Below are 144,179 nucleotides of genomic sequence, written 5' to 3'. Positions count from 1 at the left end.
TCTTTGTAGGAGTCCCAATGAGAGGCTAGTCTTGCAGCTTTGGCCCGGTTGAAAAGTTTCCTGCATTCCTTCCAGAGCGAGTCAAGCTCTGAGGCCCACCATTGTGGTTTCCTCTTTCCTCTTATGTGTATAAGTGGACAAGCAATTTCTAGCGATCTGTTCATAGCTGAGGTAAGGTCATTGACTTTGTTGTCAAGTTCAAGTCAAGCCTACACTATAACAAAGAATTATTTTTGAACACATCCCTCACATATTTTTGTTATGTCAGATTCAGTTCTTATTTCTTTGATTTGGGTTTTCTTAGAATGATGATTCAATTATAAATTAAAACTGTTACCAATTCATTTGATTGACAGCAATGTGCTAATTTATTAGTAATTTATTCTTTGAGTTAAGCTGATATTTTTATTTTTTTCTTTCATTATGATTTGATAACAATGATTCATTGACTTAAGAAGATTTGATTATTATAGGAGCCACGCGTTTTGTATTTCCGCTTTTAAAACAACTGACATTTAGGTTTATACTTAATTAGTTTATAGTTCTAGTTTATTTAACAAAGCTCATATTGGTTATTCATAAAAGAAATTTCCACTAGATGACTAGACTGTAGAAACCTAACCTATTCCGGTTAAATACAATTAAATTAGAATAAACTATTTTAAATGCTATTTTTTTTTTCTGTCTGAAAGAAGTTTGCATATTTTTGAATATCTGTTCTTCTAATTTTTTCAAAAATTTTAACTTAAAGGTCATCTCCGCTAAAACAAAAATTATAATTAATTAAGAAAATAAATTCAGTGCAGGTGTACAAGGAAAATAAAATATTCAAAGTTAACTTAGTAGATTCTTGACATTTTACATTTATTGCAAATAAATAAATAATAATAATAATAAGCAAGCACGTTCTTATCACTTGTTTTCAAGATTGGAATTAGGTATTTTCAATTGCTTAAATTTAAAGATTAATACACTCTTGAAATACATGTCCCTATGACATATGTCAAATATAAGTAATACATGTATTTAGAAAACAAACAAAGAACATAAATTATATTGCAACTTCAAAACCGCTGAGTAAAATTTCTCAAACAAAGCTCTTCAAAACGTAGTAAATATTTAAATATCTGCTTAATGTTTTTTTAAGTTCAAATCGTAAAACGTGATTATCTGGAAGTTCTTGTTTGGTCGCTTGTATTTGAGACATACAAGTTTTAAGATTGCATTTTATTTGAAATAAAATTGATATAAAAATAAAATAACAGCTATTCAATGTACTTTGTGAGGTGCATTTATATTTACCTATAGATAATTACATGTTGTATACTCTTTTTCTAATCGTTTATCAAAACCCATTTAACACTTTTAACAACCTCTGTGAATACCCAGAATACAAATCACCTGTTTGAATTAAACTTGTTGATGATATTTCAAAATAAGTTCTCATCTTATTGTTAACTCTGTTTGTATAAATATCCAAATGAAAATAAGAAATAATTTTATTTTTTTGCAAAACAAGAATCAGGTATCTTTTATTGTCTTAATATTATGTAAATTTTTGAAGCTTGAATAAGATAAATTCACATCATCAATATTGAACCTTGACTATAGACTTCTATCTTCTGTCTTCCATCTATCTAATGATCTCTAAGTATCTTCACAGAGAATAGAGGAACCTTAGGAAAATATTAAAGTTAAGACTCTTTTTCAAAACATTAAAAGACGTGTAGGTTCTTAATTATCATATTTAAAGGGAAGTGTTTAGCATAGCTTTTTTCTTTTTCTTGTTTTAAATGATGTGTCTATAGTAAAGGCGGTGTAAATATTTTGTGACGTAATTTCATTCTAAGGTTAAACTTCTTAGAGAAAAGACTAAATCAAGTTTTTGTTTAGACAGAAAACCACAAAAAAGATTCAAGATAACTGAAAATACGTTTTTACACAAATCTAATGATGAAGATAATCTTTATAATGATGAAGTATTGATAGATTTTTATGACTTTCATTGATTTATTGTGTTCAACCTTTGTGTAGTGTTTTATTTTTTCGCTGAATGAGAAGTTTGAAGGTTAGAAATGTCAAACTATTTTGACATTTAACTTCAGAAAGGATTGGAAAGCCATTATAAACCGTTTAACGACAGGACAACAATTCCAAATTGTTGAATTATAAACTAAGAGGTTATATCTACCCTTAGCATGTTCAAAGGTTAAACACCGGTGTAAGCTTTAGTAAAATTGGAAAGAATTGATGAGGAGATACCGCTGCTTATTGACCTTAAAGTTTTGAATATCAATATGGGAAGGAAAAACAGAGATGGGCCAAGAATTCCACAATATTGATATGAGATTTAAAAAAAAGAGGCTGGGATGCGACTCACACTGATAACTTCCCATCACGTCTGTCGATTTGTCTTGCTTAAAAGTTTGTCTATATGTACTCGTATCAATTTTTACCAAATTTGCGTTCTATTTTTTGTGGATTTTATTTTTTATGAAAAAACGGACTGTTGGATTTTTATATACAAATTTCTGAATACCGAAAACAATATTTTCTGTGAAATAGAATAAATTTGAAGCCAATATTTTTAATTTTTGAAAAGCTATTTGAGCCGAAAGTAAATTTTTACCAAGTTTTAGTATTGTTTTTTTTTTAGAGTTGTATTTTTTGTAAAAAAAACTGTCAATTCGAATTTTTTTTAAATTTAACCAAATGTTGAAAACAATATTTTTTATAAGATAAAATTAGTTTGAATCCAATATTTAAAACTTTTGAAGAGATATTTGAGTCGAAAATCAATTTTTACCAACTTTTGAAAAAAAAAACTGTCAATTAGATTTTTCTCAAAATTTATCCTAATGTTGAAAACAATATTTCTTATAAGAAAAAATTAGCTTGAAGCTATTATCTCAAAGTTTTTAAAAGATATTTTAGTCAAAAATCATTTTTTACCAACTTTTTAAACATTTTTTTCGGTTTTAAATTTTTTTGTAAGAAAACTGTCAATTCGATTATTTTCAAACTTTAACTGAATGTTGACAACAAGATTTTTTGAAAGATAAAAGTAAATTAAAGCCAATATCTCTAAGTTTTGAAAAGATATTTGAGTCGAAAATCAATTTTTACCAACTTTTATTAATTTTTTTTTTAGATTTTTATTTTTTGTAAAAAAAACTGTCTATTCGATTTTTCCCAACATTTTTCAAAATGTTGAAAACAATAATTCTTATAAGATAAAATAAGCTTGAAGCCTAAATTTCAAGTTTTTGAAAAGATATTTGAATCGATATTCAATTTTTACGAACTTTGAGTAATGTTTTTTTTTAGATTTTTATTTTTTGTAAAAAAAACTGTCAATTAGATTTTTCTCAAAATTGTATTAGGTGTCAAAAACATTATTCTTCGTTGCACAAAATTGTTTTAGAGATGGAATCATATTTCAGTCGTAAAATTTCGGAGGTGAAAAATTTTTTTTTTCAGTTTTTTTGATTTATAAAAAAACTGTTATATTGACTTTTTTCAAAAAATATACCTAAATGGTATCACGTTACAATATATTATATAAAATTTAATTCTAGTCTCCAGCGTTTTTGGTTCGTAAGATATTAAGGGGTTTACCAAAATTTTCACCTTTTTTTCAAACTGCTATGGTAAAAAAAAACAGCCCACGCAATTTTCTTGAAAGCCCTTTCTGCATCTTTCTGCCTTATTATCTGTATAACAAAATTTATTTGAAGTTGATATCTCTTCTGGTTCTTGAGCTATGGAGGACGAAAAAACGTCGCGAACGTACGGACGTACAAACGTACGTTCACACGCACGCACAAACATCTTTCTAAAAATCTTTTATTTCGACTCTAGGGACCTTGAAACGTCGAGAAATGTCAAAATTTTCAATTTGATAAATAGGACCCATTACAATAACTTCCTATGGGAAGTTAATAATCTCTATAATCGAGAGTTCGACTGAAAATAAGCTCAAGGGTAAACTACTGAGTATTCTTAAAAGTATTACAGTTAAATTGTTTAAAGGGTAGGGATGCAACTAGTTCGACAAAAAATTGTTTACAAAAATATCATAAGACAACGAAAAACATGAGAGACATGTTGTGCGAACGATCCAAAAATTGTCAACACCGTTTTAAAGCTTTTTATTTTTGGTTCCGTCCAAAAGACTTACATTTGTTTTAGAGACATCTGCCCAAATAGGTGAATTATAAGCAGTTTTTGGGCGAATAAAGGTTTTGTCAATTACAGCCAGATCAGAATGGAATGACTAGAAGGATTTTCTGCAATCCCGAATCTGTGGTAATTCCAAAAGATGTGATCTTTAATACAATATTGACAATTGATTAGTTTATCGATGCAAGTGCCACTCTTGAACAGCAGAATTAAAGGAGAGGGCGTGTACGCGTTAACAACAGTAAACAGAATTTAGTTTTTGAAGTATTTAATTCTTCACGGTTAATAATTCAATACTAGAATATGCTGACGAGATTAGAATTTCATAAGCCTATCGTACCCTATACTGTTTAAGTTTCGTATCTGAAAAACAAGGGTGTAAATCAGCGATGCAGTTTAATAGATTAAAAGTGTCAGATAAATAATCGCTCATGAATATAACGAAGAGAGTCGGAATCAAGATGGAACCTTGGGGGACACCAGCATTTATTTTATGGAAGATAGTTCCTCATCCAAAGAAGAAGAGCTTCACCAATACTAAAAGAAAATCAAAACCTTTTCTAAAACAATAGAAGGATAAGTTCTACTGTTTAAGAAATAAATCATCAAATTACTGGCGAAAGATTTACTGCATGCATATTCAAGATATTTCTTTAATTTATGATAAATCTTGACCTTGGAAAGAAGGAAAGTAAACACAATAGTTCAAGGGAAAAGAAGATATACCATTTATGAGGAAATGCTAGACATATAATGTGTTTCCCATTCACTCGTAAAGAGACCTGCAGAATATAATAAATGGAAAGTTTGCAATGAGCTTTTCCCAGCGTTGGTTAACAACTCTTCAGAAAGAACAATAGGATGGATACTATCCGGGCCAGCGCTTTTGTGTATGTCAAGGTCTTCCAGTACTCTTGCTATTGCACGAGTTCGAGAGAAAATATATCTTGTAAGATCGTTCAAGCCCTCAAGTACAAGAGGAGTCAATATCTCAAAGTTTAAAAAAGATATCTGAGTCCAAAATCAATTTCTACCAACTTATGTAAACAAATGTTAATTTTTTGTAAGAAAACCATCTATTCGATTTTTCAAAAAAAATTACCACACTCAATTTGCTCACTAGATGGGCTGATCACTGCGGACTTAGTATTAATCCTCAAAAAACAGACCTCGTCCTTTTTACACGGAAATACAAGATCCCAGTAATTGTACCTCCTTCATTAAAAGGTGTACCACTTATTTTTATCAATGAAGCAACATATCTTGGTCTGATATTGGACAAAAAATTAAGTTGAAAACCTAACATTAAGGAAAGAGTTAAAAAAGCTACAGTAGCTCTTTTCCTTTTTTTGCCATAGGAAGCAAATTTGGTTTTCAACCTCGCATAACCTATTGGCTATACACATCGGTCATCCCACCAAAAGTTACATGCTACGACAAACTCAGTAGAGTCCAATGATGGGGCACTCCATCATTTTTAACCTCTTAACAACAATTTGGAAAAAAAAACTTCCAGGTATCCATTCCATCCAGAGATGAACGGGAAGACAAAAAACTCCTGAATGACAAAAGCATTAATTTTTACATAGATGGATCCAAGACAAATAAGGAAGTTGGTAGTGATGTGTACTCAGAAAAGCTTAATTTAAGCATCTCATTCCGCCTCCTTAATCATTGTAGCTTTTCAAAACAGAAGTTTTAGCGATCAAAGAGGTCCTCTCCTGGCTAAGAGAAAACGTGATATCAACTTCTGATATCCGCATCTTCTCTGATAGCCAGGCTGCTATTAAATCTCTTGACGGTGTCTCAACCAAATCTAAAACGGCCCTCGATTGTCGATCGTCTCTTATGGAGATGGCGCAGCAATTTAACATTCACCTATGTTGGGTGCCGGGCCACAGAGACATCACAAGAAATTGTAAATGGAACCCACATACATATTTCACTTGAGAGGGAGAAGATAGGTATACCGTTAGATACATGTAAACTTCTGCTTAAAGAAAAAGCTTTTGCGATACCAAACTCTAGGTGGCACAATTGGCCTCCACTGGACCTAAAGCGATCTAATGACTTGTTATCTCAAAGCAGACTTCATATTAGCTCCCTAATAGGTGTCCTTACGGGACATTGTCTTATAGGCAAACACGCAATACGACTTGGTGTAGCCTCAAATGACTTCTGAAAGAGCTGTATGGAGGAAGAAGAAGAGGAAACAATCTCTCACCTCCTCTCCACTTGCCCTGCCCTTTCACTAAGACCCAAACTTCATCTGGGAGAATACTCTTTTGAGGGCTGATTATGCTGATATGATTTAGATCATTTAGGTCGTTAAAGAAGAATTCTCCTAGGTAATTCTTGCATTTTTGAGCTAGAGCAAGGCATGTACAGGGAAGGTCTAGAACTGTTTCCTCCTCTTCCTCGTTCATACAGCTTCTGCAAAAGCCATTTGAGAATACGCCTAGCCGCGTGGCGTGCTTTCCTTTCCACAGTGCCCGTTTATGACACCTATTATCGAGCTTATATGCGATCTGCTTAGAGATAGCAAACACCTTCTTATTGATGATATTGAAACATTTTCATAAGACTAATAATTAATTTTAAATAAATTTCAACTTCCTATAGAATTTTTAAATGACCTATTTGTATGTTTATACTTAAAAGTCCTCAACTAAGTAAAAGGCAATAGGTTACTATTATAATGTAATTTACCAGTTCTCTAAATTATAAGCCATTTTGTACAAGTTGAAAAGTTGCAATCCTTTAAAAATTAGTTTGATCACTGAAGACCAAAAACCTGTACCAATTAAAAAAAATAAAATATATCATAGAATTATTAATAATTAAAGGTGCTAAGAAAACCTGCTTTACAACTATTTAGGTCTTAACTTTTACATTAATCATTTTATTTTATTTGAATAATTGTGAAGTATTCCTTCCTGTTGTTACACCTGTTTAATAAGATCAAAGTTCAATTAACTATAAAAAAGAATTATGCACAAATTATATTGGAAAAACAAGTTCAAACCAGGTTTATGAGGGTTATACGTTTGTGTAATCAACTTGGTGGGTGCTAATGACGCAGTGAAAGAATTAATTCAATTATGTTTATTGAAAGATATTTTTTTTAGCTCAACTCTAGGAAATATAATCAACTTAATATCCCCTGATCCGTGGGAATCGCTTTGAGAAAAAAGTAATAAATACAACCTTTAAAAAGTGACCTAACAGAAGAGCCTAAGAAAACTCAAAGAATACAGATCGAAAATAGTGATACTGAGATTATGCTTAGAAACTTGAAATAAATTCAAAAATTACACACATTACTCTTCCATAAAATTATTTTGTTCTAACTTGACATTTTTTAACATTTAACTAAAATGTGTCCATAATTTTTAAGAAAAATGATGCTTTTCAAAAGTTCACCTATTTGTTTTAAAAAATGATCTAACAAAATACGAATTTCAGCTGAAACAATTAATTAGTGCAAAAACATTTAGAATTATTTAAAACAATCAGATAAAAGCAAATCATGATAAATTAAAGATTCTTTGAATGTGTCTCAAACTTCCAATAAAGCACGATTCCACAAATATTTCGTCTTTTTTCCAGATACCTTGACAAAATTGAAATATTATCACGTTCGCATATTGCCTACTCTAGTCTAGAATATTAAACTTAATATTTATGTTCATTTAATCAGGTGTATTTAAAAACGCAAATATTAAAACAAATAAAAAAAGAAACAAAAAGAAAAACAATGCCACCATTTATATTGCTTTTTTCTTTACTTAATTATTTTGTTGGTACATTTTGATTATTATTGTTCTTTGTTTTTGATTCTTTTCGATTATTTTTTGAATGAAATTTTGTTATTAATTTATTTTCTAGGTTTTCTGAAAAAAAAAAACGAAAAAACGAATTGCTATTTTTAAAGAACTAAAGATTTCACCGTCTCATTTTCACCAAAGTTTGGACTTATGAACCCTAAACTGCAAAATTGTATGATTTTGAGATATAATCCAACATTGACACAAGGTCGTTGTCTCACCTTAAACTGTGTTCACATTAGACTCTTTTGATTGGAATCCTTTTGACATTTCATCTTACTCTCGCTCATGTCAATTTGTAGTAAGCTTGACCATCAACTGTGTAATACTCATGAGGTGATGGTTAAAGGATAGTGTGGTGACTTCCCATCGCAGCGGCTACACTTGCCAACTCATTGACAGCTACATCTGCTATGTACTTCATTCTTTTCTTTATATACCTGCGTGCAACGGAACGAGAATAAATAAGCGACATCAAGTGTTATACTTCTGTTACTTCTGGTGTTCTTGTTAGCGGTAGACTGGAGAACAAGAAATAAAGCTATTCATCATTCACTTGGCATAAATCAAAGCGAACGGACCACAGTGCTCAAATAGCGAAAACTAAATACCATTATAATTAAAAATCTGTAACCCAATTTTTGAATTAAAATTAAATTTGTATATTAAAAAGTAGTTTTTAACTTCCCATAGGAAGTTATTGTAATGGGTCCGATTTGTCAAATTGAAAATTTTGGAATTTCTCGACGTTTCAAGGTCCCTAGAGTCGATATAAAAGATTTTTAGAAAGATGTCTGTGCGTGTGTGTACGTACGTTCGTACGTCTGTACGTCCGTAAGTTCGCGAAGTTTTTTCGTCCTCCATAGTTCAAGAACCAGAAGGGATATCGACTTCAAATAAATGTTGAAAGGGCTCTCAAGAGAATTGCATGGGTGTTTTTTTTACCATAGCAGTTTTGAAAAAAGGTGAAAATTTTGGTTAACCCTAAATATGTTAAGAACCAAAAACGCTAGAGACTTGAATTAAATTTTATATAATAGATTGTAACGTGATACCAAACAGGTATATTTTTTGAACAAAATCAATACAACGGTTTTTTTTAAAAATCAATAAAACTGAAAAAAAAAAATTTGTCACCTTCAAAATTTTACGACTGAAATATGATTTCATCTCCAAAACAATTTTGTGCAACGAAGAATAATGTTTTTGACATCTGATAAAATTTTGAGAAAAATCTAATTGACAGTTTTTTTATAAAAAATAAAAATCTAAAAACACATTACTCAAAGTTCGTAAAAATTGAATATCGATTCAAATATCTTTTCAAAAACTTGAAATTTAGGCTTCAAACTTATTTTATCTTATAAGAAATATTGTTTTCAACATCTTGAAAAATGTTGAGAAAAATCGAATTGACAGTTTTTTTACAAAAAATAAAAACCTAAAAAAAATGTATAAAAGTTGGTAAAAATTGATTTTCGACTCAAATATCTCTTTAAAAATTTTAAATATTGGCTTCAAAGTAATTTTATCTCATAAGAAATATTGTTTTCAACATTTGGTAAAATTTTTAAAAAATCGAATTGACAGTTTTTTTTCTAAAAAATAAAACTCTAAAAAAAACAATACTAAAACTTCGTAAAACTTTACTTTCGACTCAAATATCTTTTCAAAACTTAAAAATATTCTCTTGAAACTTATTTTATTTCACAGAAAATATTGTTTTCGATATTCAGTAATTTTTATATAAAAATCCAACAGTCCGTTTTTTCATAAAAAATAAAATCTACAAAAAATAGTACGCAAATTTGGTAAAAATTGATACGAGTACATATAGACAAACTTTTAAGCAAGACAAATCGACGGACGTGATGGGAAGTTATCAGTGAGGGTCGCATCCCAACCTCTTTTTTATTTTTCATTTCGGAAATTTACAATAGGAATGCCATTCACAGGTACTGCCTCTTTCAAGGAATTGTAAAATGCTTCAAGAGTAGGCCCCCTGCATCCTTGACATTACTCGCACACAGGAATACTATTATTTTTGGAGCTGTCTCCTAACACGAATATTTTTAAAACCATAATTTATAAGTCTGTATATGTTTCCTGACACAATTTCTCTACCATTGTAATATCACGAGTAAAACTTAAGCATGCAATATACTTTCCATGAGTTCCAAAATGTACCAAATAGAAAATTATGGGATCAATATGGTTATCATTTCAAAAAAATTAGAAGTCATTGAAAAACAATGCACGGTGTTCACATTATGGCTGAATCACATACACGCTTCAGCTTCGGCTTCGCCTGACGTTTACGAGTTCAACCATAGGAATTCAATGCATGCTATCACAATGTAGCTTCGACCTCACGTTTTGTTTGACAATCGTAAGGAAAAGACTGTAATGTAACGTAATGTGACTCCAAACGGAAGCTCTAGTTCAATTTTCTGAACATTTGCTTTATCTGACAGCTCATCAGCAGTAAAAAAATGTCAACGAACAAAATATTCGCTCTTTGGAGGGATGAAATAATAGAAATGTCATTCAAAGCAACCTCGAAGCGGGCCTAACGTAACGGAGACGAAGCCGAAGCTGAAGCGTGTATGTGTTTCAGCCATTAAAGTCTTTTGACGTGACTCATTTTGACATTTCATTATTCTATCAGTTCTTCTCTCTTTTCTTTTATTCTTAACGTTTTAACAACTATCAAACGTCAAAATAAGCTATCCTCAAAAATCAATGCAATTTGAAAACTGTTTTGTTTTTTTTTTTTGATATATTCACAAGCACTAAAGGGGTTATTAGTACCCTTTACATGTTTATATTTAAGCATAGTGCGAGCGTTAGGAAAATAGGGGAGGATTTAAAAGGAGATACCGGTGCACATTGGTCTTAAAGTTCTGAATATCAAAATGGGAGGGAAAAACAGAGTTGGACAAAGCATTCCACATCCTCGATGTGCGATTTTAGAAAGAATCTCTGTACTTGACAGTACGCCCGAAATTAAGCTCAAGGGTAAACTGATGAGCATTCCTAGAAGTGCAAGTATTACGGCTGAATTGTTTAAGGAGTGGAATGCAACTATCTAATTCGACAGAACATTGTTTGTAAAAATATCTATAAAATAACGAAAGACATGAAACACTGCGACGGTGTTCTAGCGATGTAAATGTTTCGATTATAGTTCTGTCGCCTATCATTTTTAAAGCCCTTTTTTGAATTCTATCCAAGAGATTTAAACTTGTTTTGGGGGCACCTGCGAAGATATGCGAATTACATTCAAGCTTTGGACGGATAAAAGCTTTGTAGATTATAGCCAGATCAGAAGGGGTGAAAAATTTCTTGCATCTTCGGAGAAATCCTAAGTACCTGGCAGCATTTTTTGCGATATCGAATATGTGATCATTCCATAAGAGGTGATCTGTGATATTCATAACGAGTACTGAAAGTTGATTAATTTCCTGGATGCAAGTGCCGCTCATGGATAGCGGCATCGGAGGTGGGTTACGCTTTAACGACAGGAGAAAGCATTGAGTTTTTGAAGCATTGGACAATGCTGTCAAGATCAGAATTTAATGAGCTTTTCATACGATGCCGTTTAAATTCTACATCCGAAGGACAAGGATGTGAATCTAGAAACGAATATGAAAAGCTGAGGGTACTGTCATCGGCGAAGCAGATTAATGGATTAGAAGTGACAGACAAAAGATCGTTTATGAATATAAAGAAGAGAGTCGGAGACAAAACGGAGGCCTGGGGTACACCAGCATTTATTTTATGAATTTCAGGCTTGAAACCATCCAATACAACTTGTATTGAACGGTTAGAAAGGTAATTTCTAATCCAACGAAGAAGATAATCATCGATACTAAAAGCACGCATTTTCGATAAGAGAGCTTGGTGCCAAACTCTATCAAATGCTTTTGAAATATCAAGTGCAATAATTTTACTTTCTCCAAAACGATGTAAAGATTTGTTCCACTGTTCAGTGAGATGAACCATGAGATCACCAGTGGACCTATTGCTACGAAAGCCATACTGACGGTCATTAAGAAGCTTCCGTTCTTCAAGATATTTCTTAAGCTGAAAATTAATCAGCGTTTCCATGACCTTAGAAAGAAGGGACGTAAGTGCAATTGGACGATAGTTTGAGGGAGAGGAGGATTCGCCTTTTTTAGGGACAGGCTGGACAAATGCAGTTTTCCATCTACTCGGGAAGAGACCTGTAGAATAGGACAGATGGAAAAGCTTACGCAGTGGTTTTGCCAGCGTTGAAGTACACCTCTTCAGAACAATAGCGGGAATACTATCCGGGCCATTGGATTTGTGCATGTCAAGGTCTTTCAGTACTCTTTCGACGGCACGAGTGCGAAAGAAGATTCATCCCATAGAATCATTTACGCTCTCAAGAACAGGAGGACTCATGACACTATCCGGTAGCTTCGAATTAACAGCAAAATGTGCTGCAAGCAAATTGGCTTTATCAATCGAGCTTACGTAGGGAGTGTCATTGTGGACAAGCGTTGGAACCGAGGATGACGTAATGTTTCGTACGTTTTTTACAAATGACCAGACATTTTTACTACCTTTGAGACATTGTAGTATTTTTTGGTTCGTCGAATATGACCATTACACGTCTTTTTAGCTTGTTTAAACTTATTCCGGTTTTCCTCAGTCGGGTTGGCTTTATAACAACGGAAACTTACATCTCTGAACCTAATAACCTCTTTACAGCTCGAATCAAACCATGAGTTCTCTTTGGGTTTGATAGATTTCACCCTATTCGGGATAAAATTTCTCATTCCACAAAGAATTAAATTTGTTACCATTTCTGCGCTGGAATCCACGTCACTATCGAGGAAGCATAGTGACCAGTTAAAGTTCCTGAAGAATTCATTGATACCGTCCCAGTTGGCTTTCTCATATTGCCAAACGGTTCTCATAGGAGGTTTTTCTTTAACTGGGTTTTTTCGACATGAAAATTTTGCAGAAACGATACAATGGTCTGATGTGCCTAGAGGCGGTAATTCACTAATTGTGTATTTATTAGGGTCAGAGGTAAGAAACAAGTCTTTGTGCTTCACTTACAGTAACCCTTAACTGTCAAATGAGTAGTAGTCGTGTAGTGATGATTAGTGTGGAGGACTGTCATGTTAGAGGCCTTCTTAAATGTTTTTTTTCAAGTGTGCTGTCTCATGCAAGGAATCAACAAGCCTTCCAATAGTAATTATTGTCATGGAAAGAGTTTTCTCAAATTAGCTGTCATTCCTGTTTCCCCATTTCATCACTAGAACTAGCGCCACCATATTTATTTACTTATTTCAACTCTTAACTGTCAACTGTCAAACAAAATTAAAGATTTATGAACAATTCAATATTCACAAACAGTAATTATGAACAATTATGTATATACAAAACTTATTAGTTTCTTATTTGTTCGTTTCAATTAAGCAGTGGCTTTTAAAAACAAATGTTTGCAAACGGTATTCAAGGTCGTTTAAAAATAGACGGTAATTATTTACTTGTTTTTTCATTTATTATTTTATTTATTCTTGTTTGTGAATTAAATTTATCAAGAGGTTATTATGTACCTGAAAAAAATGTCAACTTGTTTTCAAAAGCTAGTTTAAACACAGACAAAAAACAGGTCAAAAATATTTTGCCAATATTTGTTTTACAATTTACAATACGATTTAAAAATGTAAATAATACAAAAAAAAATAAATGGTGATTTAATATTGATGTAAAATTTATAACGTTTAAAAATTACTTGAACGAAAAAGTTTGTTATTAGTTTTAGTATTTTTCTTATATGATTAACTTTTGAGGTTATTTTGTAGCTTTGTATCACAAAATCACCTGCTAAGCAATATTATCCTCAGACAAAGTTAAGTATGGAGTTCTCGAGATAAGTAGAATTTATGAAGACTCCCATTTTAATAATTAACTTCTTTTAATTACCTTAACATCTTCAAAGCAAACGTTTAGCTGTTGGTTTTACCAAGGACCCTAAAAATTGATAACTTCAACTTTTTTAGAAAGAATTTAACTAAAAATTAACTAAAAACGAGACACTAAACTAGGAACCTATATGAGACATGACCGTAACGATCTGTGACCTTCAGTGTAAGGCCATAACAACACATGAAGATACACAAAGTTTCTTAAACGTCGGTCGACTGTGATGGGAAAGAGTCTGGAGGGAACTAAAAGTCGCATACACTAAAAGACAACAAGTTAAATGCAGGGAAATGTTGAAGACTCAAACCATTGAACATCTGCGCTTAATTCATTTTGTTGCTATTTTTGTTTAGTTGACATAAGGTTGGAATTTCCTTTTCCATCCACTTAAGAGAAGATAAATAAATTAATGTTTTTCACTTTGTTTAAAAAGTTGAATTTGATGAAGTCATCCACAACACAAATAGTTCAATAGCACAAAATGGTAGAACACTTCCATATATGTGGAAAACTAATAAAGGAAAACTGATAACAGATGCATTTCAGCAACTGATGATACATTTTTCTACTGGATGAAAGGTCAGGAAGATAATTGATCTTGAGTCAACATGAAACTAGTCGTGAAAATTAAAATATCAAGACAGACCAGTCTTCTTATTTTCATATTCAACTGTTTATAAAACAACAAGAACAAGAATATTCCCGGATTTGAAATTATAAAATGAATTACTTACAAAAAGCCTTAATAAGTTCTAGGAAGTGTCGCAGATGACTGAACTATCAACTACTTTCGTAGGTCTTCAAAATCAGTTTTTTTTCTTTCACACAAACAATTTTATTCTGAATTTAATTTAATATTTTCTTGTGCCAAACAAAACCAGTTAAGGAAAGAGCTCCAATGAGAACCGTTTGGCAATACGAGAGAGCCAACTGGGACGGTCTCAATAATTTCTTCACGATCTTTAACTGGTCACTATGCTTCCTCGGTAGTGACGTAGACTCAGTGCAGATATGATTACTAGTATGATTCGTTTGGGAATGGAAACCTTTATCCCGAATAGGGTTAAAAGTATTAAACCTAAGACTAAACCATGGTTCGAATCGAGCTGCAAAGAGTTTTTCAAGAAGAATGAGGTGAGGGATGAGTATCCGGTGTTTTAGAGCCAACCTAACTGAGAAAAACCGAGAAAGGTGTTAACAAGCCAAGAAGGACTGCAACGCCCATATTCAAAGGACCAAATTTTTGCATGACCAAAATTACGGCAAAAATACTGCAATGTCCAAAGGCAGTAAAAATTTCTGGTCATTTGTAAAAAACATGAGGAATTCTCCCTCTTTCTTGGTTCCTGCGCTTGTTGTCAATGACATTCCTTTAGTAAGCTCTATTGTAAAAGCTAACTTGTTTGCAAGGCAGTTCGTGAAAAATTCCACTTTACCAGATAGTGTCACGGCTCCCCCAGTTCTTGAACGCGTAAATGAATAAATGGGACTTATCTATTTTCGCCCTTAAAGTTCTCAACATTCATAAATCCTCTGGCCCAGATGGTATTCCCGCTATTATTCTTTCACGCTAGCAAAACCACTGCGTAAGCTTTCCCATCTATTCAATTCTTCGGGGCTTGTACCGAGTAGTTGAAAACTGCATTTGTTTATCCAATCCCAAGAAAAGGCGAATCTTTTTCTCCCGCAAATTATCGACCGATAGCACTAACGTCCCTTCTTTCTAAGGTCATGGAAACAGTGATGAGTTATCAGCTCAAGAAATATCTTGAGGAACGGAAGCTTAATGACCGGCAATACGGCTTTCGTAGCAATAAGTCCATTGGTGATATCATGGTTCATCTCACCGAACAGTGGAACAAATCTTTACATCGTTTTGGAGAAAGTACGATTATTACACTTGATATTTCGAAGGTTCTCTTATCGAAAATGCGTGCTTTCGGTATCGACGATTCCCTTCTTCATTGGATTAGAAATTTTCTTTCGAACCGTTCAATAAATGTGGTTTTAGATGGATTCAAATCTGAAACTAATAAAATGTATGCTTATGTGCCTCAGGGCTCCGTTGATCTCCTGTCTGCTACTTCTAATCCAATACATTGGTTCGCTGACGATAGCATTCTTAACTTCTAATTTTCGTTTTCAGACTCACAACTCTCCTCTTCGGATGTGGAGCTGCAACAGCAAAATATGATTAGCTCATTAAATTCCGACCTACACAGCATTGTACAACGGGGAATCAAAAATCGTGTGGAATTTAATGCTTCGAAAACGCAATGCTGTCTTGTATTGTTAAAGCGTGATAAACCCTCTTTGCCACTATCTATGAGTGGCACTTGCATCAACGAAACGGAAAATCTTGACATCCTAGAAATGTTCATCAGCAACCACCTTTTGTGGAGCGATCGCATACACGATGTCGCCAAAAATGCCTCAAGATGTTTAGGTTTTTTCTCCGTCTGATCTGGGGACAATCTACAAAACCTATATACGTCCGAAACTTGAATATAACCCTTATCTCTGGGCTGGTGCTTCAGTAACTTATTTAAGATTCTTGGACAGCATTCAAAGAAGAGTTTTTAAAATGATTGGTGACATTAACATCATCAACTCGATTACGTTACATCGACGCAAGGTTTCTTTTCTCACCCTTTTTAACCGTTATTTTAACAGACTATGCTCTAGTGAAATAGCCAGTTGCATTTCTCCCCTTTAACAATTTAACCGTAATGCCCGCGTTTCTTGGAATACCCATTAGTTTACACTTGAGCCCAACTTTGGCCATACTATGAAGTCTTTGGCATATTAAAGGTTTATAAAAACCTTTTAGTGTTCGCTAATTATAAAAAAAAGAATGTTGTAATACAACCCGTACGTTTATAGAGTACCTTTTCTTAACATACATGTGTACATATGTGTTGATTTGAATTCTAACGTCGTCACGTATATATTTAATTTTGCATAAAATTAGTGTCAATTTGCTCATATGTCATTTACATAAACTATTTTAAAAAAACTCAGACGATAAGTTTGTCACCTGTCAGTTTTTACGAGTACAAAAAGTATGCGTGAAAAATGTCACGAAAATTATCACCCTGAGTGGCGTCTACACTAACTACTTTTTTGACACAAACTCAACTGTCAAATTTATGGAGATGATGAATTACTTTAGCTTGAACATTCTCATTTCCATAACAATTAGCAACGGATGACGCTCATAAAATGTTCTGCTAGTTTACTATAAAATTTACGATGCACAGTTAATCTGATATTGAATAAGCTTGAAAGCTGATGTCTTTTGTAATTATCTAATGGTCAATAGATATAGAAGTATAAACAGAGATAGATAGCATTATAGATAGCTCATCAAATAATGACCAAAGTTAGCGATGCACGAAAAGCGTAACTTCCGTTTTATTTTTCGTTGGTATTTGATTTTATTTATGTTTGTGATTTGTTGGATTTTATACAAAATTATAAACAAAACGAAATGAGGTCGATGTTTATTTTTGATGTAACAATAAAACAAAGTACCTACGTACGTACTCAATTAAAATTAAAAACAATCACACGAAAATAATGATGATGATGAGACTACCAATGACTTCGACTTGGAAAAAGAAGACATTCTTGACATATTTATTTTTCTTGGTTAGGAACGCCTCCTCAGTGAGTTTATCGCTTCAAACTTTGCAAAAATTGAATATCTTATGTACCTTTGTACGTAATAATAGTAGACACAATCTTAATTAAGGGGCTCATGAGAAAATTGAACCTTTAATTCATTGTTTTTTTTTTTAATTCTGTAAGCCACCCCCTCATAGGTACCATTGAATCAATTATTCTTTTAGCACGAAAAAATCACAATGTAATTAAGAAATCGTGCATCAAGTTGGAAGAAAATTAGATAGAGGCTTCAGAATATGATTGACACAGTTTTTGTGGTGATTCTTGCAATACACACTTTGATTTTGAAATCGTATACATTTTGGTAGAATTTGTATCTTGATGTTTTCCATTGTGGTGAACTTTGCTAATATATAAATTTTTCATCAGCTTCTATAATTCAAGTTCCATTTTTTCCGAATTTTGAGATAAAGCACATTAATGTCTTCTATCTATCTCTAAATATGTTTAAGTTATGTTTTTCAATTTAAAACCTATGATTAATCATTGGAGGTACAATCGGGCGTAAATGTACTTTTGTGTAAAATAATCAGCCTTATTGTGAGTTTCGCCCGGGAAATCATTCACCTGAAGCATTTTTGTTCGCCCGGAATTTAAAAAGCTATTGCGAGTTTCTCCCGAATAGAATTTCACTTCGAATCGGAACTGACAGTTCGAATAATTGTGGTGTTCAGCAAACCGAGTTCGCAATAAATTTCTGATTAAAACAGAGAATGAAGTCTGAACCTACATTTCTTGTTGAACATAAGAACGCAATGAAATTTATGTAGTGCGGCAGTTTCCTGTTAAACTTCTGAACTCTGCGTACGACAAGACACTTTTAAAACTCTCACCACTAAAATCTATTTGCGCAAGTGGATATTCAAAATTTCCCTGTACGTTTTTTGGTATGTGAGTATTCGTGTCTAGAAAACGAACAAACCTAGTGAAGTATATTTTTGGTTTGACACTGTCAACGATTAATAAAAAGATCAAAAATACTTCATTACCAAGATCGGAATCTCAGACTGACATTTCGATTTTCCTACAAGCTAACTGCACACTAAACGTGAGAAAGTGTGAGTGAAGTGATGCAAAAACCAAACACATTCTCACATTTAGTGTTCCGGCCCATAAAAATGCTTTATTTTAGTCCTCAGACACATCTAAATGCTTCATTTTGGGCTTCGTTCAAAAACCAAACAATCCGAACCAACAGAATCTAAAGTGCTGACGTGGTCTGAAATTGGAAGATTTGTATAGCTTTTAATTTCAATCCAAATAAATGTTGTAAATGTATATTTAATAATATAAAATTGAATAAATACATATTTAATGACTTATTAGTGCTGTATTTTGTTTGCTTAAATTATTTGCAAACGCAATATGCGCTGCAACTGGTTAAGTTTAATTAGAAATGGACAAAAGTGTAACTCAATACTTTGTAAAACAACAAAGCAGACAATTTTTTCAGCTGTAGTTTGCTAAGAGCAATTATAGCATTTTTTTGGCGAAGTTAGAAGTTCAGGAATAGGCGGGTGCCTCTGTATTTTTTTTGTACAGACGATGCTACGAAGCATTGTGAAGTTCCATTGCCAACTTTAGCTAGTTCAGATTCCTCAATTAGATTAGTATTTTCATCATTTAACCAGTTCGGTAATTGCAAAACCAAATTTTAGTTTTGTTTGTTGCAGAAATATTCCTGAAAATTTCTTTTTCGGGAACTATGTTAGAGTTAGAATTTTGTTTGTAGTTAGATTTTGGAATACAAATTTGAGGGAACCATGTTTTAAAAATAAGTTGCTTTTTGAAAAGCATCTTTAAGGAATAGAGATAGGCAATATGGTTACACACAATATCAACTAAATGAGTGCAATAAATAGAATTAAGTAACTTTTTTTATTCCAATATGGGGAAACCGAACACCCAATAATTAGCTGCAATTAATGCTACATTTTTTTCTAAAAAGTTGATGAAGGTTTGCCGAAGTGGAAATTTCTTGAATGAACATTTTGAACGATCAAAAGACTTGACCGTCAACCCGGAGATCTCTATTAAAGATCCTGGTTGATGCGTTGATCGAATTATCAACGGTAGCGAAAAAACAACTTTGTCCTAATACAACGAGGACTTTTAATGGCTTTCGAATAAAGACCATCAAAGCGAGCGAAATACAACGACGAGATTTGTTAAAAGTAAAAAGACAGCGATTTCCCCTAAGGGTTGTACAATAAGAGTCCAAAAGATTTTATTTCGTTAACAGGTATTTATACAAAAATTCATGTAATTTCGAAAGAAAGATTACGTTACATTTTCAGTCAAAGTTTTAAGGCGAATTTATAAATATAAAAAAGATGGCGATTGATATAATGTGAGTGCCAAATTTGAATTTAAAAATTAAATTTTGACAGTTACAGAATTTGAATTTAAATCAAAGATATTTAAGAATTATTTTCGATGGATGGTTTAGTAGTAATATTTTCTGCTTCAACACATTCCTGAAATATTATTGGCTTTCTTAAAAATATTTTTCTAAGCTAACCTCTGCTTTATATCTCAAAACTATTGTTTATGTATATTTTCGTCTATGTTCTGCATTTATAAAAAGTAATCTACGGTAGTATTTATTATATTAAGAAAAACAAAAACATATGTATGTATATTATTAGCAACATTTTTACTCAACATACCTTTAAAACAATAATAAGTAAACTTGAACGTTGGTAACTAAACATTTTTAAGGAATGAATGAAAACTGTTAAACTGTGGGTATTCGCTAAAAGAAAGTTCTGTACGTCAACAATAAACACTCATGTCGATTACATGATCTATTGAATGAGTTGTGCATGAATTCAGAACGATTTTTTGACGTTTTCATTTTGTGATTAACGTCAAAATTTTGCATTTTATTTACTCTGCATTTATTCAATAAGTTCGCTATAATCGTTCTTATTTTTTTTTTTAATATTGGTGTTCATTTGAAGCATAATTTTGTTTGATAGCAAATACATGTATGCTTCCATCAATCAAGAATGTATTGAGGATGAGGTATATTTCGATTATAACTCTATTTTAAAATTTAATATTTATTAATCAAAATGGAATTTAAAAATAGTTGCAAGCTTAAACCATCAAAAACAAACTATAGATATACTCATATAAATTAAATTGATACAGATTTTAATTACTTGCAAAAACAGAATTTAAATTCAATAAATTGCGCTCGCACCCTTAACTTGATGGTTCTACGAACGCATCTTTGATACAATAATCCGAAATTAATTATGAAATTTAAAGAACTTCGTTGTGATTGCTGTAAATTAATGAGTAAATTATATTAAACTGATGTTTAACATGCATTTTTCAAGACAAAAATGTACACTGGTTCGCTATCAATAAAATGACTGCGAAACTAAAGCTAAAAACTGACTTTTTCATAGAAAAAAGTAAAAAGAAAAATGTGAAAAAAACTTATTAAGCACCCCATTTTGTTTTTGCTTTTCAAAGTACCGCTAACTACAAATACAACAATGTAAACAAAGAAAGATTACGATCTTGGTAAATGGAGTATTTTTGAAAAAAGATTAATAATTTACAATAAAAAGAAAATGTAGAAGGAACAAATAATAATAAGCATTGCACTGCGAATGGTCTTGGAGGTAGAAGAAATAATGGAAAAACGAGCCATTCAAGTCATTTAAGGCATCATTGAAATACTTTGCGAGTTGCGAGAACCATTCTAAGAATGAAATGTACCTAAATTTTTCTAATTTGGTGTTTCTTAAAGGTGCATTATTTCCAGATTTCAACAGCATTATAGGCTCAACAAACCAGCTCTTAGGTCCTTCCTTGCCTCCAACGAAACAAAAATTTGCTATACAACCCATTGTTTGGCTTGCCGCTTGTTTGCGGAAGGTGGCTATCAAAAAGCTACCCACTCCTTTTTGACTATGGACTATGAAATTGGGTTATTGCAAAGCCCTTTTAGTCTGGTACTATCAGAAGTTTTCGACATATTTAAAGAGGCGCTTTGCTCTCAGTGGATTTCTTGGCCAACCCCAGATGAAGAGCGTGAAATTGCTCAAACATTTTATGGAAAACACAACGTACCAGCTGTTACTGGATTTATTGATCCATGTTAACATCATTTCCTCGGCAGTCAATTAACATCTTTTTTGCAACCGGAAGGGATCATTTAGTTAAAATGTTTTGCTCATAAGTCTTATTTTTTTGTAATGATGTTCTTTAATAATAATTTTAAAAAAAATTAATATACAGGTGTACCCACCAAGAAGCTTGTCACGATTCCTTTATTTGGAATGTGAGTGAGCTGAAATCAAAGATAGAAAGTGACTATTTGCAGGATATCAAAAATATTTGATATCCTGCAAATAGTCAATATAATTATTTAAAGTTTAAAGTTATTTTTGAACACAAACTTGAATTAGGACTATTTGTTGTAGGAGATGCTGGGTTCCCCTTAGAGCCGTAGCTTTTGACTCCATATAGGACACAAGAGAGTGGTTCACCTCAATGCAAATTTAACGAAGTCTACTCACGTTGCCGAAACACAATTTTAAGAACCAACTTACTTACTTACTTACTTGAGATGGCGCTACAGTCCTGTGTGAACTAGGGCCTCACCCAACAAACTTCTCCATCTAGCTCGATCCCTATCTAGATGTCTCCAGTTTCGCGCTCCAAGTTGGGTGAGGTCACTTTCCACTTGTGTCCGCCACCTGATCCACGGTCTTCCTCTTCTGCGCTGTCCTGTGGGTGTGGATTCGAAGACTTTCCTAACCGGAGCATTGGTTTCCATGCGTTCTACGTGACCCAGCCATCTTAGTCATTGGACTTTTACCCTTCTGGTTAAGTCTACGTCGCTGTACAGCCCGTACAGCTCTTCGTTCCATCTTCGCCTCCACTCCCTTTCGATGCATACGGGACCATAGATCACACGAAGAACTTTTCTCTCGAACCGACATAAGGTGCTTTCATCCGCTTTTGTCATAGTCAATGCTTCTGCACCGTATAACAGGACAGGGATGATAAGGGAGTTATATAGCAACACTTTGGTTCCTCGAGAGAGGATTTTACAACTCAATAGCTTTCTTAGTCCAAAGAAACAGAGGTTAGCAAGAGTTATGAACTTCCCATAGGAAGTTATTGTAATGGGTCCGATTTGTCAAATTGAAAATTTTGACATTTCTCGACGTTTCAAGGTTCCTAGAGTCGAAATAAAAGACTTTTAGAAAGATTTCTGTGTGTACGTACGTTCGTGCGTCCGTACGTTCGCGACTTTTTTTCGTCGTCGATAGCTCAAGAACCAGAAGAGATATCGATTTCAAATAAATGTTATTATACAAAATTTTACGACTAAAATATGATTTCATCTCCAAAACAATTTTGTGCAACGAAGAATAAATTTTTTGACATCTGATATAATTTTGAGAAAAATCGAATTGACAGTTTTTTTTATAAAAAATAAAAATCTAAAAAAAAAAATATTTCTCAAAGTTGGTAAAAATTGAATATCGATTCAAATATCTTTTCCAAAACTTAAAATTTAGGCTTCAAACTTATTTTATCTTATGAGAAATATTGTTTTCAACATTCTGAAAAATGTTGAGAAAAATGGAATTGACAGTTTTCTTATAAAAAATAAAAACCTAAAAAAAATTAATATAAGTTGGTAAAAATTGATTTTCAACTCAAATATCTTTTTAAAACTTGAGAATATTGGCTGTCACGCCAGAGGTCTTGGGCTAAACTAAATGACAATTTTGTTCCACCCTTTAAGTTATATAAACGCACAAAATTTTTTCCTTTATTTTTAATCAATTCCATGTCCATTTTGAAAAAGATTGGAATTTTTGGAAATAGGTTTTTTTCAAAATTATCATCCATCACAGTTTTCAAATCCATGCAAAAAAAAGAGGCTGGGATACGACCCACACTGATAACTTCCCATCCCGTATGTGTTTTTGTCGTGCTTAAAAGTTTGTAGGTTTTCGTGTTGGGTTAAAAAAGTTATTAGTTAAATTATTCTTACAAATTTTTAAATTTGATTTTATTTTTTGTACAAAAAACTGTCAATTCGAATTTTCTCAAAATTTGACTGAATGTTTAAAACAATGGCGCACAATTTTAAACAATCTATTATTAAGGAATTAGCACGATACTTGTTAACAATTTACTATATACATAGTAATCTACTAACTTTTCACTAATTTTAAACACTTTTTATTTTTTGCTAACTAGTATCATGCTAAAACCATTTTATTTAAAAAAAAAAACATGAACCCATCTAAATAATGACAGGTTGTGGAGCAAACAAAACAAACATACCTTAATATTTTTGCAAATGTCAAAGTGACAATATTGAATTTTTATTTTCTTTTTTCATTAATTTTGTTTTCATTACTCGGAGTGGTTTATTTGCGTTCGTTATTTATTCGTCCAGCTCTTCAAGAGGATTTGCTCCAGTTTAAAAACTTTTAACTTTCCTACACAACACTGAATCCTCAAACATTTCAAAATCTTCTTCCTCCGAAAACATTTTAAATTAATTTACTTTTTATGATATCTATAAATAAATTTTATTTCACAATTCATCAATTTTAAAACACTTTGCCACATTTGAGAAAAATGACATATGTCATACAGATTTAGTACGATACTAAAAAGACAAAGTAGCCATTTGGTGATTTTAACTTTAGTAAAATGTTAAGAAAATAGTACGATACTTAACTCGTTTAAAATTATCAAAATCCCTTTTTTTAAACTAGTATCATACTAAAAATGATTTAACATCGTATTAAATCGTCTAAAATTTTGCGCCAATATTTTTTAATAGATAAAAATAGTTTAAAGCCAATATGTCAAAGTTTTGAAAAGATATTTGAGTGGAAAATCAATTTGTACCAACTTGTATTAATTTTTTTTTAGGTTTTTATTTTTTGTCAAAAAACTATCAATTCGAATTTTTTCATAATTTTACTGAATGTTGAAAACAATATTTTTAAAAATTGAAAGTAGTTTAAAGCCAATATCTCAACTTTTTGAAAAGATATTTGAATCGAAAATCAATTTTTACCAACTTTGAGTAATGTTTTTTTCAGATTTTTATTTTTTATAAAAAAAAGGTCAATTCTCATTTCTCAAAATTTTACCAGATGTTCAAAACTTTATTTTTCGTTGCACAAAATTGTTTTGGGGATAAAATCACTTTTTATTCGTAAAAATTTCGACGTGACAACTCTTTTTTTCAGTTTTGTTGATTTATAAAAAAAAAAAACGTTCATTTGATTTTTTTTTCAAAAAATATACTTCTTTGGTATCACGTTACAATACATTATATAAAATTTAATTCAAGTCTCTAGCGTTTTTGGTTTGTAAGATATTAAGGGTTAATCACAATTTTCACCTTTTTTTTAAACTGCTATGGTAAAAAAAACACCCGCGCAATTTTCCTAAGATCCCTTTCTGCATTTTTCTGTCCTTTTGTCTGAATAACAAAATTTATTTGAAGTCGATTTCTCTTCTGGTTCTTGAGGTATGGACAACGAAAAAACGTCGCGAACGTACAAATCAAATATTAAATTTTTTTTAAAGTACAGTATGAAAAGCTTGGATCGAAATCAACGAGAAATATTTCAAGGAGCACTCGGGATCAGTGAAATAATCCGCAAACAAAAATATGAAATAATCCCCAAAAAAATTGTATGTAAATGGTAAGATCTTTTACATAATAACTCCCTATTTTTAGGGATTTAATCCGACTTTTTTGTTGACTAATAGCTGTATAAAAATAGCTCCAAATTTGGAAAATTCAATAAAGTCATTTTTAAGAAGTTGGTCTTATTTCGTTATATAATTTTTTTGAATTTTGACAGTTCAACATCTTCAACTCTTGTCCTAGAGATCACCTTACGAAACTTCAAAAATAAGTTAAATACGAAGTTATAACGTAAAGTTCTTTTTAAATAACAATAAGCTTGAACTTTAATAACCAACAGTTGTAGCTATCATTGGTTTTTATCATTGATACCAATCATTTAAATTTTGTTGAACGATCGTTTATAGCGATCATTGAAAACTTTCAATATTAGCTATAACTGGCCCGAACAACACTTTACAATAGTAAAAAAACAGACCACTTTGATTTGATAGTGAAGCTGCAAATCAAATTTTATTGAAGAACTATAAAAATATATATTTCTATTAATTTTTATTATTTGACATAAATTATATGTACCCTGAAAAAGAATATGTCAAAGTGCCCGTTTTATATAAACATGTACTTATTATAACTAATCTCTGCAGTTAATTTCTTTAAATTGAATTCCTGAATTCGATCAACTTATAATTGCATATCACTCCCTGAAACGATATAGCATCTAATGCTTGTAATTATATCGTCTATATTATTTGTTTTGAAATAGTAATATTAATAAACAAATAAGTCAATTACAGTGTCTTGAAAATTGATAACTACGCGACATAATGAAGATGATAATAAAAAATAATGATGAAGAACACCAACATTATTTTACTATTTTACTGTCTAATATAAAGTCAATTGTAATTAAAATTGTACTCGTATAGTTTCTGATGTTCATATTGTTTCTTTTCCTTCAATATTAACCATTCATGATGTTTAAGTGAGCAAATATTGATCATTTTCATTACGGTCAATCAAACAAATCATTTGTTCATAAAAAATGTCTATTTATTTTTTCATTGAAATCTAAGTAAATAAATCAGCTGTTTCGCAACAAGTTGATGATCACATTTTCGTAATTCTTTTCTTTCGTACGTTTTTTTTCCATAATTCTGAGATTTGAATTCAATTTTGATTCAATGAACCCATTACCTTGTCCTAGACGATATTTACATAAAACTTATAATCGAACAGCACCAATACAAAAAATAAAACTAACTCACCAAAGATGTTCTTCCGCTTAAACAAAAACAAACAAAAAAGTTCTGTTTCCGCAATTCGTTCAGCAGCAATTTTCCTATAAAATCGTGATCTCTTCGAACGTTTAAGTTTTAATTTTGTCTTCTTTTTTGTTTATTTTGCTGATTTTAATTTAATTTATTTATATTTTTTTTCTCTACGTATAAAAATATCTTGCATCACAAATTAGCACTTTTGTTTTCAATCACTTTGATCACCATCAATTCATTTATGGATTAATTTAGTTGCTATAATAATTCCACGATCGTTTATGTTATTGATGGTGCTTTGGCGTGGTGTGACTTTCAGTTACTTTTTCTTTCACTTAAATTGTTGTTAATAAAATTAAAATATTTCTTTTTGTTTTCTTTTGTTTGTTTGTTGCTCTATCAAGTTGTATTTTTGTTTTGTTTGCATGGGGGGCATATAGTGAGTAAATAAAATTATAGTGAAAACGACATTATTTCAGGTAAAATTTGGTATGGACGTCACGTGGGAATGCGGACAGTGTAAGAAGTGCAATTGTTGTTAATTTTGTACATAAAAGAAGTACATAATTACCACTAACCTCACAAAAAAGAAAGAGCACGACAACAGCTCAAAAATGTAAACAAAAAAGTTAAGCCCGCAACATGATATGGCGCTGTCCGCGCATAGAAATGCTTATACGCCTTCCACTCCTTCCAGTGAGCACAAAAGACCAGCTAATAAATAAGCCCACCAAAGCAAACTACCAAAGAAGAAATTCAATGCGCAACACATGCACCGAGGAAATCACTTTCCAATGGAAAATTGGTATTCTAAGCGCGCTACTTCTGCGCGGCGGCGGTGTGGCGCAGCGGTGGCATTCCCGCAATGCAAAAGTCACAAACAAAAGAGTGGTTCCAATATACTTTGTAGCAAAGTCAGCCTAAGCCTAAGCTTAAGCCTAACCTGATGGGAGGAAATTATTTAACAATTTTATGGCATGAGAAAAACCAGGTATAAATTTATGGCAAAATTGAAGTCATCCTGTTTGAAACGACCGCGACCGGTCCGAATGAACATAAATATGACTTTGCTTATAGCTTTTGTATTTGTAGTTTTTACTTTTTATTCTTTCAAGACTGGTTTTACCAGATCTAGAGATCCTCATGGAATTTTTTCCTAGCTATCAGAACTTTTATAACGACACGAAAGAGTACTTTGCTTCGGCGACGACCGATGACAACGTTTAACAAGCAAGTGACAGTGCAGCAAGCATCTGAATAAGGTGCTCGGAAACAGTATTCTTGATCGTGATAAAGTGACTTTTCTTTAGAGTAAATGCTCACTGGAATAAGTTTTACATTGAAATTCGAAGATTCAGCTTTACAGGTCAAATGAAATGTCAAACTGACAGAGATTACAAATAATTGTAGTTTCTTTTTACCTAACTGAAATTTTTCAAACAAAAAACGAAGAGAAGAAAAATTCTTATCAGTACGTCAACTTTTATTTTTGCAATAGAATATGCACTTTAATTTAGAAACTTCAATTTTGTTCAAAACACAAATTACCGAAGCGGGAGTTGTTCCGCTTTCCGACCGATTCTTAGAAAAGCCGCAATGAAACTAACAACACTAAGCCCAGACCCAGACCCAGTCCCAGACATCAGATCATTTTCAGAGCTTCATCAGAATGCTGATTGCTGGCTAAACTGAAGTTGATCAAGAGATCAGCGTTGTTTGGAAGAAATGGTAGGTTCGAAAACTCACCACACCTTCTAGCTTCTGCTTCTACTGGGGACTGACTCCGCGCTTCATCAGAAAAGATGTTATGAACGGTATGAAGGGGAAAAGATGAAATAATTTAAGCATCAGCATCAGCTGCGTACATATGACAACAACGCCAACGAGTTAAGAGGGTTTTGTTGTTGTTGGGGGACCTTTGTTTGCGTTGACAGAATGCTGAATTTGACATACCCACCTCTATTTACCTGTTGAGTGTAGACTGTAGACTGTAGACTTATAATTGGGGAAAGAGAGAGTCAAATTAAAAACTCATACAAAGAAAGGGAGAGAGCACTTTTTACGAGCTTATGAAAGGTAGTTGTTGTTTTTGGCAGGTGCTTGTGGATGGAGTGTGGTAAAGAAAGCTTTGGCTACCTGTCTAATTTGGGTTTGTTATTATTTTTTTGTTTAAACTAGCACGCAAAAATTTTCTATTGTGCCACGGGGGTTGAACTGGAGTTTGGAATACAAAATAATAGAAATGACTTCTGGGTCTTACAGTCTGAGACAAGATATTGCATTTTTGGTGGGGTGTTTTAAACTTTTTAATTGAAAACTTAATGGAAAAGGATTGTAATCTTTTATGATGCATTCTTTTCAATTTGTTTGCAATTTTTACATTCAAATTTAGAGATTTCAAAAGAATGTAAGTACTTTTAAATGCGTACATGAGTTCTTAAATGATTGCAATGAATTGATTGTTTTCAAATGATTGCAATCTTTTTAAAGTTCAAATCTTATTGGCGAATGCAAAATTTGGAGTGCCAATCCTTAGGTGACTTCAATGAAGGCATTTTTTGTTAATTGCAAAGTTTTGTTTTTGTAGATAAAGACGAAAGACAAAGACGGAGAAATATTAAACCTCATAAATATCTTTAGAAGAATTTCGTTCTTTATGAGACATTGAAGTAAATTATCCCGAAATTTGTATTGGGTTTGGAAATATTGCGCAAATTATGAATTGCATATTGGCTTTTAAAGCTTTTGGAGTTGCTGATTTGTATCGGCATAAACCAATGACTTAACATAACCCAATGCAAAGTAACCCCGAATCTTTAAATCGCCGGATCGGGGAACCTTACAGCGACACACCAGGCAAATAAGTTTTCATCAAATTGATTTTATTTTAATGGTTCTTAGCTTTGTATGAAAACTTTGTCGATGTTTAGCTAATTAATTTCTTGAAGCATAAAATCCATCGTAACGGCGCATAGAGGACCTCAAAATCCGGTCAAAAATATTTTGTATGTTTTTCTCATTGCAATCGGCCTAAAACACTATTCTATAACTTATGATGCATTAAAAAGTTACCCTGAAAATAATTTTCATGTTAAATTTAAAAAAAATGTAATTAATTTTTTTTCAATTTAACTTAATTTATGCATTAAATTTATTAAAATTGTTAATATTTCAGGTTAAACAAAACAAACATTTGCAATTATGTATTATTTTATTTTTAATTTATTAAATTCAATTCTGAGTCTTCCTCCAAGAATAATTCTATTGTTTCTGGTAAGAAACTTTCACTGGTTTTATTTTTCTTTCGTTTCCGTTGACAGCTCAAGAAAGAATCCGAAGTCAGCAAGAGTCTATTAAACCATCTCTATTGCACAGTACTCTAGGGAATTTTCTTGAAAAATCTTGCCTTTAGCTCCTGAAAATTTTGTTTCGGGTCTGTTTAATTATAGAAGGGCCATGTTGAAGTATTTTGTGGAGCGTTGGTGTCATTGAATGCCAGTCGTATAACTGTATGTATAGTTCAGCAGTGGTTCTTGCAAACTTCGCGAAATTATCGTAATCAATTGCATATCCAGAAGAAAGCTTCTAAAATTATTCTTAGATTTTTATAAAGCGTATGTCAATACCTGTAATTTCACAAGCTGTATCTGGATCGCTAAGAAAACCGTTTTGATGTATTGCCAGAATTGGCTGTTGGCTGCCATCACATCCCCATTTCGAAATTAGTTCCAAATCAACTACTTCTTGAAAATCACATGCTTTAATTTTATCTTCCAAGTATTTACAAAGTCTAGAAGCTGTGTGATGTAATAAATCTTGCAGTTTTACTTCCGCACCACATTCTGTCACGTGAATTGATTCTGCAAGGGGATAACACTCTTTCTTTGCCTCTTTTATCAGCGAATAAGAGGATAAATATTCTTGTTGGATTCATGTAGAACCTCATACTGCTTTTTAGTTAGGTCTAAGTCAATTAAAAGTGATAAGGCCTCTGATGGTAAATGTTTTCTGACTAAAGGTCATCCTAATAATCTTGTTTACCCTTGTTGGGGTGGCAACGACTTCTTTCATTAATTTCGGAGCTTGTATTTCTTTGGCTTGCATTTGAAAGAAAAAAACTTAAATATAGGATTCATCTTATTGCATCAATCTTTTGCCAAAAATAATTCTGTAACATGTTCAAAAACTAAAAACAAAAATGTTACCGATGGGTTTTTTTTTTGATGTTTAATTATTCGCGCTGTTTTTAAATGAAAATGTTTACTTTCAAGCGTCAATAATGAGTACGTTCTAGACAATTTACTAGTTTCTGACAGTTCAGCTTTAAAAAAATTGTATAGTCAAAATTTAAAAGGCCAAAATCAAACATAAATTAACGATCAGTTTAACACTTCGAAGTAATTTTGAAATTTTCAAAATCGTTTTTGAGAAATTGAAAAATAATTTTAATTAGATTTTATTGAAAATAAAAATTAAGTCGTTTCGCTTCCAGAGATTATTTAATATGATATCTTTATAAAAGGATTAGAATGTACAAAAGAACAGACTGTGTTATTAGCCGTTTTTTTGGTATTCCATATATAGTACAGTGAGAAATTGCCAAGAAAAACGATCCGCTGTAATCCGGTTTTTATATTTGAAAGTTGATACAACTGAATATTTGCCAGAATAATTTTTCAAAAAATTCAAAAAAAAAATAGCGAAATTCGTACCAGGGGTGAACTCGTGTAAGCTGATTTTTGATAGTTGACTATCAAAAATTAAGAAAATACGTCTATGTAATGTGATATCTAGTTGATTTCAAAGTTTTAACCCACCAGTTTGACAAGAAATAAAAACTTCAAGAAGGGGGTTTGTTCGTAGACTACTACATTAACATAAGGCGTTGAAGCGAGCTTGAATTCGTCTAAATTCTTTATATACCTGAATCGAGTTGAAATTAGGTTGATTCGCTTCGATTCCGGTCGGGGATCGGAGACGAGTAAAAATTTGAGCAGAAAAACCTGTGTGGAGGAGTTGCTTTTACAAATGATGCGTTATGGTCTGTTTATTAACATTTTTGTGAACAAAAAAAAATAGGGTTTTGTCTTAATCAAATTAAAAAAAAAATGCACATGGAGTAGGTAATATAATCTAAACTGAGATAAACCTTTGGTGGAATCATAGCAAAACTTTGTATCTTTTCTATTGTTTTCTCTTGCAAAACTAGCCCAGTTAGTCCATTTTTATTAACAAAACTAAATAATATCAACAGTAACAGATTGATTTTTGTCCCCAATGGAAAACACATGATTCCAAATGCACAACTACTCAACGAACACAGCCATCGAGATACAAATGCAATATCAATTGAGAACGAAATAACTTAAGATCCATTTGAGACTCGTATAAATGTTAAAAACCCATCCGTAGTAAGATTATACTTCAACTTTTATCGGTAGTATTCATACTGCGGATATTGTTTTTGTTATTCGTGTAAAATCTTACTATACTATTGATAGATTTTCCAACAAAACACGGGTATTGAGTTACTTCAAAACTAATTTTACGGCACAACTGGATTTAAAGGGTTTTCGAGTTTAAAGTTTCCAAAAATTTGATTAAATCTTTTTTTAAAAATAGTTTTGAGGAAACTCAATAATATGGGTGCAAAATAAAGAAAAATTCATTAAAATATTATAGAATCGATTGATTGATTGATTGTGCAATTTCTCTGTACTTGAATTTTGTAAGTATCCATACAATTCCTTCAATTTTATACTTGGACATTTTAATAGCCAATACCGAGACTTGAGCTTTTCAATTCCTGTTTTACTTGAAAATTAATTTCAGTGCAATGGGATTTAAAGTATTTGAGTAATTTGAAAATAAATTCAAGACCGTATTAGGAATTAAAAGAGATTGAAGTAAAAACAATGACTTAGATACTGGTACCTGATATTTTTAAGAAAATCCTTCTGGTACTTAAGAATTTTAAATACCAAAGAATTGTTCTTCAGCTATACTTAAGTACTACTACTTAACAGTTCCGGCGCAATCGTTGTTATAATAAAAGTGAATTTTAGCCATCTTATTTAATATAAACGTATATAAACCTATAACCGCCAACGTTACCTCCTTGACTATTAGAATAACTTACCGATAGCATATCCATCCATATTTTATTTATGTCTAACAAATGCATAGGTAAGTCGTCAAGTGCAATTTTTATGATGATTAAAGTAATTACACTTGTAACTTGATTAATGGTAGCTGAAAGGCAGTCCAATATAAAATGAATATTAAATAACATTTACACGTTTTACCTTATATACATTATGTAGGTATTAAATTATTTAGCTAAAGGTACTGAAACATTTGTTGAAACAAAAATCACGTTCACTAAAAATGTTTCCGATTGATTATGAAAATAGTCATTCTAGTATTTTCAAAAATCTTGTTAAATTAATCATAAAAATGTATTTTTCTATTTTCCGGAATGAAATTCATTTTCCTAAACAGCTGATACTTTTATGTTCAAAAGTGAAACGAATCGTTCCAAATTCACACAATTCCAATGACAGATTTCTGTAATTAAAATTTTTTCGGTGGATTTCAATCAGGAAAAACTTTTTTTAATGACAGAAATTTTTTATTTTTTTAAATTCCAGTATTTGTTTTCAATGATAAAAACCAAAGTTAGCTGTAACTGGCACCTATCAGTTTATTGTATTTTGTCAAAAATTTAAACGTATGCTTTCTATAATTTGGGGTTCAATCGGACAGTTTTTTCAATAACAGACATTTTCAATTTTCGCTACGACCGGACCTGTCAAAAAAATCCAATGATTGGTTGCAATGATGAAAACCAATACCCATGTTTTGTTGAAAAATCTATCAATAGTATGGTAGAATTTAACACTAAAGCCTAGTACATACTTCCTCGTGAAGTGAACGTTCGCCAGTGGAGAAAGTGAACTTTTGACATTGCTCACTGGTACACACTTGTGAGTACACGTTGTGAACATGAACAAACCAAATGTCAAAGCTTCACCAACAGTTCCCGTACATTTTGCACGTGAATTGCCCGTGAACGAAAACTCTCCACTTTGTTCTCCACTCAGCTTCACGAGCAAGTTCACGGGTGAACCAAAAACTGAAATTTGTATGGGTTCACGAGATGGTTCACAAGTATGTACTAGGCTTAATAACAAAAACCATATCCGTAGTATGAATACTACAGATAAAAGTTAAAGTAGAATCCTACTACGGATGGGTTTTTGACATTCATACAAGTCTCGAATGGATCTTATGTGATTTCGTTCTCAAATGTTGATACGATTGATATTGCATTCGTATCTCGATGGCTGTGTTCGTTGAGTAGTTGTGCATTTTAAATCATGTGTATTTTCCATTGGGGAAAAATCAATCTTTTACTGTTGATATTATTTAGTTTTGTTTGTAAAAATGGACTAACTGGGCTTATTTTGCAAGAATAGAAAAGATAATTAAGTTTTGCTATAAATCTATTTGGTGTTTCCACCACACAAGAAGATTTAAAAATGATAAGGTTTGACAACATTTTCTAAAATGCAAATGGTGTTTCGATGTTTCTTATAAAGTGCAAGTGAGATACTTTGATTCGTGTTAAACAATGAAAAACTGAATAGTTCAGCAACATATAAGAATACGCTACCTACTCCATTTGCAATTTTTTAACTTCCCATAGGAAGTTATTGTAATGGGTGCGATTTGTCAAATTGAAAATTTTGACATTTCTCGACGTTTCAAGGTCCCTAGAGTCGAAATAAAAGATTTTTGAGAGAGATGCCTGTGCGTGCGTGTGTACGTACGTTCGCAACGTTTTTTTGGTCCTCCATAACTCAAGAACCAGAAGAGATATCGATTTCAAATAAATTTTGTCATACAGATAATAAGGCAGAAAGATGCAGAAAGGGCTCTCAAGACAATTGCGTGGGTGGTTTTTTTACCATAGCAGTTTGAAAAAAAGGCGAAAATTTCGGTTAACCCTAAGTATCTTACGAACTAAAAACGCTAGACACTTGAATTAAATTTTATATAATGAATTCTAATGTGATACCAAACAAGTATATTTTTTGGAAAAATTTTATTTAACGTTTTTTTTTTATAAATCGAAAAAACTGAAAAAAAATTGTCACCTCCAAAATTTTAAGACTAAAATATGATTTCATCTCCAGAACAATTTTGTGCAACGAAGAATAATGTTTTTGACATCTGATAAAATTTTGAGAAAAATCGAATTGACAGTTTTTTTTGTAAAAAATAAAAATCAAAAAAAACATTACTCAAAATTGGTAAAACTTGATTTTCGACTCAAATATCTTTTCAAAAATTTGAAATATTGGCTTCAAACTAATTTTATCTTATAAGAAATATTGTTTTCAACATTCGATAAAACTTTGAAAAAAATCGAATTGAAAGTTTTTTTTTACAAAAAATTGAACTCTAAAAAAAAAAACAATACTAAAACTTGGTAAAGATTTACTTTCGACTCAAATAGCTTTTCAAAAATTAAAAATATTGGCTTCAAACTAATTTTATTTCACAAAAAAATATTGTTTTCGATATTCAGTAATTTTTATATAAAAATCCAACAGTCCGTTTTTTTCATAAAAAATAAAATCTACAAAAAATAGTACGCAAATTTGGTAAAAATTGATATGAGTACATATAGACAAACTTTTAAGCAAGACAAATCGACAGACATGATGGGAAGTTATCAGTGTGGGTCGCATCCCACCCTCTTTTTTTAATTTGATTAAAGCAAAACTATATTTTTTGTACACAAACATGCAAATAAACAGACCTAATGCATTATGTGTAAAAGCAACTCCTCCACACAGGTTTTCTTCACAAAATTCAACTCGACACCAATCCTCGGCCGGAATCGAGTGGCTCGCTTCAACACCACATGTTAATGAAGTAGTCTACGAACAAACCCCCTCGTTGAAGCAATTGTTAAATTAACTTATTTTTATAGAATCTCAATTTAAAGATGTTTTCTTATAATTTCTTCTTGAAAATTGTCAATTTTATTAGTTTTTTTTAGTTAATTTTAAGTTTTAATTTTCTCAAAACTTTTTTCTATTTGCGTGTTTTTTTGTTATTATTCTGACAGATCTTCTTTCAGTTATACCAATTTTTAAATACGAAAATCTGGTTACTGCCGATGTGTTTTCTTGGAAATTTTCTACTATACTAAGAGTTTCAATTTTCTATTAGTTTTGTGAAACCGTTTATTATATCGACGGTAAAGTAGCGAAGGTTTTCTTCTTAGTGGTTAATGGTTTCTGGCTTATCGACGTATACTATAAACTTCACATATCAATGTCACCGGTCTTTGACGTAAACCTAAATGGGTACAAAACGCGTTCTTCGATAAATCAATTGGGGAACGAGCTGTGTTACATATTGCGCCGCGTCGTCTTGTTGAAAACATAGCTACTGCATATCATGGTTGTTTAAATGTTTAATGGATGTACGAAAAAGTCACTAAGCATGGCTCTAAGGCAGTCACCATTTACTGTAACGTTCTGGCCAACACCGTTTTTTAAGAAGTACGTTAAAATTATTTCACCAACCCAGTTTTTGTGGATGTAATAGTGTCTCAATATGCACCTGAGTATCATCATCAGTCGAAATACGGCAGTTTCGTAAAATTGACGTAAAACGTATTAAGAAAAGAATTATGATTTTTAAATTAAATGACGTGTACAAATTGGAAGCGTTCAGGCGTCAGTCTTATTGGCTGCGTTCAATCTCAGGCAGATAGGGTATCCGGATAACTTTTTGTTAATGTTTTTTTTGTAAAAGAACAGCTGATCAAAAACAGCTGAGATCTCAAAAAAGGAATCAAAAATATTCAAGAATTTCTAAGGTATGTAGATATCTGACAGAACAGCTGATTCAACACATGATTGAATTTCAAGAAACTTGAAAATTGATTTCAGCTTTTTGTATTTGTTGGTAAACAAAAACATACAAAAAGTTAGTTGAAGTTGTATTTGAGGATGTTCTGTACATAATAGACGATGAAGGAACGATAAAAGTAAATTATTATCTATTTTTTTAATCTCCAAAATTGACTTATTTTGTTCTCGTTTTGTAGATGAAGATGACCCATTTGCTAGGTATTACCTCCAATCTAGTGTCCAGCATCCTGAAGTTGAAGAACCTCATCCTGTACCAGAGGTAGAACAAAATGCAGGTAAATAAATAAATAGGAAAGGTAAGTTATTCTTTCAGATGATTCAAAACCCCAAAGAATAACCACTCTATTCCCTTTTTTAAAGGTTGGGAACATAAATCCATTCTGTTTTTCTTGGAGGAGTGCAGAAATAGAAAGGACCAGCTGCGAGACCCAAATATCCGTCGAAGAACAATTTTTCAAGAAATTGCAAACGTTCTTGAAGAACACGAGTCAATTTTTGATGAGAAATAATTAGAATTAATATTAAAAAATATGAAAAAGCGCTACAATATTATAATAAAAGGTTAAATGCTTTTCTGCTTTTTGTCAACAGCTGAAAGCTGTTTCTATTTTCTGACAACTATCTACAATACAGCTATCCAACTCGTTCAACAATGTATCTAAAAATCCACCTATCCAAGATACCCTATCCAACGTGAGATTGAACGCAGCCATTATATTGAAATGTCAAACAAAAACTGAATACCTATGTATCACATGACAGCTGACAAAATGGCTGGTAGTGAAAATAGTGTTGCCAACCAAAAGTTCTGTACTTCTAAAAATCTACGTTAGAAAACAATGTAAGCAAAAGGGTTTAAGAGATTGAAATGCCTTTAAATTAGTATTTTTGTTTGAAAATCACAAATGGGGCGAATATTTGATTCATTCCTCACTAAGAGTTATTGAAGCAAAATTATTGAAGAACTTAATTTTTAAGTGATATTTTTCTTCTGAAAACGTTTTTATGATCTGGATCTATTAATTTTGAAATGCCTGAGAAAAGTTAAGTTACATTTTTATTCATACCCATAATAATATTTTGTTACATTTCCTGGTCTTGTCTCAAAAAATAATGGCGCAAAATTTTAAACAACCTATTATTAAGGCCTTAGCACGATACTAGTTAACAATTTACTATATACATAGTAATCTACTAACTTTTCACTAATTTTAAACACTTTTTATTGTTTTGCTAACTAGTATCATGCTAAAACCATTTTATTAAAAAAAAAAACATAAACACATCTAAATAATGACAGATTGTGGAGCAAACAAAACAAACATACCTTAATATTTTTGCAAATGTCAAAGTGACAACATTGAATTTGTATTTTCTTTTTTCATTTTGTTTTCATAGCTCGCCGTGGTTTATTTATTTATTTATATTTTTTCGTTTTTCGGAATTAACTTGCAATTTATAAAAGATTGAAATAAAATAACAAGATGTTGCGATTGGCATTAACTGTGCCTTTGAGGCTTACACAACAAATTAAATCCGAACTTCAAAACAATGCTGGCTTTGTGAAGAAACAATTTGTCCGTGAATTCTCTCGGGATTTAAGGCGACAATTGTTCCAAATGTTGGAGTCATGAAGAGACCCACGAGATCTTGCAACGATATCTATAATTCTGCATTTATGATCCGTTACAATTTGGACATTTAATGAATAATAACCTTTTAGAAATTAAACACTGTCACATTTGAGAAAAATGACAAGAAAAATCTGTCTGACATAGATTTAATACGATACTAAAAAGATAAAGTAGCCATTTGGTGATTTTAACTTTAGTAAAATGTTAAGAAGATAGTACGATACTAAACTCGTTTAAAATTATCAAAATCCTTTTTTTAACCTAGTATCATACTAAAAATGATTTAACATCGTACTAAATCGTCTAAAATTTTGCGCCAATGTATTTAAATTTAAGTTTCTGCGTTGCAAAAACACATAAAAAGAGCTTCAACCAATAAATCAAGGCATTTTTCTTAGAATACCTACAGGTGTTTTTTTAAAAGACTGCTTATACCTCAAAACCCTCATCCTCCTACTGTATGCTAAATTTTATAGCTATAAAAATATACATGTACCTACCTTCTGTCCAGTGAATGACCACTCCACCATCCATTTATAAAAATGATTGTTTCTACTTGATATCACTTGAAAATTTAATTGCCCAAGCGATTAATTGCCATTATTGTTGTTAACTGAAATAAAATTGTTAATTAAAGATTCTCGAAAGAAGCGCTATTTTGTGTTTAATGAATTGAATATAAAACTTATGCGTAATGTTTAACTTAAAAACAAAACAAACTTATAACAAAACGATAGGTAAATATGTACTTATGAGAGAAATATAATTTAAGGTTCGTTCTCACTAAAGTAACCAGTAATTCCGGAAGTTAAAATTTAAATTGTTCTGTTCGTTAAGTATAGCTAAAGTTCTAACAGCAATTAAGACGTTCAGCGAACTATAGCATGAAAGGGAGTTTTGAACTTCGTATTTTTTTATTATTATAAGTATACTTAATGCTTTGATTAGGGGTTGTCTTCAAGACAGTCATTCTTCAATTAAAATCTTCAGGTATTAATCAAGCAATTACAAAATGATTGTGATAGAGTTTGACATAAATGGTTATTACGGTATCACTTTAGGGTTAGGTTTGGTACAATAGCCCCATATTAAACAAACAAGAAATAAGAGAGTTTAATTAAAATAAAGCGGTCCTATAGAGGTAACGTTGGAGCGCAATTCTCTTCGATATCCTATGATTCGGTGACATTGTATGCGATGCTGTTAGGTTAGGTTAGGTTAAAGTGGCTGTTGGTTGGGAAGTCCAACACACTTAGACCAAAGCATGGTCCGTTGTGATACCACATGGATCAGTTGATCAGCTTAACTCGTCGAACCAATTGGAGCTCCGAATGAAGTGTAGGAGACAAATAATGTCAGAATTTTTTAGATCGCTGGTATCGTTGAAGTAGTAGTGTCCAAGATGGATTCTACGTCTTTGTGATAAGGCAGGGCGTGTGCACAGAAGATGAGAGATTGTCTCCTCCTACAAAAATCATTTGCAGGGGCTCCAAGTCGAATAGCATGCCCTCCTATTAAGCAGTGCCTGGCAGGAAACCTACATATAACGTAGCTAATGTGCAATCTACTCAGAGAGATTAATTGTTTTAAGCGTCTGGCGCTAAGATTAGGCCAAATTATTTTTTTCGCTAAACAGGTGGTGGTGTTATTCCACCTGAAGTTTGTTTTCTCTATGGTATCTTGCTTTAGGATGAGTTTACATGTAGCTAAGGGGATACCTAAGCTAGCATTGTGAGCCAGCAAAGGTAAAGTTGTTCCGCTTTTTGCAGTTCGTCAGCTTTGCAATTTCCTAGAATGTCTCTATGGCCCGGCACCCAGAAAAGGTGAATGTTGAACTGTGTTACCATCTCTGTAAGAGTTGATTGACAATAGACAGAGTCTAGGGACTTTAACGCAGCTTAGCTTTTCGAGAAGATGCGTATATCATTAGTTCTTATAACGTTTTCTCTAAGCCAATATAGGACTTCTTTTTTAGGCAGGATTTCAGCTTGGAACAAGCTACAATGATCGGGTAGACGAAAGGAGAGACTTAAGTTTAGTCTATCTTAGTATACGCCTCCACCAACCCCATAGTTTATAGTTCAAATGATGTATTCTCCCAAGAAGCCCTGGGAGGTATACTCACTTTGAAGCTAATGCGATGCAGTACTTTAACGATTTTTTTTTTGACAGATGCGAAAAAATTGATGTGTTCAATTCCAGAGAAAAATAAATTGTTTAGAAATTGGTAGGTGACTTTAGGGGCTGATCGTCTTTCCGCTTTACTCGTGGGAATAAAATGAAAGAATCAAATAAAAAAAAATCAAACAAAACAAATCGCGCCATGGCTGCCAATGCGGTCACATCTCTTGAAAAGGCTGTCGAGCCAACTCAGGTGTGTGAACGTGATGTCAACCCTGTGGTTGCCACTAGTAGCGAGAGTCCTTCTCCCTCTACTAGCCGCAACCTTTACTTGAAGAAATTACCCGTCAGTAGAACAGCTGTGATGCTCGGCTGTCCCAAGGGCGGCAATTCCACACTCCACCTCTTCCCCGCTCCTGCTAGGACGTTGCAAGCGACCCCAAGGAGGGACACCCCATCCGGAGAAACAAAATCTGTACATGTGGAATTGACTCGAAGGGTGAGGGCACACCCGGATTGGTATCGGTAGCGACTAAATCTGGAGGTGAACCCACATCTGTGTCACACGAAAATAGGGCCGGCCAAAAAGAAGTCAAAGAAGTCACAGGCCAATCGAGACCAACGCAATGCTGAGAGGATTCTAGCCGCAGTTGGTGTCATACCGGCGGCGGAAAGAACCCCAGAGCAAACGCGTAAACTCGAGTGAGCTAGTGGCTTTCTTAGCAAAAAAGCTAAACCGACCTGAGGTGACTCAACGTCAAATCTTTCCTTCAGCGACGCGCTCAAAGGCAAGATCATTGCCGCGGTCATTGACAGGAGTCATGTGGATGGTTTCAGATTTGTATCTGTGATCGAGGAAAATCCGGGGCCTCTCCCAGACACAGCCGATGCAGGATGGTACCAAAATCGTATCAAACTCATCGCCTGTGGTGATCAGAGATCTTTCGATCTATACAGGGCTGCTGTCAATGGCTTGCCAGAAGTCTGGCCGGGTGCCAAGCTCGAGGTTGTTGCAAGGGAGAATATTCCTTGCCGGCCAAGAGCACGTATAATGATCCCGGCTCTACACAACTGCCCAGATATGATCATGAAACTGATCAGAACAAGTAATCCGGACCTGCCTACGCACGACTGGAAAGTACCAAAGGTTGAGAAGGAGACAGTGGGTCACTATAGATCCACTGGCCGCGACCAAAGGCGTGATTAGGTATGGTTTTGATGAAATCATGATCTTTTTCTATAAAAAAGATGAAGATACGTTCAACACGCCCCCCACAGAAGCCCCTTCAGCGGAAGGAAATGCTTCACTAACAACAATAATGGAAGTCGATGCAACACCACAAGTGGAACCATCGAAATCCACAGCCCCAAACGAGTCATCCGACGTGGAGACTGAAGATGCTACCTTAGGCATCACTCTGAGTGAGAAAGAACTGCTTAAATCCTCCTCAGACGATGAAAACGCCGACAAAACAGTGGTGGAGGTTGATCTGACTAAAAGTAGCAATGCTGCGATTAGTACAGATTAATCTCCATCACGCCATCATGGCCACAAACAACCTGGTACTCCGACTGCATAGGAACAAGGAAGACATCGTCTTAATACAGGAGGCGTGGGTCTAAAATTCCATCATCAGAGGTCTCAGGACTCCTGGCTATAAAATATTGTATGCATCGGAGAAAGGTGGACCAAGGTCATGCATGATAGTAAAAAATGACTTAAACATATTTTTACTCCCCAATTACAGCGACAAGGACACCACCACCGCTGTCTTAACAACGGATAAAGCAACCTACTGGCTCATATCCTCCTACCTTGGCCACGATAGCCCAATTCCAGGAAACACCTTGAGGAAGGCAATTGCGGACGCGCAATCGAAAAAAGTTGTTCTCCTAATTAGTTCGGACGCTAACGCCCATCACATGGTATGGGGTAGCTCTGATATAAATGAGAGAGGTGAGTCCTTATTTGATTACTTACTAAGCACTAACCTACTCATAAGTAATATTGGTAATGAACACACTTTTGTAACCGAGAATAGGAAAGAGGTACTTGATATTACACTAATACACTTACCTCTGACTCGATCCACAATATGATTTCAAACTGGCATGTCTCAAAAGGGAATTCCTTCTCTGACCACAAATACATTCAGTTTGAGCTCAAAGATGTGACAAATACATCTACGGGTTTTCGGAATCACCGGAATACAAACTGGGAGCGATATAGGGAGGTACTAGCACAACTGCTTGATCACAACCTTCTTAAAAGATCCTTCAGTAAAGCTGAACTTGACCTTTCTGTAAATCATCTCACCGAAGCCTTAAATGAATCAATGAGATCTTCATGCCCTGTAACCATTTTAAAGGGTAAAAAGAAACCTCATTGGTGGCGTAAAGAACTAGAACCATTCAGAAAGAGCTGTCGCAAACTCTTCAACAGATCTAAGTACACTAGATCTCCTTCTGATCGGGACTTATACAAACAAGCTCTAAAGCAATATAAAAAAGAATTAAGAAAGAGTAAGAGGTCTTCTTGGAGAAATTTTTGTGGTAAAATAGAAAATACTTCAGAAGCCTCAAGACTCAGGAAAATTCTCTCAAAAAGTCCAACAATACCCAGTGCTTTAAAGATAGAAGCAGGCACGTGGACTATCACAGATAAATAATCTCTTAATCTGTTATTAGACACCCACTTTCCGGGTAGCTCTAACATACTCAACGACTTCTACAAGCGATTTAGTTGATCTAATAACGCGGGAAAAACTGCAATGGGCCATAGACAGCTTTGATCCATATAAATCTCCAGGACTAGACGGAATCATTCCGGCCGAACTACAAAAATGCTCAAGCAATATGCTCTAGAAACAACAAATGCTAGATGGTCACAGAGTACTACCTGCCTAGCAACCAAGCAAATATGGCCAAGTATTGACTTAAAACGGTCAAAAGGCTTGATATCACTGAGCAGACAAAGTATAAGCTCTACAATTGGAGTAATAAGGGGACACTGCCTCATAGGAAGACAGGCTCTGAGGCTAGGGGTCTACACAAATGACTTCTCTAGAAGCTGCATGGATGAGGAGGAAGAGGAAACAGTCCAACACCTTCTATGTACATGTCCAGCACTCTCCATTAGAAGGAATAACTTTCTCGGTTATCCCTTCTTCGATAACACCAGTGAACTGGCAACGATTGACACAAAACGTCTCTCTAACTACATTAAAAGTACGAAATGGTTTGTTTAAGTTCATTACTCTCCCATGAGTTACCTCATTAGTGGTATCACAATGGACCCTTGAGGTCTACGTGCGTCAATGACATCTGGATAGCCACTCCAACCTAACCTAAAGCTTATGGTATTTTTGTTTAGGTATAATAATATATTGCATTTTCGATATATCGGTTAAGTTGGTCATCTCTGCCTGAAATTTGAAAGCTACTTCGAACCGAAGTTCTGCTTCGACGTGACCGGCTACTTCGAAATCCAAATAAAAAAATAAGTTTGAAATTCAAGGTGACTTCCGTACTTGATTTTCCTGCATTGATAACATCAACAACTTGCGGATCATCATCGATCATTTCGTTGATTATTATCGATCACCTTTTCAAATGTTGTTCATTTATTTTGAGAAGGTTTTTACATCGGCAACAGGGAGTTTATCTGACTTGTTTTGCGCAGGAAGGGTATCTTTAATAAACTAATTTCTATTATAAAGATGATATGGTATTATTATGATGTGTCAAAAAGTCATATCTAAAACGGATGTTGTCAGAAGAATTTGAAGTACAAAGTGAAGTCAGAAAGGGCCGCTTATAGTCATCACTTCTGTTTTTGTTGGTGATCATTGATGTGCTTTCGGTAGCCTTGACAGGAAACGGAAGAAGAAGATAGTCTCTGACAGCATACCAGAAATATCAAGACTATACACCAACGTTTTATGCCTACCTAAAAAAGGATCATATCAACATCCATCAAACGATAACAAAAGTGGAGAGAGAAGCATAAATTGTAGAGGTGAAAATCAATACGAGAAAAACTAACTACTAAGGTTTCATTATCATCGAAGTGTTGTCTCTTCTGAAGTCCGTACCTAACAAGTTATCACTTACCGGATCGGGAAGTCCAAAGTTTCTAAGAACAATTCTCTCAACTTGATGTCAAAGCTACGATTATCCGGATGCAGAACCTGAAAATAAACAGCAGCAATTATCAAGAAATTGCAAACCTTTATTAATAGGTGTCTACGAAACAACTTAAGGGTTTGTTTTGTCCCAATCGTATATCCGATGAAAAATTATGTACATGGAGTCAGGAACCGATTGACACTAATATACCAAGACGCAATTGTCAGTAAGTAGCTAAGCGATGATACCATCCAAACCAGCGGATTTATGTATGTTGAGACCTTTTACGACTCTCGGAACAGTACGAGTACAAAAAAGGATCCATGACACTGCTTTACAAACAAGTTTGCTTCACAATAGAACTAACTAAAGGAGTTTCATTGACAACAAGCGAAGGAACCTAGTAAAGTATTTCTTTTCTCACCATGCCTATCAACTTGTACCACAATATGGTCTGGTCAATGCAAATTATATGTGGTTTAAATTCATTGTCCAAAGGCCCATCAAGTGTGGATAGCAATTAGACTTCCAACGAATTAGATGCGCTGTCCGACTGTATCCAGAGAATTTTATCCCATTTTCCGCACAGTGAGATCGTTGTTGCGGGCGATTTAAATGTACACAACTCTTTGCGGCTGCGCTATTCTGGTCAGACAACATCCGAAGGAAGGTAAGTCGAGATTTTTGCTGAGTTAAACTACCTGACTCAGTTAGTTGACGAGCCAACTCGGATTCAAGACGTTGCAGGTCAATGCGCCAAACACTCTAGGCTTGTTTCTTGCCTTTGATCCTAATAAATATGCGGTAAGTCTATTATAACCTCTAGGCATTGTTTCAAATCTGCTTGATCCTCATGCCAAAAAAACAGTTAAAGAGAAAAACCCTATGAGTATGGCAATATGAGAAAGCCAACTGGAACGGTCTCAATGATTTCTTCAGGAACTTTAACTGCTTCCTCGATAGTGACGTGGATTCCAGCGAAGATATGGGTAAAAACTTAATTCTTTGTGGAATGAGAAATTTTATCTCAAATATTGTAATATCTATATATCAAACCCAAAAAAAACTCATGGTTTGATTCAAGTTGTAAAGAGGTTATTAGGATCAAAGATGTACGAGTAAGTTTCCGGATTTATAAAGCCAACCCTACTGACGAAAACTAGAAAGACTTGTAACGGGCATATACGACACACACATTAAATTGTTGCATGACCAGAAATTACGGTAAAAAAATACTACAAAGGTAGTAAAATTTTTCCGTCCGTTCCTTCGCTCGTTTCCAATGATTCTTCTTTTGTAAGCTTGATTGAGAAAGCCAATTTGTTGCAGCACAATTTGCTGTTAATTTGATGATACCAATGAGTGTCATGACTCCTCCTGTACTTGAAAGCGTAAACGTTTCTATGGGACAAATCTTCTTTCGCACTCGTACAGTTGCTACAGTACTAAAAGATCTTGACATTCTCAAATCCGCTGGCCCGGGTAGTATCTCCGCTATTGCTCTGAAGAGGTGTTCTTCAATGCTGGCAAAACCACTGCGTAAGCTTTTCCGTCTGTCCTATTCTACTGGTCTCTTTCCGAGTGGATGGAAAACTGCATTTGTCCAGTATGTCCCTAAAAAAGGTGAATCCTCCTCCCCTTCTAACTATCGCCCAATTGCACTTACGTCCCTTCTTTCCTAGGTAATGGAAACGCTGATCAATTTTCAGCTCAAAAAATATCTTGAAGAACGGAAGCTTCGACCGACAAAATAGCTTTTGTAGCAATAGTTCCACTGGGGATCTCATGCTTTATCTCACGAACAGTGGAACAAATCTTAACATCGTTTTGGAGAAAGTAAGATTATTGCACTTGATATTTCAAAGGCAGTTTGGCATCAAGGTTTCTTAGCGAAAATGCGTGCTTCTGGTATCGATGAATTTCTTCTTTCTTCGACCGACAAAATAGCTTTCGTAGCCACTGGTAATCACATGGTTCATCTCACCGAACAGTGGAACAAATCTAAACATCGTTTTGGAGAAAGTAAGATTATTGCACTTGATATTTCAAAGGCAGTTTGGTATCAAGGTCTCTTAGCGAAAATGCGTGCTTCTGGTATCGATGAATCTCTTCTTTGTTAGGTTAGAAATTACCTTTCGGACCGTTTAATTCAAGTATTATTGGACGGGTTCAAATCTAATATTATTATAATAATATCAACCACATCTTGTGAACTCCTATGGGCAGCTTGATGTTCCCGGATTTTCCAAGCATGACTTAACTATCGCTTTTTATAACATTAACCTAAATCCGACCTCAGAAACAGAAAGCATTTCATTCAGGAATTTCAATGCAATCGATATGCAATCATTGGTAACAAGTATATATATAACTCTAATGTAGAAAATATATACTATATCTCAGACGTAGATAGGCAAGTTTATTTCTTTACTAACAAAATTAATGACCTTTTTGACACCTATGTGCCAATTAAAAACGTGCGAATCAAAAACCCTGAAATAGGATAGTACACTAGTTACATTGATAAACTTCAAGTTACCACTGTTGTTCATGCAGTACAAAACGTTAAGAAATGCAGTGAATATTCAAATCAGAAATTCCAAGCGAAGATTTTTTGCGTCGAGATTTAACAATGTTTCTTCCAAAAAACTGTGGAAGAACGTAAAATCTCTTGGTATTACGACGAAACAAAAGATTGCTGAGGATGACTGTGATGTAAATGAACTAAACAAACAGTTCGTAAGTTCTGTTTCTGACACAAATAATGGTGTTGCGTTTGACACAAACTTTGAAAGAAGTAATGAGCTTCTCTCAAGTTTCAGTTTTAAAAGAGTTTTTGAAGTTGAGGTATTTAAGGCCGTAAAAGACATAAAATTGAACGCTATTCGACTAGACAATATGCATCCTAAGTTTGTAAAAATTATTCTTATACTTTTATATCTCCTTTCTTGACACATATCTTTAATTCAATATTAACAAAGTCCTGTTTCCCGGCACTATGGAAAGCTTCAAAAATATTGCCAATTCTTAAAAAGTCAAATTCGCAACAAGAAGAATACCGTCCAATTTCTATCCTACCATTAATTTCAAAAGCGTTCGAAAATTCTTTGAAACACGGAATTTAATTACACCGATGCAATCTGGCTTTAGACCGAAACACAGCTGTACGACTGCGCTTCTTAAGATAAGCGACGACATGCGACAACAAATCGATAATAATAAAGTCAGAACTCTGGTTCTCCTTGATTTCTCTAAGGCGTTCGACATTGTTTCACATACAATTCTTCTGAAAAAAACTGAATTCTTTCTTCTTCTTTGAAAACTCAGCCTTAACCCTCATAGCACAGTATCTAAGCCATCGAACTCAGGCTGTTTTTGCTAACTCTAGGCTGTCGGATTCCCTCCCTACCTCTAATGGTGTGCCCCAGGGATCGATTTTGGGACCACTCTTATTCACACTTTTCAATAATGAGCTTCCACTCAAGCATTGCAAAATTTATATGTATGCTGACGACGTTTAAATTCATTTGATGTGTATATAAACCAGTGGTCCAGGGAGAATCATCTTAAACTTAACCCTAAGAAATGTCAGGCAATCGTCATCAGTAACACTGCAATAGATACTTCTTATTTCCCTAGTATTGAACTTGAGGGGGAAACGTTAAGCTACGTTAGAACAGTTAAGAATCTTGGGATTGTTTTTAACCATAAACTTACATGGGACGATCACTTGACTTGTGCCGTTGGTCGAATATATGCTGCTTTGCGGGTTTTATATATATCTGCCATTGTCTTCCAGTTTCAACAAAAATGACTATAGCAAAATCTCTTGTCCTACCAATACTTTTCTATGGCAGTCCCATTTTCTGTGCCCTTGACAGCGCTAATAAATGAAAACTTCAAGTCGCGTTTTATAATGTTGTTCGCTTTATTTATGACTTGCGACGGTTCGATCATGTTTCGATGCAAGCAAGTAGTGTTTTCAACATGACCTTCAACAACTACATAAACTATCAAACTTTGACATTTCTTTTTAGACTTATTATACTAGATCTCCTGAATATCTATACGAAAGGCTTAGGTTCCCAGTATCACTAAGAAGTAATGTTCTAATTGTCCCTTCCTTCAAATTCAGAAATTCAAAACAACAGTTCTTTGTACACGCTGTTGCCCTGTGGAACTCCTTGCCTGCTAACCTGAGAGGGATACACAGCAGCACTCGTTTTGAGAACTCTTTAAAGAACTTATACAAATGCTGAAAATGTTTCCAAAATAAAAATCACTTTGTCTTAGAATTTAAAAATGTATGTTATTTAATTTTTCAACATGACAAAAACAAATTTCTCTTAACTTCAAGCAAATTGTAAATTTAGCATACTAATTTGATTCCTCTTTTAATTTGATAAAATTTAAATCTGAACATAATAAGTATTAAAAATAAGACTCTATGTTTTAAAATGCTTAATGATAATAAATAAATAAAAACACAAAATAAAATGCATTTCTCAAAACTGTGAACTCATAGCATTTAAGGATTTTCAAGAATTCGTATAGAGTCAAATGAAGACTCACAATTCATCGTATAACTACTAATGAAAATTTCGAGAAGACATTTATAAGTTTTGTGCTAAAAAAAGCTAAGCGTGAAAAAACAACAATCATAGATTTTTAAACGCTTTTAAAGAGTATTTTTTCGGAAATTTGAATTGTGATGGAGACAATTCAAGGATTAAATTCGAATTCAGAACAACAAAATCATTTGAAAAATTATTATTGAATCTTGCACCAGAATACAAAATTTAATTTTGATAATAAATAAATACAAATACAAATACAAACACAAATACAAATTTACAAAATAAACACTGATGTGCCCCAGGGCTCCGTTTTGTCTCCGACGCTCTTCCTTACTTTTATAAATGATCTTTTGTCTGAAACTTCTAACATCTAACCCAGTAAATTGTTTAGCGGATGACAGTACTCTCAGCTTTTCATATTCGTTTTTAGATTCTCATCCTTGTTCTTCGGTTTTGGATTACCAACGGCAGCTCATTAAATTCTGATCTTGACAGCATTGTTCATTGGGGAATAAAAACCGTGTAGAATTTAATGCTTCAAAAACTCAATGCTGTCTACTGTCACAAAAGCTTTACCCTCCCCAAATGCCACTTTCCATGAGTGGTGCTTGCATCGAGGAGACTGAACAACTATCAGTCCAAGGTATGTGCATCACAAACCACTTGTTGTTGAGTGATCACATATTTGACATCGCCAAAAATGCTGCTAAGTGTTTAGATTTTCTCCGACGATGCAAAAAGTTTTTACCCCTTCTGAACTGGCTATAATTTACAAAGGTTTTAGTAGTCCAAAACTTGAGTTTAACTCTCATATTTGGGGTAGTGCTCCAATAACGTACTTGAGTCTTCTTGATAGAATTGAAAAAAGAGCTTTAAAAATTATTGGAGATCGTTACCTTACCGAGATATTTGCTTCTCTTGAACACCGCCGCAAGGTCTAATGTCTGTCATTGTTTTATCGCTATTTTTATAAACAATTCTCTATTGAAAAAGCCAGTTGGATTCCACTCCTTAAACAATTCAACCGTAATGCCCGTACTGCTAGGAATTTTCATCAGTTTACCCTCGAGCCAAATTTCGGACGTACTGTTAAGTACAGAGATTATTTCTTTAGCCGCACTACACGAATGTGGAATGCTTTACCAAGCTCAATATTTCCCACTCATTACAATGTGCAAACATTCAAACCCATGCAACAGATTCTCCTTTCTAATCCTATCCTCCTTTCCTAATTGCTCGCACTGTGTTTAATCATTATAAGGGTATTCATAACCCCTTTAGTGCGCGCACAAAATAAAAAAAAGTATTTATTGCAGACTTAGAAGTTGCAATGCTGTTTTGGTATGGATCTTTTCATGGATTTTTGTTTTTATTTAAATTGTTTACCATTTTCAGCAGATAAGGTTGAAAAAAATGGTGGACGTTTTTCCAATTAAAGGAGATTATTTTTTTATCAACGATTGTGGAAGAAGTACTTTCCCTGCTTTTTGAGCCATCAATAAAGAGAAAAGTCAAATTGTTGACAATAATAGATTCCATAAAATTAGATTCATAGAATACAAGTATTTTTTCTACAATTCCTGATGACACAAATCCTTTTCTTTCGATAGATCTTTTTATTATACTAGTCCTAAATGACTCTAATTGACAAGTTATATGATCATTGTGAAGAGGTGAAGAGATTGAATGTAAGATTTTACACATTTTCCATAAATAACGAGTTCATAATCAATTTTTGATTATTTAGAAGAACTAAGCATGAACTTGAATGTTGAGCTGAGCACAGAAAAAGTGCTTGGAATGTGGTGGTGCACTCCTCTGGATAGCCTTACTTTTAAGATCACCTCAGATCGAAATCAAAGACAAATTCTCTTTGATTCTAAGCGCCCAACTAAGCGTGAAGTGCTAAGGGTGATGATGACAATATTCGATCCCCTTGGCCTCATAGCATGCCTTCTCATGTATGTCAAGATCCTGCTGCAAGAAATCTGGCGCTCTAAAATCGATTGGGACGACGAAATTAAGGATGAGGAGTATCACAAATGGCTTGAATGGACATAATCATCTTTCCAAGATTGAAGAGCTACGTATTCCCAGATGTTATGTCTCATCCGATTGGGGGTCTGAAATTCAACTGCACATCTTTGTTGACGCAAGCGAAAACGGTTTTGCGGCTGTGGCGTACATTAGAAATTTGAAGAACGAACTGACGGAGACAGCACTCATAGGAGCAAAAACTCGAGTCGCCCCTCTTAAAGCACTTACAATTCCACGACTGGAGTTACAGGCGGCACTTCTCGGAGCACGCTTTGCTAAAAGTATTATAGACTCGAACGGAATCACTTTCAAGAGTCGATATTTCTGGTCAGACTCCAAGACTGTTCTCTGTTGGCTCCGTTTGGACCACCGAAGATACCGACAGTACGTTACATTCAGGGTGAGTGAGATTTTGGAGCTCACTGATGTAACAGAATGGAGATGGATCCCCACACACATGAATGTCGCCGATGAAGCCACGAAATGGCAAAGGCCGCCGAAACTCAAATCAACCAGTAGATGGTTCAACGGACCAACTTTCTTGAAATCAATCATAGACGAGTGGCCACAAGAGGTGATTGTGGGCTCTACAATCGAATAGTTGAAAACACATTTCGTATCAGTTCACAATATTGCCCAAGGAAACATCTTTCGGTCACACGAAATATCCACCTGGCGAAAATTGCTGAGGATCACCGCGTATGCCCTGCGTTTTGTTAACAATACATCAACCAGAAGGAATAAAACACTCAAAGTGAGCGGCCCCCTATTAAGAAGTGAACTACAGTCAGCCGAAAATGCATTCGTGAAAGAGGCACAAAAATGTGTAAATATACGCCGAAAAAATTGCAGATCTAACAATGAACCGTGGTGTTGAACGAAGTAGCCCACTTTTTAACCTTAACCCATTTTTGGATGAAAACCATCTTATACGAGCTAATGGACGCATTTCTCTAAAACAAGAACTCAATCAAGATCTCAGACTGCCTGTAATTCTTCCAAGATACCATCGAATTAAGGTGCTAATTATCGAAGATGTTCACTGCCATTTTAACCATCAAAGTGATGAAACAGTCGTCAACACTCTTCGTCAGAAATTCTATATATCTCAACTGCGATCCACTCTCAAAGCTATTAAGAAATTATGGCCACGCTGCAAAATAAACAAAGCACGGCCGCACTTCCTCAAGCGAGACTAGCTTCGTTCTGCCGACCCTTCTCATATGTTGGCGTGGACTACTTCGGCCCCTTTTGTGTCACCGTAGGGCGAAGAACGGAAAAGCGATGGGGAGTTCTTCTAACCTGCCTCACCGTTAGAGCGGTTCACATAGAAGTTGCTCATACGCTGACAACGGACTCTTGCATCCTTTGCCTTCGTAATTTCATAGCCAGAAGAGGTACACCGATTGAGTTTCACAGCGATAATGGTACCAATTTTTGCGTGGCTGAACGAGAGCTGAGAGAAGCCGCAGCCAGTATTCGGAAAGATAAACTGATGGAAACCTTCACCACCACAATAACTCAGTGGAAGTTCATACCCCCTAGCTCGCCACATATGGGCGGTAGCTGGGAGCGGCTAGTACGATCTATTAAAAATGTTCTCTACTCTATTATGCCATCAAGAAACCCAAACGATAAACTCCTTCGCTCTATGTTAATAGAATCTGAGAACATAGTGAACTCACGACCGTTGACATATATTCCAATAGATCCAACCAATCCGGAAGCTCTAACTCCTAACCATTTTCTGTTAGGATCGCAATGTGGGTCAAAATCATTAGCACAATTCGACGATGACGCAACAGTACTGCGAAAAAATTGGCTCATCTCACAACAGTTTGCGGACCGTTTCTGGAAGCGCTGGATAGCAGAATACCTACCTACGCTTACCAGACGAACAAAATGGCTCACTCCGGCAAAACCCTTAGAAGTGGGAGACTTAGTCCTTATTGTGGACCCAACTAATCCCAGGAATAGCTGGCCGAAAGGGCGAATAGTAAACGTGAAAAGATCATCCAAAGATAATCAAGTACGAAGCGCTTTCGTACAGACGGCGAATGGGGTGTATGAAAGATCCGCAGTCAAGCTAGCTGTCCTCGACATCAAGACGCCCCCTACCACTTGCCCAGGAGAAACTACCGAGGGGGAGTGTTGAGGGGGATGTGTACACATCCTAAAAAAGAATTGTAGTTACTCCAACCGAGTGTAAGATGGAGCTATAATCTGTTCATACCAACATTCAATCATCAAACAAACTATAATTCAACATTTTAATAATAACGTCCTTTTTTCTGGTTTGATTGAATGTTGGTACGAGGGGAATATAGCTTCGCCATTTTTGTAAGCCACGAGGCAAGTTTCTTCTAGACTTACAAATTTAACTTTTGCCGGCCACTTGGTGGCTATTTACCATAAATTAGACTAAGTAAGTAAGACCATTATTGAACCCATATATGTATTAATACTTATTTCTTTGAAATAAAGGATTTGTAACCTAACGAAAAAATACCAAGTTTGTATTTCTACTGCGTTCACAAATAAGTCTTTGCTGTGACTAAATTGTCACAACAGACATTATAACGTGGATTAATGAGTAGCTATGAGTCAAACTATTTTTAGAAGCTAAATATATCACAAATAAAATTAAAATAAATAAATACTTCATTTAATAAAAATGATGATTTCAAATTATAAAAATATATTTTATTTCTTAACGCAACAAAAATAAGAAGTAAAAATGTTAAGCACATTTTCATGCACATTTATATAAAACAAATCTTTTACTGCTCTAAAAAAAGTTTATATTCGGCAAGAATTTGCTCCTCTTGTATCAAGGACAAATCCAAATATTCATTTTCATTGGCAGATATATCTTCATTGAAACGATTATACGCACTCATCGAATCGATTTCTTTTTGAGCTCTCTTCAAAAACTTTCCCATAACTGTTGAATCATCGCTTACAGCTCCTCCTGTTGAAGTAGATGCTCCTCCTGTGTAAGTTCTGACTAACTGCTCTATTGTATTACTTAGATCACTTTGATTTTTAAATGTTTTCAAAAGGAAATCTATTGCTTTTTCGGGATTATTTGTTGTAGACTCGAGAGCTAATCGAACTGTTTGTTCGTCAAAACCCATGTTTTTAAGCTAAAAATAAAAACAAAACAAGTAAAAATAAGACTTTAAAGTATTTCCAAACTCACTTCATTGAACAATGTTTCATCGATTGATTGAGGAGTGGCGGGCAAGTCTCTAACTAATGCCTCAGAATTGGTTTGCAACATGTCCAACTGAAATGAGTAGAAAATTCATGAGATCTTCCTTCAAAAACCTGCAAATAAAATACTTACAGCCTTTGTAAGATCATTATCGGCCATTTTCAATGCCACCACAACTAACTCTTGTTCAAACCCCATCTCAACCAATGAACACACACTTCGTGGATTTACCCAACTTTCAGTTTCAGTTCCCCCTGAATTCCTCGACTCACCGAGTTTTTCATTTATTTTTCGCTCTTTTTTAGACTTTTTGCGAGCTTCAGCGATTTTATTCTTTCGATCGTATATAAAATTAATGGCTTGGCTGAGATCTCCTTTACAAGCTCGTAAACCTGTCCTCGCCTCGACTGGATCGAAGCCCATCTCAACTAATTGCTCTACGCTGCTATCGTCAACTTTTAATTTTTTGAGTTCTGATTGAGCAAGATCGAGTTTCTCGTAGGCTTCATTGCGTCGATTTTGATGGAACAACAAAACACCCTGTAGCAAATGCAGACGCATTATAAGAGCCCTCTCTGGACACGAATCACCTTTGAGATTAATCAAACGACTTAGATCCTTGCCGTAGCTGCGATGGAAGCTCTTCTCACAGATTTCCAAACGACGTTGGGCATCTGGCAGTTGAGTAAGATTCTAATTTAGAAAAAAGGATAGAAAATAAAAGCTCAAGGTGATGTTAATGCACTTAAGGCCAGGAGAAATTTGCAACAACAAATCAGAGGAAGGAATACCTTGAGACAAAGATAACACCAAACAATATCCAAATTAACAAGAGCATAATTATCGACTGATTCTAGGAAACTGGAATTGCATGTGGTGAACTTTTCGTCAGCCTCGAGGAGTAAGATGAGAGCTTCATCATATTGATTGCGCTTTACAGCTGCCCGAGCCTTCTCGCAATAACCCATGGCCATGAGAAGAGCTTTGTTTTCGTCTGGTGGAAGAAAAACTGGATTTCCATCTTGATCTTCCATCTAAAAAATAATTTTAAGTCTCAATTAATTGAGGAGAAAACCTTGTTCCAACCTCAAATAAACGATTTCCAGAGTTCACAATGGCCTCGACGTCTTCTTTGATTTTTCTTATACGATCGTACATTGCTTCTTGAGAGTTGAGAGCGCCTTTCTCCACTCCACTTATGATTGTCATTAGTTGCTGATTATTTTTTATTCCTGAATATAAATAAAAGCGAATATTTTTGGAAGGACTTATATTTTCGATTCTCACCTTGGACTTCGAGGATAACTTTAGGATTGACAATTTTGCCTGCGGATATAATTTTAATGCGTGCAGGATCATTGACTTGTATTTTTTCGGCAATTTTCCTCTGAAGCTCCTCACCAAGATCTGAGAGGGAACATTTGACTTCGAAAACGTTCTCAGTGCCTTCGGTGTTGTTCACACGACGGACACTGAATGTGGCCAAGCCTGGAATGCAAATGAAATCACACAAAATTTTTGTCATAAGCTCTATAGATCTTTTTTACCAGTTTCCTCGAACTCCTTACGTGATGCCAGTTTTCGTAGAGCTCCGTCTTGCAGCTCACTCAAGGCTGATTTACAATTTGAAACCGAAACTCCAAGGTTTCTACTGAATTCTTCAGCAAGTTTCTAATAGGACAAAAGAGGAGAATAGATGCGTCTTTTAGTGAAATTGAGGAGACATTTATTTACCTCTAACTCAGATTCCACAACTCCGATGTCTTCATAGTAGTACGGTCCAAGCCATAGTTTTATTTGTTGTTCCTGGAGTCGGGCTCGAACTTGGATAATTATATTATCAATATGATTTGGCATTTTTCGTTGTTGTTGTTGTTTTACTTAAGATAAAACACTTCTCGCTGAGAAGCTTTGTCAAATTATTGAAATTGTGAAATTGTGCAGCTGAGTATCTACGTGTATTTTTGGAAAACTAATGGCCCATTGTTCAATATTTCAATATACTTGGAAATTAAACAAAAAACATATGATTATTGTTCTTGAATAGACGATGTAAACATCGGGGGTAAAAGTGAAAGTTGATGAGTGACAGAAACAACAGTCGGTTAGGTAGTTTAATCAATCGATGTCAAATCTTGTACAGTAAAGATAGAAATGTATTCAACTCCAATTAAAAAAAAAAAATGGAAGATGCAACGAAATTGGGATATATTTTGAATTAGATATGTTTTTTTTTCGGTGTAGGCTTTTTATAAAAAACCTATTTTACTATCATGGAGACATTTTGTTTTAATGTTAAATGTACCCACAATATTGCGGAGATATTGGAGATTTAATGTACAAAAGTTAAATCAAAAAATGTCGCTGTGTGTTAACAACAACCTTGGCTACTCTGTAATTCTTAAGTAATTAGAATCAATTCCAAATCATACCCTAACTACAATTCGACAGAATCTTCCAGATTTCTATACCTTCCCAATCTCTCTGAGAGGATAGTGCATTCCTGGAAGACGAATCAGTCCACTTTTACACAGATTGATCAAAAACAAATGAAGGGGTTGATGGAGGTTTGACATCTGAACTACTGAAGCGACTGCTTCGAGGTTGCTTTGAATGGCACTTCCAATATGACATTTCTAAAATGGGTCTTCTGTCATTAGCAGCTGTTATTTTTTCTCAAAATAAAAAAATATGGGTTTTGAAATCGAAAAAAAAATAATTTATCGCGGAAGAAGCTTACACAGCCTATAATAACCAATGTTGTTGATTGACTTTTTTAAAGCTGTCAGACAAAGAAAATGTTCAGCAAATTTGAACTAGAGCTTCCGTATGGAGTCACATTACGTAACATTACGTTCACTGAACATCTTTATTTTCAACCTGGTATTGTCGTGGTATTGTCGTGGATCTGAAGGAGTCTTTCTCTGAGGTCATCAATGTAGTCGTCTTCGGCTTACGGGTCCGACGTGGGACATCCAAATTTTATTTCGCTCAGCAGTCTGATGTTCCTTCCCATCAAAATATCAGACGGTGTATGGCCAGTTGAGCTATGTTTTGTACTTCGATACGCCGTCAAAACAGATGTTCCTTCAGGGTGCGGTTAAATTGTTCGACAATGCCATCAGATTATGGGTGAAGTGGTGTTGTTCTTGTCTTCTTGATATCAAAAAGCCCACAAACTTCCTGAAATATGTTTGATTCAGTAAAATTGTTGTCAAACCTTTTCTAGCGTCATGTTCACTCCTAGATGGCATCCTGAAACTCCACCATGCAACTCTCGCAGAACGTCCATAACCTATGATCTCGGTAAGACTAGCTGCATTTCATAAGACTATCCATCTGCTGATTCCCATTTACGTCGAATTACACCCTCTTGGACATGAAACGAGTCCCACTGTACCCAATAGGCCTTCAGTGTCTGACTTCTACCGGAGATATCAGTCCATTCTGGTTTTTCCTGGTGTTCCTTCCAAGCGAGGATGGGTTCGATATCTGAGTCTTCTTGTTGAGCCTTCCTCAACTCGTCGTTTCTCCAGCCATAAAAGGGATCGGCTATGGTTCGTTGGACAGTAACCACTTCTTTTCCTTCTTCACGGTCTGCTATTGTTGTCACTTTTCGTTTGGTAAACCTGGATGTCGTTCCTGGGGTCATCGGTACAAGAAACCAGCTTCCGCCCCTTAAAGTTGGTTCTTATTCGTTCTCCTGGGTGGGAAACAACTTCGGAAGCAATGTTGTTGGTGTTACTTTGACCAGTTGAATACTTTCTGTTTCCAAAGTGTTGCCATGTGGTTCCTTCTCGCGGTAATCTGCACTGTCGCTGTAGATACCCAGTCTTATTGCAGTTCCAGCATCGTGCTGGTCCGCCTTGCTGACGCCTTTCCACAGTAGTCTTCTGACAAGAGCATTCTTGGACTTCTAATTTTCTTACTCGATGCACGTTTTGAGAAGCTTGTTCTGCAGCTTCCATCGTCAGAGCGAAAGCCAATGCTTCTGGTAGTGTTCGCTTTCCGGAAGTGCATATAGCCCTTTGAAGATTTATATCGCCCACAGCTCTCACAAAGGCTTCAGCAAGTTGATTTCTTATCTCGTTACCAGCTGTTGGATATGCCAGGTGAACCAATCGCTCGATATCTGCCTGAAGCTGCTGCAGTGTTTCACCTCTTTTCTGTGTCCTATTGTTAAGCTGAACTCGGAAGACTTCTGTCATGTGGCTATCCCCAAACCGCTGTTCCATTGCGTTTACAAGAACTGTGAAGTCACCACTCTGCTTTACTGGGATGGTTTGTAGCAGTTCAGCAGCAGATCCTCTTAAAGCAAGCGTAAGATCAATGTTTTTTTCATGATCGTCCCAGACGTTTGTTAACGCTGCTGATTTAAACTGTTCCGTATCCAATTACGGAATTTGACCATCGAAGCTTGGAGGATTCGCTTCTCTCTTTCTTGAGCACTCATCAGAAGGTTCTCGACCTTTCATCTTTCGCACTTTTTCTAGTTCATTTGTTAGGGTTTCTATTTGTTTTTTCAATTTCCCGAAATGTGCATTTTGTTTTTCGACGCGCACTTCAACAGTTTTGATTTTCTCTCCGTTCGTCGAATCGCTCTAAAATATTCTGCGGTTCTAGCTTTTGCTCGTATTTTTGGGCTTCTAGTTGTTTCAGGAAATCTTTTCTTTGAGTTTCTAGTTGTTGGAGAACATTCTGCTGTTCTTGCTTTTGGTCGCTTCTTTGGGCTTCTAAATGTTTCAGGACTTCCTTTTTACTTTCTTCAAATTTGGCTAAAAGAACGACACCATGTTAGATAAGCAACCTTTGCATTTACCTCTTCCACTTTTTCTTCATTTTGCTGCTCCAGATATTCCTGCAGCCGTGAGCCACGATTGCTTAGTTTAACCTTTAGCTCAGAGACAGTTAAGTCTTTCAAAACTTTATTAATTTTTTGTTTTTAATTTCACTAATTTACACAAAATAGTTCAATCACTGCCCACTGTTTTTATTCTCAATAAGTTTTAAGCCCTTATTCTGACACCAATGTAATATTCGGCCTGGGTCTACACTTAAAACTCATTCACACTTGTAAATAAAAGACAATTTTACTTTATTTAAATTGTTCCAAACTTATTTATTGAACACTTTCAATTATTACTTTTCAAACACAGTCTTTACTTTATCGCAGTTCACAACCAATAATCAACCGATTCGCTTCCTAGCGTCAATTTATATACCTCAAATTGGTTCGAGAAACTACTAGGTTCTTGTAGGCGCTGAATGTTCTTGAATTAAGTTCTCCTCTTAGCCACTAGATGTTTCTCGATGCTTAACGAAGCATAAGATAAAGAGTGTACACAAATTGCACCATCAAATAGTTTTTTTTTTTACAAAATAGTTTCAAATTTGTCCTATTCTTTTGCTTATGAAAGAAAAGAGTGTGGTAGTCAATTTTTAGCCATTCAGCGTTCTTCAAATAAAATTGAATTATCAAAACAAACTTATGAGAAGGATATATTATTCTTCGCGTCTGGAAATATCCTACTAACCTCGTCACACTTTAAAGAATCATTCAACTGAAATGCACTAATACGTGCATACCAAAATTACTATTTAGTTGAATGTGACCGCAGTTACGTGTTTCATAATAATATAAAGACATTTTGTATGGGTTTACGCAACTAATACATTTTCGCAATCAGTGTATGAAAAAGACAACTAGAGAAATTGAGATGTAAGGTGGTTCTCTTCTCTCAGAATTTTTGGTGGTCGGAACATTTTTACTACATTTTTTTCTCTCTTGCACTTACAGAAATTTATTCAACGATTGTGTTGAATGTCCGCGTAGTTACCTATAATGACTTGTGACACAAACTAAGGAAAATGCCTAGCCTAAGTTCCCTTCATCCCTGACAGGATTACTCGCAGGAATGGCTAAGATTTGTTAGTCCTTAGGCCCTGGTTTTCAACGGACTGTTCTATTACCTAATTTATTTATTTCAAATTTACTATGTCTGGCAAATAGGTTTAAGTACTCGGTCTTTGAATTTTAGTACTTAACTTTTAAATCAAAAAATTAAGACAAAACATACATTTCAGTAAATCGAAAAGATCATTTAACCCATTTTTCTATAAAATTATGTGTAATCTGGATTATCAATGTTTCGAGCATCCAAATTTACATGAAAAGATGATTCAAAATACGGAAAGCACATGAGTTAATTAGAGAAATATGATCAAAAATACAGAGATCTTCATATATGGAAATTATAGGAAGTACCATAATGAGGGTAATTTGGTATGCGTATCTATCTTTCTCTACTTTTCTTCGCAAAAATAATAGAATTAATCAGTGATGCATATAAATCTGCCATTAGCCTCTATTTGTATACATTTGCTACAAATCTACCTTCAAAAATAGTCATTCGTGTAAGCCCAGCCTTAATTCCCTTTAATGATTATCTGTACAGTTCGAAGCAAAACTTTGATTCTCTAATATTATTCACCTCCCACATGGATATTTATAATGCATTATGACTGAAATAATCTTAATTTCTTTTAAGTTTGAAAATAGAATCTAATCTATATTTATTAGACCACTGCAACATCTGCATCTGCATATAGGTATAAAAAATTAGTATTATTTGTGCAAAAATTTAAAATATTCAATTATATTATTTTTAACTCTTATGCCATACCTGCTTTTTAGTGCAATTTGACATTTTAACTTCGCTCCGAAACGCACCCCATAAATATACGTTTCCACTTGTCAAAAATTGTGCAGTTTTATTATTTTTGCTGTGCAAATTTACATGACATTTCATATTTTTATTACAAACGTCGCAGAAAGATGTTCGTGGTGGTTCTGAATCTATTGAAGTTGAAGTAGTTCTTTGTAAACAAATTTTGTATTAGTGATTTTTGTAATTATCAAGAAATTGAAAAGAAAAATTGTTCCCCCAGAGCTTAGAGCCAAGAGCCCATCATGTGCGGCTATTACGAACGCATCATGATGGAATTAATCCATGTGTACGAAATGTAAGTATCCTCCACCAAAGTTATTGTAATTATTTATTTATGTTTACAAAAATGGCAAAATGGAATAAAAATAAATATAAAAACCTATCCAAATCCAAGGCAAAGTAAGGCCAAACAAGGTAAGCAAGCATAATGAGAGAAGAATGAAAAAAAAAATAAAACAGAGACACTACAACTTCGAGAAAATGACGCAAATCGAAGGCAAGTCCTTGACCAAATAATTATACTTGTTATCAAGGAATTTTTGTATTGTATAAACGAAAGAACGTAACTTTTTATCTATCTATCTGTTGAGTTGTTTTGTAATTGATTTCTTTTAACAACCATCATGTGTCTATTGCCAAGTTTTTCTTTTCCTTTGGTTCGCTTTTAGAAAACACACACAAAAGAAAAAGAGGAAAAAGGACAATGAACTAGCTCTGTCGGGACTCAATACCTCGGTCATAAAAGTCTTGCACCTTTTTTGAAATAATGTCCTGTTTACCAGCGACATCGACACCTGAAAGACCATGAAATAGGTATAACATAGAACTATACCAAACGAAAAGGGTTTTCTTTGTTTTGGTCAGTTTGTTTTTTTATCTTATTTCCTATCGAAATTTTTATCGTATCGTATTTGTTTTTCATGACTCTTAACAGCAAAATATTATGAGGAGTAGATTTCCGGTAGTGTTATCGAAATTAACATAGGGAAATAGAGAGGTACCTTCAAGGTCTTATGATTTGTTGTTGTTGTGTTGAATTGAATAATTATAAAAAAGCAAAGTTAACTCAATTGAGTTGTGTTTTATGTACTCGTATGTATGTTTTATTTTTTGATAATAATTTTTGTCTATCTTCGGGCCAAACAAACACATTTTTCAAGGTCGTCGATTTCTAAATAAAATATAAATACAATACAAAAAACTGGTTCAATGAACTAACTTAAAAAAATAGGTATAGCTTCTTTGTTTATTGTTGGGTTGAAGGAGGAGACATTTGGTGGGTTGATTCTTTTTGTCTGTCTTTTTGAGAATCTCATGTTAGAATTAAAATCATGTATTTTTATTCACTTTAGGTGAAGATATTAAATTTAATATAAAAAATTATTATTTAAAGAAAAAAACACCACTCTTGGTTTATAACGTATTTTTGTTTTCGTGTTTTTTAAATATTTGTAAGAAGTGCGTCACATATTTGTATTTACGCCTTCTTTTATATTGTTTTTTGTTTTTGATGCTTATACGTTAATAAGTTGAAGTGCTAGCCTCGAAGAGTGTAGTCCATTTTATTGAATTTATATTTTTTCGCGTGATATCAAAATTAAACAAAATTATTATTTGTGTCAATATTGTGCAAAGGTAGGTTAAGCTTGAAGTGGAGCACGGCCTTTTGGGATCGTCCAGTTGCATGTTTAGTATAATAAATAACCTTTTGGGTGGTAGTCACATAGCAAACCTTTAATTCCCTCTTTCTCTCCCCTTAAAAAAAAAAAACTAAAAACAAAGTGAATGAATTTTGTGTGTTGAAAATTCAGAGTGTCTATTTTTTATGTTTATTAAAAGCATTGGTCAAACTATATGTTAAAAACCTTTTTAAATATTGTGATCACGTAAAAGTAGAATAACCCTAACCCCCGTAAGAACTTTTAACATGCAAAATGTGTATCGCAATTCTTACTACTTTTATGTTAATTTGAAAAAATGGAAAACTAACGGTATTTATTTTAAACTTGAAATTCTGTAAAAGGAACAGCAATAATAAATCAATTGTTTTGTTTGCCCTCAATTAATTCAAATCGAGAAATAGTATTTAACTGTTTTAAAAGTTGTTTTATGTTTTTGAAACTTGAGAACTTTTTCTTTCTTGCATTCCTAAACTATTTGAACAATTTGTTTGTGAGAGTGTAGCATTTGTTTGCGAACAGCACACGGAATACTTTTGACGAGTTTTTCACAACATTCTGAAGAAATTTCATACCACTGTTCTTGAACCCGTTCCCACAGGACTTTGACTGACGATAGTCTTTTTTAAGAACAACCATACATTTTCAATTGTATTAAAGTCTGGGCTCTGTGCAGGGTACTGTAGTACTTGAAAGCATTGATTTTCAAACCGTTCCTTAACAAATGATCTTCAATTGAGAAGCTGTTATCTGGAAGCGAACGCAAGTTATAAAATGTTATGTATGCAAAAAAATATGCTTATCATAATAAAAAAGCAACTGAACTGGGCCTTACTAAAAATCCAAAGGACTTTCGGGAGAATTGCTAAAGAAATTAACGGAACCAACTATAAAATAGGTGCGGGTATTTCTACCGAAACCCTTGCCACTCACTTTAAACTTTCACAGAAGATCCTTTAATCACTTGCCAAATATAAGATAAATACATTGAAAGCGAAGAAATTGAAGCTTGTTAAACAAAGCAAAAAAACAACAAGGCACCTGGTGAAGATGGAATTCCTTACGAATTCTTCAAAAATGCAATCCCTATGCTTCTCAAACATTTAAAAATTATTATCAATAAAATCTTTATGAATGCCGACATACCTTCATTGTTCAAAAAATCCGTCAGTTTCCCTTTACATAAAAAAAGCTCACTAGACTTACCCAAAAATTACAGAGGAATTTTATTCATGAACGTAATTGCGAAAATATTTTGCAGTCTACTAGTTGAAAGGCTCGAAAAATGGATTGAACATAACATATTTTATCTGATCTACAGGCTGGTTTCAGAAAAAACTTTTCAACGATTGATCATATTTTTACGCTATCATCTATAGTCAAAGCGTTTTAAACACGTAACAAAAAGGTCTTCGCATTTTTCGTTGACTTTAAATTTGCTTTTGACATAATTAATAGCAATGCTCTTATCTATAAGCTAACACAAATTGGTATATCTACTAAGTTCCTGAGAGTAATTAGAGAGATCTACACGGGTACGAAGGCTGCTGTTTGGAATGGAGTGAGCTTTTCAGAATGGTTTAGCACCAGCACTGGAGTCAAACAAGGATGCCACTTAGCGCTCTTTTGTTCTCGTTATTCATTATTGATGTTGAGGAAGAACTTCCTGGGGGATTAAGAATAGCTAGCTGCAAATGTGTTACTATACGCTGATGACCTCGTTATACTTTCAGAATCACCCGAAGGTTTGCAATTGATGATTAATCGGTTATCTGCTTATTGTAACAGATGGGGACTTTCTATCAACATGACAAAATCCAAAATAATAGTATTTGCCCGTACACAAAACGCTTATAATGGAAGAAGCTGGAAATGTTATGGTACGCAATTGGAGGTGGCAAAAGAGATCAAATATCTAGGCTTGAAATTGAATCCAACATAAAATTTCAAAATTCATTTATCGGAGAAAGCTCACAAAGTTTGATAAATTTAACTTGGAAAAATATCTTGTCTAACAAATAAATTAATTTATGTACAAAATACAAAATATTTAATTCAGTTGTGAAATCTACTCTCTTGTATGCTGCTCAGGTTTGGGATCAGAAGAATATGAAGAAATCGAAAAATTGTATAGGAATTTTATAAAGAAAATTTCCAACCTACCTCTGAATACGCCTAGTTAAGCCATATATTTAGAAACAGTACTTCCAAAAATTCTAACAAGCACCCTGAAGTCTCAAGCTGACTACATCATCAAAGTCTACAGCAACCATCAGAGCACAAGACTTTCGAAAAAACTTCTTTTATATGAGCTAAGAAACAAGGACTGGTGGTTTGCAAGATGGCAATCTGTTGGCAATGAGTGTGGAGTGAGATTGGATGATTGTTTCAACAATGTAAACCATGTGAAAGAACAAATGTACAGCATCATAGAGAAAAATGAGGACATAATGAGCCTTTTACTGATAGAAGAAGCTCAAGACTCATTCAGTAGAATAATCTACAGTCAGCTCAGCTATAATCTTGGTGCCAGAAATTATTGTAAGGATTCACTAAGTTATGAAGAGATGTCCCTAATCTTTAAAGTAAGATGTGAAGTCCTCAACTTAAAGAGACTTGAAACATCTTTAACGAGCATGATTGGAAAACATTAAGTACATTTTTGAAAGATATTTACAAGTATAGATTGTTATTAATAACAAAATTCTATTAAATTCAAAACATACACAAATTTAAATATTCTTAATTTTTTTTGTCAACCTGGCTGACGGCATAGCCATAAGCATCTAAATTCAAAAAATTGTATACAATTTTGAAAATGAATGTAAAGAAATGAATTACTTGATGGTTAGTGCGTTGGACTGTCGTGCCAGAGGTCTTGGGTTCGATCCCTGCCTATGCCATTTTAAAAACTGTAGGTCCCCTCCATCCCTGACAACAGTACTCGCACACAGGAATGGTTGAGAGTTGTAAGTCACTAGGCCCTAGTTTTCAACGGACTGTTGCGCCACTCACTTTATTTTTAATTTTTAAATAAATTACTTGCATACTTACATGAATTTTCTCTCGTCTCTTCCAATTCTATTGCCTTACATCTGTACAATATCAGTTACTTTTTCATCTGACACGACACCAATCATCATCTGCCACGACTTCTTCACAAACTCAAGCCGAACTTTATTATTATTTCTTCGAAAGCAAAGGATTCTTTTTTTTCTCCAAGGCACTTAAGCCAGACGAGTGTAGGGCTCATTGAACTGTCTACTTGCTTACTGTTTTTGCAGTATCTCCGCGAACTAGTGCTGCTTCATTTGAAGCTCAATTTGCTTCTCCTGTAACTTGTCTTATAACTCGTCGAGTATCTGCAGGGCTCAGTATCCTTCCTCCAACATTCTTTTTATGCTCTTGGTTATCCACCCTCAATACAATCTTACATTGAAAATGGATCCTATTAAAAATTTAGAATTGAAATTCAGAACCTAAAGTTGCTCCCCAGAGAAGCCATCTTAGCCGATTTATGTTCATCCTGCCTGTTAACAACGTAACGTCATGAAACCTTAGTGTATTTGATTATTGTATTTCACAGCAAAAACTCTGTCGCACATTAAATATTACATTTAAGGTGTTCATTTCTGTTCCAAACTAGAATTTACACATCTCATTGAATTCATTGTTAATAAAGCAAGTTCTATACATGGTTTTATAAAACGCTGCACAAAGGGGTTTAATGATCCCTATGGTACTCTTTCTTTGTACAATTGTCATGTGTGTCCTTATCTTAAGTATGGACCCCCTATTACGAAATTCATAGGAAATATATTGAATCAATTCAACATAATATCATTTACTTTTCCCTTATCTGATCAGCCTCCGTATGAACATAATATTCAGCTTCTTTGAATGCAATCTCTCTATTAAAGGCGTGCTAATATTGACTTACTTCAACAACTCAGTAATGGTGAAATTCATTCACCTTATTTATTATCTTGTATGCATTTGAATTACCGAGACAGAGCTCATAACCTACGTACATTTAATTTTACACATATTGACTTCCATAGAACTAGCTATGGAAAGAATCGAGCTTGATATCGAATGAACAGTTTATATAACCTGAAATGTGGGATTAAAATCATTGTTTAAAACCAGTGCTCCACTGTTGTAAACTTTTTTATTTTATTTTTCTATTCTAATAGTTCATGTAAAAGTTATTATGTTTTGTATTATGTGCTTAGGCTATATTTAATTTCAATAATATTCATGATGGTTTCCAAAATTATTAAATTATTTTACTTTATTTTTTTTTTCAAATTATTTCAATATTTACTTTAAATATTTATGGGATTTCCAAAAACCTTCATATATAAGTTCTTAAATTGAATTGGTCTTACATATATCTTAAATAAATGATAACCCATTTATAGTCTAGTGTAGTGAAACAAAGAGTCAACCTCGAAATGAAAGACAGTAAGTTGTAGATATGTTTATACCATTCTTATGGTGATCTAAACATCGTGTAAAAAGTATTGTACAATCTCTGTCAGCGTCCTAAGCTCCTCGTCTATATGTCCATTTTGTTTTAACACTTTTACAATATTGTCATGCATACAGATTTTTGTTTCAATCATTGTTTCACACGCTCAGCAGTTATAAAGATAGAAGACCGAAAAAGTGCAACACGCAACAATTTGTTTGAATTAAATTGTCGTCAAAAACATAAAAGATTTAAAAAAAAAGGTTTTCCTTTGAAATGTTTAAGCTTTTAATTAGTCGTCTAATCTTCAACCGAAAAGAACAGCATCCCATAAGCAAATTAATAGTTTTTTTTTTTAAAAACAAGAATGGTTCTCATGTGTTAACCCCAGGAAGAGGGCTGAGTGATCCAAATTGGATTCCTGGATACCATGAAAATTCTTCCAACTATTAAACATCATTTAAAGTAATTCATTATGAGCTACTGACACAAATTTTTTAATTGTCTCCAGAAATCCCAGCCCCATTATAGTGGTTCAGCCTAAGAACTACAGTTTTTGGTTGTTTTTTGTCATTTTTAAAGTGATATAGTATTTTAATAACCTTGTGTGTTAGAGAAAATATTATGGAAGACTCAATTTTAAAACAACTTCATACCTTGAAATGGTATTGATTTGACTGTGTGACAGAAAAAAACAAACTTTATTTTGATGATCAGTGTTATTAGTGTGTTATTTACGTACGGGTACGGTACTTATTTTTAATCTTTAAACTCTTTTTGAAATAAAAAAAGCTAATGTCTGGTATTTTTTTAAGCTTTGAAAGTATTTGGTTTTCTGGCGAATAAAAATGATTAAACATAACCCCATAAAAAGTAATCGAATTAATGAAGGAACCAGTTAACACGAGCTCTTCTAAAAATCAACATGCGCCGTCTTTTAAAATCAAATGTCATCGATGATTAAGTGATAAGTTCTTGGAAGTTAAAAATCATTCAGCAATGGGCGCACAGTGGGAAAACAGCGGAAAAAAAACTATGTTTACCAAAGTACGATTTTAAAAAAAATTTCCCAAAGTAAAAATGATGGAGAATTCGGAAATAGATTTACAAAAAAACAAAAAAATTTGGTGAAAATATGAGTTGTTTTAAATTGCTTATTTTCTGAAAGTTTTGTACATTTTAAAATGTTTTTTTTTTTTTTGTAAATATGTTTGAAATGGAACAGGCACATAGGTTTTTTTTTTAAATCGGATAGCATTTTTTTTTTACGTAAAACAGTTTTTCAAATGTTTTTTAAATTCAAATAATGTTTTCACTGTTAGCGCTGTTTGGCGCTGTAAGTTAGTTAATTGCGTTTAAAAGTCTCAGCTATTTTTTCCAAAAAAATATCACTCGAATTCGGATTTTATAGTCATTTGAATCTGAAAAGTCAGGTAAAAATAATGAGTTTCGCAGGTAGATAAAAAGAGTTTGTGTTTGATGATACAATGTTTTTTAAATATTTTTTTTGGAATTCTGCTGGTTTCACAGGTAGAAATCAAAGTGGAAAGAATTAGGTATTGAAACTGCGAATATTGCTGTTAAATTATATCCTTGGTACTATTTACCAGCAAGTGCTCATAAGATTCTTTAACACGGAAAGGAAATTATAGAATCTTATGAAATTCCCATTGGTACCTTGTCAGGGGAAGTTCAAGATAGCTAAAATAAGGATAACAAATATTTTCGATGCAACAATAGCAAGAAAATTTCAAGGGCGGCTACAAACGAAGATATCCTGTTTTAAGAGTTGATTTTTCTTGCATCAATCAATCTTCTCTAAAAATTTCATGAAAATCAATTTAGTGGTTCAGATTTAATGGAGTTTTTTCCGTTTCCCCATACAAGGTGCGCCACTATGCGGCGGTTTCCTTGCTCATTTGGAAAAAAATAAGAACCGAGTAGTTATTCTTCAATGGGTTGAAGATTGTCTTCGCTCCATATACAGCATTTTTGCTTATCGACAAATCCATTCAACCAAACTTGGGCTTTCTGATTAAACACAGTTTTTCAATCGAAGTTCTTTTTAAAATAAATTTTCACAATTTAGAAACGTTCTGGCAATGACAATAATTATATGACCGGTATTTTTGGTGCAACAATTTAAAAATAGCCGTGTTCGATAAATGCATTCCATTTTTTCCAAGAGATTATAAAGCGCATCGCAATAATAGTTAAAAATAGACTCATTGACTGAATTACTCATAAGAATATGTAGGTGATTTTACTAAATTCTTTTTGATTGCAACGTTGATTTGAGTTCATCACTCCATCATCAGCAACATCCTAAAACAAGCCATTTACGTTACCTATTCTGCCACGCTGTTATCTCTTGTTCTATTCTGTTTTTCTTGCTTTATTCCCACCAGAGTCTACAGTGATTCATTTTTCTCACAACATCTAATTCGAGTTAGACTGGGTAAAGTTGTGATTATTGCGTCTCTAAGGAATCGTATTTTCTCACATTGGATGTTAGAAATTCTCAGGAAGATTCATCTCTAATACTTGAGAGTACCTTTTGGTAAGCCTACAAAACTCATGTGAGGGTTAACATAACCATAATTTGCTTAGAATAGGCTTAAAAGTTATAACATCCTTAGGGCGATGATTAGGGCGTAGTACCGTCATGCCAAAAGGTCTGACTTCAGTCCCTGCCTGTTAAATCTATAAGTTTACGGATATACCTCTTCATAGAAAATGCTTCTTAGCCGCGTTCTGATTCGGCGTACAAATTATAGGTCCTCCATTTCTAACATTGCTCGCATACAAGAATGGTTGAGAATTTTGAGTCACTGGGCTATGGATCTCCATGAGCTTAAGCGCTTTCGAAATGACTAAGCTTTGAATTTATTTATTTGTATCTTCTATCTATCTATCTATATATATAAAAATGAATTCCTGTTCGTTAGTGTCACTAAAACTCGAGAAGGGCTGAACGGATTTATCTTATCTTAGTCTTGAAATGTTCTTGGAGGGTTATGGAAGGTTTAAAAGGCAAGAAAAATTAAATAATTTCCTGGAAAACCCTAAAAACCCCCTTTTTCTATTTCCCATACAAACGTTTTCTAGAGTCAATTTCAACTTTATTGCTATTCAATAAAGTTCATATTAAATTATAATCACTCATTGTAGTAGTACTGATTTCTAATTAATTTGATTGGCTTCGCGAAACTTAATTTTAGCTAACTTCAGTTGTAACTGTATCAGATTATTTTTTTAAGTTTGATAAATCTTAAGTTTTGTCACGAAATAAGTTTCTGAACACAACCATAATATTTGACATTAGATTTGACAACCAACTAATATGTCAATCATTCTGTAGCACTTTAGAACACGGAGATTTATGGCTTAAATCAAATGTGCGAAACCTCACGTGCTAACCGCCTGATGACCAGATAGATACAGACCAAGAAAATAGTGGTATTGCTATGTCTGAATTGCGTTATTTAGTGAGTGACAATGAAGTGGATAGGCTTAAAATGCACATCAAACACAACAACAGCGAGCACGACATAATGAAATTGAGCGAATCCGCACACGCAGTGCTCCTTTGATACACAAATCGGTAGCAATTGGGGAAATGAAAATAATTTGTAAATATTATAAGGCGTTAAAATACACTGGTGAATCTACTAGATTATGTTGTGCTGGAGGAAAAGTAAAATTGCCACAATTGGTCCCACCACCAGATTCTTTATGGCTGAAACACAAACACGCTTCAGCTTCGGCTTCGCCTGACGTTTACGAGTTCAGCCATAGGAATTCAATGCATGCTATCACAATGGAGCTTCGACCTCACGTTTCGTTTGACAATCGTAAGGAAAAGAACGTAATGTAACGTAATGTGACTCCAAACGGAAGCTCTAGTTCATGGCTGAAACACATACACGCTTCAGCTTCGGCTTCGTCTGCGTTACGTTAGGCCTGCTTCGAGGTTGCTTTGAATGACATTTCTATTATTTCATCCCTCCAAACGAGCAAACATTTTGTTTGTTGACATTTTTGTACAGCTGATGAGCTGTCAGACAAAGCAAAAGTTCAGATAATTGAACTAGAGCTTCCGTTTGGAGTCACATTACGTTACATTACGTTCTTTTCCTTACGATTGTCAAACGAAACGTGAGGTCGAAGCTTCATTGTGATAGCATGCATTGAATTCCTATGGCTGAACTCGTAAACGTCAGGCGAAGCCGAAGCTGAAGCGTGTTTGTGATTCAGCCATCAATTATCTGAACATTTGCTTTGTCTGACAGCTCATCAGCTGTAAAAAAATGTCAACAAACAAAATATTTGCTCTTTGGAGGGATGAAATAATAGAAATGTCATTCAAAGCAACCTCGAAGCGGGCCTAACGTAACGCAGACGAAGCCGAAGCTGAAGCGTGTATGTGTTTCAGCCATTACGCTCTTTAGTTTCTGAGATTGGAAATGATTCGAAGCACTTCTTGGCCAACATTCAGAAATATAACAACTGTTTCCAGATGACATCATTTGGCGCTACAAATATTATACAGAATATTTTCATGCCCACTTTAAGGTATTATACCAGAATATTTTTTTTGTAATATTCAAGTTTGTACTAAAATGTATATACAGTGTGTAACGGAAGGGGGTATCAACCATGAAGGAGGTGAATGAAACTCAACAACTTTCCCGAAAGAAAATAGGTCGAAGTATGAACAAAATTTGGCCCTCACATAGTCAATCAATCAGCTGGTAGTCAGTTTTGTAGGGGAGGGCAACAGTTTTTTTTTTTCATATTTCGACCTATGTTCTTTGAGGAAAGTCCTGAAAGTACTTTAGGAAAACTCTGTTTTTTTAAGTCGGCAACATGATGTGTCGAAAATAATAATAAAACTTGATGCTTCATGAAAAAAAGCATCAAGCACTGCCCATGTTAAAATTATTCGGCAAACCAGAGAGTTTACAACTGACGATTTTTTCATAAGAAGTTTAAAATTACAATTAATTATGTTAATATTGTTAATTGAATTTTAAGATTGAAAAGTTCTTATGTAGTGCAAAACTTTTACTTATGTTTCTGACTCAGTTTCAACCATTTAACCATTTATAATTTTAATCATAAATCGCAACTCTTACGAATCCAAAATTAAAGCCTAAATCGTATACTTAGCCTAAAATGCAATTGGTTTAGGAATTATGATTATTACTTGCCCAGCAAAGTGTTTCGATTGATATCATATTTTTTCAACTGCATCAGTTTAAAAGACTATCTTAAAATCCCTTCCTTCCCTTCCCTTAAATCTCAATGTACTTCTATCTGCAACTTTCAAAAAATAAAAAAACATGCAAAATAGTTACATTTTTGTTAGAGTATGCAACTTTGTTGATAGTTCCAGTTTAATTGAATGGTCACGTACATATATATAAATGCACTAGTTTGCATATTGTGTTTGTAAAGTAAAAACAAAAGAAAGAAATATTATCAAGTCATCAACAAAATGTCGATTAGAGTTTGCAAACTATTTGATTAATCAACAAATCAAACAAATAAAAAAAACACCAAAAAAAGAAAAAAGATAAGAAAATTTAAAATATTTCATTTTTCTAATGTACAGGTTCGTACCTAAGTTGTATTTTTTTTAAATAATTTATTTTATCACTTTTCTGACTATTTGTCTTATTAAGCACTTTAAAAGGCATTACGTTACTTATAGAAAACAAACTAACAACAACAAAATATGAATGCATTGAGCCCTTCAATTAAGTTGCTTTTGTTTTATTGAAAGACGTAATAAGATAACAAATTTAATATTATTTGGAATTGCACAAACGTCTGGCCCTATTCTTACTTATGTAAATATTTTCATTTAGGTTTAACTGGTTTCTTTTGTTTCGTAAAATGTGGTGCTATTATTAAGTTAAATAAACAAATACAGTGACGGAAATAATAATAGGAACGTCGGCTTTCTTTTTAGTCAACGATTAATAACGTCATTTCTTTCTTTTAAGTTTTATAATTTAACTAAGCATAAACACTTTTCATTGTTGGGCTTATTATAAAATTAGCAAACAAATATGCAAACGCTGTCAGGAAAATATAATAGAAATATAGTGTTTGTGTGTCTTATGATTCGGACAATATGCCCAAAGTGTCCTTCCTGTAGAACACGAAAAACATAACACAGGTTCTGACGACTTAAATGACTTGAAGGCAACTTTATTGGAAAGTTTACAGGATCATTTATCAAAATGACAGTTAATAATTTTTTTATTTCCTTAAAACACTTGAAAATCTAACTAAATAATTTGGTCGAAATTTACATTCGAAGAATGAAGTTGACTGCAAATGAAGTCCGTTATGTTGCTTCAACGTGCCGAATAATTATTTTAGTAGTTTTTTTGTACGATGAACTAAAGGTAGAGGTTTTTGAAGTAAGGGTCTGAGTTTGACACTTGAAAATCTAAGTAATTACCTTGGTAAAAATGTACGTTCAAAGAATGCAGTTGACTGCAAATGAAGTCCCTTATGTTATCTGAATTTGTCCAGTAAGGCGATTTCTACTTTCTGATTCTGCCAAAAAAAAAACAACTTTATTGGAAAGTTAGTGAACAAAAATCTACCTTACTATCAAGTCAAGTCTACTTACATATGATGTCAGAATGATTATGATTGATTATGTTTCTTCATTTAACTGAAAGATGAATTCTGTTACTTTGTGATTTATTTAATTTCTACAACGGTTCCGAGTCATGTTTGAAAAAGAATAATTAAACTACAAATGAAGTCCCTTATGTTTTCTGAATCTGCCCAATTATTTAAAATGTGTTGTGAAAAATTTACCAATATTGAAAGATCTTCCAATCGTTTATACTTTGCTTAAGGAAAGTTTCTGGCTGCGTTCAATCTCGTGTTGGATAGGGTATCTTGGATAGGTGGATTTTTGGATACCTTGTTGAACGAGTTGGATAGCTGTTTTAAGATAGCTGTCAAAAATAAAAACAACTTTCAGCTGTTCATAAAAAGCAGAGAAAAATTTAAGCTTCGAAGTCAAAATTGTTGTAAGATAAAACATTTAATTGATAATTCAACTGATTCGTCGTACGATGATGAACTGATAGGAGCGTAACAATTTAATAAATAAGTGATAACCTTAATCTGTAATTTACGTTTAACAGAAAACTATTCAACAGAAACAGAGGCAAAAAGATTCTTCATCGTCTATTATGTACAGAACATCCTCACCTAACATTTTGTATCTTTTTGTTTACCAACAAATACAAAAAGGTGAAATCAATTTTCATTTTGAAATTCAACCATGTGTTGAATCAGCTGTTTTGTCAGATACCTACATACCCCAGAAATTCTTGGATACCTTTGGATTCCTTTTTTGACAACTTAGCTGTTTTTGATCAGGTGTTATTGTACACGTAAAACACTAACAAAAAGGTATCCGGATATCTGTCTGAGATTGAACGCAGCCATTAAGGCAATTTTATTGGAAACCTGACTGGAAAATTAATCAAGAAAAACCTACCTAACTATTAAGTTAACTCTTATCAAAATGACAACTGACCCTGTTTTTTTTTATTTAACTAAAAGCTGAACTTTATATTTCTGTAATTTATCTCTTAGGTGTCAAATTGGAAAAAGAATAAGTAATAATCTTATGTTTAGAAAAACAAATACACATTTTCTTAGATTTGTTAAATAATGTAATCTCAGATGATAGCAATTCTAAAATTAATCCCAAATACCCACATGAACAGTCAAGGGTTTTAGTTCAACCATTATAATTATCTAGCAGTTTTTTAGCATCTGAAGTTGGACCAAGTTTTTGAATTACAGCTTAAATGTGTGCTGACGACTAAGTCCGGACTTTTGATGCCAATCAAATCAGAGTTCACGAAGCACTCTTAACTTTTGTTTACATCAGAATCAGTCTCTTCGTCCATATACAGTGATGGACAAAAAACTTAAATGTTTTGTTTTCAAACAACATTTTTTTTTAAATTTAATATTTATTATAAATCTAGAGAGTAAATTAATTAATACATTTTTTTCCAAAATGTATACGTATTAAAACAGAAAATAAAGAAAAAAAGGTTATGTTTGAATGGACAAAACAATAGGACCATTTATTAAATAAATTATTTTGATTGTGTTTTTGACACTTTCTACACATATTTGTTAGTATTTGGCGCTATAACCCTTGTTTTGCACCACATCTTGTACTCTTTTCGGCATTGACTCCACAAGTTTGCTGCTGGTACTTTGTGGTATTGCATACCAAGCTTTTTGAAAATTGTTCCACAAATCTTCCTTATTTTTTGATTTTTTTCCAGCGAGTGCTTTTTTAACAATGGCCCATAAGTTTTCCAAAGGGTTAAAATCTGGAGATTGAGAAGGCCAGGCCACTACATCGACCATTTTCTCTTCTATCCAGCTTTTGGCTTTTCGAGATGTATGCTTCGGGTCGTTGTCTTGCATGAATTTCCACCTTAACGGCATTTCACATTCGGCATACGGAAGCATAACCTCCTTCAATAATTTTGTGTATAAATGCTGGTCCATTTTCTTTTCTATACGATAAATTGGATCTACCCCATAGCCATACCACGAAAAACATCCCCACAACATGATGTTTCCACCTCCGCGCTTTACCGTTTTCGTTGTATATTGATGTTTATGTGCAGCATTTTTTGGATGTGTCGTACCCATCTCTTACCGTCTGATCCAACTAAATTCACCTTTGTTTCGTCGGACTATAGAATGTTTCGCCATTTTTGTCCATTATCTGGGCCTACCCAATTTAAATGGTCTTTGGCGAATTTTATTCTAATCTGTCGGTGTCTTCTGGTAAGAAGTGGTACTTCCCTAGGACTTCTTCCAAAGAGATGCTGCTCCTCAAGCCGTCTCCTAACTGTTCTTTCACAGATAGGCAAGTCTAGCTCCTTTTTAATATCCCCAGAAGACTTAAACAGGTCTTTCTTACATAAACGTTTTATTTGAGCATCAAGCTTTTGGGATGTTTTCCGTGGTCTGCCTGTTTTTGCGTTGGTTTTTTGGGGCTGTAGTGCATTATGCACAAATGTCTTGGATCTCCCAATTATTTTGGCCACTTCCCGCTGCGACTTTCCATCCTGCCCCAGTTTGAGGATAATTTCCCTCATGGTTTGAGTGCAATGTACTCCGCGACCCATTTTTTTCTTTCTTCTTGTGAATTCTCTTTGTAATTGAAAGAATTTTATTCCAAGAATTCTGTTCTGTAAAATATTTTAATCAAATAACAATAATTTCAACATACATTTAAACAGAAGTCACCTGGTCTTATTGTTTCGACCACCTCTAATGAATGTTTTTTATAAGCTATTTATTCTTTATTATTTTTGCTTGAATCAAAAGTTAACCGTTTATCAACGATGATTTACACACACACAAAAATATAACGGTCTTCATCTTGAAGAGAGAGAGCTCATTGTTAAGGCATCCCTACTGGTCTTATTGTTTTGTCCGTCACTGTAACATTTATTTCCAAAAAATCGTTGTATGAATTCTGCAAATATTTTCATACATAACTTACACTGCGTATTTGATTGCCTCCTTTTTTAGCTGGACATATTTAACAGATTCCTAAGCAGCACCAACCTCCATATTCAAATGCTCCCTAATGTTTCGCTTTAGTTTTCTTGGAAGGCCTACAATAGTACAATCGTGGACCTTCTTTGGACATACTCTTTTATCAGCTCTGTGCCTAATGCCTGCAAATACATTGGCCTTTTTGGTAGCGTCACATTATTTGCCCTCAATATCACCATACTATTTATTCCTGCAATATCCAGAAAACGAAAGAAGAGTGTCAATGGCCATCTATTTTTCTTCCTTGAAACCAAATACATTTTTTCTTTTTATCGACTTCATTTAAACCCCCTTTTGTTTGATTGTAAAAAGTAACGATGCTGGGTTTGCGCTTCTTATTTGTACTTTTATCAATTTCTGCAGAACTCTAGATATTTTCTTTTTAGGCACGTAAGATACGAGTGTAACTGTTTTAGACAATCCAAATTAACTCGAATATTCAGGTCGAATTTTATAAAACAAGGAGGTATTTCCTTTTTGTTTTATCGCATAGTACCCACAACAGAAAGTTTATAATCCTTGGCCAAATCGTTCATTATCGATGGTAATGTTTCTAGCAGTCGGGCTTTGATTTCTTGTACTATCGGAAAGGACATTTCACTCGAAAGCCAATCATCATCTCATCGATTACAACGTTCTCTCCCACTGAATATGGCAAACTACATTTTTTATGAACATATCTCAAACTTCTCTTATTGGCGCAGCTTTGTATAGAGTATGACATTTTCCGTAAGAATGTTTTGAGTCTGACGCCTCACTCTGATATTGTTAGATTTTTGCCACTCCGTTACTTTATCGCGCCCTGAAAAACAGCTATTTATTTCTGAAAGTGGCAAATCATCCTCATCTGGGTGCGAGCAGTTTGATTCCTCAGCAGATCGAGGTTCCTCTGCAACAATGTGGTCGGAAGTTTCTAAACCTTGGTCGCAGAGCTCTGATTCACGGTATACTCTTTATTTTACTCCTAATGACATAGTGATAGGCTACTAGAAATGAGAATTACATGTGATGGGTAATAATAATAATATGAACGAAAATGTACTAAGCGCGGTCGATCCGACTACGATTGAAGGTTAAAAAAGAATGGAATATCTGGGAGGTAAACTTAAAAGGAAGATCAGAAATACAGGTAAAAAAAAGGACATCGTAAGGTCAAATCACAAAACAATTGGTATTCTAATCCTTCAAATACAAATGACAAGTAGGTTAATTGTATGGTACAAAGTTTCTGTTAACAAAATTAGATTTTATGACATGCCATTAAAGGATTACAACATTTAAACCATTAAAAAATAAATTCGAAAATAGGAAAATGCCATTCTTTATTCGTTTCTATTATTTTTGTAGGACGAAACCGTTAGAAATACTTCTGTGATTTTGTTTAATTATATGAAAAGGTGTTTTTTTACACGTATCGTTATCAAGAAGAAATAAAACGCATATAATTTAATGTTATGACCAAGAATTTATAATTTATGTATTATAAAGATCAGGATTTGCCATTATGTCTTAAAGATGATTTCAATCAAGACTAGTTCCTTTTTTGGGACAGTTTTACTAGCAATTGGAGGCGTATGTCAGTAACAACACACTGAATATTCCAGGACGTCAATCGTCTCGGCTTGTATCTGTAAACAAGCGACTTCACGTTACCCTACAAAAATAGTCCAACACGAGAACACGCCATCCACAAACCCATGAGAACGACGCGAGTTAATGCGCACACCAAAAGTGTTCTTCAATAAATTGGTTGTTTCGTTGGCTTTTAAGAACTGCGTCATTGTGTGTTATGTGGAGCAGTTAAAAAGCTTTCATACATTTTTTTTTAAGTTTTCATTATTCCACAGTAATTGCCTCATTGATAATTTCTCAAAGAGTAGACAAGCCGTTAAGACACGTTGCTATGTATGTATTTTAAGTTTGTTCTAAGAAAGTTTTTGCCAAGTGATTTTACCTACGCAATACTTTATAATTGAGAAAAAAAAACAACATTTTTTAAACTTCTTAAGATGCTTTATTGATAAAATTGTTAACGTCTTTTACCTTTTTTGTTGGTTTAAAATGTATTCTAAATCGAATTGTATCTAAAAATCAGTCCCTTGCTAGAAGTTAAAATATTACTAAGCCGAGTTCTAGACCTCCTAATTCGAAAGTCTAATATATCGTATCTCTATTTCAATCTAAAATCTAATTTTTATTTTTTTAGAAATTAATGAGAAAATGAGTTAGAATTCAATCGTTTTTTATTTTTAATAAACCGAGTTTTCGAGACTACAAATTTGTCAACCTAACCTGTCTTAAATCTTCTTTTGACATCCCTCAATACAATTTTGCCTTTAAAATGAATAGAATGAATAATAATTCCAGTTTCAAAAAATTCTTCATTAATTCTGTTTTTTATTTTCTTTTTTTAGGATACACATAAAACCTTTAGGTCTACTATTTCTGCTGATATTCTTTTATTGGTTCTACAAAAACATCTTCTCTGTGCAAATTATCCCACCCGATGAACTACAAATGAAAATGATGACACTAATCGATCGTATTAGAACAATTCGTGAAGAAAATCCAACACTTTTCTGTGCAATGGCTTCGGCTGTTCTAGGAACTTTAGCAATTATCGGACACTTTCTATCCGGTTCTACTGTGGTGCTAATAAGTTTGGTTGTTGCTGTAATATTTTCAACTAAATATAATTTTAAAATATTGAAAATAAAGAAAGCAGGTAATAAAATAATACCCAAAGAATGTCTACAAAAATTACATTTATTAATTAAAAAAACCTAATGCTTTTTAGATAACACAAATTTGGTTAAATTACAAGAAAATGAATTCGATGAATTTCTACCCGAAGTGAACGAGAGTAATATGTCGCTTTTGGAGCGTGCCAGTGATCAATCCAGTGCCGCCCTTCCTGCCGAGGAGGGCGAAGAGAAAAGTGAGGAAATTCCCTCATTTTTAATGATCCCTGATTGCATACCCGAAATCGACGAGAACTCAACCGACGAAGACGATGCCCTCGGTATAGGGGTACCCGATGAGATAATCGAACGTAATCGATCAGCAGAAATCGAGTTCAAGAAATCACACTTCAAGAAGGACTCGTCCGTATCAACTTCTTCATCATCCGACGAAGAGAATTTATCCAAGGGCTTAAAGTTTCCCGATCATTCGTCGAATGTAGTTGATCATGGATCATCACACATCAAAAAAATCGAGCTTAATCCACAAATGCAGCAATCACTGATTATGTCAAGTACTCTCCTACCAAGCCTAGTCACAGGGCTGGTATCATGGGCTGGAGGTGGAGCTGCTGCAAATGACAATACTTTCATGAAAAGTGAACCACATCGTGTTGTACACGATGACAATAACAGAACCTATTCGGATGAAGAGGATGAAAGTGATTACGAAATTGTTAATACTGAAGAGTATCAGTAATCGAAAGAAATTAAAAACACCAACAAATTTTTAAACTAAAAAAAAAAAACAAAATAAAATATTGTGAGATTATTAAAAACAAACAAATTATTTAAAGTAAAAAAACATGTGTAGTGTAGTATTTTACAAAATTATTAGAACTTAATCAGAAGCATAATGTCAAAGAGTACTAAATCCTATTCGAATATATAATTAATATTATTATAAATTAATATTCTCCTCGTAAAGTTTTATGTTTTTATGTTATACACCAAATTAAATTTAAATATTTATAAATTCAAATTAAACAAAGAATTTAATTAATCTTGCAAATTTTGTTTTTATTTTTCGTCATCAGTTTATTCGATATCAAAAACAAACAAAGAAAAAAAATTAAAACACTTTTTTAAAAAGTTATTTTCGAGACTGAAAACAAACACAAAATCCCAAGTCCAGGAAAGACTTCGAGGACATTCTATTTTTTGTTGTTTTTTAAATTTAATTTTAATGAAATTGCTATGAAATGCATTTTAGTATAAAATTTGAAAGTTTTGTTAAAGAAATCGAAAGGAATTCCAAGATTTCAAAGAAGAAAGTGAAAATCCATGTGTCTTTCAGACAAAGGGCAGGCAAAATTAATTGTTACAATATTTTTCTTAAATATAAAAGTTAAGTTGTTTTGTTTTAAAAGAAAATAAATAAGAAAACTGTTGTCAATTACATTTGCCATAAAATTACTACTTACCCAACAAAAGAAAAAATAGAGAAAAGGTAAAACAACAAAATTTGCAAGATTTAAAATTGCAACAAAGAAAAAAAAAAACAAAAATCGAAAATATTAATTTATTTTTGTATTTTACAACAAACAAGTAAACAAAGCAAAACATTATTTTTACAGTATTTGTTGACAAAAATGCCAGTATGTAGAAATTGCATCAGCAAAAGCCAGTTAAAATTTATGCTAATAAAACAAAAAATAAATGTGCTAATTTTATGGTCTTCTTTTTGTTTGCTTTTGTTTTTAGCTCTGCTTGCATTTCTTTTGGTTCTATGTTGAAATGTTTGTTAGTCGTTTATAAATTGAAGAAGCGTTATTTTGTTTTTGAAGACAAGATTTAAAAAACTAGCAAACAAAAAGTTGTAAGTACATTTTATGGTGAACAACAGATGGAAAAACTTTGCTTAACCTAGCGAAATGACTAAGAACACATTGGTGATGATCATGATGGGGAGACCTAATCGTTTAAATAGTTTTGCAATTTTTAAACTGATCTTGACGGTTAATAATTTCGAAAGCTTTGCTTATAAAATAGTTGAATGCCAAATTAGCATAAACAACAATACTAAAGTAAAGGGTGGCCAACGGAAGTTTAAATTGAGTTTTTTAGTACCCGTGGCGTGATGGTTAGTGCGTTGGACTGTCATGCCAGAGTTCTTGGCCTCTTAGGTCCGATTCCTGCCTGTACCATACAAATATTTTTTCACTGGTATTGTTTCTTGCGAGGAATTGACAAATTTTAAAATGAGATTATCCAATTGTAGAGGGTTGAGGTACATAAGCAGGAAGTGTTACATTTAAACCGCAGGATTTGCAAATTTGCTAGCCGCCATGAGTCATTGGTACTTTTTTTACTAATTTTAATATTCGATGGCAAAGTGATGGGCCAACCAAGCACGCAACTTATCTGGTCGAGGGAAAAAGATTCAAGCAAGAAGGCACAACAGGCAATAGACGTGTGTCTTTTTATTTTATTTATTCGAAATCTACCTTTAATCGATAAGGAAAATTTAGGCGTCCACAGAAATAAAAAAAACACAACAGCTCGTGAAAAAGAAAATTTTTCGGTGGAACTTTTTCTTACAGCCCTTACGCTGTACCGTATATAGTGACGAAGATTATTTCTATATTGATGGAGATGTTACTAAATATGCGATACGATGCATAAATATGGATACATGGTACAACAACCGAACACAAATTCAATAGGATGGTGCGACTCCGCACACAGCTGAGTGTGTCCTCAGAGGGATAACTCAAATTAAAGGTTTACAATAACAATCCCCGCACCATTTAGGTCCTGCATGTAAAAAATATTATATAAATACGGAGAACCCTTGTAGCGCCAAAAATGGCCTCACACATTTTTAATATTGGCGGCATCGTTTTTAAAGAAGAATGGGTAAATACTTTTTCCAGAGGTTATACCAAACGTTGAGCTTAAGTGAATGCAGTTTCAGCGGTTGAATTTACGATGGGTTCCCACTACCCTTGATATCGATGTTTCAAGACTCTCCACAACTCATCGAAGAATGCTACGTATTCACCTCAGTTCGGGAAGCCTGAGATTGAGGAAAACGTTCAGCGACCTAATCATGTGCGCAGAAAATGCTTTAAAAAGACCAATAAACTCTTTTGGAAAAAATAATCGAGCGATTGCATTAGTAAACAAAGTTATTTACATAGCTGTTAGTCAAATAATAACTCTTGTAACGTTTTTGATAGCCTTCAGGTCGATGACGGGGTTGGTGGAGAGGTATACTCCGACGGACTAAATGCATGCCTCTCATTTCGTCTTCCGAATCACTGAAGGCAGAACTTTTAACCTACAAAGAAACCCTCTCTTGACTCAGAGAAATATAACCAACCGGTCAACTTAATTAATTTGGCCAATGCAAAACCCTTTAAGCAACTCATTACTGTCCTGGAGCTCCTACAAACGCTTTTTGCAGAAGCTGTATGGAGGAAGAAGAAGAGGATACAATGTCTCACTTGCTATGTTCATGTCCATGACAGAGGCTCCACCCTGGAGACTTTTATTACAATTATCCGAATCTATTTCTAATCTAAGAAATTTCAAAACATCTATTGTCTCAAAAGTTTCATAGGTAGCTATAACTGGTTTCACGAGTAAGGTAGATCTTAAGATCCATATGGTATCACAACAGACTTCCTATTATTTATTTTAATTTTATAATTTGAAGAAAAAAAAAAGCTTTTTGAGGCTATGTAAATTCATGGAGTAGTTTCTTTTTTAATAAAATTCGTGATGAATTTAAAACTCCATAATCCCGTACTTTAATATTTTGTTTAAAAGTGTTCAGTATCTAAGTTGTTTTTCCATTCCATCCAGAGATGAATGGGAAGACAAAAAACTCCTAGATGACAAAAGCATTAATTTTTAAGCAGATAGATCAAAGACAAATGAGGGAGTTGGTAGTGGTGTGTACTCAGAAAAGCTTAATCTAAGCATCTGATTCCGCCTCCCTAATCATTGTAGCGTCTTCCAAGCGGAAATTTTAGCGATCAATGAAGTCCTCTCCTGGCTTAGAGAAAACGTGATATCAGCATCTTCTCTGACAGTCAGGCTGCTATTAAATCTCTTGACGGTGTCTCAACCAAATCTCAAACGGGCCTCGATTTTCGATCGTCCCTTATGGAGATGGCGCAGCAATTTAACATTCACCTCTGTTGGGTGCCGGGCCACAGAGACATCACAGGAAATTGTAGAACCGATGAACTCGCTAAAAACGGATACAGTCTTATAGGCAGACACAAAATACGACTTGGTGTAGCCTCAAATGATTTCACAAGAGCTGTATGGATAGGGAAGAAAAGGAAACAATCTCACACCTTCTCTGCGCTTGCTCTGCTCTTTCACTAAGACGCAGATTTCATCTGGGAGACTACATTTTTAATAATCATAGTGAACTTGCTAATAAGGATATCAAATACCTTCTTCACTTTATAAAAAGCTCAAAATGGTTGGACTAGTTAGAAAAATCTCATACAATTTTGCGTTACGAACGGATTTAATGATACAGTTTTTCGGGATTCGTAAAATTTTCCGTTGATAGGGCTGGGTATAAACCTTCGAATATTTTTTTACAAGTAGGTAACTTTAAAAAACAGAGGAGTAATGATATTTTCAGTTCAGCTTTGAGTTCAACATAAGAATTTATGTGAAGGAAATAAGGTCTTAAGATACGCATCCATTTCAGAGTAAAAGCACTTATAGTAGCTCTCAGACAACTCTCAAGAATAACCTTTCAAGTGTACACAGCCTTGAGAGGGAAGAACTGACATTTTACTCTTGATATTCAAATTTATGAGAGTTACTCGAAGTGGATACACTTTTTAATTATTTTCGGAGATGAGTTCGAAGAATTCCAACAAAGTTTGTATTTTGTCGCTGTTCCCTAAGAGATACTTAAGCCGCTGCAAGTTTGTGTTTATAAGAATAGATGATGCTTTTTCGGCAATTTCCTTACTTTCCACAACTTATCAAGTAGATACGGTTATGAAAATACTTTAAGAAACTTATCACTCAAAACTTAACTGGTGTAGTGAACTCACGATATTAAAATCTAATAAAATTACTCTCAAATGGGAAGGCACACGAGAAAAACTCTCAAGAGTATGAACTCTAGATAGGACACGCATATTTATTTTGAACTTAAATATAACATTCATGGTATTCTAGTCCTTCGTCCAGAGGAGAAGCATAGAACCATAGGTACTGAGGCTATGACAAGTTTTTGCGATGACGTATAGTTTATTTCAGGGTCCATGGCGCAGCTGGACAAATACCTCCGTAGGAATTTTGGGACTCATTTTTGACTAAGTTGCGAACTCTTAAAGTGGAAAGTAAGGAACTTGCAAAAAAATTCGTCATATAACAAATGAATTTTTTAATTAAAAAAAAAAAACAACTTTATTTTCCTATATAATTCCAAATTTCAAGACATTCGGTTTAAAATTGCATTAGTGGTAAAGATCAAGTCTGTCCAACTTAAAAAAATGAATTATTAAGATAAACGAATTTGCAATTATCATAAATAATTTTTGTCAAAACCCTTTACATCAAACCTTGAAAACTGAGCGCTCAAGGATTTTTCTCGGCCATAATCTTTTTAAACATCATATTTCTGGTTCCAGAGGACCCTATAGAAATACAAAAAATATTTTTCGAAAACTCCACGGTTGCGTAACTTCGGAAGGTGGCGCTTAAGTCCTGTGGAGTTTCCGTGGGCATGTCCTAACAAACTTTTTCATCTAGCTCGTTTCATACTAGATGTCTCCAACTGCGAATTCCAAGTTTGGCGAGGTCAGTTTCCAGTTACCACCTGATTAGAGGAATTCCTGAAGGGGTAGATTCAAAGGCCTAATGGCGGAGTGTGGGTTGGAAATCGCTCTTTCTTCTCCTCCACTTTCCGTCTATGCATACGGGACTTTAGATCACGAGAAGAATTTTTCTCTCAAAACTGGTAATTATAACCTAAAATTAAACCCAAAGTCTCCTAGATAGTACTTAAATCCCGATATCAATCATTTTTGTGGCATACTTTCAATTCACGTTCCCAGTTTTATATAAGAGAAAAGGGAGGGGGTTAGTATAAATTGCATGGTAAATTTAGTTTAACATTGCTCCAACATAAAAAGGTAAAAAACGTTTGAATTTTAATAAAAACTTTATTTTTATTCAGTCATTTCCTGATTTGACACATCTTTTATAGGCTTCGCCACAGTTGTAGTGTTCTCCAACAACAGATCACCATTTCCCACCTCGTTCTTTTTAACAATTTCTGATACAACTTTGTACTCTGCTATCTCTATTATAACATCGTCGTTTTCTACCTCCTCCTTTTTGACGATTGAGGACACAACTTTGTCTTCCGCCTCCTTGAGTTTAGCACCTTTTCGGACCGGAAGAGTTTCCAAAATTGCATCAGCCCACGATTTACCCTCAGAGAGTCTTAATAAGATTTCAAAAACTGCAACAAAAATAGCTTCTTTTAGTAAAGCATTCTTTAAAAATCATTTAAGCTTTACTTACCATGATAAGTGCTCAACACCGTTCGTGTTTTCATATCCACATGTTCAGTCAATGGGAGTCGAGCAGTTTGAAGTGACAATTTCTTCGCTCTATCAAAACAGAGTCCCTTATGGTGGTTATGATCTACCAAACCTCCAATTATGTAAACCTTCTTTGGGTCGATCTCCTTGAGAATCTCATCGGAATCACTCGTCAAATAGACAATTTGGTCGGTGTTGAAATTCTTCGAATACGATTCATATACCCACTGGACGTCCCAGTGCTCGTAGCCATCGTTCTTCTTGAGAACCTCATGAATTCTACCATCTGGCTTAATGCCAGTAAAATGCAATGTCGCCGGAGCTCTGGATCTTCGGTTGACAGTGTAGATTCTGAGCAGTTGCTTAACACACTTAGCCACATCTTTGTCAATCATAAGATCATCGTAGTCCAAGTCGATTGCCACACTCAGAGTACTGGAACTCTTGTTGGCTTTGTTGCGTTTGAGTTCTTTGCGACTCGGTCCTAAAGTTTTGCCTTCGAGAATGGCGGTTTGTTTCTTTAATTTGCACTTTTCACGCTCCTTTTGGCGTTTTTCTTTTTTCTTTTCCTCCCATTGGGCTTTCTTTTTGAGTTTTTTCAATTGCCGCTTTGAAAGGACTACGGCTGGTGGATCTGTATTTTCTGTTGTTGTTTCTGGAACAGCTGCAGTATCTGGAGGATCTTGGTCAGAATGTGGTTGCGGTGCTGGTTGTGGATTTCCGAAGGAAGATTGTTCTTCTTTCATTTCCATGCTTCAATTTTGTTTGTTTTCTTTTGAAACGTCAATTTGAAGTTGGTCCTTTTTGAAAATGTCATCGCCAAAACAGGAGCATGTGGAAAACTTCAATGACAGAAAAACAAAATACAATGAATCAGTTCAGAACGAAAAGTTTAATGAGTGTATTCAATGGAAACAAAAGATATTATTTTTTTCACGTTCATGTGATGGCGGAAAAAGAGGTAATTTCAATAAGCTGATGCTTTAACTTTGTCAAACCAAAGTCGGAAACCGGTTCTCTTAGTTAAAAGGTTTACCATACCACTTTTCGACCTAAAATTTGTGAATACTGTGGAGAAATAATATTTTTTTAAAATGTTTGACAGTTCGATTATGCTAAATCAAATGAATTTCATGGAAACAAATTTCCGTCACAGAAATTGACAGTTAATTTGTTAATAAACAATACAAAAACTTTGAGTGATTTTCTATCGATTAATAAAATATTTGTATTTTTGATCAAAAGGAAAAACAGTTATATACCTATTCAAACATTTTACAGACTGATTTCCATGAAAGCTGAAATAAGATCATATAGGGTAATTATTTTCGTGGTTAAAAGTTGATGATGTTGGAATTTGCCACCTGTTAATACTTAGATATCATTTAAAAGACCCATAATATTATGTTAAAGCATTAGAACAAAGTGTTCAAATTTATTAAAACATAGTGCAAAAGTGGTGATTTATACGTAATGATTAAGGCTATTTTAATCGATCGCCTACGCAAGTAATCATTAAAATTGTGAAATATGAAGACATCGGAAGAATAACAGATGTTGTTCTTGTAGGGGCTCTGTTAACAGCATTAAGACTTGTTCAGTTGAAAAGATTGTTTTTAAAAGTGGAAGTATTGCTGATCATCCAAAATTACCGGTTGCGCAACATTTGCAGCTTTTACCTTTTAGTGATGTAATTGAGGCCAAACGATTGGTTTTAATGATTTGAAATTTTGGAAATATGTTCAAAAATAGATAGAGTTAATTTTGTATTAATTTATCTGACGATATTCTTACTTCAGAAATGCGACAAAACCAATAAGTACGCCGCAAACCCGTTCGAACTTCTATAACATTTATTAGGCGATTATTTCTTTTGAAACTCAGACTAGAGCTCTGAGCAGAGCTTGAGCACTATGAATAAGCTCTGTTTAATTAAATTTATCCGATTCGCACCTGAGAATATAACTGTCAAAAGTTTTAAAATATTCCATCTTTTTCTTTTATACCAAACGAAGCACACGTAAAGTCAGTTGTGGTCAAAATTTTATTTAATTAGTTTGATCACTTTCAGATTCCATTGAGTTCTGAGTTAAACGAAACACAGCTGCTCGAAAGCTGTGATATGGCTGAGCTACAAAAGGAGAATAGATCTCTTTTTTAGCTCCGTTCTGCTCTGAGCAAAACACATATTAACTATTATCAAAAAAAGATTATAGAACCATTAAGATTGGAAAACTACAGAAAATGTCACATTGACCTACTTGATGTGGACTGCTTGTAGCAAAACTTCACGTAATTTTTATTGCTTAACACTACTAGCCCTTCTGCGGGTTTAGTTGAAAGATGGAGAAACTTTTTTAACTTTATTTTGTATATTGTTTATTTTTTTAAACGTCAAAATAATAAATGTCATAAGAATCTTTGCAAACAAAGCTTTCGAGGCACAGAAACAAGAGATGGCGCTTTGAAATTAGTTATTAAATTAAATGGAATCACTTTTAATACTAATTTTCTTTGGGAATATAAAACTACTAGCAGTCCATATCAAGTATTATCAGTGGCAGATGTAATATACTACTTAAGGTGGTGCTACAGGCCGACACAAGACTTTCTGGGCTGGATTGTTGATGTCTATTCGCTTTGCATGACCCAGCCATCTATATCGTTGGGTTTTTATTCTTTTAATCAGGTCAGTGCCTCTCTGCACAGCCCGAATAGTTTGTAGTTGTATCTTCTCCTGCACTTCTTTTTCTCTCTTAGCATCCTAACATGCTCTCATCATTCTTTGAAAAGGTCCAAGCCTCAGCGCCATAAATGAGAACAAGGATGGTGAGTCTTATAGATGGTGACTTAAGATAATCAATAATTGATTTAATTCCATAGCAAATCCACACTCAAATAGTCGCTGCCTTTGTTTTCGCTGTGGTATGCATCGCAGTCTTTTAGTTTGAATTCCTCCACTTCATTCTGAATAAGAAGAGGTGCCTTCAAATCAGTTCACTACTCCCAATAACTTTCCACTGGAGTTAAAACCCAATCTTCAGTTGAGGTACTTCATACCCAATAATCATCGCGGAGAGGTAAGAGTATGAGTTGGCAGACAGAGGTGAGTTTTAAGAAAAATCTAAGGACGCTTGTGTCCTCTCAAATACACATGTCTACCATTTGAACATTTTGTAATAAACCTTTTCAAAAAATATGTAGTATTGTAAGTCCGGTATTACACAGCGCATGTTTTTCCATTCATCAATGAAGTGCGGAAGAGAAAGGAATAAATAAAAATGTAATAGAAATAAATCTGTCTTAGCATGCACGTACAAGCTATTCCTTGATTGTTTTTGACGTTTGTCTTCCTTTATATTCGTATTTTTTCGCATTTGCTTCACTTCGTGTTTGTGTTTAGTAGAGCAAATACCTCAATATGTCACCAACATAGTTCAAGTCCCAAAAATTTGTAAACACATTAATGAATTCATTACATTTTGTTAAACATATTTTCCATATTATACCGATGATATTTGTTTTTTAATTACGTACAAATAAACTCATACAATCCCTAAAAAACTTAATTAAATTAGATTAATCCAAATAAAGATGATACAATATAAAAACGAAGAGTTTTAACATGAGATGACAGTATGTTTACAATAATTTTATTAAAAATAGTAAGATTCGATTTTAAGAATTTGTACGGCTTGTGTAAATGCGTAGATAATTCTCTCTGTTCCCTAAGTCCAATTCAGATCAAGAGTTTATATTTTTAATAAAGTTATAATTTACACAAAATTGCTTAAATGAGTTTAAACGTTGTTTTTGTTCAGCTAAATGACTATGTTAAAAGAACGTTTTTGTTACTCAAATTGTCGAACATCTTTTTTCGATTCCGAAAAATATGACCAAATGGAATTAAATATGATCATTTGACCAAGTGATAAAATAAAGACCAAATTTGGTCATATATGACTAATGTGGCAACCTTGGGTTGGGAGCGAGCAATGAAAGTAGAAATGAAAGATATCTATCAAAGTAATGTACCTTATTAAAAATCCGAAAAGTGTTCATGTAATAATGCGCGCATCACCGAATGACTCTCCAAAACAAAATAGCCAATTAATGCGCATTAAATACATGCGCTGTGTAATACCGGATTAGGCAATCCATAATTTCAATAATATGAGTAGTCTCTCCATTTTGTAGTATTTCTAAATAAAACAATCACCAACATAACTTTTTTCCCCAACCTCTACGGTGACTTTATAATAAAATACAGCTCTCATCAAATTTTCATTCGTTAAGAGCCTTGCACATGAGAGCGAACAACGAATATACGAAAGTCAATTTCAAACAAAAACACGTTTTAATTATAATAAACCAATTTAAACTTATGTTACGATAATAAAATTTGCATTTTGTTCTCTTTAATAAGAGAATTTTGTAAAAACAATTTGGTAGTAACGAATTGACGCGTGTTTGCTACGAACTGTCAAACTCTATTCGTGTTCCACAAACCATTCACACTGCAACGAATAAATTGTTCGCGCTCAACTTAACCTCAAAAATATACCACTCTTGTTTTGTTTGTTGAAAAGGGTAATTATAAATTGATAATTCGTCGCTGTTTGCGAATAGAAATAAAGCTCTTGTGAAAGAAAAGTCAAAAAATGCGAACATCCACAGTTCGCAGTTCGTAGCTCAAGGGCAAGATGCTTTATATTGTCAAAAAACCGAAAATAAAACATATGTCTCGCATCATTTAACATTTCTTCACAATTTATAGTTAATCACTATTTGAACACATCCATTTGGTGAACTAAAATGTACTCTCTGAACGCGTTCATTATTATTTAATTTAGTTCCATTTCCATTCCGTTTCTTTGGAATTTAAAAAATTAAAAATGGAGTAATTTTGACAGCCCAATAACTGCTCTCCAAAAATTTAATTCGAAAATTGTTTTAACGGCATTTGTTTGCGTCCTAGTTCTACATTTTCAACCCGGATCGGAAAACGCACTCAAAAAACTTTAATAATTAATAATTTTATTTGTGGTATAGCGTGTGAATTAAAAAATATATTTATGTTTAAATTAATGTAAATTCGTGTTTAAAAAATGGACCCTGTAAATATTTGGAAGAAAATCCTCCTGCAATGGGTAAACGAAAAAATAAAAATAATTAAATTTTGTGAAATGGAAATTAAAATTATTATGTCTTTTTTGATTTTATTTTTTTAGATAAAAGAATGCAATTTCTTAGAAGTAAATTTCTATAGTATCGATCAAACTGAAATAGAACAATTCTTTATACATTTTAAAGATCGCTGCAAAGACGGCATTTGCCGATATAACAATTTATCTTCTTTCTTAAAAGGTTTGACTTTGAGTTGTTTTTCTTTGTTTGGTGTAGAAAATTTATAAAATTGTGTAATTTAATATATTTGCAGAAGAATATCCCTTATTTGAACCACATTTAGATGATGAGAACACCCTCAGTGCAAGTGATCACATTTACGTGTATTCGCTGCTGTTGCATTTCTCTTGCGTTCGATATTCTGAGCCTTTTTTCCAAGAAAATTGCAAGAAACTCGATGAGTTTGCTCAGCAAAATATAACAGCATTCTTTCAGAAACTCCTGAATGACAGTGACGAATGTCTGACCAAGGAGACAATGCGTCATGTAATTGCTTCAATTCACGTCTTCACTCCTCCGACAAACAATCGTTTTATCTTCAACAACATCGACAGTCCGATAAAGACTCCGAGGAAGATCACAGACATTTCACCACCAACTCCAAGGAGTAGTATGCTTGAGGAGAAGAATAAGAAAGTCAACAGTCTTCAGGTAAAAGCATTTTCTATAACTTATTTGTTTTTTTTTTTTTCTTATGCGTCTTATTTATTTTTAAATAAAATTTTAGGTTCAACTTGAAAACTTTGAATACGAAAAACTGCTTTTGGAAACTGATTTAAAGAAACGTCAGGAAAAAATTGATAAACTAAGTAAGTTTATTAAGAGAATTTTTTTTAAATGAATTAATTTGTCTCTTTGTCTCGATCATTAGATCTGGAACTCAAGAAATCACACCAAGAAGTTCAAGCTCTAAAAAATGATGTGTTAAGGAGCAGAGAAAGCGACGATTGTGGAGTAAGACACTCAGGAGAAGAACAGGTTTGTTTTTAACTATTTGTATTGTACAAATTATAATTTAAAAAAAGAACAAAATCCTATTTTTATATTAATTTTAATTTATTATATATTCAATGTAACTAAATATCTACCCCATGTGCAACCACTAACAAAAGACATAGAAATGTTTTCCATATCCAGCTGCATCCACTTTTTGTTCTTTCCCAAAAAATCTTATCAGTTGATGCTTAAAATCTGGTTTTGTTTGTTTTTGTATTCATCTGACTCTTCTATGGGAAAATGGGGTAGTTATTTTTCGGTGTAACTTTACTAAATTTTTTTAATCTACTAAATGTCAAATTCGTAAAAATAGATATTTTAAAGAACCAAAAAAAAAAAAACGGGAAAACAAGAAATTTTACACACAATATTACTGTCTTATTGAGGTTCTTTGAAAATTTGTTTTTAAATTTAATAACTGACATCAAAAGCGAGCAATTTATTTAGTTTAAATGAATTTCTATCAAATTTGACAATTTTCACAAATCAGCCGAAAGAAATATCTTGGGCTAAAATTCGTTGGTTGGGGAAATATTTTACTCTCTCGTAAGCGCTCACTTTTACGAAAAACTACGAAACAGTTGGTTAAATTTCTTATTTTTTTGTAAAATTGGAATGTTTTTGGAGGAACCATTATTTGAAAAAAATTAAATTATTAGTAAAAAACAATTCCTTTATAAAGAGTGATTTTTTAAAAACTATAAAAAAGTTAAAAAAAACATACAATACAGAAAAATGCATATAATCTTTATTTGAATCGATAGTACGAACCATATATTTTAATGTTTGAAGATTATTTCATGCAAATGTTGACCCTGACTGCGCTTTAAATGGTCCATCCGGTTAGTCCAATTTTTGTATACTCTTTCCAACATTTTGGCCGGTATCTCACGAATAAATGCTTCTATGTTGTCTTCTAATGCGTCAATTGCAGCCCCACAAAAAATAGTCTAAGGGCGTTAAATCGCACGATTTGACCGTTCAATTGACCGGTCCCGAACGTGAAATAAAATGTTCACCGAACTCGCCTCTCGAAAAGTCCATAGTTGCGCGTGCTGTGTGGCATATGGCACTGTCTTGTTGAAACCAAATGTCATGCAAGTCAAGCTCTTGCATTATGGGCAAAAAAAAAGTTGGATATTATCTCACGGTAGCGCTCACCATTCACAGTTACGTTACGATTCGCATCATCTTTGAAGAAGTACGGTCCAATGATGCCACCAGCCCATAAACCGCAACAAACCGTGACTTATCTTCACTAACGCGCTCGATGACAGGTGGAGTCATAACACTCACAAGCAGCGTTGAATTGGCGGCGAACTGCCTAGCAAAGAGATTAGCTTTCTCTAAATAGCTAACAAATGGAGTGTCATTGACAACAAACGTAGGAACCGCGAAAGAATTACTCATATTTTTTTTAAATGACCAAACATTTTGACTGCCTTTGGGACATAGTATTTTTTGCCATTATTTATGCCTTAGCAGTGACAAGGATCAAATCCGGCCCTTTTAATGCAAAACAGTACATTTTTTTGTGAACAATCTGTTGTCGAACGGCCAATTGGAATTTAATACGTATGCTAAGCCATGCGACTGTAAGAGAAAAAAATTTATCAAATTTGGTTTCGCGGTTGAGTCGTGAAGCTTTAAAAGACAGACATAGTTACTTTGAGAAACCCTTGTATTTTGGAGAATTCACAAAATACCTATGACTATAATATGTTATTCAATTGGGGCTATCGATGAAATTAGAATCGAACAAGGGATTATGCCAAAGAATTAAATACACAATTGCAATTTTCTAACAAGTATCGCATTATGATACTTAAGTGAAAAAAGTTTTATTAATATTTAATAATATAGTTTAACATTTCTATATTGTTGTATGCTTCATTTAAACAAATCTACGAGGTCGAAGTTGTCTTCGTTATATCAATCGATGGCTTTCAAACTTTTTATTAATAATATCATTTCAAAACTAAATACAATTGATTTGTATATGTATAAAATTATAAAATTTTATTCCATCAAAAAATTATAATTTTTCCATTCTCAATTCCTTTAATCTTGGATTCATTGATGTATCATTTTTGGTTTAAAACGTTAACAAGACAGAAAAGTTTTGTTTTCTTTGCAAAAATGTAGTTGGACAAAGAACTTGGAGCGATAGTGGGGATTTTTAGTTAGAAGCTTTTATAATTAAAATAAATTTAAAAACATAACCCAAATTATTTTTAAAATGCTATCAATTACGTTGTGCTTTAATATTACAGATACGAAGATTGAACAAGAAAATTGCACAAAAAGAACAGGAAATAGCCCAGCACCGTGAAACTATCGAAAATCTCTCTGAAGAAAAGGAGGATCTAACCGAAAAGGTAACTATACATTTTAAAGTACAATACTAAAAAAAAACACTTGAATACATTTTTGCACTTCTTGCAAACCATCGCCTTTTAAGGCTATTGAAAGCTTCAATTCATTCTACAGGAAATGACTTGTTTTCACAAGTTTTTTTTAATCAATTGAAATGTAAAACATTGATAACGATTTTCCTCGTTTTTCCTCGTTTTTATAATTCAATTCCAGCAGATTTCTGAAACCTACAATTTAAACAAGAAAAGGTTATTTCCTTCTGATTTAAGAAAGATTGACACATTTAATATATTCCGTGCGGTAACTCTATAATTATTTTTGATAATGTTTTTGAAAAAAAAAAAAAAATATTTATTTAATTAAAAAAACTAACAAAAAACTAAAACTAATTAGGTAACGCAACAGTCTTTTGAGAACTAGGGCCTAGTGACTTACTTACTCTCAACCATTCCTGTGTACGGGTAATGCTGTCAGGGATAGTGCGGACCTACAGTTTCAATCCGATTCCTAACGGCTAATTTTAGAAAGCACTTTTCATGACAAGAATTACTCTTGCAAAAATTTGTCAATTCCTCGCAAGAGGCAGTAAACCTAGACCTCTGGCATGATAGTCAAACGCACTAACCATCACGCAACGGGTACTACTATAAAAACTAACGGTAATTTTAAATTGCTAGGTTAGTCCAAATTGTTTAGATCGCTAATATAAATTTAAACATTTTGAGAATGTTTAAAATTTAATGTCAAGTTTTAAATTTAAACATTTTGAGATAGTTTAAAATTGAATGTCAAGTTTTAAAATGATTTTTTGGATAGTTTCTTGATTTTGTGAATTAATATTTCGCACCCTTTGAATGAAAGTGACCTAACTCAAAAAATGCAACTTGTGGGAAATGACCACACTTTTGAAGACTTTTTGTTCATTTCCCACAAGTTGCAATTTTTGAGTTAGGTCACTTTCATTAAAAGGGTGCGATTTGTTAGTAGTTCGTAAATGTTAGATACATGAGGGTTTCTGTGGGCTAAAATGTGTTTAATGTCCATTGTTTCATTGCAAGTGGAGCAGGTCTGGGAATTTCGTTTTTCAGAGGATTTCGATGAGTCAGAGAAGTGTGGTCTAAACACAGACGAACTTAATTGGTAATTGTTTCTTTTAGTGTGACAATTGGACATACATACATACGAGTATATATTGTGTTTTGTTATTGTTGATACCAGAGTAGTGATGAATATAGGTCAACCACATCTGCCTCTGGATGGTTTTGATTTCTGATTTGATCGTTCTTAAGAGATACGACCCACTAAACATGTTGAACAGAATCGTTAGTGATTTACTAACAGAAAAAGAAGCTTTATCGTGTCTTCGTTTTCGTAACCATAATACTTATGTGAGCATAATTTTGGGTTTTTGTGCTATCTCGATAACAATATCTCTAAGACTCGTAACTACCCGTAGTTTTAAAAACGATTATTATTAACGATATCGTCAATAGAAAATTTAGAATGAAACAACAACAACTTGTGTGTGCTACCACCAAGTTCATAGGCTGGTCAATAATTTGCTTCACGTAACTGTGTCACTATCGTCTCGTCTAACATTGTCGGTATAAGATAACTTAAATGTCAAAAATGAACTCAACGAAAGATAATGCTTGTTCGATGACTTGAAAATGTTAACTTGTTTTTTGTCTATAGAAAGTTGTGAAAATTTGCAAACAAATTGCTTTTTACCAAACTTACCAACTATTTATTGGTGTTAACTGTTTTTATTTTTTACCGCCGAAGATGTAACTATAATTTTAACATCTAAGTTATATATGTCTGATATTATTGAAACTATAAGGGCCTCTTTTTAAAAACTTTGAACAAAACTATAATGGTTTAAATTATTTTACAAGTGAGAAAGAAAAAAACAAAAATGCTTATAAATATGTATATAGGTTTCAAGAGATAAAGGTCTCTTAATTGTCTCCATAACCGTATTAATTTTATTTTTGTTTTCTGCGTTTTAATTTTCACTGTGTAACAAAACTCAATTACGCCGAAACATTTTATTTCAACTTGCTTAGTTAGTATTTGGAAATCAATGACAGACAATAACTATTTACCTATCGTGCAAAAGCTATCGTTTTTACGATTATCATCTTACGTAAAGTGAGACTATCGTCAAATCATTTTACGGAATGACCCCCCTCTGAAAGATCACCGAGAGGCTGTCTGTGCATACGACCCAGTGACCCGTTTGAGTTGCAAGCGCATTTTAAGGATTCGTAGAGCGCGAAAAAATGAATGTGTGTTGAGGCAGTAGACCCAGTCTAATTCGGCATTATGTGCTGTTACAGCAAAACCAGAATGGTTTTTAGTTTTTGAACCGTGCGTCGTCGGATAATATAAATTTTCCGTTTTTGGTTTTCTGGTCTGCACATCCAAGGATGGTATGAAGACTATTGAATACCACTCATTTAAGTAGACAAGTTAAAATACGCATTAAATTGCTAATGAATTTTTTTGTTTTGGCATGTGGACCGAATTACAGATTTTGTTACTTTATTTATAATGCATCTTGACGGGACAAAGAGTTTTGTAGTGGGTGATAAAATTGTTTCTTCATATCTCTCGTCAAGTAAAGGCATGCCGGATTCTGCCAATGCGTTGATTGATGGTCTTAAAGTTTCATGATATGTCGGAATTATTATGTTAAGTGTTGATTTTACGTTGGACAGTTACCGTACATGCTGAGCCGTAGTCTATTTTGTTTAATATTAACATTTTTGTTAGATAACTAAGTCCTTGTAATTCTACACCATTTATACTTAATTTTAAACTACGACAAACTTTTTTACTTGCGACATATAGGAACTTTATGGCAAGTTTTGCATTCGTGCAAAGTTTCGAACTCGAGATTTTAATCAAAAATGATATTACGATGGTAGAGAAGTCGAAAAAAAGTGGGTCCCGCGATTCCGTCCCAAAGCCTAAACCATTGGGTGGATTGAGTTCAAACTTGGAAGTTAAGGTTTTGAGCAGGTTCGCGTTAGGCGTTTTTTCTACATATGTATTTAAAGTGTTTTACATTTCTGCTGTGCTATATTAGCTTCAGAAAAAGTAGACCAATCTTGCAATCTTATTTTTAAGTCATTGTTTTTACAGAGAATATAAACATTATCAGCATAACAACAATGATCTAGGATTTTATCTTTAGATATAATATTGCTGCTTTCATCAAATGCGATAGAAAAGAGCATAACTGAAAGCAGTGATCGTTGTGGGATGCAATTATTTAGAGGAAAGTTAGGAGAGTAAGCATTATTAACTCTTTTGTCTATTTTAAAGAAAAGCTTTTATATATCCATATATTTTGGAACCTATTCTCTCAACTTTTTTTTATCAAATGCCTTCTCGAAGTCCAGTGATATAATTGAAGCATTGTTTTTGGTTGAGATAGCAATTAAGTTGTAACTGCCTATATGCAGCAAGCATCACGACATCCGCTCTTGAGCTTGAATGCTACTTAAAAAAGACGCTTTAGTATTATCTTTTCTAGAATTTTTGAAATACAGCTGCGGTAAAAATAATAGCACCATTGCGAATCAAAAAATGTCTTTGAAAAATAGAGTTAATTCTAATAAATAAAGAAACATTTTGAATGTGGTATAGAATTAAATAAAGAAAAAACACCATATTAAAAAAAATAATCAATTTTTTATTTAACAATTTAAGAAAATAAAGTTAATTTTTTTAAAAAAATAATCGGTAAAAGAAATAGCACCACTGCCTGGTATGTTTGGGGTCGTTATCCTGTTGGAAGAGTCACAAAAGCGGGCTTTTCTCCTCTGCATAAAGGAGCATAACATTTTGGAGAATGTCAAACTAAACATGTTGATCCATAACTGTCTTTATCCAATGTATGGGCACATTTCCATTGTTTGAAAAAGATGCCCATACCATTATGCTTGCTCCCCCATGCTTAATAACTTTGGTTGTGAATTTGGGGTTATATTCCGCTTTCGCGGGTCTTCTCACATAAGAACGCGACCCCTAGCCTCCAAACATTACGATTTCACTCTCGTCCGACCATAAAATGTTGCGCCATTTCTACGTTGGCCAATTTAAATGCTTTTTAGCAAAATTTAAACTATTTTTCGCATGTTTTGCAGTCAAAAGATGAATTTTTCGTGGACTGCATTACTTCTAATTGTTTTCCCTCAATCTAAGTTAAACAGTTTCCACCCATGCTGTTATATTTAATTCCTTTTTGGGTTCAGTTGCAGGCTTAAAGGGATTTTATTGGCTTTCTCGAACAAGGAGTCTGATGGCATTAGTTGTCATTGCAGGTTTTCGTCCACGATTTTCACCTTTGGGAGTAACGCCGAACTTCACTGTTGGATTTACCTTCTGCAATAAGTTTTTGGATGAAAGCTCGTTTCTCGTCCGTGCAATGTTTTCCGAGAACCATTTTTTTTAAACTTAATTTGATATTTAATAGCCTTAACTTGAAAAATAATAATGAAAAAAGTATTTTTCTTGCGGAAACTCCAATCGGTGCTACTGTGCATGGTAATATGAGATTGGTATACACCCGTCGACTTTATTGGTTTTAGAATAGGAAAGATTGTGGCAACTTTCCAATATTGCGGTATAATAAATGAGATGTTAAAGGCTAAAAAATAGGCTCTACAAAAAAGCAACGAATTTAAAAATTAACTTTTAAAGTTTTATTCTTAGCTGAAATATCGACACCGACCAACTTTTCAGAAACTTCAAATCATAGGACAAAAATTTAAGTTGTTATTTGTAGTAAGAATTTCCTACGACGCGAAAGGGCTCTCATAAGACTGATTATAGTGGAGAGAAGAGTAAAGAGCAAAAAGAATACAAAAGGTAATATTTTATTTAAACATTAACTCCCACCACTAGTCCCTCACAAGTTTTTCAATCCTTTCGTTGAAACAACAGCTATTTGTTTTAATATGTATATTGGACAGGTTTTATAGATCAGTATTTTCCAAAGTTCTTTTTTTTCCCGAAAATCAGGTCAGGTTTTCTTTTTTCCCAACATTTTTATATTTCAGTAGAAAATGTTTGTTTCAATTTTGATTTAATTTTGAAATTAAACAAAAAAAAAAACGAAAAGGTACAAATAAAACTTAAACTATCACAGTATTCTTCATTTTATCTAAATTCTTGCCAACCTCCGTCCTTAAACTCTTTCAGGCATAAACAGATTATCAGCACTCGGCATTTAATTTCATTAATATTCCTACTACCACAAGAAGAAAAAAAGGAAAGAAACTTAATCCTTTATTGTTGTTTCGCTTAGGTTTTGAATTCTTCTACCTGTTAATGTCTCGAATTCAGTCTCGATATTTTCAAAAATTACTAAATTATGGGTTTTTACATTTTTCTTTAAAACAAAAGAAACGATTTGCATAGGTTTTAGTATACATGTGTTACCAGGAGCGTTATAATCCTTCAAATAATAATACCTGCTTTAAAACCAATTAATTCTTTTTCGTCGAAAACAAATAGTTCTTCTTTTCTTTTTGAATTATTATAGTTTTAATCAGGTTTATGGTTATTTATTCTAAAAAGCGTTGTACGAATTATTTTGTAGTTCCTTTGCAGCAAAAGTTGAACTTTAATGCATCAATTTTTAATTTTTGGTTTGATTCTTTATATCTCTAGCCTAACAATGAAAACACAATATTATTGTCATTTTAAATGCTTTTATTGGGAATTATTTTTATTGCTACATATTCTCCAAGTCCAAGATCAATACGACCTCTAAAACATGATGTTGGGTTCTTTTGACGAAGAAAATCTTTGTTGACGATATTTTTGTTTGATACTTGGGAACAAGAAAAAATCGTTAGATTAATTGAAATCAATGCTCTTCGGCATCAATTTAATTTCTGTTAGTCTTCAAAAATGTTTGTGATGGTTCGTGTTTTTGTGAAGAATAACGATGCGGTTACTTTTATTTCACCAAAGGCTGTCGATAAAAAGATTCCAAATTCTTAGTTCCCCAAGTGGCCACATGTCCGGTTATTTCAATGAAAAAGACGATGATTTGTTGAGAAGTGCTGATAAAATGAGCAACATTATTTGTTGGAATTGGTTTATTTTGAAAGACCCATACAGTAGACTGGTGTTTAGTTACTTGCTCTTAAGAATAGATCTCACAGATTCTTTCCCTGCGACTATATAGTGTACTGTTTTTGAGGATGCTAGAATGTCTTGAGCATTTTCTTACAGCAAATGTACTCTTTTTTTGAGCAGTTGTCGAAATCTATTGATATTCCGCTGTTAACAAACTTTTTTCAGTGTTCAGTTCTTAAGCCACCTTAGAGTTCGAAAAACTTAGGCTTTTTGGGATATACTACAAAACAAATCGAGTTCACAGAATGTAATTAGCCCTATCATGAATTCCATCGTAATCGGAAATTTTTACGAATCCCTAAAATTTGTATCATGAAATCCGTTCGTAGTGGAAATTCTCATACAATTTTGTATTACGAACGGATTTCATGATACAGTTTTTCGGGATTCGTAAAAATTTCCGATTACGATGGAATTCATGATAGGGCTGAATAACAAAAAATTTGTTTGAAAGCGAATTATTTCAAAAAGGTGGTTGTACATCGATTTTTGAGAGCATATCTTATTTTTCAGGTTCCACGGTCGGACTGAAAGGTTTTTTTCTAGCCATTAAGTTTTTGGACACCTTTTTTGTAGATTCAATTTAATATAAAATACAAAAAAGAAAGGGCATTAAAGTTATCTTTTATTAACGCTTGTCATACCAGCGTTGAACTATGTCCCTATCTTCTAGTATGTCACATAATGATCTTGCATTACAAGTTTTTGCAAAGCATCGATGAACTTCGTCGAAGAGCGAAAGGTGTCGTAAAGGATTCAATCCGTTATGCCAAAATTTAACAGTGCTATAAGATGAGCCTAATTATAAAAACAGGGATTTTTTTAGCTGATTAATACATTTTTGTTTTTAATATTAAAGTTACAAATCGTAACAAATGTTAACATTAGGATTTAATATATATTTTACCAGATTTGGGACTTAAGGTCTTGTCGTGAATAACAATTTTTCTGTGTTGACATTTAACAATGTAATTTAACAATCACAAAATAAAAGAAACATTTTTTTTAAATTAAATCAAAACGTAGTTATTCATTCTTTTGGTTTCAAAAGAAAAGCTAAAGGACTTTGACATTAAATGCGTAAAACAATTATAATTTGGAACGACTTTTTGCTCACATTCCGGGCAGTATCTCGGCCATTATTGCAGAGTTCGGGAATCATTCCCTTAAATACGGTCTTTTGTTTAGTCCCACAGCAAAAAACATTAAATTAAGCTGCCAGGAAACTTTTCACAAATTAAACCATAATATCGGTTGCCATTCGAATGTATCGCCCGAATAGACTGCTACCGTCTGCTTATTAGAGACCATTTGAAGACCTTTACAAAGATTTTGTAGATATTAAATATGAGACTGTCATCTGTTTTCCCTTTCTTGTGCAATAGAATGATGAACGATTTTTTCTACTAAATGGAAATTCATTTAGTAGCACCATAACTCCATTGCAAATATTCTTAAGCCAAGCTGAAAAAGATTGCCTTCACTTTTTTTCATTCCCATTTAAACATTTCTTCTAGCCTCTATTTTATATTACTTGTGTTTTTATTTTGTCTATTATTTGAGGTACTTATAATATAATGTTCCCACGAAAACCAGAAAAGTTTTAAGTAAGCCAAGAAGGCCAGCAATGTCCAATGGGTCATATGCAAAAAGATGAGTTCAAGCTCTTTACTCACTTTTCTGATAACTTCCTTAGAGTGGTATGCAAACAAAAAATATAGAGACCGAGATCGATCTCAAGCTGTGTGTTGAGATCTATCTCCCGACAAAAGCTCTATATGAGAAAGTTTTGGGATGCAAAAAGATGAGCAAACGCTCGATTGCATGAGATCAACCTCAAAAATTGTTGAGGATGAGTTGTCTCTTCTCAGTTGATAAACAACTATCAAAATGGACGAGTTTGTGAATAATTTCGATACAAATCGTGTTTATAAAAATAGAAGATTTGGTGAAGGTTTTCGAAAATTGTATAGATATAGTGAAACAGGTGAGTTTTTGGACCCAATCCTTTAAACACGCGGTGGTGCTTTGACTCATCAATCACAAAGGATACTACTCGATAAATATACATGCTGTCTCCTGTCGTTAAAGCGTAACCCACTCCCGATATGCCGCTATCCATGAGCGGCACTTGCATCCAGGAAACTAATCAACTTTCAGTACTCGGTATGAATATCACAGATAACCTCTTATGGAATGATCATATATTCGATATTGTTCTACCGATATTTTTATAAACAGTGTTCTATCGAATTAGCCAGTTGCATTCCCCCCTAAAATAATTCAGCCGTAATACTCGTATTTCCAGGAATGCACATTAGTTTAACCTTGAGCTCAATTTCGGACGTACTGTCAAATATAGAGATTCTTTTTTTTAACCGCACATTGAGAATGTGGAATGCCTTACCCAGCTCTGTTTTTCCCTATCATTTTGATATCCAAAACTTTAAGACCAATGTGCATCGGTATCTCCTCTTTAATCCTTCCCTATTTTGCTAACGCTCGCACTGTGTTTAAACTTTAAACATGTAAAGGGTATTAATAACCCCTTGAGTGCCCGTTTATTATAAAAACAAGGCTACGTGCCGGATGACAAATTTACAAGCATCAAAATAAGCAAATCTTTTTCCCAGTCCTTAATAATTATTTTCTTACTTTTCATTTTTTTGAAATCTATTGTACTTTTAAGCGGGACTTCATATTTGACACTTTTTTAGTAATTGTTCTTTCACTTATGTCCTCGCAAAATTTGTTTTTAAATTTGTTCTATGATTTTAATCACAGCATCTCTTTTCTTGCCTTTAAAACTGGTAACTGCGACTTCTCAAGTAAAACTTTATTTAGTTTTAGTTACTAGGAATTCACTAAGATGGTCAGCATTATTGTTTATAATTACACTTTGATTTTCGCTTTCAAAAGACATTTTTCCTTCTTGACTTGACTGACCGCACACAAACTACTGTTTTTACTAGTGCAAGTGCATGCAAAGAGCTTTGAGATCGTTCCCATTTCACTGAGTCAGAACTGTAAAGAGTGAACTCATTTTTTTTGCATATAAACTGCATCCAAATTCGAGTCTGCTCGATCGATCTCACATGCGAGTTCAAGCTCGTCAGCTCTGACTCTGAGAACTTTCTCATCTTTTAGCATATGACCCAATGTCACAATGGCACTAAGAATTTGCGGTCATTCGTAAAAAAACAAGAGGAATTCTTTCTATTCTTCGATCCCTTCGCTTGATACTCCTTAACGCTCTATTAAGGAAATTATTTTGTTTGTAAGGCATTTCACAATAAATTCCAATTTACCTACAAATTGTTCCCACAGTTCTTGAGTAACGCACTCAATGATTCAATTGAACCAATATTTGTTCGTATTCGTCTTTGCAAAAGTCATAAAAGATCTCAACATAAATAAATTCGCTAGTCCGGTGTATGTTATCCTAGCTTTTATTCTAATGAGATGTTCTTCCGATTTGCATAAGCTTATCAGTCTATTTTAATTTTTTTCTGGAAAACAGAATTTGTTCAGCCAATCCCCAAAAAAATGAATCATCTTGTCCCCCTAATTAATGACCAATTGGATAAACGTCTCTTCTCTCCAAGATGATCTAACCGCTGATCAATTTTATGATGATTTATTCTTAAACTGAAATAGGACTGTCATGCCAAAGGCCTTAATTTTAACAGCCACTTGCGAGGAAGTGACAAATCCTCCAAGAGTAATTCTTCCCATAAAATGTGCTTCTTAAATAAGCCTTGTTTAAATTTCGACATCACAACTGTAGGTCCCCACCAAACCTTAAATTACTTGCACGCAGGAGTTATTGAAAGTTGAAAGTCACTTGGTCTTGATTTCATCGTGTTGATAATCTATACAAAATTATCAAAGAAAGAGGTCGTTATAATCAAAATGAAAAACTATTACTTGGGTGCCTTTATAAGAGATTCATACCAGTTGATAAAATGTCGTTTAAATTTTTGAAAAACTTTAAACTATTCTATCCATTCTTATATTGATTTTCTTCGTCTTAATATTTACAGTTAAATAATGCCGAAAAACAAATTAAACAACTCCAGAACAATATTATCGAATTGGCTGAGAAAGTAGATGATCTCTCAATAGAACTTGAGGTAAGCACAAGGATAATTTTTGAAACAAAAACAATTTTCATGTTTTTTATTTTTGTATGTTGTCATTGTTTCTGTTTTTAATTCTGTGTCTATCCTTTTCCCATAATCCCAATTTATCCTTTGTCATTTCATAACATTCGAACAATCGAACCATTATTCACATAATGTACAAATTCATATTTCGCATCTCTGGCCACCATCAATCTCAGGAAAAAGAATCAAAAATCCAAAATCTATCGTATTTAAATAATGAATTGGAACAGAACATCAATGAAATACGCTCGTCTACAGTAAATTCTCGTCCAGATCTAAATATGTCATCTGAATTTCTAGACTTGTCACGGGCTACAAATAGCTCTGGTAGCTTAAACAGTCCCGAGAACCTTGGCTTAGTTGTTGATATAAAATTGCGTGAAAAAGAACATGAAAATGAAAGACTTCTGGAGGAAATTTCATCAATTCGCAATGACAATGCAAAATTATCCAAAGCTATGCGTGAACTAACCGAAAGATATTCAAAGATCTTTGATGTTTGCTTTGACAATTTAATAACCCACGATGATGATGATGATGGTGAAGATGGAGGGGAGAGCTGTAAAAATCCTGGGAATTATTTTATAATATTTTCAAATTGTATGGAAAGTTTCGCGAGAAGTTTTGACAAGATCAAAGTTGAATTGCGGCAGATCGAAGAACAGAACCTCAAACAGGCATCAAAACTTGAGGAAATGCAGAATCAGAATACTGAGCATTTGCAAGAAATTAAAGACTTGCTTAGTGCCAATAATTTGCTGCAGACGACTAAATCAAGTCTTGAGAAAACAATGGTCGAACTCGAAAACAAACTTGAAAATTGCTTAAAGGAGAGATCTGAGGAAGCAAACAATGTGAAGAACCTTCAAAAGGAACTGGCAAGTCTTAGAACTGAGAAACTTGAGTCAGAGCAAAGTTTTCAGCAGCAAATAGAAAAACTTAATTCGTCTTTAGAGACAAAAGATATGCTTCTAGAGAAACTGCAGTTGGAAAATGACGACAAAGTTGGGCTCCTCAATAAAAACCAACAGAAAATCGAAGAGTTTAACCAGGAAAAAATGTATTTCGAGACCAAAATATTCGACTTGGAAGTAAAAGAAAATCAATTGCTAGAGCAGTTGGAACATGAAAAATCTCGTCTAATCAAATTCGAGTGTGAGTTAGAAAAATCAAAAATTGACAGCAACACCGAGTCGGAAAGAAATAAGCAAGACAGAGTCATACTAGAGCAAAGAATTCAAACCTTAACCGATGATCAGAGTCTTAAAGCTGCGATTATCTCAAAACTTGAAGCTGACAAAGAATCTCTGACTAATTCAATGCAAAAAGAAATTCAAAGTCTTTCGAATGTCATATGTGACTATAAACAAAAATGCGACAGAGATTCAAGTCAGCTGACTGAAATAACCAAAAAGATGCTTCACACCGAAGCTGAACTTAGTTCAAGTCAACAGGAATTGCAAAAAGTCTCATCCCAACTTGAGATTTCAGAAACGGTCTTTAATAAAGCTACTTCATATATCCTGCAATGTGTAACAGACTTTGGACCTGAAGCTAATAACACAAATTGTGAATTGGTTTCTTGTAATTTTAATGATATTAAAGATTGTAAATTGAAGGAGCAAGCTAAGAGCCTTGTCGATGAATTCACAAGTATTAAGAATTCGTGGAAACAAGAAGTAGACAAAAATAGTTCTTTACGAAAAAAGTTGTCAGAACTCGAAAATACCACTGATAATCTTCAAAAAGAGAAGTTTTCATTGAAAGAGAGGGTTTCTCATTTAGAATCAAAGCTGAGCAAATCTGAGGCAAACCTGCGAAATCAAATTACAACTATGAATTCAACTATTGAAAAACTCGAATTAGAGGTTTTGAATAAAACTAATGATGAGGCGACGCTTTTGGAAAAACTCAAACAAGCTGATCAGTTTACTAATGACCTTAAAGAAAAAATTATAATACTAGAAACCGCTTCAAAGGCAGCAAACGAAAAAATGGAGAAGTACAGCCAAGAACTAGAAAACACCAAAGTTCAGTTGAGCTTTGAAATCGCCGACAAAATTAAAACAAAAGAAGAACTTGAAAAAACCACTGAAAATATCAACCAACTTCAATTGACGATCAGTTCGTTGGAGACTCAATTAGAACAAATGAAAAATGATGCTTCTAGGGCCTCTGAAGAGCTTCGTCAAGAATTGAATAAAGAAACCACTGAAAAGCAGCAAGTTCAGAAAGAACTTCAAGAGGTACGTCTTCAATGTGAAAATCTAGCCACAGAAAAAGTGAAACTGGCAGAAAACTTAAAAGATATCAAATTGCAAACCACTCAAAATATCAACCAGCTTGAGTCGACGATAAATTGCTTGGAGGCGCAATTAGAACGAATGAAAAATGATTCTTCTAAAACCTCTGAAGAACTTAGTAAAGAATTGGAGCAAAGCAAGAAGCAATTGAATAACGAAGCTGCAGAAAAGATTAAATTGGCAGAAAACTTGGAAGATATCAAATTGCAAACGTCTGAAAATATCAAACAGCTTGAAGCGACCATAAGTTCCTTGGAAGCTCAATTAGAACGAGTCAAAAATGATGCTTCAAAGGCCTCTGAAGAACTTAGTCAAGAATTGGAGAAAACTAGAATTGATTTGAATAATGAAGCTACTGAAAAGCAACGATTGAGGGAAGAACTCCACCAAGTACGTCTGCAATGTGAAAATATACTCACAGAAAAGAATAAATTAGCAGAAAACATGAAGACAAAGGAAGCTGAAAAACTGCGATTGCAAAAGTTACAATTTGAAGCTACCCAAAAGCAGCAAGCAGAACTTCATAGTATAACAGTCCAGCTCGAAAAAGAAATTGATAAAGCTAAGAACTTAGTCGATGATCTCGCTCAGACCAGAATTCAGTTGCAAAATGAAGTTAAAACCAAACACCAACTCGAGAAAGATCTCGAAGAAACAAAGAACCGTGTAGAAAATGAGGTTTCAACAAAACTCGAAAAAGTCCAACTTGAATTACGGAATGAAGTTCAAAAGAAAACGAAAATAACCGAAGATTTCGAGAGCATAAAACTTCGATTGGAAAGTGAAGTGACAGAAAAAATGCAAATTCAAGAAAATCTCCAAGAAACTAAGTCGCAGTTGGAGAAAAAACTTCTAGAGATTCAAGAATTGACAGAAGAATGTGAAAACATCAAGTTGCAGTTGGAAGAAAAACATTCAGAAAATCAAAAACTTACAGAAGAACATGAAAGCCTCAAGTTGCAGTTGGAAAGAAAACTTGCAGAAAATCAAGAACTGACAGAAGAATGTGAAACTATCAAATCGCAGTTAGAGAGTAAACTTATGGAGAATCAAAAGCTGATAGAAGAGAGCATTAAGTTGCAGTTGGAAAGCAAATTAACTGACACAAGCAAAGCTAAGGAAGATCTTGAAATAGCTAACGAGGAACTAAATGTTCTCCGTTTGAAAGTCAATGAATTGGAGAATAAATTACAAGAAAATCTCAAACTTCAATTGGAAAATGAAACCCAAATTAAAGACAAGCTTGAAAAGGCAAACAACGAACTTACGAAGCTTCAGGCTACTATCGTTACCTTGGAAGCTCAAAATGAGGCAATTAAACAAAAATCTGAAGACTACCATACAAAATTGGAAGACACCAAACAAGAACTTAAAAAAGAGGCTACAGCTTTTGAAAATGCGAATAAACAGTTGAACAAACTCAAACATGAGAAATCAATTCTTCAGAATGAGTATCAAGTTCTAATCACAGAAGCTGAACAATCAAGAATAAAAGTTAAACGATTGGAAAACGAAGAAATTCGTCTTCTAGAGGAACTACAAACACTCAAAACCACAAGTGAATCAGAAATAAAAAAGTGCAATAAAGAAGCCTCCGAACAGAAAGAAAATGTTTCTCGCTTAATACAAGAAATAGCATCAATTCGCAAGGAGAAAGAACAAGCTGAGGACGAGAAGAAAATCATGTCGAAACGCTTGGAAAGCTTGCTCAACGACCAGAAATTAACCGAAACAAACCAAAGGTCGATTGAGGAAAGATTGCAAGTAGCCGAGAAGGAAATTCTTGTCAAAATAAATCTCCTGAAAACCGAACAACTCAAATGTCAAGATTTGGAAAATCAAATTAAGAAATCACAACTCGAAAATGCAAAGCTTCGAGAAACTTGCGAAAGCAATATGAAGCGTATTGAAAAACAAGCTCTAAAATTGGGTGATTGTCAAGCAAATAGTCAGAAATTTAAAAAAGAAGCCGAAGCTTCTCAAAGTAGCTTAGAGAATCTCAAATCCTCAACAGAAATAACACAGCGTGAGAATAGCAGACTTGTTCAGGAGAATAAATCACTCAAAGAAAAATGTACAAAATCCGAAAAGGCCAAAGATCAACTTGAATCGATGACACAAACACTCCAGAGGGAAATTGAGAAACTCACTGAACAGAAGAAAACCCTAGAAACCTCTGAAAATAATTTAAAAGCATCGAATAGTACTTTGGAGAAAATCAAACACAATTTGGAGGAAAAAGTGCGAAAGTTGGCAAAATCATTGGGTGACTTAAATGTGGCTGTAAGTAGACTCGAGCAAGATAAGGTTCAGTTGAATCTGGAAGTTGGTGGTTTGAATAAACAACTGCAGGAGTATAAAACACTGCTCGCCATGAAAGTATCGGAAATCGAGGCTCTTACATCGAATCTCATCGATGCAAAGAACACTTATTCGCAGCTACTCGAGTTGAATGAGAAACATCAAGTCACAGCTAAAGAAATCGACGAGGAGAATTCCCGTTTGAATGATCAACTTTCAAAACTAACGCTTCGCCTACAAATCAACCAAGAAGACCACACATCCACCAAGACCGAATTAGAAGACCTAAGATCGGATATACAATTCTCCAAATTAGAAAGAGATGCAATTGAAAAAGACCATCGAGCCGCTGTTGAACGATTAATGGGCATTGAGGAACTTGTTCAAGAGCGACGGTCATCCGAAGTTGAGTTTGCTAACACGATAAAATCATTAGAGGCACAAATTTCCAAACTTTCCACTGATAATTTAAATCTGGAAGAACTGCGAAACAAGTATAAGCTAGAAATCGACCAGTTAAATAATGAAATTGCTATTCTTCGAGCAAAACTTGAGAAAAGCCAGGAGATGCGCCAAGAACAAAGTTCAACCGAAATCAATAGAACAAAATCTTTAGAATCGCAAATTTCAAAACTATCAATTGATATTTGTAATTTGGAAGAACTGCGAAGTAAAGATAAACTTATGATCGATCAATTGAATGAAGACATCAAGATTTTCACGGCTAAGCTGCTAAAAAGTCGGGGAGTCTGTGAGGAAAATGAGAAGAAATGGGCTGACGAAAGGGATGTGCTATTGGCTGAGGTGAGAGAGAGCGAGCAGCGTATTAAGGATACACGCTTGGAACTCGAAGGCAAATTGGAGAAAATGAAAAATAAAATGGTGAGTTTTTGATTTTCTATTTTTTTTAAATGGTATTTTTGTTAATAAATTTGTTTTGTTCATAAAATTTACAAAAACACACACAATTTCATTAAAAGGGCATCACATTTATAATTTTATTTTTATATTATACACATCTTTATTAATTTTTTGTTTTTAAATTTTGTTGATTGTTTTAAAATTAATGACCTAGTTTATTAATGCATGTTGTTGATAGTTTTAGTGATATATTTGTTGTCCTCTGGTAGATAATATTATTGGATACTATGTAAATTATGGACATTGTAGTTTACATCTAGAATAAAATATTGCAAATCCAAAATATTTCCTTTTGCAAACGTACTAATTGCCTACATTGCGAATGAAACATTTTTATCACCTTTTCCATGAGTCAAATAATGCTAGATGCGTCGATTAAAAAGTCGTGTTCTGCAAATTATTTTAGAGTCCAGAAGTGTTGAAAAAGAAAATGGAAACCCAAGTTCCAAGTTCTCTGTACTCCTATAACATAACCGAAGTAAATATTTCATTATGATCAACTTTCTTTCTATACAATAAGAATTTTAAATAATTCCAAGTCTTTTTGGCCAGTCGAAGCAGTCAAGGCTGTTTATTTCGCTACATCATTTTCTGATACTGAACCTACAATTTTGAGACGAACTATCGGGCCCTAATATTCACATCCTGGTTTTATTACTATTCAATGCCATTGAGTTAAATGAATTGGCTGACGAAATTGCGTGACAAGAATGGGAACATCATAAACCACTTGCGGATGGCTAAAGAGGGCAAAATATACCAAATTTTTCTTACACAAATTCAGTTCTTATGATATTTTAAGCACACATAGGCACAGTTTAGCCAGGATCACTGCAGTATCAACCAGACACTGCCCTGTAGTGGAGCAAAGTTTTTCTTTCCTCAAAGTTACTAGCGCCGTAGTTCACTTCCTGTAATGTGCTACCTTGGGCACTTGCCTTGATTTTAATGAGCTCCCGGCAATGAAAATCACATAACTTATATCCTTTCTGGGACGAAATTACTCTTCCTTCAGACCTTTAGATTAGATTAGATTAGATTAGATTAAGATTCATTTATTTAACACAGTTTTGACATTTTGTTTTGTTACAATTTTTAAATGAATGAAATGACAATGGCGAAATTTGCCGTCTGTCGGAGGGACCTATATAATAGTATCTACTAAGTTCATATATGTAACTTAAATATTCTACATAAATTCCGTAATAATTAGTCTTCTATAATTTAGAGCTTCATTGCAGTATTTATATATTGCTTCCCAATTCGGTCCATTAAGTAGTTCCTTGAGTTTCTCTAGGGTTAAATATGGTTTTTGGAAATACTGCATCCTCCAGTTTCTCAATATTGGACAAATACCCATGAAATGAAACGTGTCTTCTCTAGCATGTTGATTACATAGTGTGCAGTAATTGGTTTCGCTATTGTTAAAAGACGTTCCATTCAAGTTGAGGAGTTCCCCTCTTCTCTAAACAACAACGATATTTTTCTGCAGCTATTCGAGTCTTTGAAATAATTATTTTCGTTGAGGTTATGGACTAGAGTTGGGTATATGAGTCGGTTTTCTGATTCTAGTGCTTTTTTCGTGTAGTTTTCTCTGTGTTATATCTAATTCTCTTATTATAGCATACATTTGATTTCTGAGTTCTAATGGTCTTTCAATGTTTACATCCAACGATGAGTCGACTGATTCAGCTAGTTCTTTCCATTTTTGTATAAAGGGATGATTCCTTCTGATAGCATACAATCCTAGAACGTGTTGCAGCCTTTCTTGACTATACGTCGAGATAACTTTTATGATGTAGTCAAAATGTAGTTTCAGAGTGAATATATAAAGAGTGGCTAGTCCCGTTTCGAGATGAAGCATATAATTTGGAGTATTTTTAGGAAGCTGAAATACTTTTTTGATGAAGAATCTTTGTAGTTTTTCGACTTCCTCGAATTCTTGAAAGCCCCACACCTGAGCTCCATAGCACATCATTGAACGTAGAACCCCTTCATATACCTTGTATTTAGCTGAATTCGGTACCTCTTTCTTTCTCAATAGGAGATTCCAACTAATATTAATGGCATTTTTCGTTGTGATAAGTTTTGAAGAGAGATGTTGTTTCATATTGAAGGTTGGAGTTACATCGATTCCAAGGTACTTGTAGGTTTTGACTACTTCAATATTCTCTCTACCGCAATACCATTTCTCTCTTTGTGAGCATCGTCCTCTCGAACAGCCTGCTACCATAATTTTAGATTTATCAAGGTTGATGATAAGGTTCCAGGAATTACTATATTCGTTTAGCTTATTAATCATCAGCTGTAAACTTTCAGGTGATTCAGCTTCGGCAGGTAAACAGGATGTTACATCGTCTATGAAAAGGACAAACAGCATGGCACTTAGTAAACATCCTTGTTTTAAACCAGTTTTGGTTTCAAACCATTCCGATGCTTTTGTTCCATCCCATACTGCTGATTTTGATCCGTTGTACAGTTCCTTTATTATCCTTAGCATTTTTGTCGACATTCCCAGTTGATTTAATTTAAAATATAGCGCTTTTCTATCTATAGTGTCGAAGGCTGCCTTGAAGTCTACAAAGGAAATATATAATTTACGTTGACGGAGTTGGAAATCCTGGATAATTGTATTAATCACAAAGATATTATCAGTAGTCGAAAAACCAGAGCGGAAACCTGATTGATATACACTGAGATGTCTTCAGACCTTTATATCCTATTTATTTTATTCGTAAGTTTAATAATTTTGGTCAAGTAGCAAAGGTTGCTTGTAATTGCTATCTCTTTGCACCTCACCCATCAATGTCATTCCCTTTAAAAGAGTCTGGTCAGAAATCCAATAAGTAAGCCTTGGTTAGATTCAATATTATGTGTAGGGGCTCCGTAAATTAGTTTAGTTCAGAATAAAACCTAAAAGATCACAAATAAAGCAGTCATCATGATCGAGTTGACAATCGTAAAACATTTAACTCTAGCTAATTTGTTCGTACATAGCCCGCTGACTAAAATCAAACTAAATTTAAACAAGATCTGCAACGGTCATATTCGACGAATCAGACGAATTTTTGCATGACCAAAATTTACGGCAAAAATACTATAATGTCTTCTTTTGCATGAAACCCACTTCAATCACACTCCTTTTGTAAGCTCAATTTGATCACAGATTACTGTTAAATCTACGCTGCCAGAGGATGACCCTTCCGGTACTTGAGAGAAGAGTAAACCATTTTAGGAAATGAATTTTCACTCTAAGAGATTTTGATATTTAAAAATTCGTTGGCTTTCTATTGTTCTGAAATTGCAAACGTTGGCACCATCACTGTCCCACCAGCTTGTTCCTAAAACAAATCCGAATCACTTTATTGCACTTACGTCTCTTCTTTCCAATGTCATGGAAAAGATAATCTTTTAGCTTGAGAAACATCTTGAAGATCGAAAGCTTTATAATTACCACCAAAAGGGCTTTCGAAGCAATAGGTCCACTGGTAATTTCATCGTTTATCTTACCAAACAATAGAATAAATCTTTATATCCTTTCGTTGTGAAAGTATGTTTGGCATCATGATATCTTATCGATAAATCGTATCGTATCGATTATTCTCCTGTTCTGAAATCTGCAATTCTATCGTGTCTCCTGTCGCATAAGCTTAGGCTTTCAAGTTGTTAAATGAACTTGTTTTAAATAAAAATAATAAAGTCTGGATGATAGCCCTTTTAATTTTTAATAGAGTTAAGTTTAAAGTACGATAAACCCGAAAAATATTTTCTTTTACAGAACTTCCTTGACTGCATACTCGTATATATATTGGACAGAGTACTGTCCCTTAGAGGCTTTATTGTTGTTGGTTCTGATGATTGTTTGTGAGTCAAATTTAAGGACATATCACTGGTCGGCAAAATAAAGTGTTTTTTTTCTGTCCCACAAACAAAAAAATACTTTTAAAGGTTTAAATTTGCTGAATTCAAATCTCGTCTTATAATTTCTCTATCACATGAGGTTTATAAAATATGCATTTTTTTAAATTTTAGACATTTTAATTTTTTTAATTTATTTTAAGTATCTTACTTAATTTCATGAGATCCTCATTATGTATGACATACAATTACTCTCAAAATTGAGCGTATACCAGTAAAAAAAACTGTTTTGCTGTTTTAAATTATTAAAATGTTATGTTTTTGGTATTTTGTTTTAAATGTTCTTTTATTTAATATTTCATGTTTAACAAACAAGAGGAAAAACAAAAAAAAAAACAATTAATAAAAAATAAAAAAAACGAAAAAATCATCAAATGCATGGCACAAAATTAAGCATACGCTTGGAATTCAAAGCATACAAAAATGTTAATCAGTGGTCAAACTTAAATTTTCATATTTTGTAGGGCCACCTTTAGCCGTAATCACAGCTTATAGTCGCCGCGGCATTGATTCAACAATTTTTAAGTAAAAGACGGGGGTATATTGTCCCAAAATGCCGTGATCTTCGCTTTCAATTGACTTTTGTTGGTTGGGTTGCAATTCTGCAACCTTCGCTTTATTTTTTCCCACAAATTCTCGACGGGATTTAGGTCTTGAGCTGGTTTCTGGAATTATACAGCAACCATTCCATTGGTTATCTCGTTGGAAGTGAATGGTTGCTGATAAATTCAGTTTTTCTGCAGACTGTCAAATATTTCTTTTAAGAACGTTCAAAAATGTCCACTTGGCTATGATTTCCTCCCCCATGCTTAACAGGGACAAGCAAATTCTCTGTCTTGAACTGAGTATTGGGACTTCTCCAAACAATTTGCTTTACGTCAGACCGAAATAAGTCAATTTTAGTCTCGTCCGAGAACAAAACATCAAAACTTTGGGATTTGTTGAGGTGCTTTTTAGCGAACTCAAGACCATTTTCCTTACTAATTTTGAAAATAAGAGGTTTTCTCCGAGCAACTCTGCCGTTAAAATCATTCTTCAAAAGAACGCGACGAATAGTTTCGGTTGAAACTGGTCTTTAAAAAAGTGTCGCCATTTTTGTTGGTGTTTTTAACTTTGAATTTTCTTAAAATTACTAATTTGTCTTGCTGAGAAAAGATTTTATTGTCCTCTTTCAGGTTTATTTAGGGTCATACCTTTATACCGATATTTGTAAAGTATTTTTTAGACCTTTAAATGTGTTCGGCCTACGATTTCGACAATTTCTCGTAAAGATTTATTGTTTAATTGTAGTTTTAAAATTAATTGTCTTGTAGCAATGTCGGTTTCTTATCTTTTCTCTGCCATTCCCACAAAAAATGAGCAAGTAAATATTGAAGCGAATATTTTTTCTGCGGCGAACATTGGTTTCAAATTCAATTTAAAAAACAAGTAAATATAGCAGTACATTTTTTGAAAACTTGATTTAAGAAGCCATAAATACAAAGTGTACGCTTAATTTTGTGCGATGAAATGTTGAGATAATGAAGTTTTTTTTTAAATATAACCTTTTGTTTATTGTTTAAGTAATGTTTTTTATATATTCGTAAGAAAAAAAATAGAAATTAAAAAGAATTTTCCAAAAACATTGCATCTTAAATATGAAAAGTAACAAATAACTAACTCTTAATTAAGTGTACGCTCAATTTTGGGAGCAACTGTACATAAAAGTTTTTTGAAACCTTGAATTTATTGCTTTCATGATTTTTAAAAATAGGTTTTGAAGTAAATTTTTAGTCCAGATTTCTAATCCGAACTCCGATTTTAACTCCTTCTAAAATCACAAAAAGTACCCGTTTTCAGCATTCAACAAAAACTTGATGTGTGGATAGCCTTGTTTAAAAGTCGGGCTCGCTACAAAAATTATTGTAAAATCGTTTTGCATTTTTTTGTATTTAAAAACCGTTTTAGTAAAAATAGTTGAGTATTTTTTAAAAGATTTATGCAAAATTAAATTGAGTGTCGCTACAGTCCGTTTGAGAACTAGAGCCTAGTGACTGACAACTCTCAACCATTCCTGTGTGCGAGTAATTTCAGGGATGGAGGGGACCTACAGTTTCCATGCCGAATCCGAACGGCTAATTTGAGAAAGCACTTTTCATGACAAGAATTACTCTTGGAGAATTTGTCAATTCCTCGCAAGAGACAGTACCCGTGAAAAAACTTTAGGTGGCATAGGCAGGGATCGATCCCAAGACCTTTCGCATGGTAGTCCATCGCACTAACCATTTATGCAAGATGGATTTAAACTTAACAATTTATGAAGAATTTTCAAAAATTATATCAAATATTTAAAATTAATTTTAAAAATAAGTTTTATAGATTGAGAAAAAATTAACGAACTTTACTGAAAACAAAAAAATACATACTTCATAAATTAAAAAAGCTTCTATAATCCATATCTTAATCTAAGTGCATACAAAAACTAATAAGTTATTTTCTAGAAACATTGAAATTTACATGAATTTAAATTGTAAGTCGAAAAGATCATATTGATCAGGTTTATTAAAATTAAAAATTAAAATTACACTTAATTTATATTTATACTCAAAATCCTTCCTTAAAAACCAGATCTGATCCAGGTTGGTTTAAAATGGCTGTACGTGTTGGAGTAGGAGACACTTAGGTTAGTTTAATGGCCCATTGTGATACCACAAGAATCTTGAGGAAGAAATTCTAAATTCAATGAAACGTGAAACATTGATTATGTAAATATGATTGAGATCGTTTAGATCGTTACAAAAGAATTCTCCTATAGCAGATTTGTACAGAAAGGAAAACGAGGTAGAACGGGTTGTACTGTAATATTTCTGGCGAGTTCATCTGTCTTAGAATTTCCTTTAATGTCTCCATGGTCAGGCACCCAGCAAGGATGATTAATAAATTGTTGTGACATTTCTATTAAAGATGATAGAGAGATATCGACTATTTGTAGAGATAGAGTCCTGAGATCTGATTGTGGCCTGACTACATGAGAAAATACGTTCTCTTTTATCGCCAAAAGTTCCGCCTGGAACACTTTGTAATGATTGGGAAGGCTTTAATGGAGATTTCAGTCGTTCATATTTCAAACTTCCACAAACCCCTTCATTTGTTTTTCATCCATCTGTGTAAAAGTGGTATTCTAGGAATGCCCTATCTGGAAGTTTCTATCGAATTGCAATTGGAGGATGGTGTGCACTCTGTGTGCTTTAGAATTGATTCTTAGTAGTTAGAATTACGGATTGACCAATGTTGGTGTTAACCCACTGCAAATAATCTTTGAGGCGAATATCAGAGCTTGCAGCTATTTGTTTGCTAAGTATATCAAAAAGTGTTAGGAAGAGTAGGGTGTCCAGTGCCGCAGATAGGGTCGTGCGAAACATTCAGCTTATACATAGATCCAGGTAATTATTAACAATATTTAAATCGCATGCAAAAATTTCCTTATAATTCGAAATTTCAATTTAAGATAAAATAAACCTAAAAATCAAAGATGTACTTTGTAATTTTGTATTTTTATCTTCTTATCTTTTTTCTCTTCTCAAATTGTAGTTTTTGCAACAAAACAAGAGTAGAAAATATCATATGTTGGAAACTAGCAGACAAAAATGGTGGAAACATGGCCTAAAGTCCTGCTTCAAATATTTGATATTTATTGTCGTTTTTCAATTCCTCCTAATTATCATAGTTAAATACTTAATGCTAACAAATGATTTGCAATTAATTGTTAAAAGTAATATTCCCTCAATATTTTAGATTTTTTAAATTATTTTATTTAATTTTTGTTGATAAAAAAAAACCGTATGAATGTTTGTACTTAATGTCAAGTATTTATTTATTATTATTATTATTATGATGTGATGTCCTGGGATGTGTAATATTTTAGTTTTCTCTTAGTATTTCTTACTAATAAAAACACAGATTATAATATTAAAATTTTTATTATTAAACAAAAACTACAACTACAACAAAAAATAGAAAACTTTATATAACGATGAAGTAACAAAAATGAAAAAGAAACAAGAACGTGAGACGGCTGTTTACAAAACCGAAATTGATCAATTAAAATCTAAGGTATGTGATTATTTTTTTAAGTTTGCATTTTCAATTTAATTAATTGTTGTTTAAATAAAAAAATAAAACAGAATGAAAAACACGAAGCCCACATTAAGAAGCTTTCGAGTCAGATCTTCCGATTGAACGAGAATCTCTTGGAATATCAAAAGGAAAACACGTTCCTAAAGACCAAAATCAATGACCTTGAGAACAAACCACGCCAGTTAAGTCGTGGTCGATCAACAAGCAGTGTATCGTCTGCTCCTTCTCATCAAGTTCTAAGCTCTAACTTGCGCATGGAAGACGAAGAGGGTGAAATCTTCAATAACACCTATTTGTCGGACTTGAAGGAGGGCAGGATGTCAGAATACTTCAATACCGAAATTTGGTAAGTAAAATAATAAACAATTGTTTTTAAATTTAAAATTAAAAAAAATAATGATTTTTATTTTTGATTCTTTCAGTGCACAAGAACTTCAATATAGAAATTCCCTTTTGCCTCCACATTTAAAAAGTACTTATTTTGCTCAATTTGATCATCAAATGGGGGAGGATGAAATTCGAGTAAGGGACATAACAAGTTTAAAAAGGACACCAGGCATTAAAACGATTCAGCAACAACACAATGAACAAATTAATGACAATTGAATCGCGATTCAGTAGAGTTTACATATTTAATTTTCTGTACGATATTCTTTTAGAATACAAAACGTGAAGCTTTTGTTTTGCTCTTTTTGATTAAAAATATTAATGAGTAATAATTAAATGTTAACATTTTTAATTTAAAATTTATATTTTTTTGCAATCGAAACAAAGAAGAAAATCATCCCTTTTAACGTTTTTGTGTGTCGTACAGTGTTTCAAGTGATAATTGTCTAAAATTTGTGTTATTCCTCTTTTGTTTTATTTGTGTGTCTCATTTTGTTTCTTTAAATAGATTAATTTCCTTTATATTTATTGTCTTGAGAGTGTAATTAAGATGTTATTTATTTTATTTTACTCCAGGAAACTCCCACATTGGATGACAGTTCAAGTACTTTATTAAACACAGGCCAAAGGAAAAAAGTCTCTGGTGCAACATCTTACAAACGCCCTGGACCACCAACTCCAAGTAAAAACGCTGGTCGTTTGTCTTTTGGTGGAATTGGAGAACTTAATCGGGAAATATTAAAAGAATCAATTGATGTTGCTAGTTGTTCATCGTCCTCATCGAAAACTCCTGCCAAATTTAAATTCTTCTGTTCAAAATTAAGCATGAAAGGAGATGAGGTAAGTTTATATGAAATTTTCTTTTTTGTAAATTATTTTCTTCAATTTTTGTAAACTTGTTTATTTTGTAAGTGAAAAAAATGAAATTAAGTAGCAAATAAGTGGAGAGTTATAATAATTTGTTGTAATATTTAGAAATTTTGTTAACCTGATCTTGTGTAACACTATGGACTATTCCCTTTTGAAAGTCGTGTATTGTCTTGGTGTATATTTTTGGCTGCAGTTTAGATCCTTGGGGTAGAGCGTCAGTTTCGAATAGCGTGTATGGATTCGTTACGCGCTTGAAAAAATACTCTCCGCTAGATAATTTCTAAGGATTATCAATAGTTGCGCTTTTACCCAGGTACGAGATAGCGTGAATAAGATAGGCGGTCGTAACGTGCGTAGCTTTGTTGGTGGTTAACAGCATTAGGTTAGTTTTGATTTGATGTACAACACTTGCTCCTGAATTCAAGTAATTGTTTTTCGACAGTACATTTACTATTTGGAATATAATACTTGGTGCAGTTGTTGATAAAAGTGAACCAAGGATTTCTGATAAGCGATAATTCGTCTACCGAAACGCGGACAAGACTGAAGAGTCTGAAACCTCATTCGAGGAAAATCACTCCTGTTCCGTTTCTTTTATTCCATAGGTCGTTGTTATACTGATGTAAGCTCTAATTTCAAGGGCTTAGTGTGATGGGGGTAGCTCTGAGTTCTATCTTCAGCAATCAATGGAGCACAAACCTCGATGATTTTCATTGCTTTAGTGTTGTCAACGATTATATTAATAATTTCTTGATTGTGCAATTGATCCCAAAAAACCTTTAACGAATACAGATTTATAGCATTATCTGCCAAGCTTGCTGCATACTTGCTTTATCTGGACCTACACGACGACGAAGTTATCTTCGTCCAATCGGTGGCGTCTTCAATACAAATGAATAACCATTTCATGTCGACGAGACTTTGACGCATATCATTTGTTTTTAGTTCTTGGTCTGCTTTAAGTTTGAGAGATGCTGTAGCTCGTAAAATTTCAATTGCGTCTTGCATGTCTTTTTCTGGGAAATAATAAGCTCAGTAATCACTCGTGTTCTTCACAATCAGAATGATTGACAACAGTTCCATCTAATAATTTCTGTCTTTGATTTCTCGTTCGAAAATTTGTATATCAAAAGAAATTTCATAACAAATACGTACAAAATGTTGTTGAAGATTAAAATATACAAAAACTTTCCTTTATTTTTTCGATTGACACCATAATAAGCCGATTAAATAAAAAAGCGTATTTCTATTGAACAACGGTTACGGTCACATTTAAGTGACTTATTAACCCAGGCCAAGAGAATTAATTTTCGCTTCTCAAACATGCCTGCCACCATCAGATGCCATTTGTTGTTTAAATTTGAAAGCTTTACTAAGCCTGGGGAAACTAAACACATGAGCCGCTAAGGGTTAAATATGATTTCTGGCTCGCGATGGGCTAGGAAGTAGTTGAATCTGGAGGTCTAATTTTCGTTGACGTTTGCCAACATTTGTGGTCGTGTATCGGTAAAAACTTGGCGATCGTTGTCCCCCAATTAGTCCAACGAATCGGGCTTATTGGCTTACGTAGACTAACGACTTCAAATATCCCCAAAGAAAATAGTCAAGTTACGTTGAATCTTCAAGTGAGGCCAATTCACGAGTCCGCATCGTTTTTAAACCAATTTCGTTACCAGTACAGAAAACAGTCAATTTTTGTGGATGCAATGGTACAGTTGAGGGTTATCAATACTCCAAATACGGAAAAAGTAACCTTCATCCCTAAACAAAATTGGATAATGAAAATTGGAATCAACGACTTGTTTTGGACCCATGATGATCCGAATTTACACCTTGGTAAGTGATCTTTTTTCTTCAATTCTGGAAATACCAAAACTATTTTCACCAGTGTCACATGGCAGCCAACTTAAAGTTCTATACCTCCTCTAATAAAACAACTTTATTATTTTTTGATATTATATTTGTTTGAGTTATTATAATAAACTAGCGTAACGTTAAGTTTGACGGGGTGATGTATCAGTAAAAACCGAAAAACATCTCAATCGGATCTCATTAAATCCATTATCCCTTCGAAAGTAGAAGGTTTGGGTAAGGTATAAGAAAGTTGATGAGGAATAAGGTTGAGGATTAAGGTTGTTGGAAATAAAATATTTTCCTAATATTTGTATTTTTCTTTCGGCTAGTCTTGGGCATTCGCAGAGAAAGTGACAGGTATCTTCCTCCGTCTCCTCGTCCTTACATCCTCTTCATAAATCAGATCTATTCGTGTGGGTTCCCAATGATAGGAAAAATAAATAAGGCCGGCCTAGTTGCAAAAGTTATTTCGTTTTACCATTGGAAATATTATGCCATAGATTCTTCAAAACGCAAGTTTTAACCACTTATTGTTTGCAATTTCAATTAAACTTTGGTGGAATAGCTTATTTACTTGTGTAGAATATGCATTTTTATTTTCGTCATTGTGGTAGTGCCGTGGTTTGAGGCAACAGAGGGGGTAACCATGTTTGCTTTTCTGAGTAAACAATAGACTCCCTGCTGCATTGCTTGTCTTTGTGACAGTGGCGGTTATGGCCTTGATAAATAAGTCTATGTTTTTGGTTTCTAAATTGTGTTATAAAAGGTCTTTAACGGCTTCAGAACGGCTTTAACAAGTACTTCAGCTTAAAAGACACTGCAGTAGTCCTGTAGCTTTATTGATCTTTTAAAAAGAAAATTATATGAAAGGCTAACAGACCCTACTCCCTCATCCATTTTGAAACGATCTGTAAAACCCGATACATGATAATTTTACGACCCTGTTTTATATCCAGTCGTCCTAGTAGGTATTTCTGTTAGTGATACTTAATTAAAACCTATGTAGGGCGTTAAATAGTCATTTTGAGTGTCCGTGTCTATGTCAATAGTGTTCTTTATGTTTTTGTGATACACTTAATAAACCTCTTACTTTTGAAAAGAACAACTTCAAGAATGTTCGCAAGTTGTTTAAATTTAATACCAATATTCACGTTTAGTCACCATAACTTTAAGAGCAATTAGACCATTTTTGATGCCATCATTTGCCCAAAGAAACAAAAAAGTGTACGCAGTGATGAAAATATCGATGCCACTATAGCTCCCGTTCAAGAGGATCCAAATCAATCATTCACACGACGTTCTGAACAATAAGGACATTTCTGTAACGTCATTATGGCGAACAAATCTTACCCTGTTGTGCCATCTAATTTATTTAAATCCTTAATTGACTTGAAGAACAGCTTGCCATTGATGTTGACTTTTATCGAAATACAATTTTCAGCGATCAGGCTCATTTCTGGCTGAATGGATTTGTCAACAAGCAAAATTTGCTTTATTTGGCAGGCAGCTCTACGATTGCATCTAAAATATCAATTTTTGGTGTTACATAAGGCAGGGCCATGTTTTTCTTTGTGTCGACGATGCTAATCGGCACGTTACAATGAATAGAATTCCTTAAAGCATTATGAATATTTAATATGTATGGCCTCAATTTTCAAGTATAGACTTATCTAATGTGTGGTTTCAACAGAAAAGTGCCACAAGCTACACAAAATGTGTTACAATCAGCTTATTGAAGAGTTAATTTGGCGAGGCCTTTATTTCAAAAAATGGAAAAGTCTCATGAGCGCCTCGCTCGTGTGATTACACTACGTAAAGTCATTTGTCTATCTGACAAAAAGCTTAGAGCTTATATTTAACTTGAAATTGCTTGAATTTCGGCCAAATTATTCGAAAAGTGATCGAAACCTGAGTTTTCAACGACTGGACTTCTGAGAACGTGCTTTTTATTCCTTGAACTAACAAAAATGATGTAACACAAAGTTTTCCATATTGAAGGACGAATCTTTACTTTATTCCCAAAATTGTCTTTTTTTCTAAAAATTTAAAACTTTAAGCTCAAATAGAGGGTTACAGAACAGAACAAAATGGTGGTATTAGAAACCTTTACATCAAATTTATTTTCACGATACATTGACGCTCTCCGCAACAAACAAACTTTTCAAAACTTTCAAATCTTTAAAAATATGGCTTCCCCTAAAATTATTTAAGAATCGATAGCGAAAGTTTTATGGTGCCAAAAGTATCACACAAAGTCTACACCTTCATTATATCTGTTCAATGTTTGTCCTTGTCTTTGTATTTGTTTTTTCTTCTATGAGTCCCCGTGTTTTACAAGATTATGGTCATCAAGTTATTAAAATAAGTTCAAATTATTTCAGCGTAAAAGTTATGTGACGAACTTCAAAAGAAAACTCCTAAGCGGTGGAGGCGGCAGCGGAGGCGGCTCCACAATTCAATGCTCGTCAACGCCACGAAAAAGCAAAGCACATATTGATCAACGTCGTTTGCTTGATCAAATAATGTCCACCGCTAGTCCATCGGGGCCTGAATTTTCGCCCGATTGTATTGTCAAGCCAGCTGTAAATCTTCCATCGTCTCTAAAGAAATTAGAGTTGAATCGGAGGATGTCTTTATTCAAATGGCGACAGCCAAAATTAACCTATGCTTCGGATAGTGGTAATTCCGATGTCATGAATTCACCTCAAATCAAAAATATTAGATATGGCAGTGGCAGTGGTAGTGGTAGTGGCTCAAAGAAACGCTCAAAACGTTCCAAAGATCGACGAGGGTCTATTTATTTCCGAGGCTCTATGTTCGCCAGAAACTGTCGCACTCCTACAACAGGCTTTCGTGAAGTGTTTAAGAAAAAATCGAAAGTTCAACGCAATGCTATTTTCAATAAATACCGCCATGAGGTTTTGAATGAGATGCTCATTAAAAAAGCCTCCCTATGTCCTGACAATTGGGACGAATTCTGCAGCAACAACAACAACGAGGAATTCTTTTTGAAAGACTTCAAAATGAATAAGCATTCGAATGAAGATGATGGTAATTCCTGTGGAGAGGATGACGAAGATGATGGAAATTATAATAAAAGCTCAAAGCACTTCCAACAGCTCTTGGAAGCTAAAGAATCGCATGCCCCATTCGAGATAAGTGAAATTAACAGCAATCCATCGTGTTACAATATCAATAATTCCTCGAGTAATGTTCATTCGCGAACGATCTACGGCGCAAGCGTGATTTTGAATCGTAAAATTCCAAATGTCAGTACGACAATGGTACGCAAGAGTTCGATTTATGTTAAAGGAGTCGACGGCAAGAGCGTCATATTAGTGACCAACCAGACCATAACCCTCAAGGATCTGGCACAGATGTGGCTTCAGATGAATATCTCGGCGAAAAGTTTTATTGCCCTAATTCTAACTGCAACTTTCATTGGAATAATTTCTGTTGTTATTAATTTTCTCTATCGATAGAAATGTTATTATTTTTTTTTAATTTAACTAAAGATAAATAAAATTATTTATTTGTAAAATTACCTATGTAAAAATGTTAATAAGTTGTACTTTGAAAAATAACCAACAAATACTCTGTAAAAATTATTATTGTATCGTTTAACAAAAACTGTAATATACAAATTTACAACATATAGATTCTTACATAAATTAAAAAATTGTTAGAAATCGTCTTTTATTTTGTGTAATAATTTGTTTTATTGTTAATTTTGTTTTCTTTTCAGAATACACCGCCCAACAGAAGACGACTAAGCAATTTATTTAAGAAAAAATAAAACCAAAACGATAAAACTACCACACCCCAGCTAAGCTGCATTGCAGTGTTTTTGCAATTTGTACAAATTTTTATATTTTAAAACTTTTAGGTATTAGTTTTTTTTTTTAAGTTGTGTATAATTATTTAAATATTTTATTAATATTATTTTTAATATATTAAATACTTTTTTGTCTTTGATTGTACGTAATTGTGTTTTTGTTATTTGTTTGTTGTGAGATTATCAATTCCTTTAGTTCCTTTTTGATTGTTCAATGTTTAATACATGTTAAGGATTCATTTTATGGTAGAAAATTGGGGCTTTACTATTGGAAAAGAAAGCAACACCATTCATTTTTAAGGATGTCGTGGTAAGTTGAAATTTCCTTAATTGCGTGTATCCTTTTTTTTTTGCACAGGCAAAATTGTCGGGTGTTGTTTTGAGAGACTTGAAAACTACACTCAGCGACAAAAAAACCCTCCCATTGATATTTGTTCATATATTTGTATTTCAACAGTGAAATTTTACTTCTCATCCAATTTTTGTATCTTTACTTTTTTGCCATTTGATTTGACAAAGAACGAATATGAAAAGCTAAGAGTATTGTTGTCAACGAAACAATGTATTGGATTAGAAGTTGCATTCAGGAGAGCATTTATAAAAATGAGAAAGAGTGGTGGAGATAAAACGGAGCCCTGGGGCACACCAGCATTTATTTTGTGGTTTTCAGACTTGAACCCATCCAATACTACTTATATTGAACGATCCGAAAGGTAATTACTAATCCAATGAAGGATAAGTGAAAACCGAAGGCACGAATTTTCTATAAAAGAGCCTGATGGCAAACCCTATCAAATGCTCTTCAATGGTCTACATTAATTGATGTGAATAAAAAGTCTTAATAATCCCTTTACCTTTGATAGATTCTTGCATTTGCATTTTGATTACATTCTTTCTCTTTTACTCCTGGACACAGAAATATCACATACTATTTTAACAGTTAAATTCTTATTTTGAGTTGTTTCATAAAAAGATTTTTTTTTAACAAAATGGACCGAGGAGCGCGCATTGTAGTCCCGAGAAGAGGACAATTATTTTTTTTATTCATACACAAGGTAAGTACCCGTCCCAAATATCCAAAACACTTAATTGTTCCCGTATAATGGTTTATCTTTATAATGCCATTGGTTTATTGAGAGCAAATCGAGATTTGATTTGATACAATTCATAAACCACTACACATCAAAACTTAGTTACAAATTGACAGCGCCTTTGCTAGAAAAAGCAAATATTACCCTTTTAAGTTTTCTCGAAACATTATGGCGGAAGTAAATGAAGAATTTGGTGTTGATGTCTCAAGCAGTATGACAAGAAGAAGACTCAACAATGCTGGGTTGAGCCATAAAAACAAAATCTTCCAGTCTTAGAAGAGAATGCTTTGGAGTGTCGAAATCAAAGTTAATTGAATTGGTCCAGATGGGAACACATTTGTTCAACGCCAAAGGTGCCAAGTATACAATCACGGGTACACTCTTAAGACTGTGAAAAGTATGCAACTTGATGGTCTGGGAAACATTTTCATGGCATGGAGTGGGTTCACTGTTGAGGATTGATGGAAGAATGGATAAATACTCCTATCCCAATATTCTTAAGAATACCATGGAACCATTTTCCTTTGAGTCTATGCCAGTAAATTGGATATTCGTGCATCACAATGATCCCAAACATGCATCAAACATAGGCAAATATTGGCTTTTAGACGAACAAATTGATGTACTGACCACAGAACATCTATTTGATGATGTTAAAGTTAAGATTGGGTAGAAAAAATAAAAAAACGAACGATCTTTGGACCGGTATCAAGTAAGCGTGGTATTCTATCCCACAGAGTATATGCCAAGAATTAGTTGGAAATTAACCAAGTAGGTGGCAGGAAACTTTGAAAAACCGTAGTCACCCAACAAAGTACTTACTTGGTAGTAATGTTAGATTTAGAATTATAAGAACTTTTACCCAAAAAATTGATTATTTAACAATTCTAGGAATGTGTGCTATTTCTTTGTCCCCAAGAAATAACCTCACCACAAATTAAAATAATCTAAAAAAACCTAGTTTATATAGCTTATAATTTTAAATTTGTATATGTATAAATTATAAGATGTCCTTAAATAAAAATAACAAATGTTTGAGTATCGTAAGGATAAAATAAAACTAATATTAAAAAAAAAACATCAGAAGTGTGCTATTTCCTTGTCCATAGCTGTTTGTATTTTACCATCTGTAAAACCTTCTTCTTGTGAGCCATTACAATGTTTGGTGTTAAAGCCATTATTATTATGCTGGAAGGTACTGCCAATGCTGACAAATATATGACATTATAAATGTAGGTGTTTTGCCAACATAAGAGCCATATTCCGAGAGTTCCGGAAATTTTATTTTCTAAGATGCCACCAAGGCAAAAAAGGTATGTTTAAACGTAGTGCATTCTTTTGGACAATTTAAGAAAAATTGATGAGTTCTTTATGTTAAGCAAAAAAAAAAAATCATAAAGATTTTCTCGGGATTTTGTCGCTTTTATGGCCAGGAAACAGTCCAGACCTGAATCCAATTGAGAACTGTTGGCAGCAAATAATGTACAACAAAAATAAGAGAAAAACGTTTAAAAACCATCATTGAGATGATAGAAGTATTTTGGTCAATTCCATGTCAAAACCGCATTCGTGACTTAATTTATAAAGAAAAGGTTCGGAACGACGAAATATAAATTATAATTTGTTTTTGGTTTGTACTTAATTCTTTGATAAATATCCGTTTCGATATCTGGTAGATTTTTGAAGAAAACATGATTTTTACTACGACGAAGCACATTTCTCACTGGGTGGGTATGTTCATGTATGTCATGTATGGGGTTCTGAGAATCCTCAAGTAATTGAAGAGAGGCCATTACGTCCACAAAAAGTCACTGTTTGGTGCGTTTTTTGTTCGGGTGGTGTGATTGGATCTTACTTCTTTAAAAACGACGATGGACCGACTGTCGCCGTCAATTCGGAGCGTAATTTCTCGTCGTGGCAATATCAACTGGCCACCAAGATCATGCTTTTTGAAACAGCTGGTTTTTTTGTGATACGCAAAAGACTTGTTAAAGCAGATAAACCTTAAACTCTTGAGCACTCAAACACCAACATACGGTAAGTTATGGCTGAGATACCGTCAACTTCAACGTTCGAATTTTATAATAAAAAAGAAATATCATGAAGAAAATATTTTATGTGTTTTATTTACAGTTGTGTTCATAAAAATAGCAGTGCTGATCATATTTTATTAGATTGTCAATTATTTAAATATAGGAAATTCTTACAAAAAAAAAAATTACCATGTTGCCAGCATCTAACGGTCTTTCGTTTTCATATTAGAGACTTTTAGCTTAAAGTTATAATCTACTTTTCCCTGTGAACACGCATTATTTCAAACTCTCTGTATATAGAGTGTTCATAAAAATAGCAGTGCTTTTGATTTTATAATTAAAAAGTGTTAAAAAAATCATTTTTTTTTATTTTTCGGTAAATAAATATTTTAATGTATAAAGTTTTAAGTATTTGTAACATACTAGCATATACAAAATTAATAAATATTACCTCAAAAATAGACAACTATTAATATTAGAAAACTGGGTTTGGAGCGAAAAGCCTACCAAAATATTCAAGACATTTTTTGCTCAGCAAAAATGGTCAGTAACGCCTCACAATGGCAAAATAAACCGAAAAATCGAGGCCCAAAAAGGATGACTACTGAAATAACTGACATAAAAATTGTTCAGTTATCAAAACAAAACCCTTCCATAGCCTCTAGGAAAATAAGAAATGGACTTCAACTGTCTGTTAACGCTGTCACAATACGAACACGTCTTTTATAGGCAAAGTTAAAAAAGGCATGTGGCAAAGAGAATGGAGTTTGATAAAGCGCATAGAGATTAGGCAAAAGAGAAAGGGAGGAATGTTCTGTGGAGCGATGAAAGGAAATTCGTCCTCTTTGGGTCTAAGGGTTGTCGAGAATAAATGAAGCAAACGATCCACGGTACACTATAAAAACAATGAAGCATGGTGGAGGAAAAATTATGATATGGGCTTGCTTTTCATATTACGGGGTCGGGCCTATTTATCCCATAGGGGTTATCAGGGATGCAACCGAGTATGTGAAAATTCTCGAGGAGTTTATGTTACCATATGCTAAATAGGAAATGCTGTTGATTTGGGTATACCAACAAGACTATGACCCAAAGCATACGTCAAAAAATGCTAAATCATGGTTTGCGCAGAAGAAGAAATCCGTTATAAAGTGGCCCGCTGAATCCCCCGACATTAACCCCATCGAAAATTTGTGGGGGGATGTTAAAAACGCAGTTCATAAAGCAAAATCCAAAAATTTGAAAGAATTGTGGGAAGCAGTGCGTGATTCGTGGAACGCAATACCAGTCGAGGTGTGTCAGGTTTTAGTGGAGTCGAAGCCACGTAGATGCGAAGCAGTCATAAAAAACAATGGATATGGAACAAAGTATTAATTGTAAGCTAACGTTTTTTGTATAATTTCATATAACTTATTAAAGTTTTTCTTACTTCTGTTGTAATAGATCCAGTACTTTGCCATGCACTGCTTTTTTATGAACAGCCATATATTTAAAAAACGGGTTTTACAGTGACAAAGCTAACGGTAAAAGTCGATAATACTTATTTTCTGAATATGAATTATGAATAAAATATTTTAGTTTGTTATTAGAAGTTTAATGAAATGGATTATAACGTTGATATTGAAGGCCTTTTTGTTTTATTTGGAGAGCACTGCTATTTTTATGAACACAACTCTACGTTTACTTCTGAAACTGCAAAATGGATAATCCTGCATAAAAACAAAAAATATGGGGTCTCACAATATGTGGACAGGGTATCCGCCTATTTTTATTATATTTAGACTCCTTTATTTATCAATTTATTCTTGCAGTTATCTGTCATTATTGGTTTTTGAAAAACAAATTAATACGTTAATACCCCTATTATGGTTGGCGAATCGAACGTTCGAAGTGAGATATTTTCATTAGCGAACTATTACATTCCACATATGAAAGTATAATAATAACACGAATAACGTTAAAATCAACGAACAATCGATAGCGACTATAGAGTGATATCAATCTTCAATCTCTTAAGTCAATCAATCTTAAGTCGAATCAACGGTTCTCAATTCGCCAAAGGTAATACAAATTTCTCACACTCACACGTTTATTCATTCGTCTCGCCAATGGTAATAGGGGTATAAACCTTCGTATCTTTAGATTTTGTAGTATTTTTAGGTCTTTTAATTTTTCGTGGCAGACTTCTTAATCAAATTTGTTTGTATGCGTATAAAGTAATAATGAAAGTAATGAAGTCATGCATTGGAACCAGTGGGTTAAACCTCTGAAGTCCACGAATCACCTTCTGTCCGTTTAGGGAATAACAAATAGGAGCCTTGAGCTGTCTTGGGTTGTCCTCACCTAAGATTAGGTTGAGCTTCAAGCCTTCCCAGTCATTACTGATCTTAGCAATGCTTTCTCTTAAGAATTCCCTGAAAAACTCGTCTGTGCACTTGATTACTCTGTATCCGCTGAGAATTTCACCAGAAATGGCACAAAGCCCTTTTTTTGTCCATCGTCAAGCTTACTCTTTTTCTCAGTTGGAAGGTCCTCTTTCTGAGATCCGTTACGCTTAACAATCTTTTCTTAAGTAGCCAAAGAGTTATTGTACTCTTCAATCACCTTTTTTTACTTTGTTTTGTCTTCAGCATCCTTCTCATGAATTGTCCCCGAGTAGCTCTGGCTGGCTCTGCTACCTGAGGGTTTGGCTTGGTTGTACCTTGGAAGTACTATCAGCCCTATTCTGCTATTCACGTGGATCGTATATTCGATTCACCCATTCGCTTCCCTTTCACACTTTTGGCATTCACAAAGCTAGTGGTTACGTAGTCAAGGGATTATGATTGGCTTGATCTAGCTACAAAAGTAGTTGAAATAAACCCTCCGATGTAGTGTACAAAATTCGTCTACAAAGTTAGTGGAGAATGATTTTGACGTTTCAGAATCAGCTGATCGGTAAAGACAAACGAATTCAAAATGAAATAAATCGTTCAGTATTTAAATACAAATATAAATCATGCAAATCGTGTCTTAAATTTGATTTTATTGAATTTAAAAACACAAAAGATAAATTAAAGTTATCAAATCAAAAATATTTCTTATTTTATATTATTTGCATTTGTCAATAATATGACAGTTTCAGATTGACTAGCTTTGTGGTGTAGTTTTGCATTCACACAGCTAGTTGAATTTTGACTTCGTTACCACCAGCTTTGTGAATGCGACCACTGCCTTTGTATTCTGCTATCCATCGGGTGAACTACATTATCCCAAACCAATTTGACATTTAAATAAACAGCTGTTCATGTAAAAATCTTGGGAGTGTTTGAAAATTGTTGTGATTCATTCAAAAATTAAGTTTAATCAATCCACCTAAACAGAATAATTTGTGTAATTTTTGGAAATTGTCAGTATTGGGCTTTTTATTCCAATTGCAAGCAGTAAGTGAATCCTCAAACAGAGGGCTCTGGACAAATGTTAAAAAGTGTCTTCCTTCCCCTAAAAACGTTAATATTCTTTTATTTATGAAACAAATATACTTAACTTAGGAATAAATTAGTTTTCACTTACATTTTGCTTACAAAAATTGACAAACCAAACATCAAATGAAAAATCCGCTGCATTTTATATGCGGATCTGAATTGTATAGAATGAATGCTTTCACGTGAATAGAAGAATACCGCGCAGTATTACCGACGTTACCAACATACACACAGCCCTATTCTGCTATTCACGTGGATCGTATATTCGATTCACCCATTCGATTCCCTTTCGCACTGCTTTTGCATTCTGCTATCCATCGGGTGAACTACATTATCCTAAACCAATTTTACATTCAAATAAACAGCTGTTCGTGTAAAAATCTTCGGAATGTTCGGTAAATTGTTTTGACTCATACAAAAATTAAGTTTAATTAATCCGCCTAAACAGAATAATCTGTGTAATTTATGGAAATGGGCAGTATTTGACTTTGTATTCCAAATGTAAGCAGAGGAATAAGAGAATGCTCAAACAAAGCTTCGGAGAAATGTTTAAAAGTGTCTTCCTTGCCCTTAAAATGTTAATATTCTTTTATTTATAAAAAAAATATTCTTAATTTAGCAATAAATTAGTTGTCACTTACATTTTGCTTATAAAAATTAAAAAACGAGACATCAAATGAAAAATCCGCTGCATTTTATATGCGGATCTGAGTTGTATGGAATGAATGCTTTCACGTGAATAGAAGAATACCGCGCAGTATTACCGACGTTACCAACATACACAGATTCACTTCGAATGAATAGTAGAATAATGATTAGTGAAAATTCTAGTAAAACTCCCCCCGATGAATAGCAGAATAGGCCTGACAGATTCATTGATTAGTGAAAATTCAAGTAAAATTCCCCCCGATGAATAGCAGAATAGGCCTGTGGCTGGTACTCAACTCACTGTGCTCCCTGAAGGTTTGGAAATCATCAAAGCATTGTTACAGGCCCCCGGCTGGAGGCCAAAAGTTCATTCTTAAAGTTGGCGGATGGTCCGAATTTTTGTAATGTCAGTAACGTCCATTGTGGGGGAAAAATAAACAAAAATTCCACGATTAGGGCGGCCGGGAAAGGTCAGCCAAAGTAGAGCCGATTACCGGGGCAATGCAAAAAAACAAAAAGGGCCATGCCACTGCGTCCGAATGAGCTCGTTATCAGACGGCCCCCCCCCCCCGCCAGGTTTTTATTTTCGTCATGGATTATGAAAACGCTCACACATCACTGAAAATTACTGACCCCGCATCTATGTTCAGAACGCGTTACTGTTGGTTGAGTTATTGAAGAGTAAAGGAACCTAAGAACAATTCGTCATGACCTTTACTGATCTCCATTTTGACAACTCTCAAGACACCTGTGATGGTAAGAATACTTCCTTCATTGTTTTTGGCATACCTTACTGAATTTGAAATTTAAAACTTATCCAATTTTGTATTGCATGACAAGTTCAACGAAACTTTTACGCAATAAGAACAACTGTAATGTACTCCTACCTCCTTAAAGATAGATATCACTTAATTGGCAATTCATTATCATTATAATAAAATACGTAACACGAATTTTCTTCCCTTTGTCGATACCCTCCTAAGTTTCCTTTTGACAACTTCAATACGAAGTCCTCCTTTCAATTTTGCAATTCTTTCAAATGATTGAATTTTCTTTCAGTCGAAACAAAAAAAAATCGATTAAATAAATGTTCCATAGCTCAAATTAAAAGAATTCAGCTTCACTAAATTCTATACCAAATACACCATAGGTACGAGTACCTCTACAATTGTATTCACTTTATTAACGATTCATCTTATTTTCTTCACTTTTTCCTTTAGCATCTTCGAAACCAGAAGAACTGAAATACCGAGAGAGCGAGTAGGTATTTTGTCTTTTCGTTTTCAAGATTTAATACTGAACTACAGAACTACAGGTGCTGCAACTCAACACCTCTTTGTGTACATTCAGAAACAATGTACGGATGTACTACACAAAGCTTTTATTATACCCTGTCCATTGTACAATGCCATCTCTATGCTGCCCACCCATTTATTTCATCCGGTCGACCAGGAATTTCTTTTCCAACAACGCACGGTGCGACGACGACGACGAAGATGACGTTCGGACGTTTACCTTACAGCTACACCCAAAAGCTATGTTTCTATGCTATTGCTGCTGTTGTTGCTGTTGCTGTTACTGCTTCAATGGTTCCTTGTCGCCATTACTATTAATTTGTTGCTCATTTATTGTCCATAACTTTCCTTAATTACAGGAGGTAAGTTTATTGTTCAAATTTGGCCTTGGGTTTTCCAGGCCAACTAATTACTCTTGGTGTATATGAGGCTCTAGGGGGTAGGTATGTGTATTTACGTTCTGTCTTTTTTTCAATTATTCTTTTGGTAAATTAATCAAGCCTATGGCAATTTCCTGAGAAAGTTTATTTGGTGTGTGTGAGTTTGTTTTTTCCTTACCTAAGGCGGTATAATATGTTTCAGGGATTGTATGTGACTCTAAATTTGATCTGACGACATGCCTCGTGGTTTTTTCTAGTGACAAAAGTCTTTGAATGACCAATCGATATCCACAAGTAACATTTCTTTAGAGAAAGAAAAGGTCCCACCAAAAAACAAAGCTGTTTAGCTTTCGACCTATTGAGAGTAGGAAGACAGTCCTGCTGCAATCCAGCAATTTTTATTTAATTATTTAAACGCCCTGAAGTCGTCCAAAAACCATACAAATTCGTGAAACTTTCACTTTGAAGGTATTCAAAAAAATAAGTTAGATCTTGTTGCCTATTAACTTCATTACTTTTCAAATTGAATCCTTTTTCTCTGTGGCCGAATTAGTAATGAGAATATTCAGATGAGAACTTTGTAATAGAATGTAGCACCATCTTCTGTTGGTATAATCTTCAAGGACACCGCACCTGTTGATGTTCCCAGCAACGTCTCTCTCTCTCTTTTAATTGTACGTTTTTGTTATTTTTGTATTCAGAGTTTCAGAGTAAAATTGTTATCTTGTCCTTCGGATTCGTAGGACTTCTTAACATCGTCAACACTCTGATGATTGTTAATCTTCTGTGGAAGTGACTCTTTTAGTTCTTTGTTGTCGTCATTACTATTTATTTGTTGGGTCTGGGTCTGTGTTTGGGTCTGTTGCCGCCCATTAGCCTCTACTGCATTATCTGTGGCAAAAAGTTGTCGCTTTAGCTTGAAAACCCCTCGGGCACTGCTATTCGAATCACCACTTCGAATCGACGATGACTTATTCGTAGTCGGACTTAACTCGATGCCATCCAAAGTGATGTCATCAATGTTAAACTCTGGTGAGCGGGATTGTCGTTGGGTTGCTGGAGTCAATTTGATGCCATTATTGGCATTGGTAGTTCTATTTGGCAATAGCGATGGTATTTTTGTGCGAATCATCTTCACTTTGCCTTCCTTTTCGTCCTTGTGTTCAATCAATTGCAACACTGTAGGCCGTTGTTTGCGCTTATCTTGAGTGCAATTTTCTGCACTTGAATCGTCCACGCCGTCGTTGTCTCCTTCGTCGCTATCTGTGTGAGGCAGTTTCAGTTGTTGTGATGATGGTAATGGTGCTGCTGATGGCTTTGAATATGTTTTCTTGGTCCTTTTAAGGATTTTTCTTTTTGCAACGCGAAAAGGATTCTCAAACACTGGCTCTGCTGGAGGGCTTATTAATGTTGCACTGACATCATCGATGCTAATTGTGGGAATTGTCAAGTCTGGTGGGGTGGTTCGGTCAAAGGTTATGTTGACAGGATGTTTCTCCATTTTTGGTGATGCAGTCAAACGATGACGAGAATTGGTTTTTGTATCTATCATAGATTTTCCCAGAGCATAGTTCTGCCAAATGGATGTGGCATGTTCACGAATTTTTAGTTTTTCACAACGCTGCCTCTCGAGATAGTCGCGGAATGTGCGATCCAGTTGATTGCTTTCATGTTCCAGCTCTTGGACGCGTAGTCTGAAATGAGAGTTTATGAATTTGTTTGCTTGCTTCTCTTTGAAAATGTAGGTATGTATACTTACTTAGCATCGAATACTATATGATCCACTTGACGTTCCTGGTCGGAAATATGTTTAATCATTTGCTGAATTTGATTTTGCTCATTTGCAAGATTCTGAATGGAATTCGATGTAATATCGTTTGCTGTTTGTGTTGATTTAGGCTTTTGCAGTTCCTCCGATTGAACATTTTTGGCTGATGACTCTGTAGTTATTCTTTTTTCTGCTTCCTGAATTTTTAAATGCAACTCCTTGTGTTTGGCTTCGAACTCGTTGAGTTTCTTTTCGAATATTTCATTTGTTGTTTGATGTGAATTATCAATTTTTGTTCTCGATGTGCTTAAGGCAAGTTCCTATACAAAAGACAAAGATTAAAAAGTTGACATTGTAGAAAATTTAATTTGGAAACTTTTTCAATTCTTGTGCTAGTAACCCTTGATGAAAGAAGCACACTTGAGAAGAGTATTCAAGGAAGGGTTAGAAAAAGGTGATGTACAGTGATCGGTAAAACTGAGGGTTGAAAATTCATATGAAAAACCTTTTAAAAAGTCATGGCTTCTAATTAATTCTATTAATCCATTACATTTTGGAAATTTTTAGAAGAGTTAAACATGCTGACTTTAGATAAAAAAAAGATCTGATGGTTTCCTACCGATACTTTTTAAAAATACCGCACAGGCAATTGCTTTGCCACATTGTGTTAGGCATATTTCTAAAAAAATTTGAAAAATTAATTTATATTTCCTATTCACAAAGCAAAAAAAAGTTCAAAAAATGATGTCCAAGACTATCGTTTAACAGTGTGTAGGTTAGGTTAGGTTAGGTTGGAGTGGCTGTCCAGATGTCATTGACGCACGTAGACCTCAAGGGTCTATTGTGATACCACTAATGAGGTTACTCATGGGAGAGTAATGAATTTAAACAAACCATTTTGTACTTTTAATAAAGTTAGAGAGACGTTTTGTGTCAATCGTTGCCAGTTCACTGGTGTTATCGAAGAAGGGATTAACGAGAAAGTAATTCCTTATAATAGGGAGTGTTTGGACATGTACATAGAAGGTGTTGGACCGTTTCCTCTTCCTCCTCGTCCATGCAGCTTCTACAGAAGACATTTGTGTAGACCCCTTGCCTCAGAGCATGTCTTCCTATGAGGCAGTGTCCCGTTATTACTTCAATTGTGGAGCTTATACTTTGTCTGCTCAGTGATATCAAGCCTTTTGACCGTTTTAAGTCAATACTTGGCCATATTTGCTTGGTTGCTAGGCAGGTGTGGTACTTTGTGACCATCTAGCATTTGTTGTTTCTAGAGCATATTGCTTGAGAAGATATTTGCATGAAGCAAGTGGTGTTCCTATGTTATGTTTTTGTCTAACATAAGGCAGAAGTGTTCCGTTTTTGGCGAGCTCATTGGCTTTGCAATTTCCCGGAATGTCTCTGTGGCCCGGCACCCAAATGAGGTGAATGTTAAACTGTTCCGTCATCTCATTCAGAGATTATCGACAATCGTGGACTGTTTGAGAGTTTGTGGAGACAGACGCGAGAGATTTAAGAGCGGCTTGGCTGTCTGAGAAGATTCGTATACCCTTACAAGATATAACGTTTTCTTTGAGCCAGGATAGTGCTTCTTTAATCGCCATTACTTCTGCCTGGAATACACTACATAGATTGGGAAGTCTATAGGATAGACTGAGATTCAGTTGTTCTGAAAAGATACCACTTCCAACTCCGTGATCGGTCTTTGAACCATCAGTATAGAAGCCTTACACATGAGTTGGCAGCCACCTTTTTGGAGAAGATGTCTAGTGGTGTTAGGTTTTAAAGCACTTCCAGTGCTGCCGTTGGTGTTGAGCGAAGTGCTCCTGTGATGCACATACCTGCTGACCGCTGTACTTTGATGAGCTTATTTATATATACCATCTTGTCCAGTGCAGTCCACCATACGACAGTTCCATAAATGAGTATCGGTCTGATTACCGAAGTGTATAACCAGTGGGTTATTTTTGGGGAGAAGCCCCATTTGATCCTATGGCCTTTTTACAAGTAAAAAGCGCTACATTAGCCTTTTTTACTCTTTCATCAATATTTGCCTTTCAAATTAGTTTTTTGTCTAAAATGAGGCCCAAATATTTAGCTTGGTTGGAAAAGCTTAATGATATTCCTCTAATCTTGGGTGGGCTAATCTGAGGAATTTTATATTTTCTCGAAAAAAGTATTAATTCTGTTTTATGCGGGTTGACGTCAAATCCACATTGCTTAGCCCATTTAGTTAGCCTATTTAGGGCATTTTGTAGGAGTTCCGAGAGAACTTGGGGATGCTTCCCAGATACGGATATCGCAACATATCGTCAGCATAGGCAATCACCTTAAAACCCTCTGCTTCCAATGCTGTAAGTAGGTCGTTTACTACCATGTTCCATAAAAGAGGCGAAAGGACTCCACCTTGGGGAGTGCCTCGATTCACCGATCTGGTGGTAGTAAAACTTCTCATGTTAGAAATTATTGTCCTGCTTTTGAGCATGAGTGTGTAAATAATAAGCTATTTTTAAATGTATGTAAGTGTCAGAATCAGTAGCGGATTTAGGGGAGGTCTACCGGGGCGGAAGCCCCAGGGGGGCCCCACAATAGAGACTTCGGGAAATTTTTGTTTAAAATTCTCTCTAATAAACACTAGCAGACATCTTTTCCTTTGATATGTAGTTTTTGCTCTTTTACCTTCAATTACAGCCTACAGTACTTTGTACATACATGATTATTTAATTAAAATAGTCTTAAATAACAAAAATCATTGATCTATATTTGTTCACTCCAATCAGGCAATCAGTAAAATATCAAAATCTCAAATGGCCTTCATAAAAAGCTCTTCCAATTCACTACCCATCTTGAGGGAGTATCCTATCCTAATCGCTTAATGGCTCAGTGGGGTGGTACTTGCCTGCAACCTCGAAAATTGCGTATTCGATTCCGTGTCTCGAAATTTGTTTTCTAATTTATTGCTGTATATCGGTTTTCTTCGATTCTTGGAAAAGTCAAATATTATTCACTAATTGGTAATTTGTATATCGGCTGTTCTTCGACTTCGTGCAGAATTTGTTTACGTTTTCCACAGCCAGTACCAAGCAGCACCGAATTCTGATTGAGAAATTATCGGAGAAGAAAAGCGGCTAATTTTTAGTCTTGAAAAAGCCCAGCGACAATCGTTGGTCTTGTCGAGCTGAAGCTACGACAGCCTAAGTCAACGGCTATTCGGAAATCGAAGAAGCTCTAACCAGCATATCTTTCAATAAAGAGCAAGATGTTGCAAGACCCGAAAATGATTCTTGTATCGGCAATGTGTGCACTAGAATCATTGAAATCATTCGTGGAATCCATACGAAATGATTATGGTAATACGAGGAAGCAGCCAAAAAAGTATCTCATACTTAATGAATATGTACAATCACGCACCCGCACCAGAACGAGAAATGTGAGGTCCATTCGATTACGGAAAAACACAAGACGTAAATCTGTCACAAAAGAAAAAATACAAAGTATCCGCCTTCTTCCCAGTGATTGACCAGTTATCCGTTTCTCTTACTAAAATATTGCAAGCCTATGAAGCTGAGATTTGGATTCCTGAATCCCATCGAAAAGATGGATGCTGAAAATTTGCACCCTGCAGCAGAGGCATTGGTGAAAGTGGACCATGGAACAGATTAATCGCCTGAACTATTTTACTACCAAATTCTCGAAAATCAAAATTTCAGAGCTAGATTCCCAAACCTCGAAATTGTATTAAAAATGTATTTGGTTTTGATGCTAACAAATTGCACTGGGGAGCACTCATTTTCAAAAATGAAAATTATAAAAAATAGGCTTCGAACCATGATGAGACATAACCGTCTATCGATGGTTTCTAGCATTGAAAGCGAATTACTCTGAGAACTGGATTTCAAAAAAAATCATCAACAATTTTTCGGCGAAAAAACTCAAAAGGTTCCGTTCGTTAACCATTAAATTTAATTTTAGATAATTCTTTTTTCCCTTCATATTTACATATATGTGTTTGTTCAATACTAAAGAAATCTACTTGGTTTCATAATAAATTATTTATTGAATAACTCGAGTGAAAAAATGGTTTACATTATTTAAAAAAAAAATATAATTTGGCTAGAGGGGGCCTCCGCTTCTTTATTGCCCGAAGCCTATGGACCTCTAAATCCGGCCCTGGTCAGAATCTTATATTCTGACGTCGTTCATCACCTTTATGTTTAAAATATTCTTTAGGAAATGCGACTCTTTGACACTAAGTTCAATTTTAATAGTCCCGTTGTTTAAGACATCCAGTGTGTAAAAATGAAAATAAAAGAAGAGGACCTAAGTGGCTACCTTGAAGTACACCAGAGGCAGCAAGAAAAGGGTAGAGTAGAGCCTTCTAATTAAGAAGAAAAAACCTTTTGAAGCCAAGAGTGGATATCTTTTGATAAAATTCTTTGTTAAATCAGTGAAGATGTTGTCAAAGCACACAAATTAAGTGGTTAGGGTAATGAGTCATTTACAATGAAAACTTCAAATATTTGAGATATTATTGGAATGTGTTACACCTTTGCAACTAGGTGATAGTTTTAAATATTAACTTAGGGACGTAATTGTTTTTAAACTGACAAATATTTACATTTAAGATTTGCTTACCTCTGTAAGTTTGTGATTATATTTGGATCTAAGAATGTCTTTTTGAATTTGCATTCGTTGCTTAAGTTCAGTCTCCATTTTATTTCGTTCTCGGTGAATAGCTTTTCGCAAGGATAATTCAATCTGTAAGAATTTAGAGAAAGTGTGTTTCAATTACTCATTAACAAGTTTATATTGGATTAAATTTAAATTTTAAAATTACAATTAACATTAACATTGGGCAGGTTCAGACAACATAAGGGACTTCATTTGCAGTCGACTTTATTCTCTGAACGTACATTTTGACCAAGGCAGTTAGTTAGTTGTTCAAGTGTCAAGAATTTCAAATTCAGAACTTTACTTCGCAATCTTCTACTTTATGTTCATAGTACAAGTACTACCAAAAACATTTTAATTTTTTGGCAGTTGGCCAATCAGAGGCTAGAAACTTGCCTTACTTTCAAGTCCCTTATGGTGTCTGAAACTGCTCATTTTATTTGAATTACCTTTTCTAAAAACAGTTTCCCATTATTGCTGGTTCTCATTTCATGTATCCAATCGCTGTAAGATTTTTCAGCACCCAACTGACCACCTCCTCTGGCTATTCCTTTACTCAATTGATCAAAATTCAAAAGACACTTTTCAAATTGCATTGCCATAGCATTGACAGCTGTTACCACCGACGCAAGTCTTTTGTTCTTCCTTTTCGATAGAGACAAATGCCTTAGATTCTCAGATATCTTTTCCAAATTTCTATTTAAATTTTCAAATTTTCTCGCTTGAAGTGATTTCTTTACAGTTTTGGCATTAGGAGCAGACTCGTGATGATGATGGTTTTGTTGTTTTTGTAAAAGATCCAAATTCACAGACATTTCCTTCATCTTTCTCGAAAGTATCATCAAATACTTGTTTAAATATCGAAAATTCTTGCTTTGATATTCAACTTTTGAATTAAGTTTTTCAGAAGCTGTTGCTGATGCTGTTGTTTTGGGCATGATGCGATGTGATGACTTCTGAGGCACTTCTTTCTCCTCCTCCTCCTCCTCGATCGATGCTATCGGTTGCTTTCCGTTTCCGTTCTCCTTCAACTTCGACTTCGTCTTCGCCATTGGTATACTTAAAAGATTCTTTAAGACAACAAACAACAGAGAATAATTTTTCTTGTTATATTCTTTGCAAATTGATTGCTTTGTGTCCATATCAAAGTTACTGCTTTTGCTTGAGAGTGCATCAAGTATTTCAAATATTTCACGTTCACTGAACCGGAAATGATGGGCACTCTCAAAGTCAGGCAGTGTGTTACGGTAGGGAACTTCGGTACAAAACACAGAGAGGGTGAAATGGCAGTTTTGAGCATAAAGAAATTCTGCTGCGAGAGTATTTAAGGCCAGGAGCAGAGGTGAAAGGTTTAATCGATGGGAGACACCTGTTTGAGCGATGATTTGTTTACCTAAAAGTAGTATGGAGTATGGTATGTTTACATTTTTGACGGTTAATGAACGACATTATCGACACTAGTTTGCTTTCGATGCCATGGTAACATATTCAAACGTAAACAAAACAAAATGTGGTGAATGAAAACTAATATTGTATTCTTTCTTTTTATGGAATATATTAATACATAAATATATTGCAATTTTATAATAATTATCTTACCTAAGGAAGTTTTATTAAAATTTGCAATTAAATCTTTTCTTAATTTTGCCTGCAAAGAACGCGCTACATCATCCCGTTCCATCCAATCCCGGAAGTGCTGTTGAAATTCCTTTTCGGAGATTTTTGTTAAATTTTTTATATTTATATTTGAAGATTCCATTATGATTATTGAAATGGTTTATTAAAAGCAAATTTAAAAATTATTGTTCATTTAATAAATACAATTCAAGTGGATTGCGAATTGTCAACAGTATTCTGAATGCCGAACAGAGTGACAGAGAAAATGTTTGTAGGGTATTTTAAATTTGTTTTGACAACTCAGAATTTAGTACAGCGGTTGTTTTTCTTTTGTTTGTGAAATTTAATGGTTGGCTTACATCACATGTATCTGCATTTGAATTTTGCATAATAAAAAGAGATGCTATATATAAAATAAATGTTTGTGCGATAAAGAGAAAAGACCAAAGTGCACAAAATATTCTTTTAAGCATTATAGGAAATTCGGAGACATTTAGAAGTCTTTAATAAAGCAACTTCGTCTGCATCAGTGGGCCTGGAAAGTTAAAAAAGTGTAACAAAAGCTTCAAATTTCTTCTATATTTTAGAATTTTGTTATTTTGGTAATTTGTTTTCGTTTGGTTACATTTTTTTAAAGAGCTTCATTTCGATTTGCTTTTAATTGTTATATTATTTATTATTATATATTTTTCTAACATTAGTGAGATATTTTTTCCTAAATTGAATGTGAATTATTGTATAAAGAATAATAAGTACCTATGGAAAAACACAATGTTTATAAATATTTGTTAGCGAAGGTTTGTGCCAATAGTGTACTGTCAAGTAATTATTGTGTTTAATGGGAAGTAAAAAATGGTAACCGCTGGTGTTATACTTTTTCACTTCCGAGTTTCGACGTATATATGACTCTTTAAATAGTTGACCTTATAAATTTTAAACTGAGAGCAAATAATTGATGAGCTGCAGCAGACTGAGCGTGGTGTGCTATGGAAGTGGCTAATAGAAAATTATAAAACTTTTGATACTTTCTAAAGTGTTTTGTAAATAAATCGGAGAGGTCTGATCAAACTGTGCTCAGGGCGTATTCGAAGTGTTCAGGCTCTACTATTAAAGGAGTGAATGTAGCTTTCCAAGAGTATTCGTTTTAACTAAAAACCTAAGGCCAATTTAATCTGACGGTTTTGACCGCGTGCACGATGAAATCCGCTAAACCTACATAAAATTGTACTAGATTTTTGTTTCTTTTTCATACGAAAGATATTGGTATCGCAAAACGTTGAACATAACCTTACCTATTCACCTGATGAAAAGTGTCTTATTAAAGATAGATAATTGATGTTTATTTTGTTTTAAAGAATAATTTTACAATATCTGCCAGATTGACAATTTTAATAAATTAAATTACTGTAATTAACAAAAAAAAAATTTAAAAAGGCCAATTTAAGAACAGAGAAAAACAAAAACAAATTACTAGCAAATTTAAAGCGTCATAATTCTGCATCTACACATATCGTAACGCATCTTTGCAATCGTTATAGAGCTTGGAGACATCCATCTCATTCAGTATACTAAGAACTTTTTCCTCTGATATAACGTCACTTCCAAGAATATTTCTTCTAGTTTCCCTTAAATTTGGACACGTTCCGACGAAATGTATGACGTTCTCTTTTTCTGCTAAATTACAAACAGTACGCTTCAGTCTTAAATCAGGTCTATGCGGTATGAAGTTCAGGTTAAGTAGTTCGCTTCTTAACTTGACCATTGTAGCAAT

General features: G+C 33.9%; 6 protein-coding genes across 8 annotated transcripts in view; 2 read left to right on the top strand and 4 right to left on the bottom strand.

Moving 5' to 3' along the window:
- LOC129948556 (ATP-binding cassette sub-family A member 13) overlaps positions 1 to 28,193 on the bottom strand; it is a 63,526-nt gene extending 35,333 nt beyond the window's left edge. The window contains exons 1-2 of one of the 2 annotated variants that reach the window (XM_056059637.1): positions 28,013 to 28,193; positions 26,586 to 26,987 (exon numbers count right to left, since the gene is read on the bottom strand). The gene's annotated coding sequence lies outside the window, so the exon portion shown is untranslated. The remainder of the gene's footprint in view (positions 1 to 26,585; positions 26,988 to 28,012) is intronic. The other variant, XM_056059636.1, reaches the window with a different exon arrangement.
- Positions 28,194 to 53,722: 25,529 nt separating this feature from the next.
- LOC129947649 (NEDD8 ultimate buster 1) lies at positions 53,723 to 56,308 on the bottom strand. Its single transcript, XM_056058282.1, has 8 exons — positions 55,993 to 56,308; positions 55,806 to 55,929; positions 55,546 to 55,746; positions 55,345 to 55,490; positions 55,050 to 55,292; positions 54,391 to 54,951; positions 54,244 to 54,330; positions 53,723 to 54,187 (listed from the first exon to the last, which is right to left on the bottom strand). The coding sequence occupies exons 1-8, from the start codon at positions 56,113 to 56,115 to the stop codon at positions 53,822 to 53,824; spliced, it is 1,851 nt and encodes a 616-aa protein (XP_055914257.1). The 5' UTR covers positions 56,116 to 56,308; the 3' UTR covers positions 53,723 to 53,821.
- A 4,733-nt stretch (positions 56,309 to 61,041) lies between these two features.
- Positions 61,042 to 81,197, top strand: LOC129946365 (uncharacterized). Of its 2 annotated transcripts, none has more exons than XM_056056518.1 (3): positions 61,042 to 61,281; positions 79,193 to 79,503; positions 79,576 to 81,197. In XM_056056518.1, exons 1-3 carry the CDS (start codon positions 61,229 to 61,231, stop codon positions 80,217 to 80,219), a joined length of 1,008 nt encoding a protein of 335 aa, XP_055912493.1. In that variant the 5' UTR covers positions 61,042 to 61,228; the 3' UTR covers positions 80,220 to 81,197. The 2 variants fall into 2 exon arrangements, with proteins under 2 accessions (XP_055912493.1, XP_055912494.1); XM_056056519.1 differs by lacking the exon at positions 61,042 to 61,281 and adding an exon at positions 62,603 to 62,621.
- Positions 81,198 to 85,660: 4,463 nt separating this feature from the next.
- On the bottom strand, positions 85,661 to 119,992 carry LOC129946601 (tRNA methyltransferase 10 homolog A). The gene is made up of 3 exons (XM_056056850.1): positions 119,871 to 119,992; positions 86,033 to 86,894; positions 85,661 to 85,970 (listed from the first exon to the last, which is right to left on the bottom strand). The coding sequence occupies exons 2-3, from the start codon at positions 86,802 to 86,804 to the stop codon at positions 85,675 to 85,677; spliced, it is 1,068 nt and encodes a 355-aa protein (XP_055912825.1). The 5' UTR covers positions 86,805 to 86,894; positions 119,871 to 119,992; the 3' UTR covers positions 85,661 to 85,674.
- Positions 91,020 to 125,344, top strand: LOC129946602 (golgin subfamily B member 1). The gene is made up of 13 exons (XM_056056851.1): positions 91,020 to 91,202; positions 91,284 to 91,419; positions 91,493 to 91,890; positions 91,967 to 92,048; positions 92,111 to 92,217; positions 94,509 to 94,613; positions 104,814 to 104,903; positions 105,113 to 110,422; positions 118,376 to 118,471; positions 118,543 to 118,841; positions 118,918 to 119,017; positions 119,459 to 119,722; positions 123,988 to 125,344. Exons 1-13 carry the CDS (start codon positions 91,161 to 91,163, stop codon positions 125,086 to 125,088), a joined length of 8,130 nt encoding a protein of 2,709 aa, XP_055912826.1. The 5' UTR covers positions 91,020 to 91,160; the 3' UTR covers positions 125,089 to 125,344.
- An 8,014-nt stretch (positions 125,345 to 133,358) lies between these two features.
- On the bottom strand, positions 133,359 to 142,631 carry LOC129948044 (uncharacterized). Its single transcript, XM_056058855.1, has 5 exons — positions 142,391 to 142,631; positions 141,241 to 142,184; positions 140,756 to 140,878; positions 136,112 to 136,440; positions 133,359 to 136,046 (listed from the first exon to the last, which is right to left on the bottom strand). Exons 1-5 carry the CDS (start codon positions 142,548 to 142,550, stop codon positions 135,050 to 135,052), a joined length of 2,553 nt encoding a protein of 850 aa, XP_055914830.1. The 5' UTR covers positions 142,551 to 142,631; the 3' UTR covers positions 133,359 to 135,049.
- Positions 142,632 to 144,179: the final 1,548 nt, after the last annotated feature.

This window comes from Eupeodes corollae, chromosome 2 (assembly GCF_945859685.1).
Source record: "Eupeodes corollae chromosome 2, idEupCoro1.1, whole genome shotgun sequence".
NCBI lineage: Eukaryota > Metazoa > Arthropoda > Insecta > Diptera > Syrphidae > Eupeodes > Eupeodes corollae.
This window is presented reverse-complemented; position numbering and strand designations above follow the sequence as displayed.

Coding starts and splice junctions, on each gene's coding strand:
- LOC129947649 (XM_056058282.1), bottom strand. CDS start 56,115: ATGCCAAATCATATTGATAATATAATTATCCAAGTTCGAGCCCGACTC. Junction 55,747..55,805: donor TAAGGAGTTCGAGGAAACTG/GTAAAAAAGATC, acceptor TTTGCATTCCAG/GCTTGGCCACATTCAGTGTC. Junction 54,188..54,243: donor ATGAAACATTGTTCAATGAA/GTGAGTTTGGAA, acceptor TTTTATTTTTAG/CTTAAAAACATGGGTTTTGA.
- LOC129946365 (XM_056056518.1), top strand. CDS start 61,229: ATGTGCGGCTATTACGAACGCATCATGATGGAATTAATCCATGTGTAC. Junction 61,282..79,192: donor TTAATCCATGTGTACGAAAT/GTAAGTATCCTC, acceptor TTCTTTTTTTAG/GATACACATAAAACCTTTAG. Junction 79,504..79,575: donor ATTGAAAATAAAGAAAGCAG/GTAATAAAATAA, acceptor AATGCTTTTTAG/ATAACACAAATTTGGTTAAA.
- LOC129946601 (XM_056056850.1), bottom strand. CDS start 86,804: ATGGAAATGAAAGAAGAACAATCTTCCTTCGGAAATCCACAACCAGCA. Junction 85,971..86,032: donor GGTGTTGAGCACTTATCATG/GTAAGTAAAGCT, acceptor TTTTTGTTGCAG/TTTTTGAAATCTTATTAAGA.
- LOC129946602 (XM_056056851.1), top strand. CDS start 91,161: ATGGACCCTGTAAATATTTGGAAGAAAATCCTCCTGCAATGG. Junction 94,614..104,813: donor AGGAGGATCTAACCGAAAAG/GTAACTATACAT, acceptor TAATATTTACAG/TTAAATAATGCCGAAAAACA. Junction 119,723..123,987: donor TAAGCATGAAAGGAGATGAG/GTAAGTTTATAT, acceptor AAATTATTTCAG/CGTAAAAGTTATGTGACGAA.
- LOC129948044 (XM_056058855.1), bottom strand. CDS start 142,550: ATGGAATCTTCAAATATAAATATAAAAAATTTAACAAAAATCTCCGAA. Junction 136,441..140,755: donor ATAATCACAAACTTACAGAG/GTAAGCAAATCT, acceptor TCTTTTGTATAG/GAACTTGCCTTAAGCACATC. Junction 136,047..136,111: donor CATATAGTATTCGATGCTAA/GTAAGTATACAT, acceptor CTCTCATTTCAG/ACTACGCGTCCAAGAGCTGG.